Raw genomic sequence first — 121,896 nt, forward strand, 5'->3', positions numbered from 1 at the left:
AACGAAGGACACTAGAATGAAAATTTTAAAGCCTCCTGTTAGTGCTTCATCTACACGTTATAGCCCTGCATTTTCCAATGCCTATCTCTTTGCAAAAGAGAGATATCGGCAAGGAAAAACTGTATTGTACCTTTGCATTTTTCTCCCAAACGAAAGACACTAGAATGAAAATTTTAAAGCCTCCTGTTAGTGCTTCATCTACACGTTATAGCCCTGAATTTTCCAATGCCTATCTCTTTGCAAAAGAGAGATATCGGCAAGGAAATGCTGTATTGTACCTTTGCATTTTTCTCCCAAACGAAAGACACTAGAATGAAAATTTTAAAGCCTCCTGTTAGTGCTTCATCTACACGTTATAGCCCTGCATTTTCCAATGCCTATCTCTTTGCAAAAGAGAGATATCGGCAAGGAAAAGCTGCATTGTACTTTTGCATTTTTCTCCCAAACGAAAGACACTAGAATAAAAATTTTAAAGCCTCCTGTTAGTGCTTCATCTACGCGTAATAGCCCTGAATTTTCCAATGCCTATCTCTTTGCAAAAGAGAGATATCGGCAAGGAAAAGTGTATTGTACTTTTGCATTTTTCTCCCAAACGAAAGACACTAGAATGAAAATTTTAAAGCCTCCTGTTAGTGCTTCATCTACACGTTATAGCCCTGCATTTTCCAATGCCTATCTCTTTGCAAAAGAGAGATATCGGCAAGGAAAAGCTGCATTGTACTTTTGCATTTTTCTCCCAAACGAAAGACACTAGAATGAAAATTTTAAAGCCTCCTGTTAGTGCTTCATCTACACGTTATAGCCCTGAAATTTCCAATGCCTATCTCTTTGCAAAAGAGAGATATCGGCAAGGAAAAGCTGTATTGTACCTTTGCATTTTTCTCCCAAACGAAGGACACTAGAATGAAGATTTAAAAGCCTCCTGTTAGTGCTTCATCTACACGGTATAGCCCTGAATTTTCCAATGCCTAGCTCTTTGCAAAAGAGAGATATTGGCAAGGAAAAGCTGTATTGTACCTTTGCATTTTTCTCCCAAACGAAGGACACTAGAATGAAAATTTTAAAGCCTCCTGTTAGTGCTTCATCTACACGTTATAGCCCTGCATTTTCCAATGCCTATCTCTTTGCAAAAGAGAGATATCGGCATGGAAAAACTGTATTGTACCTTTGCATTTTTCTCCCAAACGAAAGACACTAGAATGAAAATTTTAAAGCCTCCTGTTAGTGCTTCATCTACACGTTATAGCCCTGCATTTTCCAATGCCTATCTCTTTGCAAAAGAGAGATATCGGCAAGGAAAAGCTGCATTGTACTTTTGCATTTTTCTCCCAAACGAAAGACACTAGAATGAAAATTTTAAAGCCTCCTGTTAGTGCTTCATCTACACGTTATAGCCCTGAATTTTCCAATGCCTATCTCTTTGCAAAAGAGAGATATCGGCAAGGAAAAGCTGTATTGTACCTTTGCATTTTTCTCCCAAACGAAAGACACTAGAATGAAAATTTTAAAGCCTCCTGTTAGTGCTTCATCTACACGTTATAGCCCTTAATTTTCCAATGCCTATCTCTTTGCAAAAGAGAGATATCGGCAAGGAAAAGCTGTATTGTACCTTTGCATTTTTCTCCCAAACGAAGGACACTAGAATGAAAATTTTAAAGCCTCCTATTAGTGCTTCATCTACACGTTATAGCCCTGAATTTTCCAATGCCTATCTCTTTGCAAAAGAGAGATATCGGCAAGGAAAAGTGTATTGTACTTTTGCATTTTTCTCCCAAACGAAAGACACTAGAATGAAAATTTTAAAGCCTCCTGTTAGTGCTTCATCTACACGTTATAGCCCTGCATTTTCCAATGCCTATCTCTTTGCAAAAGAGAGATATCGGCAAGGAAAAGCTGCATTGTACTTTTGCTTTTTTCTCCCAAACGAAAGACACTAGAATGAAAATTTTAAAGCCTCCTGTTAGTGCTTCATCTACACGTTATAGCCCTGAAATTTCCAATGCCTATCTCTTTGCAAAAGAGAGATATCGGCAAGGAAAAGCTGTATTGTACCTTTGCATTTTTCTCCCAAACGAAGGACACTAGAATGAAGATTTAAAAGCCTCCTGTTAGTGCTTCATCTACACGGTATAGCCCTGAATTTTCCAATGCCTAGCTCTTTGCAAAAGAGAGATATTGGCAAGGAAAAGCTGTATTGTACCTTTGCATTTTTCTCCCAAACGAAGGACACTAGAATGAAAATTTTAAAGCCTCCTGTTAGTGCTTCATCTACACGTTATAGCCCTGCATTTTCCAATGCCTATCTCTTTGCAAAAGAGAGATATCGGCATGGAAAAACTGTATTGTACCTTTGCATTTTTCTCCAAAACGAAAGACACTAGAATGAAAATTTTAAAGCCTCCTGTTAGTGCTTCATCTACACGTTATAGCCCTGAATTTTCCAATGCCTATCTCTTTGCAAAAGAGAGATATCGGCAAGGAAAAGCTGTATTGTACCTTTGCATTTTTCTCCCAAACGAAGGACACTAGAATGAAGATTTAAAAGCCTCCTGTTAGTGCTTCATCTACACGTTATAGCCCTTAATTTTCCAATGCCTATCTCTTTGCAAAAGAGAGATATCGGCAAGGAAAAGCTGTATTGTACCTTTGCATTTTTCTCCCAAACGAAGGACACTAGAATGAAAATTTTAAAGCCTCCTATTAGTGCTTCATCTACACGTTATAGCCCTGAATTTTCCAATGCCTATCTCTTTGCAAAAGAGAGATATCGGCAAGGAAAAGTGTATTGTACTTTTGCATTTTTCTCCCAAACGAAAGACACTAGAATGAAAATTTTAAAGCCTCCTGTTAGTGCTTCATCTACACGTTATAGCCCTGCATTTTCCAATGCCTATCTCTTTGCAAAAGAGAGATATCGGCAAGGAAAAGCTGCATTGTACTTTTGCATTTTTCTCCCAAACGAAAGACACTAGAATGAAAATTTTAAAGCCTCCTGTTAGTGCTTCATCTACACGTTATAGCCCTGAAATTTCCAATGCCTATCTCTTTGCAAAAGAGAGATATCGGCAAGGAAAAGCTGTATTGTACCTTTGCATTTTTCTCCCAAACGAAGGACACTAGAATGAAAATTTTAAAGCCTCCTGTTAGTGCTTCATCTACACGTTATAGCCCTGCATTTTCCAATGCCTATCTCTTTGCAAAAGAGAGATATCGGCATGGAAAAACTGTATTGTACCTTTGCATTTTTCTCCCAAACGAAAGACAATAGAATGAAAATTTTAAAGCCTCCTGTTAGTGCTTCATCTACACGTTATAGCCCTGAATTTTCCAATGCCTATCTCTTTGCAAAAGAGAGATATCGGCAAGGAAATGCTGTATTGTACCTTTGCATTTTTCTCCCAAACGAAAGACACTAGAATGAAAATTTTAAAGCCTCCTGTTAGTGCTTCATCTACACGTTATAGCCCTGAATTTTCCAATGCCTAGCTCTTTGCAAAAGAGAGATATCGGCAAGGAAAAGCTGTATTGTACCTTTGCATTTTTCTCCCAAACGAAAGACACTAGAATGAAAATTTTAAAGCCTCCTGTTAGTGCTTCATCTACACGTTATAGCCCTGAATTTTCCAATGCCTATCTCTTTGCAAAAGAGAGATATCGGCAAGGAAAAGCTGTATTGTACCTTTGCATTTTTCTCCCAAACGAAGGACACTAGAATGAAAATTTTAAAGCCTCCTATTAGTGCTTCATCTACACGTTATAGCCCTGAATTTTCCAATGCCTATCTCTTTGCAAAAGAGAGATATCGGCAAGGAAAAGTGTATTGTACTTTTGCATTTTTCTCCCAAACGAAAGACACTAGAATGAAAATTTTAAAGCCTCCTGTTAGTGCTTCATCTACACGTTATAGCCCTGCATTTTCCAATGCCTATCTCTTTGCAAAAGAGAGATATCGGCAAGGAAAAGCTGCATTGTACTTTTGCATTTTTCTCCCAAACGAAAGACACTAGAATGAAAATTTTAAAGCCTCCTGTTAGTGCTTCATCTACACGTTATAGCCCTGAAATTTCCAATGCCTATCTCTTTGCAAAAGAGAGATATCGGCAAGGAAAAGCTGTATTGTACCTTTGCATTTTTCTCCCAAACGAAGGACACTAGAATGAAGATTTAAAAGCCTCCTGTTAGTGCTTCATCTACACGGTATAGCCCTGAATTTTCCAATGCCTAGCTCTTTGCAAAAGAGAGATATTGGCAAGGAAAAGCTGTATTGTACCTTTGCATTTTTCTCCCAAACGAAGGACACTAGAATGAAAATTTTAAAGCCTCCTGTTAGTGCTTCATCTACACGTTATAGCCCTGCATTTTCCAATGCCTATCTCTTTGCAAAAGAGAGATATCGGCATGGAAAAACTGTATTGTACCTTTGCATTTTTCTCCCAAACGAAAGACACTAGAATGAAAATTTTAAAGCCTCCTGTTAGTGCTTCATCTACACGTTATAGCCCTGCATTTTCCAATGCCTATCTCTTTGCAAAAGAGAGATATCGGCAAGGAAAAGCTGCATTGTACTTTTGCATTTTTCTCCCAAACGAAAGACACTAGAATGAAAATTTTAAAGCCTCCTGTTAGTGCTTCATCTACACGTTATAGCCCTGAATTTTCCAATGCCTATCTCTTTGCAAAAGAGAGATATCGGCAAGGAAAAGCTGTATTGTACCTTTGCATTTTTCTCCCAAACGAAAGACACTAGAATGAAAATTTTAAAGCCTCCTGTTAGTGCTTCATCTACACGTTATAGCCCTTAATTTTCCAATGCCTATCTCTTTGCAAAAGAGAGATATCGGCAAGGAAAAGCTGTATTGTACCTTTGCATTTTTCTCCCAAACGAAGGACACTAGAATGAAAATTTTAAAGCCTCCTATTAGTGCTTCATCTACACGTTATAGCCCTGAATTTTCCAATGCCTATCTCTTTGCAAAAGAGAGATATCGGCAAGGAAAAGTGTATTGTACTTTTGCATTTTTCTCCCAAACGAAAGACACTAGAATGAAAATTTTAAAGCCTCCTGTTAGTGCTTCATCTACACGTTATAGCCCTGCATTTTCCAATGCCTATCTCTTTGCAAAAGAGAGATATCGGCAAGGAAAAGCTGCATTGTACTTTTGCTTTTTTCTCCCAAACGAAAGACACTAGAATGAAAATTTTAAAGCCTCCTGTTAGTGCTTCATCTACACGTTATAGCCCTGAAATTTCCAATGCCTATCTCTTTGCAAAAGAGAGATATCGGCAAGGAAAAGCTGTATTGTACCTTTGCATTTTTCTCCCAAACGAAGGACACTAGAATGAAGATTTAAAAGCCTCCTGTTAGTGCTTCATCTACACGGTATAGCCCTGAATTTTCCAATGCCTAGCTCTTTGCAAAAGAGAGATATTGGCAAGGAAAAGCTGTATTGTACCTTTGCATTTTTCTCCCAAACGAAGGACACTAGAATGAAAATTTTAAAGCCTCCTGTTAGTGCTTCATCTACACGTTATAGCCCTGCATTTTCCAATGCCTATCTCTTTGCAAAAGAGAGATATCGGCATGGAAAAACTGTATTGTACCTTTGCATTTTTCTCCAAAACGAAAGACACTAGAATGAAAATTTTAAAGCCTCCTGTTAGTGCTTCATCTACACGTTATAGCCCTGAATTTTCCAATGCCTATCTCTTTGCAAAAGAGAGATATCGGCAAGGAAAAGCTGTATTGTACCTTTGCATTTTTCTCCCAAACGAAGGACACTAGAATGAAGATTTAAAAGCCTCCTGTTAGTGCTTCATCTACACGTTATAGCCCTTAATTTTCCAATGCCTATCTCTTTGCAAAAGAGAGATATCGGCAAGGAAAAGCTGTATTGTACCTTTGCATTTTTCTCCCAAACGAAGGACACTAGAATGAAAATTTTAAAGCCTCCTATTAGTGCTTCATCTACACGTTATAGCCCTGAATTTTCCAATGCCTATCTCTTTGCAAAAGAGAGATATCGGCAAGGAAAAGTGTATTGTACTTTTGCATTTTTCTCCCAAACGAAAGACACTAGAATGAAAATTTTAAAGCCTCCTGTTAGTGCTTCATCTACACGTTATAGCCCTGCATTTTCCAATGCCTATCTCTTTGCAAAAGAGAGATATCGGCAAGGAAAAGCTGCATTGTACTTTTGCATTTTTCTCCCAAACGAAAGACACTAGAATGAAAATTTTAAAGCCTCCTGTTAGTGCTTCATCTACACGTTATAGCCCTGAAATTTCCAATGCCTATCTCTTTGCAAAAGAGAGATATCGGCAAGGAAAAGCTGTATTGTACCTTTGCATTTTTCTCCCAAACGAAGGACACTAGAATGAAGATTTAAAAGCCTCCTGTTAGTGCTTCATCTACACGGTATAGCCCTGAATTTTCCAATGCCTAGCTCTTTGCAAAAGAGAGATATTGGCAAGGAAAAGCTGTATTGTACCTTTGCATTTTTCTCCCAAACGAAGGACACTAGAATGAAAATTTTAAAGCCTCCTGTTAGTGCTTCATCTACACGTTATAGCCCTGCATTTTCCAATGCCTATCTCTTTGCAAAAGAGAGATATCGGCATGGAAAAACTGTATTGTACCTTTGCATTTTTCTCCCAAACGAAAGACAATAGAATGAAAATTTTAAAGCCTCCTGTTAGTGCTTCATCTACACGTTATAGCCCTGAATTTTCCAATGCCTATCTCTTTGCAAAAGAGAGATATCGGCAAGGAAATGCTGTATTGTACCTTTGCATTTTTCTCCCAAACGAAAGACACTAGAATGAAAATTTTAAAGCCTCCTGTTAGTGCTTCATCTACACGTTATAGCCCTGAATTTTCCAATGCCTAGCTCTTTGCAAAAGAGAGATATCGGCAAGGAAAAGCTGTATTGTACCTTTGCATTTTTCTCCCAAACGAAAGACACTAGAATGAAAATTTTAAAGCCTCCTGTTAGTGCTTCATCTACACGTTATAGCCCTGAATTTTCCAATGCCTATCTCTTTGCAAAAGAGAGATATCGGCAAGGAAAAGCTGTATTGTACCTTTGCATTTTTCTCCCAAACGAAGGACACTAGAATGAAAATTTTAAAGCCTCCTATTAGTGCTTCATCTACACGTTATAGCCCTGAATTTTCCAATGCCTATCTCTTTGCAAAAGAGAGATATCGGCAAGGAAAAGTGTATTGTACTTTTGCATTTTTCTCCCAAACGAAAGACACTAGAATGAAAATTTTAAAGCCTCCTGTTAGTGCTTCATCTACACGTTATAGCCCTGCATTTTCCAATGCCTATCTCTTTGCAAAAGAGAGATATCGGCAAGGAAAAGCTGCATTGTACTTTTGCATTTTTCTCCCAAACGAAAGACACTAGAATGAAAATTTTAAAGCCTCCTGTTAGTGCTTCATCTACACGTTATAGCCCTGAATTTTCCAATGCCTATCTCTTTGCAAAAGAGAGATATCGGCAAGGAAAAGCTGTATTGTACCTTTGCATTTTTCTCCCAAACGAAAGACACTAGAATGAAAATGTTAAAGCCTACTGTTAGTGCTTCATCTACACGTTATAGCCCTGAATTTTCCAATGCCTAGCTCTTTGCAAAAGAGAGATATCGGCAAGGAAAAGCTGTATTGTACCTTTGCATTTTTCTCCCAAACGAAGGACACTAGAATGAAGATTTAAAGGCCTCCTGTTAGTGCTTCATCTACACGGTATAGCCCTGAATTTTCCAATGCCTAGCTCTTTGCAAAAGAGAGATATTGGCAAGGAAAAGCTGTATTGTACCTTTGCATTTTTCTCCCAAACGAAGGACACTAGAATGAAAATTTTAAAGCCTCCTGTTAGTGCTTCATCTACACGTTATAGCCCTGCATTTTCCAATGCCTATCTCTTTGCAAAAGAGAGATATCGGCAAGGAAAAACTGTATTGTACCTTTGCATTTTTCTCCCAAACGAAAGACACTAGAATGAAAATTTTAAAGCCTCCTGTTAGTGCTTCATCTACACGTTATAGCCCTGAATTTTCCAATGCCTATCTCTTTGCAAAAGAGAGATATCGGCAAGGAAATGCTGTATTGTACCTTTGCATTTTTCTCCCAAACGAAAGACACTAGAATGAAAATTTTAAAGCCTCCTGTTAGTGCTTCATCTACACGTTATAGCCCTGCATTTTCCAATGCCTATCTCTTTGCAAAAGAGAGATATCGGCAAGGAAAAGCTGCATTGTACTTTTGCATTTTTCTCCCAAACGAAAGACACTAGAATAAAAATTTTAAAGCCTCCTGTTAGTGCTTCATCTACGCGTAATAGCCCTGAATTTTCCAATGCCTATCTCTTTGCAAAAGAGAGATATCGGCAAGGAAATGCTGTATTGTACCTTTGCATTTTTCTCCCAAACGAAAGACACTAGAATGAAAATTTTAAAGCCTCCTGTTAGTGCTTCATCTACACGTTATAGCCCTGCATTTTCCAATGCCTATCTCTTTGCAAAAGAGAGATATCGGCAAGGAAAAGTTGCATTGTACTTTTGCATTTTTCTCCCAAACGAAAGACACTAGAATGAAAATTTTAAAGCCTCCTGTTAGTGCTTCATCTACACGTTATAGCCCTGCATTTTCCAATGCCTATCTCTTTGCAAAAGAGAGATATCGGCAAGGAAAAGCTGCATTGTACTTTTGCATTTTTCTCCCAAACGAAAGACACTAGAATGAAAATTTTAAAGCCTCCTGTTAGTGCTTCATCTACACGTTATAGCCCTGAATTTTCCAATGCCTATCTCTTTGCAAAAGAGAGATATCGGCAAGGAAAAGCTGTATTGTACCTTTGCATTTTTCTCCCAAACGAAAGACACTAGAATGAAAATTTTAAAGCCTCCTGTTAGTGCTTCATCTACACGTTATAGCCCTTAATTTTCCAATGCCTATCTCTTTGCAAAAGAGAGATATCGGCAAGGAAAAGCTGTATTGTACCTTTGCATTTTTCTCCCAAACGAAGGACACTAGAATGAAAATTTTAAAGCCTCCTATTAGTGCTTCATCTACACGTTATAGCCCTGAATTTTCCAATGCCTATCTCTTTGCAAAAGAGAGATATCGGCAAGGAAAAGTGTATTGTACTTTTGCATTTTTCTCCCAAACGAAAGACACTAGAATGAAAATTTTAAAGCCTCCTGTTAGTGCTTCATCTACACGTTATAGCCCTGCATTTTCCAATGCCTATCTCTTTGCAAAAGAGAGATATCGGCAAGGAAAAGCTGCATTGTACTTTTGCATTTTTCTCCCAAACGAAAGACACTAGAATGAAAATTTTAAAGCCTCCTGTTAGTGCTTCATCTACACGTTATAGCCCTGAAATTTCCAATGCCTATCTCTTTGCAAAAGAGAGATATCGGCAAGGAAAAGCTGTATTGTACCTTTGCATTTTTCTCCCAAACGAAGGACACTAGAATGAAGATTTAAAAGCCTCCTGTTAGTGCTTCATCTACACGGTATAGCCCTGAATTTTCCAATGCCTAGCTCTTTGCAAAAGAGAGATATTGGCAAGGAAAAGCTGTATTGTACCTTTGCATTTTTCTCCCAAACGAAGGACACTAGAATGAAAATTTTAAAGCCTCCTGTTAGTGCTTCATCTACACGTTATAGCCCTGCATTTTCCAATGCCTATCTCTTTGCAAAAGAGAGATATCGGCATGGAAAAACTGTATTGTACCTTTGCATTTTTCTCCCAAACGAAAGACACTAGAATGAAAATTTTAAAGCCTCCTGTTAGTGCTTCATCTACACGTTATAGCCCTGAATTTTCCAATGCCTATCTCTTTGCAAAAGAGAGATATCGGCAAGGAAAAGCTGTATTGTACCTTTGCATTTTTCTCCCAAACGAAGGACACTAGAATGAAGATTTAAAAGCCTCCTGTTAGTGCTTCATCTACACGTTATAGCCCTTAATTTTCCAATGCCTATCTCTTTGCAAAAGAGAGATATCGGCAAGGAAAAGCTGTATTGTACCTTTGCATTTTTCTCCCAAACGAAGGACACTAGAATGAAAATTTTAAAGCCTCCTATTAGTGCTTCATCTACACGTTATAGCCCTGAATTTTCCAATGCCTATCTCTTTGCAAAAGAGAGATATCGGCAAGGAAAAGTGTATTGTACTTTTGCATTTTTCTCCCAAACGAAAGACACTAGAATGAAAATTTTAAAGCCTCCTGTTAGTGCTTCATCTACACGTTATAGCCCTGCATTTTCCAATGCCTATCTCTTTGCAAAAGAGAGATATCGGCAAGGAAAAGCTGCATTGTACTTTTGCATTTTTCTCCCAAACGAAAGACACTAGAATGAAAATTTTAAAGCCTCCTGTTAGTGCTTCATCTACACGTTATAGCCCTGAAATTTCCAATGCCTATCTCTTTGCAAAAGAGAGATATCGGCAAGGAAAAGCTGTATTGTACCTTTGCATTTTTCTCCCAAACGAAGGACACTAGAATGAAGATTTAAAAGCCTCCTGTTAGTGCTTCATCTACACGGTATAGCCCTGAATTTTCCAATGCCTAGCTCTTTGCAAAAGAGAGATATTGGCAAGGAAAAGCTGTATTGTACCTTTGCATTTTTCTCCCAAACGAAGGACACTAGAATGAAAATTTTAAAGCCTCCTGTTAGTGCTTCATCTACACGTTATAGCCCTGCATTTTCCAATGCCTATCTCTTTGCAAAAGAGAGATATCGGCATGGAAAAACTGTATTGTACCTTTGCATTTTTCTCCCAAACGAAAGACACTAGAATGAAAATTTTAAAGCCTCCTGTTAGTGCTTCATCTACACGTTATAGCCCTGAATTTTCCAATGCCTATCTCTTTGCAAAAGAGAGATATCGGCAAGGAAATGCTGTATTGTACCTTTGCATTTTTCTCCCAAACGAAAGACACTAGAATGAAAATTTTAAAGCCTCCTGTTAGTGCTTCATCTACACGTTATAGCCCTGCATTTTCCAATGCCTATCTCTTTGCAAAAGAGAGATATCGGCAAGGAAAAGTTGCATTGTACTTTTGCATTTTTCTCCCAAACGAAAGACACTAGAATGAAAATTGTAAAGCCTCCTGTTAGTGCTTCATCTACACGTTATAGCCCTGCATTTTCCAATGCCTATCTCTTTGCAAAAGAGAGATATCGGCAAGGAAAAGCTGTATTGTACCTTTGCATTTTTCTCCCAAACGAAAGACACTAGAATGAAAATGTTAAAGCCTACTGTTAGTGCTTCATCTACACGTTATAGCCCTGAATTTTCCAATGCCTATCTCTTTGCAAAAGAGAGATATCGGCAAGGAAAAGCTGTATTGTACCTTTGCATTTTTCTCCCTAACGAAAGACACTAGAATGAAAATTTTAAAGCCTCCTGTTAGTGCTTCATCTACACGTTATAGCCCTGAATTTTCCAATGCCTAGCTCTTTGCAAAAGAGAGATATCGGCAAGGAAAAGCTGTATTGTACCTTTGCATTTTTCTCCCAAACGAAAGACACTAGAATGAAAATTTTAAAGCCTCCTGTTAGTGCTTCATCTACACGTTATAGCCCTGAATTTTCCAATGCCTATCTCTTTGCAAAAGAGAGATATCGGCAAGGAAAAGCTGTATTGTACCTTTGCATTTTTCTCCCAAACGAAGGACACTAGAATGAAAATTTTAAAGCCTCCTATTAGTGCTTCATCTACACGTTATAGCCCTGAATTTTCCAATGCCTATCTCTTTGCAAAAGAGAGATATCGGCAAGGAAAAGCTGTATTGTACCTTTGCATTTTTCTCCCAAACGAAGTACACTAGAATGAAAATGTTAAAGCCTCCTGTTAGTGCTTCATCTACACGTTATAGCCCTGAATTTTCCAATGCCTATCTCTTTGCAAAAGAGAGATATCGGCAAGGAAAAGCTGTATTGTACCTTTGCATTTTTCTCCCAAACGAAAGACACTAGAATGAAAATTTTAAATCCTACTGTTAGTGCTTCATCTACACGTTATAGCCCTGAATTTTCCAATGCCTAGCTCTTTGCAAAAGAGAGATATCGACAAGGAAAAGCTGTATTGTACCTTTGCATTTTTCTCCCAAACGAAAGACACTAGAATGAAAATTTTAAAGCCTCCTGTTAGTGCTTCATCTACACGTTATAGCCCTGAATTTTCCAATGCCTATCTCTTTGCAAAAGAGAGATATCGGCAAGGAAATGCTGTATTGTACCTTTGCATTTTTCTCCCAAACGAAAGACACTAGAATGAAAATTTTAAAGCCTCCTGTTAGTGCTTCATCTACACGTTATAGCCCTGCATTTTCCAATGCCTATCTCTTTGCAAAAGAGAGATATCGGCAAGGAAAAGCTGCATTGTACTTTTGCATTTTTCTCCCAAACGAAAGACACTAGAATAAAAATTTTAAAGCCTCCTGTTAGTGCTTCATCTACGCGTAATAGCCCTGAATTTTCCAATGCCTATCTCTTTGCAAAAGAGAGATATCGGCAAGGAAATGCTGTATTGTACCTTTGCATTTTTCTCCCAAACGAAAGACACTAGAATGAAAATTTTAAAGCCTCCTGTTAGTGCTTCATCTACACGTTATAGCCCTGCATTTTCCAATGCCTATCTCTTTGCAAAAGAGAGATATCGGCAAGGAAAAGTTGCATTGTACTTTTGCATTTTTCTCCCAAACGAAAGACACTAGAATGAAAATTTTAAAGCCTCCTGTTAGTGCTTCATCTACACGTTATAGCCCTGCATTTTCCAATGCCTATCTCTTTGCAAAAGAGAGATATCGGCAAGGAAAAGCTGCATTGTACTTTTGCATTTTTCTCCCAAACGAAAGACACTAGAATGAAAATTTTAAAGCCTCCTGTTAGTGCTTCATCTACACGTTATAGCCCTGAATTTTCCAATGCCTATCTCTTTGCAAAAGAGAGATATCGGCAAGGAAAAGCTGTATTGTACCTTTGCATTTTTCTCCCAAACGAAAGACACTAGAATGAAAATTTTAAAGCCTCCTGTTAGTGCTTCATCTACACGTTATAGCCCTTAATTTTCCAATGCCTATCTCTTTGCAAAAGAGAGATATCGGCAAGGAAAAGCTGTATTGTACCTTTGCATTTTTCTCCCAAACGAAGGACACTAGAATGAAAATTTTAAAGCCTCCTATTAGTGCTTCATCTACACGTTATAGCCCTGAATTTTCCAATGCCTATCTCTTTGCAAAAGAGAGATATCGGCAAGGAAAAGTGTATTGTACTTTTGCATTTTTCTCCCAAACGAAAGACACTAGAATGAAAATTTTAAAGCCTCCTGTTAGTGCTTCATCTACACGTTATAGCCCTGCATTTTCCAATGCCTATCTCTTTGCAAAAGAGAGATATCGGCAAGGAAAAGCTGCATTGTACTTTTGCATTTTTCTCCCAAACGAAAGACACTAGAATGAAAATTTTAAAGCCTCCTGTTAGTGCTTCATCTACACGTTATAGCCCTGAAATTTCCAATGCCTATCTCTTTGCAAAAGAGAGATATCGGCAAGGAAAAGCTGTATTGTACCTTTGCATTTTTCTCCCAAACGAAGGACACTAGAATGAAGATTTAAAAGCCTCCTGTTAGTGCTTCATCTACACGGTATAGCCCTGAATTTTCCAATGCCTAGCTCTTTGCAAAAGAGAGATATTGGCAAGGAAAAGCTGTATTGTACCTTTGCATTTTTCTCCCAAACGAAGGACACTAGAATGAAAATTTTAAAGCCTCCTGTTAGTGCTTCATCTACACGTTATAGCCCTGCATTTTCCAATGCCTATCTCTTTGCAAAAGAGAGATATCGGCATGGAAAAACTGTATTGTACCTTTGCATTTTTCTCCCAAACGAAAGACACTAGAATGAAAATTTTAAAGCCTCCTGTTAGTGCTTCATCTACACGTTATAGCCCTGAATTTTCCAATGCCTATCTCTTTGCAAAAGAGAGATATCGGCAAGGAAAAGCTGTATTGTACCTTTGCATTTTTCTCCCAAACGAAGGACACTAGAATGAAGATTTAAAAGCCTCCTGTTAGTGCTTCATCTACACGTTATAGCCCTTAATTTTCCAATGCCTATCTCTTTGCAAAAGAGAGATATCGGCAAGGAAAAGCTGTATTGTACCTTTGCATTTTTCTCCCAAACGAAGGACACTAGAATGAAAATTTTAAAGCCTCCTATTAGTGCTTCATCTACACGTTATAGCCCTGAATTTTCCAATGCCTATCTCTTTGCAAAAGAGAGATATCGGCAAGGAAAAGTGTATTGTACTTTTGCATTTTTCTCCCAAACGAAAGACACTAGAATGAAAATTTTAAAGCCTCCTGTTAGTGCTTCATCTACACGTTATAGCCCTGCATTTTCCAATGCCTATCTCTTTGCAAAAGAGAGATATCGGCAAGGAAAAGCTGCATTGTACTTTTGCATTTTTCTCCCAAACGAAAGACACTAGAATGAAAATTTTAAAGCCTCCTGTTAGTGCTTCATCTACACGTTATAGCCCTGAAATTTCCAATGCCTATCTCTTTGCAAAAGAGAGATATCGGCAAGGAAAAGCTGTATTGTACCTTTGCATTTTTCTCCCAAACGAAGGACACTAGAATGAAGATTTAAAAGCCTCCTGTTAGTGCTTCATCTACACGGTATAGCCCTGAATTTTCCAATGCCTAGCTCTTTGCAAAAGAGAGATATTGGCAAGGAAAAGCTGTATTGTACCTTTGCATTTTTCTCCCAAACGAAGGACACTAGAATGAAAATTTTAAAGCCTCCTGTTAGTGCTTCATCTACACGTTATAGCCCTGCATTTTCCAATGCCTATCTCTTTGCAAAAGAGAGATATCGGCATGGAAAAACTGTATTGTACCTTTGCATTTTTCTCCCAAACGAAAGACACTAGAATGAAAATTTTAAAGCCTCCTGTTAGTGCTTCATCTACACGTTATAGCCCTGAATTTTCCAATGCCTATCTCTTTGCAAAAGAGAGATATCGGCAAGGAAATGCTGTATTGTACCTTTGCATTTTTCTCCCAAACGAAAGACACTAGAATGAAAATTTTAAAGCCTCCTGTTAGTGCTTCATCTACACGTTATAGCCCTGCATTTTCCAATGCCTATCTCTTTGCAAAAGAGAGATATCGGCAAGGAAAAGTTGCATTGTACTTTTGCATTTTTCTCCCAAACGAAAGACACTAGAATGAAAATTGTAAAGCCTCCTGTTAGTGCTTCATCTACACGTTATAGCCCTGCATTTTCCAATGCCTATCTCTTTGCAAAAGAGAGATATCGGCAAGGAAAAGCTGTATTGTACCTTTGCATTTTTCTCCCAAACGAAAGACACTAGAATGAAAATGTTAAAGCCTACTGTTAGTGCTTCATCTACACGTTATAGCCCTGAATTTTCCAATGCCTATCTCTTTGCAAAAGAGAGATATCGGCAAGGAAAAGCTGTATTGTACCTTTGCATTTTTCTCCCTAACGAAAGACACTAGAATGAAAATTTTAAAGCCTCCTGTTAGTGCTTCATCTACACGTTATAGCCCTGAATTTTCCAATGCCTAGCTCTTTGCAAAAGAGAGATATCGGCAAGGAAAAGCTGTATTGTACCTTTGCATTTTTCTCCCAAACGAAAGACACTAGAATGAAAATTTTAAAGCCTCCTGTTAGTGCTTCATCTACACGTTATAGCCCTGAATTTTCCAATGCCTATCTCTTTGCAAAAGAGAGATATCGGCAAGGAAAAGCTGTATTGTACCTTTGCATTTTTCTCCCAAACGAAGGACACTAGAATGAAAATTTTAAAGCCTCCTATTAGTGCTTCATCTACACGTTATAGCCCTGAATTTTCCAATGCCTATCTCTTTGCAAAAGAGAGATATCGGCAAGGAAAAGCTGTATTGTACCTTTGCATTTTTCTCCCAAACGAAGTACACTAGAATGAAAATGTTAAAGCCTCCTGTTAGTGCTTCATCTACACGTTATAGCCCTGAATTTTCCAATGCCTATCTCTTTGCAAAAGAGAGATATCGGCAAGGAAAAGCTGTATTGTACCTTTGCATTTTTCTCCCAAACGAAAGACACTAGAATGAAAATTTTAAATCCTACTGTTAGTGCTTCATCTACACGTTATAGCCCTGAATTTTCCAATGCCTAGCTCTTTGCAAAAGAGAGATATCGACAAGGAAAAGCTGTATTGTACCTTTGCATTTTTCTCCCAAACGAAAGACACTAGAATGAAAATTTTAAAGCCTCCTGTTAGTGCTTCATCTACACGTAATAGCCCTGAATTTTCCAATGCCTATCTCTTTGCAAAAGAGAGATATCGGCAAGGAAATGCTGTATTGTACCTTTGCATTTTTCTCCCAAACGAAAGACACTAGAATGAAAATTTTAAAGCCTCCTGTTAGTGCTTCATCTACACGTTATAGCCCTGCATTTTCCAATGCCTATCTCTTTGCAAAAGAGAGATATCGGCAAGGAAAAGTTGCATTGTACTTTTGCATTTTTCTCCCAAACGAAAGACACTAGAATGAAAATTGTAAAGCCTCCTGTTAGTGCTTCATCTACACGTTATAGCCCTGCATTTTCCAATGCCTATCTCTTTGCAAAAGAGAGATATCGGCAAGGAAAAGCTGTATTGTACCTTTGCATTTTTCTCCCAAACGAAAGACACTAGAATGAAAATGTTAAAGCCTACTGTTAGTGCTTCATCTACACGTTATAGCCCTGAATTTTCCAATGCCTATCTCTTTGCAAAAGAGAGATATCGGCAAGGAAAAGCTGTATTGTACCTTTGCATTTTTCTCCCTAACGAAAGACACTAGAATGAAAATTTTAAAGCCTCCTGTTAGTGCTTCATCTACACGTTATAGCCCTGAATTTTCCAATGCCTAGCTCTTTGCAAAAGAGAGATATCGGCAAGGAAAAGCTGTATTGTACCTTTGCATTTTTCTCCCAAACGAAAGACACTAGAATGAAAATTTTAAAGCCTCCTGTTAGTGCTTCATCTACACGTTATAGCCCTGAATTTTCCAATGCCTATCTCTTTGCAAAAGAGAGATATCGGCAAGGAAAAGCTGTATTGTACCTTTGCATTTTTCTCCCAAACGAAGGACACTAGAATGAAAATTTTAAAGCCTCCTATTAGTGCTTCATCTACACGTTATAGCCCTGAATTTTCCAATGCCTATCTCTTTGCAAAAGAGAGATATCGGCAAGGAAAAGCTGTATTGTACCTTTGCATTTTTCTCCCAAACGAAGTACACTAGAATGAAAATGTTAAAGCCTCCTGTTAGTGCTTCATCTACACGTTATAGCCCTGAATTTTCCAATGCCTATCTCTTTGCAAAATAGAGATATCGGCAAGGAAAAGCTGTATTGTACCTTTGCATTTTTCTCCCAAACGAAAGACACTAGAATGAAAATTTTAAATCCTACTGTTAGTGCTTCATCTACACGTTATAGCCCTGAATTTTCCAATGCCTAGCTCTTTGCAAAAGAGAGATATCGACAAGGAAAAGCTGTATTGTACCTTTGCATTTTTCTCCCAAACGAAAGACACTAGAATGAAAATTTTAAAGCCTCCTGTTAGTGCTTCATCTACACGTAATAGCCCTGAATTTTCCAATGCCTATCTCTTTGCAAAAGAGAGATATCGGCAAGGAAATGCTGTATTGTACCTTTGCATTTTTCTCCCAAACGAAAGACACTAGAATGAAAATTTTAAAGCCTCCTGTTAGTGCTTCATCTACACGTTATAGCCCTGCATTTTCCAATGCCTATCTCTTTGCAAAAGAGAGATATCGGCAAGGAAAAGTTGCATTGTACTTTTGCATTTTTCTCCCAAACGAAAGACACTAGAATGAAAATTGTAAAGCCTCCTGTTAGTGCTTCATCTACACGTTATAGCCCTGCATTTTCCAATGCCTATCTCTTTGCAAAAGAGAGATATCGGCAAGGAAAAGCTGTATTGTACCTTTGCATTTTTCTCCCAAACGAAAGACACTAGAATGAAAATGTTAAAGCCTACTGTTAGTGCTTCATCTACACGTTATAGCCCTGAATTTTCCAATGCCTATCTCTTTGCAAAAGAGAGATATCGGCAAGGAAAAGCTGTATTGTACCTTTGCATTTTTCTCCCAAACGAAAGACACTAGAATGAAAATTTTAAAGCCTCCTGTTAGTGCTTCATCTACACGTTATAGCCCTGAATTTTCCAATGCCTAGCTCTTTGCAAAAGAGAGATATCGGCAAGGAAAAGCTGTATTGTACCTTTGCATTTTTCTCCCAAACGAAAGACACTAGAATGAAAATTTTAAAGCCTCCTGTTAGTGCTTCATCTACACGTTATAGCCCTGAATTTTCCAATGCCTATCTCTTTGCAAAAGAGAGATATCGGCAAGGAAAAGCTGTATTGTACCTTTGCATTTTTCTCCCAAACGAAGGACACTAGAATGAAAATTTTAAAGCCTCCTATTAGTGCTTCATCTACACGTTATAGCCCTGAATTTTCCAATGCCTATCTCTTTGCAAAAGAGAGATATCGGCAAGGAAAAGCTGTATTGTACCTTTGCATTTTTCTCCCAAACGAAGTACACTAGAATGAAAATGTTAAAGCCTCCTGTTAGTGCTTCATCTACACGTTATAGCCCTGAATTTTCCAATGCCTATCTCTTTGCAAAAGAGAGATATCGGCAAGGAAAAGCTGTATTGTACCTTTGCATTTTTCTCCCAAACGAAAGACACTAGAATGAAAATTTTAAAGCCTCCTGTTAGTGCTTCATCTACACGTTATAGCCCTGAATTTTCCAATGCCTATCTCTTTGCAAAAGAGAGATATCGGCAAGGAAATGCTGTATTGTACCTTTGCATTTTTCTCCCAAACGAAAGACACTAGAATGAAAATTTTAAAGCCTCCTGTTAGTGCTTCATCTACACGTTATAGCCCTGCATTTTCCAATGCCTATCTCTTTGCAAAAGAGAGATATCGGCAAGGAAAAGTTGCATTGTACTTTTGCATTTTTCTCCCAAACGAAAGACACTAGAATGAAAATTTTAAAGCCTCCTGTTAGTGCTTCATCTACACGTTATAGCCCTGCATTTTCCAATGCCTATCTCTTTGCAAAAGAGAGATATCGGCAAGGAAAAGCTGCATTGTACTTTTGCATTTTTCTCCCAAACGAAAGACACTAGAATGAAAATTTTAAAGCCTCCTGTTAGTGCTTCATCTACACGTTATAGCCCTGAATTTTCCAATGCCTATCTCTTTGCAAAAGAGAGATATCGGCAAGGAAAAGCTGTATTGTACCTTTGCATTTTTCTCCCAAACGAAAGACACTAGAATGAAAATTTTAAAGCCTCCTGTTAGTGCTTCATCTACACGTTATAGCCCTTAATTTTCCAATGCCTATCTCTTTGCAAAAGAGAGATATCGGCAAGGAAAAGCTGTATTGTACCTTTGCATTTTTCTCCCAAACGAAGGACACTAGAATGAAAATTTTAAAGCCTCCTATTAGTGCTTCATCTACACGTTATAGCCCTGAATTTTCCAATGCCTATCTCTTTGCAAAAGAGAGATATCGGCAAGGAAAAGTGTATTGTACTTTTGCATTTTTCTCCCAAACGAAAGACACTAGAATGAAAATTTTAAAGCCTCCTGTTAGTGCTTCATCTACACGTTATAGCCCTGCATTTTCCAATGCCTATCTCTTTGCAAAAGAGAGATATCGGCAAGGAAAAGCTGCATTGTACTTTTGCATTTTTCTCCCAAACGAAAGACACTAGAATGAAAATTTTAAAGCCTCCTGTTAGTGCTTCATCTACACGTTATAGCCCTGAAATTTCCAATGCCTATCTCTTTGCAAAAGAGAGATATCGGTAAGGAAAAGCTGTATTGTACCTTTGCATTTTTCTCCCAAACGAAAGACACTAGAATGAAAATGTTAAAGCCTACTCTTAGTGCTTCATCTACACGTTATAGCCCTGAATTTTCCAATGCCTAGCTCTTTGCAAAAGAGAGATATCGGCAAGGAAAAGCTGTATTGTACCTTTGCATTTTTCTCCCAAACGAAAGACACTAGAATGAAAATTTTAAAGCCTCCTATTAGTGCTTCATAAACACGTTATAGCCCTGAATTTTCCAATGCCTATCTCTTTGCAAAAGAGAGATATCGGCAAGGAAAAGTGTATTGTACTTTTGCATTTTTCTCCCAAACGAAAGACACTAGAATGAAAATTTTAAAGCCTCCTGTTAGTGCTTCATCTACACGTTATAGCCCTGAATTTTCCAATGCCTATCTCATTGCAAAAGAGAGATATCGGCAAGAAAAAGCTGTATTGTACCTTTGCATTTTTCTCCCAAACGAAAGACACTAGAATGAAAATGTTAAAGCCTACTGTTAGTGCTTCATCTACACGTTATAGCCCTGAATTTTCCAATGCCTAGCTCTTTGCAAAAGAGAGATATCGGCAAGGAAAAGCTGTATTGTACCTTTGCATTTTTCTCCCAAACGAAAGACACTAGAATGAAAATTTTAAACCTCCTGTTAGTGCTTCATCTACACGTTATAGCCCTGAATTTTCCAATGCCTATCTCTTTGCAAAAGAGATATATCGGCAAGGAAAAGCTGTATTGTACCTTTGCATTTTTCTCCCAAACGAAGGACACTAGAATGAAAATTTTAAAGCCTCCTATTAGTGCTTCATCTACACGTTATAGCCCTGAATTTTCCAATGCCTATCTCTTTGCAAAAGAGAGATATCGGCAAGGAAAAACTGTATTGTACCTTTGCATTTTTCTCCCAAACGAAAGACACTAGAATGAAAATTTTAAAGCCTCCTGTTAGTGCTTCATCTACACGTTATAGCCCTGAATTTTCCAATGCCTATCTCTTTGCAAAAGAGAGATATCGGCAAGGAAAAGCTGTATTGTACCTTTGCATTTTTCTCCCAAACGAAAGACACTAGAATGAAAATTTTAAAGCCTACTGTTAGTGCTTCATCTACACGTTATAGCCCTGAATTTTCCAATGCCTAGCTCTTTGCAAAAGAGAGATATCGGCAAGGAAAAGCTGTATTGTACCTTTGCATTTTTCTCCCAAACGAAAGACACTAGAATGAAAATTTTAAAGCCTCCTGTTAGTGCTTCATCTACACGTTATAGCCCTGAATTTTCCAATGCCTATCTCTTTGCAAAAGAGAGATATCGGCAAGGAAATGCTGTATTGTACCTTTGCATTTTTCTCCCAAACGAAAGACACTAGAATGAACATTTTAAAGCCTCCTGTTAGTGCTTCATCTACACGTTATAGCCCTGCATTTTCCAATGCCTATCTCTTTGCAAAAGAGAGATATCGGCAAGGAAAAGCTGCATTGTACTTTTGCATTTTTCTCCCAAACGAAAGACACTAGAATGAAAATTTTAAAGCCTCCTGTTAGTGCTTCATCTACACGTTATAGCCCTGAATTTTCCAATGCCTATCTCTTTGCAAAAGAGAGATATCGGCAAGGAAAAGCTGTATTGTACCTTTGCATTTTTCTCCCAAACGAAAGACACTAGAATGAAAATGTTAAAGCCTACTGTTAGTGCTTCATCTACACGTTATAGCCCTGAATTTTCCAATGCCTATCTCTTTGCAAAAGAGAGATATCGGCAAGGAAAAGCTGTATTGTACCTTTGCATTTTTCTCCCAAACGAAAGACACTAGAATGAAAATTTTAAAGCCTCCTGTTAGTGCTTCATCTACACGTTATAGCCCTGAATTTTCCAATGCCTATCTCTTTGCAAAAGAGAGATATCGGCAAGGAAAAGCTGTATTGTACCTTTGCATTTTTCTCCCAAACGAAGGACACTAGAATGAAAATTTTAAAGCCTCCTATTAGTGCTTCATCTACACGTTATAGCCCTGAAATTTCCAATGCCTATCTCTTTGCAAAAGAGAGATATCGGCAAGGAAAAACTGTATTGTACCTTTGCATTTTTCTCCCAAACGAAAGACACTAGAATGAAAATTTTAAAGCCTCCTGTTAGTGCTTCATCTACACGTTATAGCCCTGAATTTTCCAATGCCTATCTCTTTGCAAAAGAGAGATATCGGCAAGGAAAAGCTGTATTGTACCTTTGCATTTTTCTCCCAAACGAAAGACACTAGAATGAAAATTTTAAAGCCTACTGTTAGTGCTTCATCTACACGTTATAGCCCTGAATTTTCCAATGCCTATCTCTTTGCAAAAGAGAGATATCGGCAAGGAAAAGTGTATTGTACTTTTGCATTTTTCTCCCAAACGAAATACACTAGAATGAAAATTTTAAAGCCTCCTGTTAGTGCTTCATCTACACGTTATAGCCCTGAATTTTCCAATGCCTATCTCTTTGCAAAAGAGAGATATCGGCAAGGAAAAGCTGTATTGTACCTTTGCATTTTTCTCCCAAACGAAAGACACTAGAATGAAAATTTTAAAGCCTACTGTTAGTGCTTCATCTACACGTTATAGCCCTGAATTTTCCAATGCCTAGCTCTTTGCAAAAGAGATATATCGGCAAGGAAAAGTGTATTGTACTTTTGCATTTTTCTCCCAAACGAAAGACACTAGAATGAAAATTTTAAAGCCTCCTGTTAGTGCTTCATCTACACGTTATAGCCCTGCATTTTCCAATGCCTATCTCTTTGCAAAAGAGAGATATCGGCAAGGAAAAGCTGCATTGTACTTTTGCATTTTTCTCCCAAACGAAAGACACTAGAATGAAAATTTTAAAGCCTCCTGTTAGTGCTTCATCTACACGTTATAGCCCTGAATTTTCCAATGCCTATCTCTTTGCAAAAGAGAGATATCGGCAAGGAAAAGCTGTATTGTACCTTTGCATTTTTCTCCCAAACGAAAGACACTAGAATGAAAATGTTAAAGCCTACTGTTAGTGCTTCATCTACACGTTATAGCCCTGAATTTTCCAATGCCTATCTCTTTGCAAAAGAGAGAAATCGGCAAGGAAAAGCTTTATTGTACCTTTGCATTTTTCTCCCACACGAAAGACACTAGAATGAAAATTTTAAAGCCTCCTGTTAGTGCTTTATCTACACGTTATAGCCCTGAATTTTCCAATGCCTATCTCTTTGCAAAAGAGAGATATCGGCAAGGAAAAGCTGTATTGTACCTTTGCATTTTTCTCCCAAACGAAGGACACTAGAATGAAAATTTTAAAGCCTCCTATTAGTGCTTCATCTACACGTTATAGCCCTGAATTTTCCAATGCCTATCTCTTTGCAAAAGAGAGATATCGGCAAGGAAAAGCTGTATTGTACCTTTGCATTTTTCTCCCAAACGAAGTACACTAGAATGAAAATGTTAAAGCCTCCTGTTAGTGCTTCATCTACACGTTATAGCCCTGAATTTTCCAATGCCTATCTCTTTGCAAAAGAGAGATATCGGCAAGGAAAAGCTGTATTGTACCTTTGCATTTTTCTCCCAAACGAAAGACACTAGAATGAAAATTTTAAATCCTACTGTTAGTGCTTCATCTATACGTTATAGCCCTGAATTTTCCAATGCCTAGCTCTTTGCAAAAGAGAGATATCGACAAGGAAAAGCTGTATTGTACCTTTGCATTTTTCTCCCAAACGAAAGACACTAGAATGAAAATTTTAAAGCCTCCTGTTAGTGCTTCATCTACACGTTATAGCCCTGAATTTTCCAATGCCTATCTCTTTGCAAAAGAGAGATATCGGCAAGGAAAAGCTGTATTGTACCTTTGCATTTTTCTCCCAAACGAAGGACACTAGAATGAAAATTTTAAAGCCTCCTGTTAGTGCTTCATCTACACGTAATAGCCCTGAATTTTCCAATGCCTATCTCTTTGCAAAAGAGAGATATCGGCAAGGAAAAGCTGTATTGTACCTTTGCATTTTTCTCCCAAACGAAAGACACTAGAATGAAAATGTTAAAGCCTACTGTTAGTGCTTCATCTACACGTTATAGCCCTGAATTTTCCAATGCCTAGCTCTTTGCAAAAGAGAGATATCGGCAAGGAAAAGCTGTATTGTACCTTTGCATTTTTCTCCCAAACGAAAGACACTAGAATGAAAATTTTAAAGCCTCCTGTTAGTGCTTCATCTACACGTTATAGCCCTGAATTTTCCAATGCCTAGCTCTTTGCAAAAGAGAGATATCGGCAAGGAAAAGCTGTATTGTACCTTTGCATTTTTCTCCCAAACGAAAGACACTAGAATGAAAATTTTAAAGCCTCCTGTTAGTGCTTCATCTACACGTTATAGCCCTGAATTTTCCAATGCCTATCTCTTTGCAAAAGAGAGATATCGGCAAGGAAAAGCTGTATTGTACCTTTGCATTTTTCTCCCAAACGAAGGACACTAGAATGAAAATTTTAAAGCCTCCTATTAGTGCTTCATCTACACGTTATAGCCCTGAATTTTCCAATGCCTATCTCTTTGCAAAAGAGAGATATCGGCAAGGAAAAGTGTATTGTACTTTTGCATTTTTCTCCAAAACGAAAGACACTAGAATGAAAATGTTAAAGCCTCCTGTTAGTGCTTCATCTACACGTTATAGCCCTGCATTTTCCAATGCCTATCTCTTTGCAAAAGAGAGATATCGGCAAGGAAAAGCTGCATTGTACTTTTGCATTTTTCTCCCAAACGAAAGACACTAGAATGAAAATTTTAAAGCCTCCTGTTAGTGCTTCATCTACACGTTATAGCCCTGAATTTTCCAATGCCTATCTCTTTGCAAAAGAGAGATATCGGCAAGGAAAAGCTGTATTGTACCTTTGCATTTTTCTCCCAAACGAAAGACACTAGAATGAAAATGTTAAAGCCTACTGTTAGTGCTTCATCTACACGTTATAGCCCTGAATTTTCCAATGCCTAGCTCTTTGCAAAAGAGAGATATCGGCAAGGAAAAGCTGTATTGTACCTTTGCATTTTTCTCCCAAACGAAGGACACTAGAATGAAGATTTAAAAGCCTCCTGTTAGTGCTTCATCTACACGGTATAGCCCTGAATTTTCCAATGCCTAGCTCTTTGCAAAAGAGAGATATTGGCAAGGAAAAGCTGTATTGTACCTTTGCATTTTTCTCCCAAACGAAGGACACTAGAATGAAAATTTTAAAGCCTCCTGTTAGTGCTTCATCTACACGTTATAGCCCTGCATTTTCCAATGCCTATCTCTTTGCAAAAGAGAGATATCGGCAAGGAAAAACTGTATTGTACCTTTGCATTTTTCTCCCAAACGAAAGACACTAGAATGAAAATTTTAAAGCCTCCTGTTAGTGCTTCATCTACACGTTATAGCCCTGAATTTTCCAATGCCTATCTCTTTGCAAAAGAGAGATATCGGCAAGGAAATGCTGTATTGTACCTTTGCATTTTTCTCCCAAACGAAAGACACTAGAATGAAAATTTTAAAGCCTCCTGTTAGTGCTTCATCTACACGTTATAGCCCTGCATTTTCCAATGCCTATCTCTTTGCAAAAGAGAGATATCGGCAAGGAAAAGCTGCATTGTACTTTTGCATTTTTCTCCCAAACGAAAGACACTAGAATAAAAATTTTAAAGCCTCCTGTTAGTGCTTCATCTACGCGTAATAGCCCTGAATTTTCCAATGCCTATCTCTTTGCAAAAGAGAGATATCGGCAAGGAAATGCTGTATTGTACCTTTGCATTTTTCTCCCAAACGAAAGACACTAGAATGAAAATTTTAAAGCCTCCTGTTAGTGCTTCATCTACACGTTATAGCCCTGCATTTTCCAATGCCTATCTCTTTGCAAAAGAGAGATATCTGCAAGGAAAAGTTGCATTGTACTTTTGCATTTTTCTCCCAAACGAAAGACACTAGAATGAAAATTTTAAAGCCTCCTGTTAGTGCTTCATCTACACGTTATAGCCCTGCATTTTCCAATGCCTATCTCTTTGCAAAAGAGAGATATCGGCAAGGAAAAGCTGCATTGTACTTTTGCATTTTTCTCCCAAACGAAGGACACTAGAATGAAGATTTAAAAGCCTCCTGTTAGTGCTTCATCTACACGTTATAGCCCTGAATTTTCCAATGCCTATCTCTTTGCAAAAGAGAGATATCGGCAAGGAAAAGCTGTATTGTACCTTTGCATTTTTCTCCCAAACGAAGGACACTAGAATGAAAATTTTAAAGCCTCCTATTAGTGCTTCATCTACACGTTATAGCCCTGAATTTTCCAATGCCTATCTCTTTGCAAAAGAGAGATATCGGCAAGGAAAAGTGTATTGTACTTCTGCATTTTTCTCCCAAACGAAAGACACTAGAATGAAAATTTTAAAGCCTCCTGTTAGTGCTTCATCTACACGTTATAGCCCTGCATTTTCCAATGCCTATCTCTTTGCAAAAGAGAGATATCGGCAAGGAAAAGCTGCATTGTACTTTTGCATTTTTCTCCCAAACGAAAGACACTAGAATGAACATTTTAAAGCCTCCTGTTAGTGCTTCATCTACACGTTATAGCCCTGAAATTTCCAATGCCTATCTCTGCAAAAGAGAGATATCGGCAAGGAAAAGCTGTATTGTACCTTTGCATTTTTCTCCCAAACGAAGGACACTAGAATGAAGATTTAAAAGCCTCCTGTTAGTGCTTCATCTACACGGTATAGCCCTGAATTTTCCAATGCCTAGCTCTTTGCAAAAGAGAGATATTGGCAAGGAAAAGCTGTATTGTACCTTTGCATTTTTCTCCCAAACGAAGGACACTAGAATGAAAATTTTAAAGCCTCCTGTTAGTGCTTCATCTACACGTTATAGCCCTGCATTTTCCAATGCCTATCTCTTTGCAAAAGAGAGATATCGGCATGGAAAAACTGTATTGTACCTTTGCATTTTTCTCCCAAACGAAAGACACTAGAATGAAAATTTTAAAGCCTCCTGTTAGTGCTTCATCTACACGTTATAGCCCTGAATTTTCCAATGCCTATCTCTTTGCAAAAGAGAGATATCGGCAAGGAAAAGCTGTATTGTACCTTTGCATTTTTCTCCCAAACGAAGGACACTAGAATGAAGATTTAAAAGCCTCCTGTTAGTGCTTCATCTACACGTTATAGCCCTTAATTTTCCAATGCCTATCTCTTTGCAAAAGAGAGATATCGGCAAGGAAAAGCTGTATTGTACCTTTGCATTTTTCTCCCAAACGAAGGACACTAGAATGAAAATTTTAAAGCCTCCTATTAGTGCTTCATCTACACGTTATAGCCCTGAATTTTCCAATGCCTATCTCTTTGCAAAAGAGAGATATCGGCAAGGAAAAGTGTATTGTACTTTTGCATTTTTCTCCCAAACGAAAGACACTAGAATGAAAATTTTAAAGCCTCCTGTTAGTGCTTCATCTACACGTTATAGCCCTGCATTTTCCAATGCCTATCTCTTTGCAAAAGAGAGATATCGGCAAGGAAATGCTGTATTGTACCTTTGCATTTTTCTCCCAAACGAAAGACACTAGAATGAAAATTTTAAAGCCTCCTGTTAGTGCTTCATCTACACGTTATAGCCCTGCATTTTCCAATGCCTATCTCTTTGCAAAAGAGAGATATCGGCAAGGAAAAGTTGCATTGTACTTTTGCATTTTTCTCCCAAACGAAAGACACTAGAATGAAAATTGTAAAGCCTCCTGTTAGTGCTTCATCTACACGTTATAGCCCTGCATTTTCCAATGCAAGAGATCCTGAAGCACTCACTCATCATGGGAAAGTACCAATGTGTTTCTTCATTGGTTGATGGAAGAAACATCTTACAAAAACTCTCCACATTATTGACTTTTTAAAATGTTTCTAGGAATCGTTCTAGATGAATGCTTATTAGCCTTTGTCAGTATGTTCTTTTGCAAAGTGTCGCTGTGGCGCAATCAGTTAGTGTGTAAGGCTATTAACCAAAAGGTTGGTGGTTCAATCCCACCCAGGCACTTAATTGACCTTGTTATCAGATTTTGGTGATCTTTAAGTAGACAAGTCAAAATTTCAAACCCCCTGTTATGGTGTAGGGTACCTGGCCTTCTCTAATGTAATCAGAGTTAGATTTGATTCAGTGATTTTATTAAAACAGCTAGGAAGAACAATTTAGCAGTGGGTTGCAGAGAAAAAGAAATATGCTGGCAGAAAAATCCAATTGAGTGATTAAACAGCTCTTCATTTTCTGGCTTTATTTTTATACTAACAAATTTGTTCTCTGAAAAGTGTCCACAAAGCCAAGTCTCTGATTAACACCTTTGTAGGGATGGTTTTTCACCTATTACTAAATTAAACTTGCTTCATTGGAAAGGCAGCAAGATGCATCTTCATTTCAATGTCTACTGAAATAATACAGGTTGACACCAGGAAACATTAACGCCACTGCATCCTTGCTGCTTTCGCATGTGGAAGTCTGTTTAATGTGAAAACAAGGTGATATCTAATTAGCACACAGGTAAGGAATTAAGAAAATCTTTATTTAAGGGTGAAGATGTTTCTCACAAAATCGTTGCCCCAATGCATCATTGAAATTCAAGCTGGAAAGATGATTTTAATATATCACTTGTACATTTTGTATTGCTCTTCTGGTGACAATGTAGTTTGTTTTTGTCAATTACCATTTTAATAATCGGGTAAAGAAAATTAAGTGGATTTTTGAAAGAAAACAATACTGTCAATATACTATTAAAACAAATTAAAATGGTAAAAGTTATTGTACTTTAAGTAAAAATAAAAGAGCAAAAATATCAATCCCAGTTTTGGATTACTTTAATTAACAAAAAAAAAATGCATATAGCAGAGGATAGTTTCAATCTGCCTACCTCTGGGTTATGGACCCAGCATGCTTCCATTACAGTACTCTGCTGCACATGTAAGTGCAGGAGGTCCTGAAGCACTCACTTATCATGGGAAAGTACCAATGTGTTTCTTCATTGGTTGATGGAAGAAACATCTTACAAAAACTCTCCACATTATTGACTTTTTAAAATGTTTCTAGGAATCGTTCTAGATGAATGCTTATTAGCCTTTGTCAGTAGGTACTTTTGCAAAGTGTAGCTGTGGCGCAATCAGTTAGTGTGTAAGGCTATTAACCAAAAGGTTGGTTGTTCAATCCCACCCAGGGACTTAATTGACCTTGTTATCAGATTTTGGTGATCTTTAAGTAGACAAGTCAAAATTTCAAACCCCCTGTTATGGTGTAGGGTACCTGGCCTTCTCTGATGTAATCAGAGTTAGATTTGATTCAGTGATTTTATAAAAACAGCTAGGAAGCACAATTTGGCAGTGGGTTGCAGAGAAAAAGAAATATGCTGGCAGAAAAATCCAATTGAGTGATTAAACAGCTCTTCATTTTCTGGCTTTATTTTTATGCTAACTAATTTGTTCTCTGAAAAGTGTCCACAAAGCCAAGTATCTGATTAACATATTTGTAGGGATGGTTTTTCACCTATTACTAAATTAAACTTGCTTCATTGGAAAGGCAGCAAGATGCATCCTCATTTCAATATCTACTGAAATAATACAGGTTGACACCAGGAAACATTAACGCCACTGCATCCTTGCTGCTTTCTCATGTGGAAGTCTGTTTAATGTGAAAACAAGGTGATATCTAATTAGCACACAGGTAAGGAATTAAGAAAATCTTTATTTAAGGGTGAAGATGTTTCTCACAAAATCGTTGCCCCAATGCATCATTGAAATTCAAGCTGGAAAGATGATTTTAATATATCACTTGTACATTTTGTATTGCTCTTATGGTGACAATGTAGTTTGTTTTTGTCAATTACCATTTTAATAATAGGGTAAAGAAAATTAAGTGGATTTTTGAAAGAAAACAATACTGTCAATATACTATTAAAACAAATTAAAATGGTAAAAGTTATTGTACTTTAAGTAAAAATAAAAGCTAAAATATCAATCCCAGTTTTGGATTACTTTAATGAACAAAAAAAAAATTCATATAGCAAAGGATAGTTTCAATCTGCCTACCTCTGGGTTATGGGCCCAGCATGCTTCCATTGCAGTACTCTGCTGCACATGTAAGTGCAAGAGATCCTGAAGCACTCACTCATCATGCAAAAGTACCAATGTGTTTCTTCATTGGTTGCTGGAAGAAACATCTTACATAAACTCTCCAGATTATTGACTTTTTAAAGTTTTTCTAGGAAACGTTCTAGATGAATGCTTATTAGTCTTTGTCAGTATGTGCTTTTTGCAAAGTGTCTCTGTGGCACAATCGCTTAGTGTGTTCAGCTATTTATCAAAAAGTTGGTGGTTCAATCCCACCCAGGGACGTAATTGACCTTGTGATCAGATTTTGGTGATATTTAAGTAGACAAGTCAAAATTGCAAACCCCCTCTTATGGTGTAGGGTACCTGGCCTTCTCTGATGTAATCAGAGTTAGATTTGATTAAGTGATTTTATAAAAAAACAGCTAGGAAGCACAATTTAGCAGTGGGTTGCAGAGAAAAAGAAAAATGCTGGCAGAAAAATCCAATTGAGTGATTAAACAGCTCTTCATTTTCTGGCTTTATTTTTATGATAACAAATTTGTTCTCTGAAAAGTGTCCACAAAGCCAAGTATCTGATTAACATCTTTGTAGGGATGGTTTTTCACCTATTACTAAATTAAACTTGCTTCATTGGAAAGGCAGCAAGATGCATCCTCATTTCAATATCTACGGAAATAATACAGGTTGACACCAGGAAACATTAACGCCACTGCATCTTTGCTGTTTTCTCATGTGGAAGTCTGTTTAATGTGAAAACAAGGTGATATCTAATTAGCACACAAGTAAGGAATTAAGAAAATCTTTATTTAAGGGTGAATCGTTGCCCCAATGCATCATTGAAATTCAAGCTGGAAAGATGATTTTAATATATCACTTGTACATTTTGTATTGCTCTTCTGGTGACAATGTAGTTTGTTTTTGTCAATTACCATTTTAATAATCGGGTAAAGAAAATTAATTGGATTTTTGAAAGAAAACAATACTGTCAATATACTATTAAAACAAATTAAAATGGTAAAAGTTATTGTACTTTAAGTAAAAATAAAAGAGCAAAAATATCAATCCCAGTTTTGGATTACTTTAATTAACAAAAAAAAAATGCATATAGCAGAGGATAGTTTCAATCTGCCTACCTCTGGGTTATGGACCCAGCATGCTTCCATTACAGTACTCTGCTGCACATGTAAGTGCAAAAGATCCTGAAGCACTCACTCATCATGGGAAAGTACCAATGTGTTTCTTCATTGGTTGATGGAAGAAACATCTTACAAAAACTCTCCACATTATTGACTTTTTAAAATGTTTCTAGGAATCGTTCTAGATGAATGCTTATTAGCCTTTGTCAGTATGTACTTTTGCAAAGTGTCGCTGTGGCGCAATCAGTTAGTGTGTAAGGCTATTAACCAAAAGGTTGGTGGTTCAATCCCACCCAGGGACTTAATTGACCTTGTTATCAGATTTTGGTGATCTTTAAGTAGACAAGTCAAAATTTCAAACCCCCTGTTATGGTGTAGGGTACCTGGCCTTCTCTGATGTAATCAGAGTTAGATTTGATTCAGTGATTTTATAAAAACAGCTAGGAAGCACAATTTAGCAGTGGGTTGCAGAGAAAAAGAAATATGCTGGCAGAAAAATCCAATTGAGTGATTAAACAGCTCTTCATTTTCTGGCTTTATTTTTATGCTAACAAATTTGTGCTCTGAAAAGTGTCCACAAAGCCAAGTATCTGATTAACACCTTTGTAGGGATGGTTTTTCACCTATTATTAAATTAAACTTGCTTCATTGGAAAGGCAGCAAGTGATGTCATCCAAGCAGTGGGTCAAAGTTGGCTTCAAACCTCGTCTGCTTATGAAAAGAGAAAAGGGGTATGCAGGGCATGGCGGCCTTTTGCGGTGCTTGGATGACCCCTAGTTCGCATTAAATAATGCAGTCGAGTTTCCCACATTTGGGGAAATCACAGGGGTCAGCATACCCAGAATGCAATGAATGAACCGCACCCTGGGAGAACAGTCTTCATGACCATGGTATCTCCTATGCAAAATAAGTATGATTTGGGATAGGGCTGGGGAGGGCCGCTGCTCAGGCACATCTCTGTCAAGTAAAGGAGATTCAACTGAGGCAGCACAAGGGAACTCTGATCTGGGGACAACAACTGCAGGGAGAACACATATTTTCAGATGAACATGGGAGGGCAGAAGGCTGCCTAATACTGAAGCACCCCCAAACAACAAACCAAATGCAACAACTAGTGCAAGCATTCCTGGGGGAAGGCCTGCAGAAGATGGATTTGCATATGGCGATGTCATCCAAGCAGTGGGTCAAAGTTGGCTTCAACCCTCGTCTGCATATGAAAAGAGAAAAGGGGCGTGCAGGGCATGGCGGCCTTTTGCGGCACTTGGATGACCCCTAGTTCGCATTAAACACCTCCACCCTCCGTCGGTGTGGGGCTCATGTTGGCTATGCCCCAGCCCCTAAAGGATTCAAGCTGATTTCTTGCAGCAGCTGGGCACTGTAACAGCTCCAGAGCTGCTCTGTAAGGCAAGTAAAAGGGTGTGGGCCCTGCAGCACTACCTGTAGTTCGCATTGTGCGAGACCCCTAGTTCGCATTAAACACCCCCACCCTCCTTCGGTGTGGGGCTCATGTTGGCCATGCCCCAGCCCCTGAAGCATTCACACTGATTTCTTGCAGCAGCTGGGCACTGTAACAGCTCAAGAGCTGCTCTGTAAGGCAAGTAAAAGGGTGTGGGCCCTGCAGCACTACCTGTAGTTTGCATTGTGCATTGGAAGGCACAAAGTAAGCAGACGGGAGGAGAAGTCAGGATAGTGCACAAGGGTATAGACGGGAGGGGCTCAAGAAAAAAGAAGTGGAAACAGACAGCAAACTAGGCTTTCAATGCACAATGCAAACTACAGGTAGTGCTGCAGGGCCCACACCCTTTTACTTGCCTTACAGAGCAGCTCTGGAGCTGTTTAATCACTCAATTGGATTTTTCTGCCAGCATAATTTTTCTCTTACGTCCTAGAGGATGCTGGGGACTCCGTAAGGACCATGGGGGATAGACGGGCTCCGCAGGAGACATGGGCACTTTAAGAAAGACTTTAGATCTGGGTGTGCACTGGCTCCTCCCTCTATGCCCCTCCTCCAGACCTCAGTTTACTACTGTGCCCAGAGGAGACTGGGTGCTTTTCAGGGAGTAAAATATTGTGTGGGCCCTGCAGCACTACCTGTAGTTTGCATTGTGCATTGGAAGGCACAAAGTAAGCAGACGGGAGGAGAAGTCAGGATAGTGCACAAGGGTATAGAAGGGAGGGGCTCAAGATAAAAGAAGTGGAAACAGACAGCAAACTAGGCTGGAGAAAGACCTGAGACAAAGAGTAGCTATTGAAATGAGGATGCATCTTGCTGCCTTTCCAATGAAGCAAGTTTAATTTAGTAATAGGTGAAAAACCATCCAAGAGCTGTTTAATCACTCAATTGGATTTTTTTGCAAGCATATTTCTTTTTCTCTGCAACCCACTGCTAAATTGTGCTTCCTAGCTGTTTTTATAAAATCACTGAATCAAATCTAACTCTGATTACATCAGAGAAGTCTAAATACCTAACACCATAACAGGGGGTTTGAAATTTTGACTTGTCTACTTAAAGATCACCAAAATCTGATAACAAGGTCAATTACATCCCTGGGTGGGATTGAACCACCAACCTTTTGGTTAATAGCCATACACACTAACTGATTGCGCCACAGCGACACTTTGCAAAAGTACATACTGACAAAGGCTAATAAACAATCATCTAGAACGTTTCCTAGAAAAACTTTAAAAAGTCAATAATCTGGAGTGTTTTTGTAAGATGTTTCTGCCATCAACCAATGAAGAAACACATTGGTACTTTCCCATGATGAGTGAGTGCTTCAGGATCTCTTGCACTTACATGTGCAGCAGAGTACTGCAATGGAAGCATGCTGGGCCCATAACCCAGAGGTAGACAGATTGAAACTATCCTCTGCTATATGCATTTTTTTTTTTAATTAAAGTAATCCAAAACTGGGATTGATATTTTTGCTCTTTTATTTTTACTTAAAGTACAATAACTTTTACCATTTTAATTTGTTTTAATAGTATATTAACAGTATTGTTTTCTTTCAAAAATTCACTTAATTTTCTTTTCTGTGTGCTAATTAGATATCACCTTGTTTTCACATTAAATAGACTTCCACATGAGAAAGCAGCAAGGATGCAGTGGCGTTAATGTTTCCTGGTTGTAGTGGGGGACTGTGTTTTACATGCCTTACAGAGCAACTCTGGAGCTGTTACAGTGCCCAGCTGCGGCAAGAAATCAGCTTGAATGCTTCAGGGGCTGGGGCATAGCCAACATGAGCCCCACACCGAAGGAGGGTGGAGGTGTTTAATGTGAACTAGGGGTCATCCAAGCGCCGCAAAAGGCCGCCATGCCCTGCATAACCCTTTTCTCTTTTCATATGCAGATGAGGGTTCCAGCCAACTTTGGCCCACTGCTTGGATGACATCACCGTATGCAAATCCGTCTTCTGCAGACCTTTACCCAGGAATGCTTTTACTAGTTGTTGCATTTGGTTTGTTGTTTGGGGGTGCTTCAGTATTAGGCAGCCTTCTGCCCTCCCATGTTCATCTGAAAATATGTGTTCTCCCTGCAGTTGTTGTCCCCAGATGAGAGTTCCCTTGTGCTGCCTCAGTTGAATCTCCTTTACTTGACAGAGATGTGCCTGAGCAGCGGCCCTCCCCAGCCCTATCCCAAATCATACTTATTTTGCATAGGAGATACTATGGTCATGAAGATTGTTCTCCCAGGGTGAGGTTCATTCATTGCATTCTGGGTATGCTGACCCCTGTGATTTCCCCAAATGTGGGAAACTCGACTGCATTATTTGTGGTAGTGGGGGACTGTGTTTGTGCTTTCCTCTGGTCAGCTCTGGTAAAAGTCAGATTTCTTTGTCTCAGATCTTCCTCTAGCCTTGTTCTTCTTTCGAGAGTTTCTTTGTGCTGCCTCAGTTGGATCTCCTTCACTTGACAGGAGGGTGCCCGAGCAGCGACCCTCCCCAGCTCTAGCCCAACTCCTACTTACCTGCCAGGTGAGATACTATGATCAGGAAGGTGCTTCTCCCAGGGCAAGGCTCACCCATTGCACTCTGGGTGTGCTGCTCCTACGATTTCCCCAAATGTGGGACACTTGACTGCATAATTTGTGTTTCCTCTGGTCGGTTCTCGTATAATTCAGATCTCTTTGTCTCAGGTCTTTCTCCAGCCTAGTTTGCTGTCTGTTTCCACTTCTTTTATCTTGAGCCCCTCCCTTCTATACCCTTGTGCACTATCCTGACTTCTCCTCCCGTCTGCTTACTTTGTGCCTTCCAATGCACAATGCAAACTACAGGTAGTGCTGCAGGGCCCACACAATATTTTACTTGCCTTACAGAGCAGCTCTGGAGCTGTTACAGTGCCCAGCTGCTGCAAGAAATCAGCTTGAATGCTCAGGGGATGGGGCATGGCCAACATGAGCCCCACACCAAAGGAGGGTGGGGGTGTTTAATGCGAACTAGGGGTCATCCAAGCACCGCAAAAGGTCGCCATGCCCTGCACGCCCCTTTTCTCTTTTCATATGCAGATGAGGGTTCCAGCCAACTTTGGCCCACTGCTTGGATGACATCACCGTATGCAAATCCGTCTGCTCCAGACCTTCCCCCAGGAATGCTTGTACTAGTTGTTGCATATGGTTTGATATTTGATGGTGCTTCAGTATTAGGCAGCCTTCCGCCCTCCCATGTTCATCTGAAAAGATGTGGTCTCCCTGCAGTTGTTGTCCCCAGACGAGAGTTCCCTTGTGCTTCCTCAGTTGAATCTCCTTAACTTGACGGGGGAGGGGCTGCCCGAGCAGCCACCCTCCCCAGCCCTATCCCAACTCATACTTATTTTGCATATGAGATCTCTTGATCATGAAGATTGTTCTCACAGGGTGAGGTTCATCCATTATATTTTAAAATAGGAAGGTACAAATTACATATTTGAATTGCATCTATGTGCTGGATTCAAATGTCCCCCCCCCCTTCCTTTCTCAATTGTGCCCGTCAGCAGCTATTCTAAGGTTGCTGCCAATGGGTGTGACACATTAATTTCTTCTGTGGGGTACACTGGACTCCACAAGGATTCACATTGGGGTGTAGAGTAGGATCTTGATCTGAGGCACCAACCGGCTCAAAGCTTTTGACTGTTCCCAAGATGCTCAGCGCATCCTCCTCTATAACCCCGCTTCCATGAACAGGGAGCTCAGTTTGTAGTTGGTGCCTTCAGTAGCAGGCCACTTAACAGGGGCCTGCCTCAGGCAGCCTATTCTTAGCTATTAATTTTGACAAGAAAAGAAGAACTTGTTTTATGAGAATCTACAAGGGCTGCAGCAGGCTAGGTCTAATAGACATCTTTACTGCAGCTTCATCACTCCCAGCGGCGCTGTATACTCCCGTGCCCTGGTTGCTGGGTCACTGCAGCGGAGGCTCCGGTTTCTTCCTAAGGTCAGTCACACACACACCGCCCTTCCGGATCACGAGGCCGCTGATGAAGGGGAGCATGGCCGTAGGGGGTGGACCGTGTGCGCACTGGTGTGGACACTGATTACTGGGCAGCCGCTCCACTAGCCACCAGGTACAGTTAAGGAGCACAGGTCTGGGGGTTTTTCTCCTATATTAAACCAATTTTGTACTGCCCGCAGCGCATTGTGATAGGTAATAGGGCCTGATTCAGTTTGGATTGCAATCACAATAAGCGATCCAACTGCAAAAATTGCTAAGAGCATACGCATGTGCCTGCATTTTCTGCGGCACCCCGCAGAGAATGCGATCGCCTCTGCCTGTCAATCGGGGCAGGGGGGGGAGAGGGGGGTCAGCAACACTCCATTTCCAAGTCAGGGATGGAGCGGTGCGGGGGCAAGGCTTCAAAATGGGGTCTGCAATGGAGGAGACACAGGGGGCGTGGTCACAGCAGCTGTATGACATCACATTCAGCCGCTGTGATCACAAAAATGGTGGCGGCTTCCTGCGCGCACATACAGTCTGTACCAGCAGGAGGCTACACCATTTTTTATGATCACGCTGAACTGCAGTGCGACTGCAATTACAGCATGGTCAAGAAGGGAGGCGTCATGCTGGGTGGCCATTAGAGATGAGCGGGTTCGGTTCCTCGGAATCCGAACCCGCCCGAACTTCACCCTTTTTTGCACGGGTCCGAGCAGACTCGGATCCTCCCGCCTTGCTCGGTTAACCCGAGCGCGCCCGAACGTCATCATCCCGCTGTCGGATTCTCACGAGACTCGGATTCTATATAAGGAGCCGCGCGTTGCCGCCATTTTCACACGTGCATTGAGATTGATAGGGAGAGGACGTGGCTGGCGTCCTCTCCGTTTAGATTAGAAGATAGAGACGAGTGACATTTGATTTACTACTAATTTGGGGAGCAGTTGAACTTGTCAGGAGTACTCAGTAGTGCAGAGTTTTGCTGATAGTGACCACCAGTTTTATTATTTATAATCCGTTCTCTGCCTGAAAAAAAACGATACACATACCATATCTGTGCTCAGCCTCAGTGTGCTGCATGATATATCATCTATGTATATCTGACTGTGCTGAGTGCTCACTGCTCACACAGCTTAATTGTGGGGGAGACTGGGGAGCAGTTATAGCAGGAGTACAGTGCACACTTTTGCTGCCAGTGTGACCACCAGTATATTGTCTGCCTGAAAAAGTTAAACACTCCTGTGGTGTTTTTTTTTTTTATTCTATAAACGCATTCTGCTGACAGTGTCCAGCAGGTCCGTCATACATTATATTATATAAATATTTACCTGCAGTAGTGTTATATTTTTTTTTTTCATCTCTATCATCTTTATCATCTCTATATTAGCAGACGCAGTACGGTAGTCCACGGCTGTGGCTATCTCTGTGTCGTCAGTGCTCGTCCATAATTGTATACCTACCTACCTGTGGTGGGTTTTTTTTTTTCTATCTTCTTCATACTAGTAGTTTAGGAGTCTGCTGACAGTGTCCACCAGGTCCATCATTATATTATATACCTACAGTAGTAATATATTTATTATATTATCTATACTAGCAGACGCAGTACGGTAGTCCACGGCTGTGGCTATCTCTGTGTCGTCAGTGCTCGTCCATAATTGTATACCTACCTGTGGTGGGGTTTTTTTTCTATCTTCTTCATACTAGTAGTTTAGGAGTCTGCTGACAGTGTCCACCAGGTCCGTCATTATATTATATACCTACAGTAGTAATATATTTAGTATATTATCTATACTAGCAGACGCAGTACGGTAGTCCATGGCTGTACCTACCTCTGTGTCGTCACTCGTCCATAATTGTATACCTAACTGTGGTGGGTTTTTTTTTCTATCTTCTTCATACTAGTAGTTTAGGAGTCTGCTGACAGTGTCCACCAGGTCCGTAATTATATTATATACCTACAGTAGTAATATATTTAGTATATTATCTATACTAGCAGACGCAGTACGGTAGTCCACGGCTGTACCTACCTCTGTGTCGTCACTCGTCCATAATTGTATACCAACCTGTGGTGGGGTTTTTTTTCTATCTTCTTCATACTAGTAGTTTAGGAGTCTGCTGACAGTGTCCACCAGGTCCGTCATTATATTATATACCTACAGTAGTAATATATTTAGTATATTATCTATACTAGCAGACGCAGTACGGTAGTCCATGGCTGTACCTACCTCTGTGTCGTCACTCGTCCATAATTGTATACCTAACTGTGGTGGGTTTTTTTTTCTATCTTCTTCATACTAGTAGTTTAGGAGTCTGCTGACAGTGTCCACCAGGTCCGTCATTATATTATATACCTACAGTAGTAATATATTTAGTATATTATCTATGCTAGCAGACGCAGTACGGTAGGCCACGGCTGTGGCTATCTCTGTGTCGTCAGTGCTCGTCCATAATTGTATACCTACCTACCTGTGGTGGGTTTTTTTTTCTATCTTCTTCATACTAGTAGTTTAGGAGTCTGCTGACAGTGTCCACCAGGTCCGTCATTATATTATATACCTACAGTAGTAATATATTTAGTATATTATCTATACTAGCAGACGCAGTACGGTAGTCCACGGCTGTACCTACCTCTGTGTCGTCACTCGTCCATAATTGTATACCTACCTGTGGTGGAGTTTTTTTTCTATCTTCTTCATACTAGTAGTTTAGCAGTCTGCTGACAGTGTCCACCAGGTCCGTCATTATATTATATATACCTACAGTAGTTATATATATATTTTTTATATCATTAATTATCATCTATATACTAGCAGACGCAGTATGGTAGGCCACGGCTGTGGCTATCTCTGTGTCGTCAGTGCTCGTCCATAATTGTATACCTACCTACCTGTGGTGGGGTTTTTTTTCTATCTTCTTCATACTAGTAGTTTAGCAGTCTGCTGACAGTGTCCACCAGGTCCGTCATTATATTATATATACCTACAGTAGTTATATATATATTTTTTTTATATCATTAATTATCATCTCTATACTAGCAGACGCAGTACGGTAGTCCACGGCTGTAGCTACCTCTGTGTCGTCAGTCACTCGTCATCCATAAGTATACTAGTATCCATCCATCTCCATTGTTTACCTGAGGTGCCTTTTAGTTGTGCCTATTAAAATATGGAGAACAAAAATGTTGAGGTTCCAAAAATAGGGAAAGATCAAGATCCACTTCCACCTCGTGCTGAAGCTGCTGCCACTAGTCATGGCCGAGAAGATGAAATTCCATCAACGTCGTCTGCCAAGGCCGATGCCCAATGTCATAGTACAGAGCATGTAAAATCCAAAACACAAAAGATCAGTAAAAAAAGGACTCAAAAATCTAAATAAAAATCGTCGGAGGAGAAGCGTAAACTTGCCAATATGCCATTTACCACACGGAGTGGCAAGGAACGGCTGAGGCCCTGGCCTATGTTCATGGCTAGTGGTTCAGCTTCACATGAGGATGGAAGCACTCAGCCTCTCGCTAGAAAAATGAAAAGACTTAAGCTGGCAAAAGCACAGCAAAGAACTGTGCGTTCTTCAAAATCACAAATCCACAAGGAGAGTCCAATTGTGTCGGTTGCGATGCCTGACCTTCCCAACACTGGACGTGAAGAGCATGCACCTTCCACCATTTGCACACCCCCTGCAAGTGCTGGAAGGAGCACCCACAGTCCAGTTCCTGATAGTCAGATTGAAGATGTCAGTGTTGAAGTACACCAGGATGAGGAGGATATGGGTGTTGCTGGCGCTGGGGAGGAAATTGACAAGGAGGATTCTGATGGTGAGGTGGTTTGTTTAAGTCAGGCACCCGGAGAGACACCTGTTGTCCGTGGGAGGAATATGGCCATTGACATGCCTGGTGAAAATACAAAAAAAATCAGCTCTTCGGTGTGGAAGTATTTCAACAGAAATGCGAACAACAGGTGTCAAGCCGTGTATTGCCTTTGTCAAGCTGTAATAAGTAGGGGTAAGGACGTTAACCACCTCGGGAACATCCTCCCTTATACGTCACCTGCAGCGCATTCATCATAAGTCAGTGACAAGTTCAAAAACTTTGGGCGACAGCGGAAGCAGTCCACTGACCAGTAAATCCCTTCCTCTTGTAACCAAGCTCACGCAAACCACCCCACCAACTCCCTCAGTGTCAATTTCCTCCTTCCCCAGGAATGCCAATAGTCCTGCAGGCCATGTCACTGGCAATTCTGACGAGTTCTCTCCTGCCTGGGATTCCTCCGATGCATCCTTGAGTGTAACGCCTACTGCTGCTGGCGCTGCTGTTGTTGCTGCTGGGAGTCGATGGTCATCCCAGATAACTGAGGCCTTGGCATCCTGGGCGGTGAGAAACGTGGTTCCGGTATCCATCATTACTTCAGAGCCAACTATAGACTTGATTGAGGTACTGTGTCCCCGGTACCAAATACCATCTAGGTTCCATTTCTCTAGGCAGGCGATACCGAAAATGTACACAGACCTCAGAAAAAGACTCACCAGTGTCCTAAAAAATGCATTTGTACCCAATGTCCACTTAACCACGGACATGTGGACAAGTGGGGCAGGGCAGACTCAGGACTATATGACTGTGACAGCCCACTGGGTAGATGTATTGACTCCCGCCGCAAGAACAGCAGCGGCGGCACCAGTAGCAGCATCTCGCAAACGCCAACTCTTTCCTAGGCAGGCTACGCTTTGTATCACCGCTTTCCAGAATACGCACACAGCTGAAAACCTCTTACGGCAACTGAGGAAGATCATCGCAGAATGGCTTACCCCAATTGGACTCTCCTGTGGATTTGTGGCATCGGACAACGCCAGCAATATTGTGCGTGCATTATATCTGGGCAAATTCCAGCACGTCCCATGTTTTGCACATACCTTGAATTTGGTGGTGCAGAATTATTTAAAAAACGACAGGGGCGTGCAAGAGATGCTGTCGGTGGCCAGAAGAATTGCGGGACACTTTCTGCGTACAGGCACCACGTACAGAAGACTGGAGCAACACCAAAAACGCCTGAACCTGCCCTGCCATCATCTGAAGCAAGAAGTGGTAACGAGGTGGAATTCAACCCTCTATATGCTTCAGAGGATGGAGGAGCAGCAAAAGGCCATTCAAGCCTATACATCTGACCACGATATAGGAGGTGGAATGCACCTGTCTCAAGCGCAGTGGAGAATGATTTCAACGTTGTGCAAGGTTCTGAAACCTTTTGAACTTGCCACACGTGAAGTCAGTTCAGACACTGCCAGCCTGAGTCAGGTCATTCCCGTCATCAGGCTTTTGCAGAAGAAGCTGGAGACATTGAAGGAGGAGCTAAGACAGAGCGATTCCGCTAGGCATGTGGGACTTGTGGATGGAGCCCTTCATTCGCTTAACCAGGATTCACGGGTGGTCAATCTGTTGAAATCAGAGCACTACATTTTGGCCACCGTGCTCGATCCTAGATTTAAAACCTACGTTGTATCTCTCTTTCCGGCAGACACAAGTCTGCAGGGGTTCAAAGACCTGCTGGTGAGAAAATTATCAAGTCAAGTGGAACTTGATCGGTCAACAGCTCCTCCTTCACATTCTCCCGCAATTGGGGGTGCGAGGAAAAGGCTCAGAATTCCGAGCCCACCCGCTGGCGGTGATGCAGGGCAGTCTGGAGCGACTGCTGATGCTGACATCTGGTCCGGACTGAAGGACCTGCCAACGATTACGGACATGTCGTCTACTGTCACTGCATATGATTCTCTCACCATTGAAAGAATGGTGGAGGATTATATGAGTGACCGCATCCAAGTAGGCACGTCAGACAGTCCGTACGTATACTGGCAGGAAAAAGAGGCAATTTGGAGGCCCTTGCACAAACTGGCTTTATTCTACCTAAGTTGCCCTCCCACAAGTGTGTACTCCGAAAGAGTGTTTAGTGCCGCCGCTCACCTTGTCAGCAATCGGCGTACGAGGTTACTTCCAGAAAATGTGGAGAAGATGATGTTCATTAAAATGAATTATAATCAATTGCTCCGTGGAGACATTGACCAGCAGCAATTGCCTCCACAAAGTACACAGGGAGCTGAGATGGTGGATTCCAGTGGGGACGAATTGATAATCTGTGAGGAGGGGGATGTACACGGTGATGAATCGGAGGATGATGATGAGGTGGACATCTTGCCTCTGTAGAGCCAGTTTGTGCAAGGAGAGATTAATTGCTTCTTTTTTGGTGGGGGTCCAAACCAACCCGTCATTTCAGTCACAGTCGTGTGGCAGACCCTGTCACTGAAATGATGGGTTGGTTAAAGTGTGCATGTCCTGTTTATACAACATAAGGGTGGGTGGGAGGGCCCAAGGACAATTCCATCTTGCACCTCTTTTTTCTTTCATTTTTCTTTGCGTCATGTGCTGTTTGGGGAGTGTTTTTTGGAAGGGCCATCCTGCGTGACACTGCAGTGCCACTCCTAGATGGGCCAGGTGTTTGTGTCGGCCACTTGGGTCGCTGAGCTTAGTCACACAGCTACCTCATTGCGCCTCTTTTTTTCTTTGCGTCATGTGCTGTTTGGGGAGTGTTTTTTGGAAGGGCCATCCTGCGTGACACTGCAGTGACACTCCTAGATGGGCCAGGTGTTTGTGTCGGCCACTTGGGTCGCTGAGCTTAGTCACACAGCTACCTCATTGCGCCTCTTTTTTTCTTTGCGTCATGTGCTGTTTGGGGAGTGTTTTTTGGAAGGGCCATCCTGCGTGACACTGCAGTGCCACTCCTAGATGGGCAAGGTGTTTGTGTCGGCCACTTGGGTCGCTGAGCTTAGTCACACAGCTACCTCATTGCGCCTCTTTTTTTCTTTGCGTCATGTGCTGTTTGGGGAGTGTTTTTGGAAGGGCCATCCTGCGTGACACTGCAGTGCCACTCCTAGATGGGCCAGGTGTTTGTGTCGGCCACTTGGGTCGCTGAGCTTAGTCACACAGCTACCTCATTGCGCCTCTTTTTTTCTTTGCGTCATGTGCTGTTTGGGGAGTGTTTTTTGGAAGGGCCATCCTGCGTGACACTGCAGTGCCACTCCTAGATGGGCCAGGTGTTTGTATCGGCCACTTGGGTCGCTGAGCTTAGTCATCCAGCGACCTCGGTGCAAATTTTAGGACTAAAAATAATATTGTGAGGTGTGAGGTGTTAAGAATAGACTGAAAATGAGTGGAAATTATGGTTATTGAGGTTAATAATACTTTGGGATCAAAATGACTCCCAAATTCTATGATTTAAGCTGTTTTTTAGGGTTTTTTTGAAAAAAACACCCGAATCCAAAACACACCCGAATCCGACAAAAAAAATTCGGTGAGGTTTAGCCAAAACGCGTTTGAACCCAAAACACGGCCGCGGAACCGAACCCAAAACCAAAACACAAAACCCGAAAAATTTCTGGTGCACATCTCTAGTGGCCATGCCCTGTCACTGTGCAGGAGCCAGCACCACTCACACACTAGTCCCCGGTGCAGCCCCCAACCCCCGGGACACCCGGAGCAACAAAATGTAGATTCAGGCCACCAGGCCACGCCCCTACCTATGAAACCATGCCTCCTTTTTACCATTGCGCTGCTTATCTGCGCGCACTGCATTACAATCTCCCTCGCCACCTCTCTGGGTGTCACCAGTGATAGTGACACCTCTGCCATGCTTGTAGCAGCTGGTCCTAAGATCTACGCCTCAAGCCCTGAGTGTTTGCCCTTGTGACTTGTTGATCATCATAGCAAAGCAGATGCTTACAGAAAACTGCAGGGGCTTAGATTGAAAATAAAAAAAATTGATGGGTATAAGGTAGAGAGGAGCGGGTTCGGTTCTCCGAGAACCGAATTCCCCACGAACTCCACGTGGTTTACACTGGTCCGAGGCAGGCTCGGTTGTTCCCGCCTGACTCGGAAAACCTAAACAAGGGAAAATGTCATCATCCCGCTGTCGGATTCTCGCGAGATTCGGATTCCATATAAAGAGCTGCGCGTTGCCGCCATTTTTACTCGTGCATTGAAGAGAGAGCGGAGAGGACGTGGCTATGTTCTCTCAGTGGAAATCTCAATATCAGTGCTCAGTATCAGTGGATACTTATTGCTGCTCAGTAATACTAGTAGTGTGTCTCTCCTGCTCAGTGTCAGTTCTCAGTAGTATCCTCATCAGTGCTCAGTATCACTGCTCATTGTCTTGTGCTGCATTGTTGTGCTCAGCATACTACAGTACATTACTAATAGTCCAGTGCTGCATCTTGCTGCTCAGTGTCAGTTCTAGTATCCTCATCAGTGCTCACTATCACTGCTCATTGCATTGTGGTGTTCTGTATACTACAGTAACATAGTAATATAGTAACATTTAGTAACATAGTTTTTGAGGTTGAATAGAGGCAAATTGCCCATCGTGTTCAACCTGTTTTAAGTTGTGATGATTCTACATACTTGCTGAATAATGTTTTATGACAAGTTAGCTACTACAACTCATGTTACCCCCGGATTAACCATGTTGATATTTTAAGTATTATAACCTTGGATAGCTTTTTCATTCAGAAATGTATCCATTCCTTTTTTAAATCCAATTACAGAGTCCGCCATTACCACCTTCCCTGGCAGGGAATTCCACATCCTGATTGCCCTAACAGTGAAGATCATAGTATCTCACCTGGCAGGTAAGTAGGAGTTGGGCCAGAGCTGTGGAGGATTGCTGCTCGGGCACCCCCTGTCAAGTGAAGGAGATCCAACTGAGGCAGCACAAGGGAACTCTCGAAAGAAAAACAAGGCTAGAGGAAGATCTGAGACAAAGAAATCTGACTTTTACCAGAGCTGACCAGAGGAAAGCACAAACACAGTCCCCCACTACCACAAATAATGCAGTCGAGTTTCCCACATTTGGGGAAATCACAGGGGTCAGCATACCCAGAATGCAATGAATGAACCTCACCCTGGGAGAACAATCTTCATGACCATGGTATCGCCTATGCAAAATAAGTATGATTTGGGATAGGGCTGGGGAGGGCCGCTGCTCAGGCACATCTCTGTCAAGTATAGGAGATTCAACTGAGGCAGCACAAGGGAACTCTCATCTGGGGACAACAACTGCAGGGAGAACACATATTTTCAGATGAACATGGGAGGGCAGAAGGCTGCCTAATACTGAAGCACCCCAAACAACAAACCAAATGCAACAACTAGTACAAGCATTCCTGGGGGAAGTTCTGCAGAAGACGGATTTGCATACGGTGATGTCATCCAAGCAGTGGGCCAAAGTTGGCTGGAACCCTCATCTGCATATGAAAAGAGAAAAGGGGTATGCAGGGCATGGCGGCCTTTTGCGGCACTTGGATGACCCTTAGTTCGCATTAAACACCCCCACCCTCCTACGGTGTGGGGCTCATGTTGACAATGCCCCAGCCCCTGAAGCATTCAAGCTGATTTCTTACAGCAGCTTGGCACTGTAACAGCTCCAGAGCTGCTCTGTAAGGCAAGTAAAAGGGTGTGTTGTTTGCATTGTGCATTGGAAGGCACAAAGTAAGCAGACAGGAGGATAAGTCAGGATAGTACACAAGGGTATAAAAGGGAGGGGCTCAAGAAAAAAGAAGTGGAAACAGACAGCAAACTAGGCTGGAGAGAGACCTGAGACAAAGAGATCTGAATTATACGAGATCCGACCAGGGGAAACACAAATTATGCAGTCAAGTTTCCCACATTTGGGGAAATCGCAGGGGCAGCACACCCAGAGTGCAATGGGTGAGCCTTGCCCTGGGAGAAGCACCTTCATGATCATAGTATCTCACCTGGCAGGTAAGAAGGTGTTGGGCTTGAGCTGGGGAGGGTCGCTGCTCGGGCACCCCCCTGTCAAGTGAAGGAGATCCAACTGAGGCAGCACAAGGGAACTCTCGAAAGAAGAACAAGGCTAGAGGAAGATCTGAAACAAAGAAATCTGACTTTTACCAGAGCTGACCAGAGGAAAACACAAACACAGTCCCCCACTACCACAAATAATGCAGTCGAGTTACCCACATTTGGGGAAATCACAGGGGTCAGCATACCCAGAATGCAATGAATGAACCTCACCCTGGGAGAATAATCTTCATGACCATGGTATCTCCTATGCAAAATAAGTATGATTTGGGATAGGGCTGGGGAGGGCCGCTGCTCAGGCACATCTCTGTCAAGTAAAGGAGATTCAACTGAGGCAGCACAAGGGAACTCTCATCTGGGGACAACAACTGCAGGGAGAACACATATTTTCAGATGAACATGGGAGGGCAGAAGGCTGCCTAATACTGAAGCACCCCCAAACAACAAACCAAATGCAACAACTAGTGCAAGCATTCCTGGGGGAAGGCCTGCCGCAGATGGATTTGCATATGGTGATGTCATCCAAGCAGTGGGTCAAAGTTGGCTTCAACCCTCGTCTGCATATGAAAAGAGAAAAGGGGCGTGCAGGGCATGGCGGCCTTTTGCGGCGCTTGGATGACCCTTAGTTTGCATTAAACACCCCCACCCTCCTTCGGTGTTGGTCTCATGTTGGCTATGCCCCAGCCCCTGGAGCATTCAAGCTGATTTCTTGCAGCAGCTGGGCACTGTAACAGCTCCAGAGCTGCTCTGTAAAGCAAGTAAAAGGGTGTGGGCCCTGCAGCACTACCTGTAGTTCGCATTGTGCGTTGGAAGGCACAAAGTAAGCAGACGGGAGAAGTCAGGATAGTGCGCAAGGGCATAGAAGGGAGCGGCTCCAGAAAAGAGAAGTGGAAACAGACAGCAAACTAGGCTGGAGAGAGACCTGAGACAAAGAGATCTGAATTATACGAGATCCGACCAGGGGAAACACAAATTATGCAGTCAAGTTTCCCACATTTGGGGAAATCGCAGGGGCAGCACACCCAGAGTGCAATGGGTGAGCCTTGCCCTGGGAGAAGCACCTTCATGATCATAGTATCTCACCTGGCAGGTAAGAAGGTGTTGGGCTTGAGCTGGGGAGGGTCGCTGCTCGGGCACCCCCCTGTCAAGTGAAGGAGATCCAACTGAGGCAGCACAAGGGAACTCTCGAAAGAAGAACAAGGCTAGAGGAAGATCTGAAACAAAGAAATCTGACTTTTACCAGAGCTGACCAGAGGAAAACACAAACACAGTCCCCCACTACCACAAATAATGCAGTCGAGTTACCCACATTTGGGGAAATCACAGGGGTCAGCATACCCAGAATGCAATGAATGAACCTCACCCTGGGAGAATAATCTTCATGACCATGGTATCTCCTATGCAAAATAAGTATGATTTGGGATAGGGCTGGGGAGGGCCGCTGCTCAGGCACATCTCTGTCAAGTAAAGGAGATTCAACTGAGGCAGCACAAGGGAACTCTCATCTGGGGACAACAACTGCAGGGAGAACACATATTTTCAGATGAACATGGGAGGGCAGAAGGCTGCCTAATACTGAAGCACCCCCAAACAACAAACCAAATGCAACAACTAGTGCAAGCATTCCTGGGGGAAGGCCTGCCGCAGATGGATTTGCATATGGTGATGTCATCCAAGCAGTGGGTCAAAGTTGGCTTCAACCCTCGTCTGCATATGAAAAGAGAAAAGGGGCGTGCAGGGCATGGCGGCCTTTTGCGGCGCTTGGATGACCCTTAGTTTGCATTAAACACCCCCACCCTCCTTCGGTGTTGGTCTCATGTTGGCTATGCCCCAGCCCCTGGAGCATTCAAGCTGATTTCTTGCAGCAGCTGGGCACTGTAACAGCTCCAGAGCTGCTCTGTAAAGCAAGTAAAAGGGTGTGGGCCCTGCAGCACTACCTGTAGTTTGCATTGTGCGTTGGAAGGCACAAAGTAAGCAGACGGGAGAAGTCAGGATAGTGCACAAGGGTATAGAAGGGAGGGGCTCAAGAAAAAGTAGTGGAAACAGACAGCAAACTAGGCTGGAGAGCGACCTGAGACAAAGAGATCTGAATTATATGAGAGCCGACCAGGGGAAACACAAATTATGCAGTCAAGTTTCCCACATTTGGGGAAATCGCAGGGGCAGCACACCCAGAGTGCAATGGGTGAGCCTTGCCCTGGGAGAAGCATCTTCATGATCATAGTATCTCACCTGGCTGGTAAGTAGGAGTTGGGCTAGAGCTGGGGAGGGTCGCTGCTCGGGCACCCCCCTGTCAAGTGAAGGAGATCCAACTGAGGCAGCACAAGGGAACTCTCGAAAGAAGAACAAGGCTAGAGGAGATCTGAGACAAAGAAATCTGACTTTTACCAGAGCTGACCAGAGGAAAGCACAAACACAGTCCCCCACTACCACAAATAATGCAGTTGAGTTTCCCACATTTGGGGAAATCACAGGGGTCAGCATACCCAGAATGCAATGAATGAACCTAACCCTGGGAGAACAATCTTCATGACCATGGTATCTCCTATGCAAAATAAGTATGATTTGGGATAGGGCTGGGGAGGGCCGCTGCTCAGGCACATCTCTGTCAAGTAAAGGAGATTCAACTGAGGCAGCACAAGGGAACTCTCATCTGGGGACAACAACTGCAGGGAGAACACATATTTTCAGATGAACATGGGAGGGCAGAAGGCTGCCTAATACTGAAGCACCCCCAAACAACAAACCAAATGCAACAACTAGTGCAAGCATTCCTGGGGGAAGGCCTGCCGCAGATGGATTTGCATATGGTGATGTCATCCAAGCAGTGTGTCAAAGTTGGTTCAAACACCTTTGCAAAGTTCTATAAGTTTGATACCCTGGCTGAGGAGGACCTCCTGTTTGCTCAATCGGTGCTGCAGAGTCATCCGCACTCTCCTGCCCGTTTGGGAGCTTTGGTATAATCCCCATGGTCCTTACAGAGTCCCCAGCATCCTCTAGGACGTAAGAGAAAATAAGATTTTAAACCTACCGGTAAATCTTTTTCTCGTAGTCCGTAGAGGATGCTGGGTGCCCGTCCCAAGTGCGGTCTACTTCTGCAAGACTTGTATATAGTTATTGCTTACATAAGGGTTATATGTTAGTTTTCATCGGTCTTGGACTGATGCTATGTTGTTTTCATACTGTTAACTGGGTAGTATATCACAAGTTATACGGTGTGATTGGTGTGGCTGGTATGAATCTTGACCTTGGATTAACAAAAATCCTTTCCTCGTACTGTCCGTCTCCTCTGGGCACAGTTTCTCTAACTGAGGTATGGAGGAGGGGCATAGAGGGAGGAGCCAGTGCACACCCAGATCTAAAGTCTTTCTTAAAGTGCCCATGTCTGCTGCGGAGCCCGTCTATCCCCCATGGTCCTTACGGAGTCCCCATCATCCTCTACGGACTACGAGAAAAAAAAATTACCGGTAGGTTTAAAATGTTATTTTTTTCTCTGCAACCCACTGCTAAATTGTGCTTCCTAGCTGTTTTTTATAAAATCACTTAATTAAATCTAACTACGTCAGAGAAGGCCAGGTACCCTACACCATAAGAGGGGGTTTGAAATTTTGACTTGTCTACTTAAAGATCACCAAAATCTGATGACAAGGTCAATTACATCCCTGGGTGGGATTGAACCACCAACCTTTTGGTTAATAGCCCATGTAAGTGCAAGAAATCCTGAAGCACTCACTCATCATGGGAAAGTACCAATGTGTTTCTTACAAAAATTCTCCAGATTATTGACTTTTTAAAGTTTTTCTAGGAAACGTTCTAGATGAATGATTATTAGCCTTTGTCAGTATTGACTTTTGCAAGGTGTCTCTGTGGCGCAATCGGTTAGCATGTTTGGCTATTAACCAAAAGGTTGGTGGTTCAATCCCACCCAGGGATGTAATTGACCTTGTAATCAGATTTTGGTGATCTTTAAGTAGACAAGTCAAAATTTCAAAAACCCCCCTTATGGTGTAGGGTACCTGGCCTTCTCTGATGTAATCAGAGTTAGATTTGATTAAGTGATTTTATAAAAAAACAGCTAGGAAGCACAATTTAGCAGTGGGTTGCAGAGAAAAAAAAATATGCTGGCAGAAAAGTCCAATTGAGTGATTAAACAGCTCTTCATTTTCTGATTTTATGTTTATGCTAACAAATTTGCTCTCTGAAAAGTGTCCACAAAGCCAAGTCTCTGATTAACACCTTTGTAGGAATGGTTTTTCACCTATTACTGAAATAAACTTGCTTCATTGGAAAGGCATCAAAGATGCATCCTCATTTCAATGTCTACTGAAATAATACAGGTTGACACCAGGAAACGTCACTGCATCCTTGCTGCTTCCTCACGGGGAAGTCTGTTTAATGTGAAAACAAGGTGATATCTAATCAGCACACAGGTAAGGAATTAAGAAAATCTTTCTTTATGGGTGAAGATGTTTCTCACAAATTGTTGTCCCAATGCATCATTGAAATTCAAGATGGAAGATGATTTTCATATATCACTTGTACATTTTGCATTGCTCTTCTGGTGACAATGTAGTTTGTTTTTGTCAATTACCATTTCAGTAATAGGGTAAAGAAAATTAAGTGGATTTTTTAAAGAAAACAATGCTGTCAATATACTATTAAAACAAATTAAAATGATAAAAGTTATTGTACTTTAAGTAAAAATAAAAGAGCCAAAATATCAATCCCAGTTTTTGATTACTTTAATTATAAAAAAAAAAATGCACATAGCAGAGGATAGTTTCGATCAATCGACCTCTGGGTTATGGGCCCAGCATGCTTCCATTGCACTACTCTGCTGCTCATGGAAGTGTAAGAGATCCTGAAGACTAAATTGATTAAAGGCCTAAAAGTACTGGACTATAAGGAAAGACTTACTAGGCTGAATATTTATACACTAGAAAAGAGGTGCCTAAGAGGAGATATTATTAATATCTTCAAATATGTAAAGATACATAACAAAGAGTTATCAGAGGAATTATTTATTAAAAGAACACGTGGTCACTCGCTGCGACTGGAGGAAAGTTCAGAACGCAATGGAGGAAAGGTTTCTTCACTGTTAGGGCAATCAGGATGTGGAATTCCCTGCCAGGGAAGGTGGTAATGGCGGACTCTGTAATTGGATTTAAAAAAGGAATGGATACATTTCTGAATGAAAAAGCTATCCAAGGTTATAATACTTAAAATATCAACATGGTTAATCCGGGGGTAACATGAGTTATAGTAGCTAACTAGTCATAAAACATTATTCAGCAAGTATGTAGAATCATCACAACTTAAAACAGGTTGAACACGATGGGCAATTTGCCTCTATTCAACCTCAAAAACTATGTTACTATATTACTATGTTATTGTAGTATACAGAACACCACAATGCAATGAGCAGTGATAGTGAGCACTGATGAGGATACTAGAACTGACACTGAGCAGCAAGATGCAGCACTGGACTATTAGTAATGTACTGTAGTATGCTGAGCACCACAAAGCAGCACAAGACAATGAGCAGTGATACTGAGCACTGATGAGGATACTACTGAGAACTGACACTGAGCAGGAGAGACACACTACTAGTATTACTGAGCAGCAATAAGTAACCACTGATACTGAGCACTGATATTGAGATTTCCACTGAGAGAACATAGCCACGTCCTCTCCGCTCTCTCTTCAATGCACGAGTAAAAATGGCAGCAACGCGCAGCTCTTTATATGGAATCCGAATCTCGCGAGAATCCGACAGCGGGATGATGACATTTTCCCTTGTTCAGGTTTTCCGAGTCAGGCGGGAACAACCGAGCCTGCCTCGGACCAGTGTAAACCACGTGGAGTTCGTGGGGAATTCGGTTCTCGGAGAACCGAACCCGCTCCTCTCTACCTTATACCCATCAATTTTTTTATTTTCAATCTAAGCCCCTGCAGTTTTCTGTAAGCATCTGCTTCGCTATGATGATCAACAAGTCACAAGGGCAAACACTCAGGGTTTGAGGCGTAGATCTTAGGACCAGCTGCTACAAGCATGGCAGAGGTGTCACTATCACTGGTGACACCCAGAGAGGTGGCGAGGGAGATTGTAATGCAGTGCGCGCAGATAAGCAGCGCAATGGTAAAAAGGAGGCATGGTTTCATAGGTAGGGGCGTGGCCTGGTGGCCTGAATCTACATTTTGTTGCTCCGGGTGTCCCGGGGGTTGGGGGCTGCACCCGGGGACTAGTGTGTGAGCGGTGCTGGCTCCTGCACAGTGACAGGGCATGGCCACCCAGCATGACGCCTCCCTTCTTGACCATGCTGTAATTGCAGTCGCACTGCAGTTCAGCGTGATCATAAAAAATGGTGTAGGCTCCTGCTGGTGCAGACTGTATGTGCGCGCAGGAAGCCGCCACCATTTTTGTGATCACAGCGGCTGAATGTGATGTCATACAGCCGCTGTGACCACGCCCCCTGTGTCTCCTCCGTTGCAGACCCCATTTTGAAGCCTTGCCCCCGCACCGCTCCATCCCTGACTTGGAAATGGAGTGTTGCTGACCCACCTCTCCCCCCCTTCCCCGCCCCGATTGACAGGCAGAGGCGATCACATTCTCTGCGGGGTGCCGCAGAAAATGCAGGCACATGCGTATGCTCTTAGCAATTTTTGCAGTTGGATCGCTTATTGTGATTGCAATCCAACCTGAATCAGGCCCTATTACCTATCACAATGCGCTGCGGGCAGTACAAAATTGGGTTAATATAGGAGAAAAACCCCCAGACCTGTGCTCCTTAACTGTACCTGGTGGCTAGTGGAGCGGCTGCCCAGTAATCAGTGTCCACCGCAGTGCGCACACGGCCCACCCCCTACGGCCTCGCTCCCCTTCATCAGCGGCCTCGTGATCCGGAAGGGTGGTGTGTGTGTGACTGACCTTAGGATGAAACCGGAGCCTCCGCTGCAGTGACCCAGCAACCAGGGCACGGGAGTATATAGCGCCGCTGGGAGTGATGAAGCTGCAGTAAAGATGTCTATTAGACCTAGCCTGCTGCAGCCCTTGTAGATTCTCATAAAACAAGTTCTTCTTTTCTTGTCAAAATTAATAGCTAAGAATAGGCTGCCTGAGGCAGGCCCCTGTTAATTGGCCTGCTACTGAAAGCACCAACTACAAACTGAGCTCCCTGTTCATGGAAGCGGGGTTATAGAGGAGAATGCACTGAGCTTCTTGGGAACAGTCAAAAGCTTTGAGCCGGTTGGTGCCTCAGATCAAGATCCTACTCTACACCCCAATGTGAATCCTTGTGGAGTCCAGTGTACCCCACAGAAGAAATTAATGTGTCACACCCATTGGCAGCAACCTTAGAATAGCTGCTGACGGGCACAATTGAGAAAGGAAGGGGGGGGGACATTTGAATCCAGCACATAGATGCAATTCAAATATGTAATTTGTACCTTCCTATTTTAAAATATAATGGATGAACCTCACCCTGTGAGAACAATCTTCATGATCAAGAGATCTAATATGTAAAATAAGTATGAGTTGGGATAGGGCTGGGGAGGGTGGCAGCTCGGGCAGCCCCTCCCCCGTCAAGTTAAGGAGATTCAACTGAGGAAGCACAAGGGAACTCTCGTCTGGGGACAACAACTGCAGGGAGACCACATCTTTTCAGATGAACATGGGAGGGCGGAAGGCTGCCTAATACTGAAGCACCATCAAATATCAAACCATATCCAACAACTAGTACAAGCATTCCTGGGGGAAGGTCTGCAGCAGACGGATTTGCATATGGTGATGTCATCCAAGCAGTGGGCCAAAGTTGGCTGGAACCCTCATCTGCATATAAAAAGAGAAAAGGGGCATGCAGGGCATGGCGGCCTTTTGCAGTGCTTGGATGACCCCTAGTTCGCATTAAACACCCCCACCCTCCTTTGGTGTGGGGCTCATGTTGGCCATGCCCCATCCCCTGAAGCATTCATGCTGATTTCTTGCAGCAGCTGGGCACTGTAACAGCTCCAGAGCTGCTCTGTAAGGCAAGTAAAAGGGTGTGGGCCCTGCAGCACCACCTGTAGTTCGCATTGTGCGTTGGAAGGCACAAAGTAAGCAGACGGGAGGAGAAGTCAGGATAGTACACAAGGGCATCCTTTTCTCTTAGTCCGTAGAGGATGCTGGGGTCACATTAAGAACCAAGGGGTATAGACGGGATCCGCAAGAGACATGGGCACTTTAAGACTTTCAAAGGGTGTGAACTGGCTCCTCCCTCTATGCCCCTCCTCCAAACTCCAGTTATAGGAACTGTGCCCAGGGAGACGGACATTTCGAGGAAAGGATTTATTGTTAAACTAAGGTGAGCATCTTACCAGCTCACACCTTAAGCATGCCGCAGAACGTGGCATTCAACAGAACACAAGCCAACGGCATGAACAATTGCAGCAAAAAGCTGACCAGAACCGTAACACAACATGTGTATAACCACAAGTAATAACTGCAGACACAGTATGGACTGGGACGGGTGCCCAGCATCCTCTACGTACTAAGAGAAAAGGATTTACCGGTAGGTATTAAAATCCTATTTTCTCATACGACCTAGAGGATGCTGGGGTCACATTAAGAACCATGGGGTTATACCAAAGCTCTTGAACGGGTGGGAGAGTGCGTACGACTCTGCAGCACCGAATGACCCAACTTGAGGTTATCATCAGCCAAGGTATCAAACTTGTAAAACTTAGCAAAAGTGTTTACTAAATAGCTGCTCGGCAAAGTTGCAATGCCGAGACTCCCCGACCAGCTGCCCAGGATGAACCCACCTTTCTAGTAGAATGGGTCTTCACCTAATTCAGTAACGGCAATCCTGCCGTGGAATGAGCATGCTGAATCTTACCACAGATCCAGCGCATAATGGTCTGCATGGAAGCAGGACACCCAATCATGTTGGGAGCATACAGGACAAACAGAGCCTCTGTTTTCCTAATCTGAACCGTTCTGGTGACATAAATTTTCAAAGTTCTGACCACAGCCAGAGACTTTGACTCAACGAAGGTGTCAGTGGCCAAAGGCACCATGTGGAAAGATGAACCACCTTCGGCAGAAATTGTTGACGTGTCCTCAATTCTGCTCTATCTTCATGAAAGATCAAATAAAGGCTCTTGTGATACTGCATGGTTTGTACTGTTTTCCATGTGCTCCCAGATCTTTCAAGCAAGTAGCATGGTCAAGAAAGTTCTGTTTGAAAAGAAACAAACATTTACTGTCATTGTTATGCAAATAAACTTACATTAAAGCTAACAAGAAAGCACACTCGTTCTGTCTTTAAACTGATAAAAGAAACCCCAATAATATGGGGCATGCAAAAATTGAGATAAAACTCAGTTTTGCTCCTCTCCACGGAAATCTTTAATAAAAGGCAAAATATTTGTTAGTTCTGAAGAGAAACCAGAGCATGACCAAGATTCCACCTGTCGCCTGAGTGCCATGCCAGCAGTTCTCATTCAGCTCAAAGTGAGCACCCAATTTGAATGAAAGAAAGCAGATTTCTCACCAGGCTTCCCCTTGCTATAAACATGGTTTGTACTCTTTTCCATGTGCTCCCAGATCTTTCAAACAATTAGTGTGGTCAAGAAAGTTCTGTTTGAAAAGAAACAAACATTTACTGTCATTTCTATGCAAATGAGCTTACATTAAAGCACACTCGTTCTATCTTTAAACCAATAAAATAAAACCCCAATAAGATGGGGCATGCAAAAATTGAGATAAAACTCAGTTTTGCTCCTCTCCACGGAAATCTTTAGTAAAAGGCGAAAGATTTGTTCGTTCTGAAGAGAAACCACAGCATGACCAAGATTCTACCTGTCGCCTGAGTGCCATGCCAGCAGTCCTCATTCAGCTCAAAGTGAGCACCCAATTTGAAAGAAAGAAAGCAGATTTCTCACCAGGCTTCCCCTTGCTATAAACATGGTTTGTACTCTTTTCCATGTGCTCCCAGATCTTTCAAGCAATTAGTATAGTCAAGAAAGTTCTGTTTGAAAAGAAACAAACATTTACTGTCATTTCTACGCAAATGAGCTTACATTAAAGCACACTCGTTCTATCTTTAAACTGATAAAAGAAACCCCAATAAGACGGGGCATGCAAAAATTGAGATAAAACTCAGTTTTGCTCCTCTCCACAGAAATCTTTAGTAAAAGGCAAAAGATTTGTTCGTTCTGAAGAGAAACCAGAGCATGACCAAGATTCCACCTGTCGCCTGAGTGCCGTGCCAGCAGTCCTCATTCAGATCAAAGTGAGCGCCCAATTTGAAAGAAAGCAGATTTCTCACCTGTCTTCTCCTTGCTATAAGCATGGTTTGTACTGTATTCCTTGTGCTCCCAGATCTTTCAAGCAAGTAGCATGGTCAAGAAAGTTCTGTTTGAAAAGAAACAAACATTTACTGTCATTTCTATGCAAATGAGCTTACATTAAAGCACACTCATTCTATCTTTAAACCGATAAAAGAAACCCCAAAAAGATGGGGCATGCAAAAATTGAGATAAAACTCGGTTTTGCTCCTCTCCACGGAAATCTTTAGTAAAAGGCGAAAGATTTGTTCGTTCTGAAGAGAAACCAGAGCATGACCAAGATTTTTATCTGAAAATATGTGTTCTCCCTGCAGTTGTTGTCCCCAGATGAGAGTTCCCTTGTGCTGCCTCAGTTGAATCTCCTTTACTTGACAGGGGGATGCTCGAGCAGCGACCCTCCCAAGCTCTAGCCCAACTCCTACTTACCTGCCAGGTGAGATACTATGATCATGAAGGTGCTTCTCCCAGGGCAAGGCTCACCCATTGCACTCTGGGTGTGCTGCTTCTGCGATTTCCCCAAATGTGGGAAACTTGACTGCATAATTTGTGTTTCCCCTGGTCGGCTCTCGTATAATTCAGATCTCTTTGTCTCAGGTCTCTCTCCAGCCTAGTTTGCTGTCTGTTTCTACTTCTCTTTTCTTGAGCCGCTCCCTTCTATGCCCTTGCGCACTATCCTGACTTCTCCCGTCTGCTTACTTCGTGCCTTCCAACGCACAATGCAAACTACAGGTAGTGCTGCAGGACCCACACCCTTTTACTTGCCTTACAGAGCGTCTCTGGAGCAGTTACAGTGCCCAGCTGCTGCAAGAAATCAGCTTGAATGCTTCAGGGGCTGGGGAATAGCCAACATGAGCCCCACACCGAAGGAGGGTGGAGGTGTGTAATGCGAACTAGGGGTCATCCAAGCGCCGCAAAAGGCCGCCATGCCCTGCACGCCCCTTGTCTCTTTTCATATGCAGACGAGGGTTGAAGCCAACTTTGACCCACTGTTTGGATGACATCACCATATGCAAATCCATCTGCTGCAGGCCTTCCCCCAGGAATGCTTGCACTAGTTGTTGCATTTGGTTTGTTGTTTGGGGGTGCTTCAGTATTAGGCAGCCTTCTGCCCTCCCATGTTCATCTGAAAATATGTGTTCTCCCTGCAGTTGTTGTCCCCAGATGAGAGTTCCCTTGTGCTGCCTCAGTTGAATCTCCTTTACTTGACAGAGATGTGCCTGAGCAGCGGCCCTCCCCAGCCCTATCCCAAATCATACTTATTTTGCATAGGCGATACCATGGTCATGAAGATTGTTCTCCCAGGGTGAGGTTCATTCATTGCATTCTGGGTATGCTGACCCCTGTGATTTCCCCAAATGTGGGAAACTCGACTGCATTATTTGTGGTAGTGGGGGACTGTGTTTGTGCTTTCCTCTGGTCAGCTCTGGTAAAAATCAGATTTCTTTATCTCAGATCTTCCTCTAGCCTTGTTCCTCTTTCGAGAGTTCCCCTGTGCTGCCTCAGTTGGATCTCTTTCACTTGACAGGGGGGTGCCCGAGCAGCGACCCTCCCCAGCTGTAGCCCAACTCCTACTTACCTGCCAGGTGAGATACTATGATCATGAAGGTGCTTCTCCCAGGGCAAGGCTCACCCATTGCACTCTGGTTGTGCTGCCCCTGTGATTTCCCCAAATGTGATAAACTTGACTGCATAATTTGTGTTTCCCTTGGTCGGCTCTCGTATAATTCAGATCTCTTTGTCTCAGGTCTCTCTCCAGCCTAGTTTGCTGTCTGTTTCCACTTCTCTTTTCTTGAGCCGCTCCCTTCTATGCCCTTGCGCACTATCCTGACTTCTCCCGTCTGCTTACTTCGTGCCTTCCAACGCACAATGCAAACTACAGGTAGTGCTGCAGGGCCCACACCCTTTTACTTGCCTTACAGAGCAGCTCTGGAGCAGTTACAGTGCCCAGCTGCTGCAAGAAATCAGCTTGAATGCTTCAGGGGCTGGGGCATAGCCAACATGAGCCCCACACCAAAGGAGGGTGGAGGTGTGTAATGCGAACTAGGGGTCATCCAAGCGCCGCAAAAGGCCGCCATGCCCTGCACGCCCCTTTTCTCTCTTCATATGGAGACGAGGGTTGAAGCCAACTTTGACCCACTGCTTGGATGGCATCACCATATGCAAATCCATCTGCTGCAGGCCTTCCCCCAGGAATGCTTGCACTAGTTGTTGCATTTGGTTTGTTGTTTGGGGGTGCTTCAGTATTAGGCAGCCTTCTGCCCTCCCATGTTCATCTGAAAATATGTGTTCTCCCTGCAGTTGTTGTCCCCAGATGAGAGTTCCCTTGTGCTGCCTCAGTTGAATCTCCTTTACTTGACAGAGATGTGCATGAGCAGCGGCCCTCCCCAGCCCTATCCCAAATCATACTTATTTTGCATAGGAGATACCATGGTCATGAAGATTGTTCTCCCAGGGTTAGGTTCATTCATTGCATTCTGGGTATGCTGACCCCTGTGATTTCCCGAAATGTGGGAAACTCAACTGCATTATTTGTGGTAGTGGGGGACTGTGTTTGTGCTTTCCTCTGGTCAGCTCTGGTAAAAGTCAGATTTCTTTGTCTCAGATCTTCCTCTAGCCTTGTTCTTCTTTCGAGAGTTCCCTTGTGCTGCCTCAGTTGGATCTCCTTCACTTGACAGGGGGGTGCCCGAGCAGCGACCCTCCCCAGCTCTAGCCCAACTCCTACTTACCTGCCAGGTGAGATACTATGATCATGTAGGTGCTTCTCCCAGGGCAAGGCTCACCCAATGCACTCTGGGTGTGCTGCCCCTGCGATTTCCCCAAATGTGGGAAACTTGACTGCATAATTTGTGTTTCCCCTGGTCGGCTCTCATATAATTCAGATCTCTTTGTCTCAGGTCTCTCTCCAGCCAAGTTTGCTGTCTGTTTCCACTTCTTTTTTCTTAAGCCCCTCCCTTCTATACCCTTGTGGACTATCCTGACATCTCCTCCTGTCTGCTTACTTTGTGCCTTCCAATGCACAATGCAAACTACAGGTAGTGCTGCAGGGCCCACACCCTTTTACTTGCCTTACAGAGCAGCTCTGGAGCTGTTACAGTGCCCAGCTGCTGCAAGAAATCAGCTTGAATGCTTCAGGGGCTGGGGCATAGCCAACATGAGCCCCACACCGACGGAGGGTGGAGGTGTTTAATGCAAACTAAGGGTCATCCAAGCACCGCAAAAGGCCGCCATGCCCTGCATACCCCTTTTCTCTTTTCATATGCAGATGAGGGTTCCAGCCAACTTTGGCCCACTGCTTGGATGACATCACCGTATGCAAATCCGTCTTCTGCAGACCTTTTCCCAGGAATGCTTGAACTAGTTGTTGCATTTGGTTTGTTGTTTGGGGGTGCTTCAGTATTAGGCAGCCTTCTGCTCTCCCATTTTCATCTGAAAATATGTGTTCTCCCTGCAGTTGTTGTCCCCAGATGAGAGTTCCCTTGTGCTGCCTCAGTTGAATCTCCTTTACTTGACAGAGATGTGCCTGAGCAGCGGCCCTCCCCAGCCCTATCCCAAATCATACTTATTTTGCATAGGAGATACCATTATCATGAAGATTGTTCTCCCAGGGTGAGGTTCATTCATTGCATTCTGGGTATGCTGACCCCTGTGATTTCCCCAAATGTGGGAAACTCGACTGCATTATTTGTTGTAGTGGGGGACTGTGTTTGTGCTTTCCTCTGGTCAGCTCTGGTAAAAGTCAGATTTCTATGTCTCAGATCTTCATCTAGCCTTGTTCTTTTTTCGAGAGTTTCCTTGTGCTGCCTCAGTTGGATCTCCTTCACTTGACAGGGGGGTGCCCGTACAGCGACCCTCCCCAGCTCTAGCCCAACTCCTACTTACCTGCCAGGTGAGATACTATGATCAGGAAGGTGCTTCTCCCAGGGCAAGGCTCACCCATTGCACTCTGGGTGTGCTGCTCCTGCGATTTCCCCAAATGTGGGAAACTTGACTGTATAATTTGTGTTTCCCCTGGTCGGCTCTCGTATAATTCAGATCTCTTTGTCTCAGGTCTCTCTCCAGCCTAGTTTGCTGTCTGTTTCCACTTCTCTTTTCTTGAGCCGCTCCCTTCTATGCCCTTGTGCACTATCCTGACTTCCCCGTCTGCTTACTTTGTGCCTTCCAACGCACAATGCAAACTACAGGTAGTGCTGCAGGGCCCACACCCTTTTACTTGCTTTACAGAGCAGCTCTGGAGCTGTTACAGTGCCCAGCTGCTGCAAGAAATCAGCTTGAATGCTTCAGGGGCTGGGGCATAGCCAACATGAGCCCCACACCGAAGGAGGGTGGAGGTGTTTAATGCGAACTAGGGGTCATCCAAGCGCCGCAAAAGGCCGCCATGCCCTGCACACCCCTTTTTTATTTTCATATGCAGACGAGGGTTGAAGCCAACTTTGACCCACTGCTTGGATGACATCACCATATGCAAATCCGTCTGCTGCAGGCCTTCCCCCAGGAATGCTTGCACTAGTAGTTGCATTTGGTTTGTTGTTTGGGGGTGCATAAGTATTAGGCAGCCTTCTGCCCTCCCATGTTCATCTGAAAATATGTGTTCTCCCTGCAGTTGTTGTCCCCAGATGAGAGTTCCCTTGTGCTGCCTCAGTTGAATCTCCTTTACTTGACAGAGATGTGCCTAAGCAGCGGCCCTCCCCAGCCCTATCCCAAATCATACTTATTTTGCATAGGAGATACCATGGTCATGAAGATTGTTCTCCCAGGGTGAGGTTCATTCATTGCACTCTGGGTATGCTGACCCCTGTGATTTCCCCAAATGTGGGAAACTCGACTGCATTATTTGTGGTAGTGGGGGACTGTGTTTGTGCTTTCCTCTGGTCAGCTCTGGTAAAAGTCAGATTTCTTTGTCTCAGATCTTCCTCTAGCCTTGTTCTTCTTTCGAGAGTTCCCTTGTGCTGCCTCAGTTGGATCTCCTTCACTTGACAGGGGGTGCCCGAGCAGCAATCCTCCACAGCTCTAGCCCAACTCCTACTTACCTGCCAGGTGAGATACTATGATCTTCACTGTTAGGGCAATCAGGATGTGGAATTCCCTGCCAGGGAAGGTGGTAATGGCGGACTCTGTAATTGGATTTAAAAATGGAATGGATACATTTCTGAATGAAAAAGCTATCCAAGGTTATAATACTTAAAATATCAACATGGTTAATCCGGGGGTAACATGAGTTATAGTAGCTAACTAGTCATAAAACATTATTCAGCAAGTATGTAGAATCATCACAACTTAAAACAGGTTGAACACGATGGGCAATTTGCCTCTATTCAACCTCAAAAACTATGTTACTATATGTTACTATATTACTATGTTACTGTAGTATACAGAACACCACAATGTAATGAGCAGTGATAGTGAGCACTGATGAGGATACTAGAACTGACACTGAGCAGCAAGATGCAGCACTGGACTATTAGTAATGTACTGTAGTATGCTGAGCACCACAATGCAGCACAAGACAATGAGCAGTGATACTGAGCACTGATGAGGATACTACTGAGAACTGACACTGAGCAGGAGAGACACACTACTAGTATTACTGAGCAGCAATAAGTAACCACTGATACTGAGCACTGATATTGAGATTTCCACTGAGATAACATAGCCACGTCCTCTCCGCTCTCTCTTCAATGCACGAGTAAAAATGGCGGCAACGCGCAGCTCTTTATATGGAATCCGAATCTCGCGAGAATCCGACAGCGGGATGATGACATTTTCCCTTGTTCAGGTTTTCCGAGTCAGGCGGGAACAACCGAGCCTGCCTCGGACCAGTGTAAACCACGTGGAGTTCGTCGGGAATTCGGTTCTCGGAGAACCGAACCCGCTCCTCTATATATACTATATTACTATGTTACTGTAGTATACAGAACACCACAATGCAATGAGCAGTGATAGTGAGCACTGATGAGGATACTAGAACTGACACTGAGCAGCAAGATGCAGCACTGGACTATTAGTAATGTACTGTAGTATGCTGAGCACCACAATGCAGCACAAGACAATGAGCAGTGATACTGAGCACTGATGAGGATACTACTGAGAACTGACACTGAGCAGGAGAGACACACTACTAGTATTACTGAGCAGCAATAAGTAACCACTGATACTGAGCACTGATATTGAGATTTCCACTGAGAGAACATAGCCACGTCCTCTCCGCTCTCTCTTCAATGCACGAGTAAAAATGGCAGCAACGCGCAGCTCTTTATATGGAATCCGAATCTCACGAGAATCTGACAGCGGGATGATGACATTTTCCCTTGTTCAGGTTTTCCAAGTCAGGCGGGAACAACCGAGCCTGCCTCGGACCAGTGTAAACCACGTGGAGTTCGTGGGGAATTCGGTTCTCGGAGAACCGAACCCGCTCCTCTCTACCTTATACCCATCAATTTTTTTTATTTTCAATCTAAGCCCCTGCAGTTTTCTGTAAGCATCTGCTTCGCTATGATGATCAACAAGTCACAAGGGCAAACACTCAGGGCTTGAGGCGTAGATCTTAGGACCAGCTGCTACAAGCATGGCAGAGGTGTCACTATCACTGGTGACACCCAGAGAGGTGGCGAGGGAGATTGTAATGCAGTGCGCGCAGATAAACAGCGCAATGGTAAAAAGGAGGCATGGTTTCATAGGTAGGGGCGTGGCCTGGTGGCCTGAATCTACATTTTGTTGCTCCGGGTGTCCCGGGGTTGGGGGCTGCACCCGGGGACTAGTGTGTGAGCGGTGCTGGCTCCTGCACAGTGACAGGGCATGGCCACCCAGCATGACGCCTCCCTTCTTGACCATGCTGTAATTGCAGTCGCACTGCAGTTCAGCGTGATCATAAAAAATGGTGTAGGCTCCTGCTGGTGCAGACTGTAGAGAAAAGCTGCTGTGACCACGCCCCCTGTGTCTCCTCCGTTGCAGACCCCATTTTGAAGCCTTGCCCCCGGACTAAGAGAAAAGAATGCCCTTGCGCACTATCCTGACTTCTCCTCCCGTCTGCTTAATTTGTGCCTTCCAACGCACAATGCGAACAACAGGTGGTGCTGCAGGGCCCACACCCTTCTACTTGCCTTACAGAACAGCTCTGGAGTGCCCAGCTGCTGCAAGAAATCAGCTTGAATGCATCAGGGGATGGGGCATGGCCAACATGAGCCCCACACCAAAGGAGGGTGGGGGTGTTTAATGCGAACTAGGGGTCATCCAAGCACTGCAAAAGGCCGCCATGCCCTGCATGCCCCTTTTCTCTTTTCATATGCAGATGAGGGTTCCAGTCAACTTTGGCCCACTGCTTGGATAACATCACCGTATGCAAATCCGTCTGCTGCAGACCTTCCCCCAGGAGTGCTTGTACTAGTTGTTGCATATGGACCCTCATTCCGAGTCGTTCGCTCTGTAAATTTCATCGCATCGCAGTGAAATTCTGCTTAGTACGCATGCGCAATATTCGCACTGCGACTGCGCCAAGTAATTTTACAATGAAGAAAGTATTTTTACTCACGGCTTTTTCTTCGCTCCGGCGATCGTAATGTGATTGACAGGAAATGGGTGATACTGGGCGGAAACAGGCCGTTTTATGGGCGTGTGGGAAAAAACGCTACAATTTCCGGAAAAAACGCAGGAGTGGCCGGAGAAACGGGGGAGTGTCTGGGCGAACTCTGGGAGTGTTTGTGACGTCAAACCAGGAACGACAAGCACTGAACTGATCGCAGATGCCGAGTAAGTCTGAAGCTACTCTGAAACTGCTAAGTAGTTTGTAATCGCAATATTGCGAATACATCGGTCGCAATTTTAAGAAGCTAAGATTCACTCCCAGTAGGCGGCGGCTTAGCGTGTGTAACTCTGCTAAAATCGCCTTGCGAGCGATCAACTCGGAATGAGGGCCATGGTTTGATATTTGATGGTGCTTCAGTATTAGGCAGCCTTCCGCCCTCCCATGTTCATCTGAAAAGATGTGGTCTCCCTGCAGTTGTTGTCCCCAGATGAGAGTTCCCTTGTGCTGCCTCAGTTGAATCTCCTTTACTTGACAGAGATGTGCCTGAGCAGCGGCCCTCACCAGCCCTATCCCAAATCATACTTATTTTGCATAGGAGATACCATGGTCATGAAGATTGTTCTCCCAGGGTGAGGTTCATTCATTGCATTCTGGGTATGCTGACCCCTGTGATTTTCCCAAATGTGGGAAACTCAACTGCATTATTTGTGGTAGTGGGGGACTGTGTTTGTGCTTTCCTCTGGTCAGCTCTGGTAAAAGTCAGATTTCTTTGTCTCAGAACTTCCTCTAGCCTTGTTCTTCTTTCGAGGGTTCCCTGGTGCTGCATCAGTTGGATCTCCTTCACTTCACAGGGGGGAACCCGAGCAGCGACCCTCCCCAGCTCTAGCCCAACTCCTACTTACCTGCCAGGTGAGATACTATGATCATGAAGGTGCTTCTCCCAGGGCAAGGCTCAACCATTGCACTCTGGGTGTGCTGCTCCTGCGATTTCCCCAAATGTGGGAAACTTGACTGCATAATTTGTGTTTCCCCTCGTCGGCTCTCGTATAATTCAGATCTCTTTGTCTCAGGTCTCTCTCCAGCCTAGTTTGCTGTCTGTTTCCACTTCTCTTTTCTTGAGCCGCTCCCTTCTATGCCCTTGCGCACTATCCTGACTTCTCCCGTCTGCTTACTTCGTGCCTTCCAACGCACAATGCGAACTACAGGTAGTGCTGCAGGGCCCACACCCTTTTACTTGCCTTACAGAGTAGCTCTGGAGCAGTTACAGTGCCCAGCTGCTGCAAGAAATCAGCTTGAATGCTTCAGGGGCTGGGGCATATCCAACATGAGCCCCACACCGAAGGAGGGAGGAGGTGTGTAATGCAAACTAGGGGTCATCCAAGCGCTGCAAAAGGCCGCCATGCCCTGCACGCCCCTTTTCTCTTTTCATATGCAGACGAGGGTTGAAGCCAACTTTGACCCACTGCTTGGATGACATCACCATATGCAAATCCATCTGCGGCAGGCCATCCCCCAGGAATGCTTGCACTAGTTGTTGCATTTGGTTTGTTGTTTGGGGGTGCTTCAGTATTAGGCAGCCTTCTGCCCTCCCATGTTCATCTGAAAATATATGTTCTCCCTGCAGTTGTTGTCCCAAGATGAGAGTTCCCTTGTGCTGCCTCAGTTGAATCTCCTTTACTTGACAGAGATGTGCATGAGCAGCGGCCCTCCCCAGCCCTATTCCAAATCATACTTATTTTGCATAGGAGATACCATGGTCATGAAGATTTTTCTCCCAGGGTGAGGTTCATTCATTGCATTTTGGGTATGCTGACCCCTGTGATTTCCCCAAATGTGGGAAACTCGACTGCATTATTTGTGGTAGTGGGAGACTGTGTTTGTGCTTTCCTCTGGTCAGCTCTGGTAAAAGTCAGATTTCTTTGTCTCAGATTTTCCTTTAGCCTTGTTCTTCTTTCGAGAGTTCCCTTGTGCTGCCTCAGTTGGATCTCCTTCACTTTACAGGGGGGTACCCGAGCAGCGACCCTCCCCAGCTCTAGCCCAACTCCTACTTACCTGCCAGGTGAGATACTATGATCATGAAGGTGCTTCTCCCAGGGCAAGGCTCACCCATTGTACTCTGGGTGTGCTGCTCCTGCGATTTCCCCAAATGTGGGAAACTTGACTGCATAATTTGTGTTTCCCCTGGTCGGCTCTCGTATAATTCAGATCTCTTTGTCTCAGGTCTCTCTCCAGCCTAGTTTGCTGTCTGTTTCCACTTCTCTTTTCTTCAGCCGCTCCCTTCTATACCCTTGTGCACTATCCTGACTTCTCCTCCCGTCTGCTTACTTTGTGCCTTCCAATGCACAATGCAAACTACAGGTAGTGCTGCAGGGCCCACACCCTTTTACTTGCCTTACAGAGCAGCTCTGGAGCTGTTACAGTGCCCAGCTGCTGCAAGAAATCAGCTTGAATGCTTCAGGGGCTGGGGCATAGCCAACATGAGCCCCACACCGAAGGAGGGTGGAGGTGTTTAATGCAAACTAGGGGTCAGACAAGCGCCGCAAAAGGCCACCATGCCCTGCACGCCCCTTTTCTGTTTTCATATGCAGACGAGGGTTGAAGCCAACTTTGACCCACTGCTTGGATGACATTACCATATGCAAATCCGTCTTCTGCAGAACTTCCCCCAGGAATGCTTGCACTAGTTGTTGCATTTGGTTTGTTGTTTGGGGGTGCTTCAGTATTAGGCAGCCTTCTGCCCTCCCATGTTCATCTGAAAATATGTGTTCTCCCTGCAGTTGTTGTCCCCAGATGAGAGTTACCTTGTGCTGCCTCAGTTGAATCTCCTTAACTTGACAGAGATGTGCCTGAGCAGCGGCCCTCCCCAGCTCTATCCCAAATCATACTTATTTTGCATAGGAGATACCATGGTCATGAAGATTATTCTCCCAGGGTGAGGTTCATTCATTGCATTCTGGGTATGCTGACCCCTGTGATTTCCCCAAATGTGGGAAACTCGACTGCTTTATTTGTGGTAGTGGGGGACTGTGTTTGTGTGTTCCTCTGGTCAGCTCTGGTAAAAGTCAGATTTCTTTGTTTCAGATCTTCCTCTAGCCTTGTTCTTCTTTCGAGAGTTCCCTTGTGCTGCCTCAGTTGGATCTCCTTCACTTGACAGGGGGGTGCCCAAGCAGAGACCCTCCCCAGCTCTAGCCCAACTCCTACTTACCTGCCAGGTGAGATACTATGATCATGAAGGTGCTTCTCCCAGGGCAAGGCTCACCCATTGCACTCTGGGTGTGCTGCCCCTGCGATTTCCCCAAATGTGGGAAACTTAACTGCATAATTTGTGTTTCCCCTGGTCGGCTCTCGTATAATTCAGATCTCTTTGTCTCAGGTCTCTCTCCAACCTAGTTTGCTGTCTGTTTCCACTTCTCTTTTCTTCAGCCGCTCCCTTCTATACCCTTGTGCACTATCCTGACTTCTCCTCCCGTCTGCTTACTTTGTGCCTTCCAATGCACAATGCAAACTACAGGTAGTGCTGCAGGGCCCACACCCTTTTACTTGCCTTACAGAGCAGCTCTGGAGATGTTACAGTGCCCAGCTGCTGCAAGAAATCTGCTTGAATGCTTCAGGGGATGGGGCATGGCCAACATGAGCCCCACACCAAAGGAGGGTGGAGGTGTTTAATGCGAACTAGGGGTCATCCAAGCACCGCAAAAGGCCGCCATGCCCTGCACGCTCCTTTTCTCTTTTCATATGCAGATGAGGGTTGAAGCCAACTTTGACCCACTGCTTGGATGACATCACTGTATGCAAATCCGTCTTCTATAGAACTTCCCCCAGGAATGCTTGCACTAGTTGTTGCATTTGGTTTGTTGTTTGGGGGTGCTTCAGTATTAGGCAGCCTTCTGCCCTCCCATGTTCATCTGAAAATATGTGTTCTCCCTGCAGTTGTTGTCCTCAGATGAGAGTTCCCTTGTGCTGCCTCAGTTGAATCTCCTTTACTTGACAGAGATGTGCATGAGCAGCGGCCCTCCCCAGCCCTATTCCAAATCATACTTATTTTGCATAGGAGATACCATGGTCATGAAGATTGTTCTCCCAGGGTGAGGTTCATTCATTGCATTTTGGGTATGCTGACCCCTGTGATTTCCCCAAATGTGGGAAACTTGACTGCATTATTTGTGGTAGTGGGGGACTGTGTTTGTGCTTTCCTCTGGTCAGCTCTGGTAAAAGTCAGATTTCTTTGTCTCAGATTTTCCTCTAGCCTTGTTCTTCTTTCGAGAGTTCCCTTGTGCTGCCTCAGTTGGATCTCCTTCAGTTTACAGGGGGGTACCCGAGCAGCGATCCTCCCCAGCTCTAGCCCAACTCCTACTTACCTGCCAGGTGAGATACTATGATCATGAAGGTGCTTCTCCCAGGGCAAGGCTCACCCATTGCACTCTGGGTGTGCTGCTCCTGCGATTTCCCCAAATGTGGGAAACTTGACTGCATAATTTGTGTTTCCCCTGGTCGGCTCTCGTATAATTCAGATCTCTTTGTCTCAGGTCTCTCTCCAGCCTAGTTTGCTGTCTGTTTCCACTTCTCTTTTCTTGAGCCGCTCCCTTCTATGCCCTTGCGCACTATCCTGACTTCTCCTCCTGTCCGCTTACTTTGTGCCTTCCAACGCACAATGCGAACTACAGGTAGTGCTGCAGGGCCCACACCCTTTTACTTGCCTTACAGAGCAGCTCTGGAGCTGTTACAGTGCCCAGCTGCTGCAAGAAATCAGCTTGAATGCTTCAGGGGCTGGGGTATAGCCAACATGAGCCCCACACCAAAGGAGGGTGGAGGTGTTTAATGCAAACTAGGGGTCAGCCAAGCGCCGCAAAAGGCCACCATGCCCTGCACGCCCCTTTTCTCTTTTCATATGCAGACGAGGGTTGAAGCCAACTTTGACCCACTGCTTGGATGACATCACCATATGCAAATCCATCTGCGGCAGGCCTTCCCCCAGGAATGCTTGCACTAGTTGTTGCATTTGGTTTGTTGTTTGGGGGTGCTTCAGTATTAGGCAGCCTTCTGCCCTCCCATGTTCATCTGAAAATATATGTTCTCCCTGCAGTTGTTGTCCCCAGATGAGAGTACCCTTGTGCTGCCTCAGTTGAATCTCCTTTACTTGACAGAGATGTGCATGAGCAGCGGCCCTCCCCAGCCCTATTCCAAATCATACTTATTTTGCATAGGAGATACCATGGTCATGAAGATTTTTCTCCCAGGGTGAGGTTCATTCATTGCATTTTGGGTATGCTGACCCCTGTGATTTCCCCAAATGTGGGAAACTCAACTGCATTATTTGTGGTAGTGGGGGACTGTGTTTGTGCTTTCCTCTGGTCAGCTCTAGTAAAAGTCAGATTTCTTTGTCTCAGATTTTCCTCTAGCCTTGTTCTTCTTTCGAGAGTTCCCTTGTGCTGCCTTAGTTGGATCTCCTTCACTTTACAGGGGGGTACCCGAGCAGCGACCCTCCCCAGCTCTAGCCCAACTCCTACTTACCTGCCAGGTGAGATACTATGATCATGAAGGTGCTTCTCCCAGGGCAAGGCTCACCCATTGTACTCTGGGTGTGCTGCTCCTGCGATTTCCCCAAATGTGGGAAACTTGACTGCATAATTTGTGTTTCCCCTGGTCGGCTCTCGTATAATTGAGATCTCTTTGTCTCAGGTCTCTCTCCAGCCTAGTTTGCTGTCTGTTTCCACTTCTCTTTTCTTCAGCCGCTCCCTTCTATACCCTTGTGCACTATCCTGACTTCTCCTCCCGTCTGCTTACTTTGTGCCTTCCAATGCACAATGCAAACTACAGGTAGTGCTTCAGGGCCCACACCCTTTTACTTGCCTTACAGAGCAGCTCTGGAGCTGTTACAGTGCCCAGCTGCTGCAAGAAATCAGCTTGAATGCTTCAGGGGCTGGGGCATAGCCAACATCAGCCCCACACCGAAGGAGGGTGGAGGTGTTTAATGCAAACTAGGGGTCAGTCAAGCGCCGCAAAAGGCCACCATGCCCTGCACGCCCCTTTTCTGTTTTCATATGCAGACGAGGGTTGAAGCCAACTTTGACCCACTGCTTGGATGACATCACCATATGCAAATCCATCTGCGGCAGGCCTACCCCCAGGAATGCTTGCACTAGTTGTTGCATTTGGTTTGTTGTTTGGGGGTGCTTCAGTATTAGGCAGCCTTCTGCTGCACCCTGCTTTGGTGTGGGGCTCATGTTGGCCATGCCCCATCCCCTGAAGCTTTCAAGCAGATTTCTTGCAGCAGCTGGGCACTGTAAGAGCTCAAGAGCTGCTCTGTAAGGCAAGTAAAAGGGTGTGGGCCCTGCAGCACTACCTGTAGTTTGCATTGTGCATTGGAAGGCACAAAGTAAGCAGACAGGAGGAGAAGTCAGGATAGTGCACAAGGGTATAGAAGGGAGCGGCTGAAGAAAAGAGAAGTGGAAACAGACAGCAAACTAGGCTGGAGAGAGATCTGAGACAAAGAGATCTGAATTATACGAGAGCCGACCAGGGGAAACACAAATTATGCAGTCAAGTTTCCCACATTTGGGGAAATCGCAGGGGCAGCACACCCAGAGTGCAATGGGTGAGCCTTGCCCTGGGAGAAGCACCTTCATGATCATAGTATCTCACCTGGCAGGTAAGTAGGAGTTGGGCTAGAGCTGGGGAGGGTCGCTGGTCGGGCACCCCCCTGTTAAGTGAAGGAAATCCAACTGAGGCAGCACAAGGGAACTCTCAAAAGAAGAACAAGGCTAGAGGAAGATCTGAAACAAAGAAATCTGACTTTTACCAGAGCTGACCAGAAGAAAACACAAACACAGTCCCCCACTACCACAAATAAAGCAGTTGAGGTGAGGTTCATTCATTGCATTTTGGGTATGCTGACCCCTGTGATTTCCCCAAATGTGGGAAACTCGACTGCTTTATTTGTGGTAGTGGGGGACTGTGTTTGTGTTTTCTTCTGGTCAGCTCTGGTAAAAGTCAGATTTCTTTGTTTCAGATCTTCCTCTAGCCTTGTTCTTCTTTTGAGAGTTCCCTTGTGCTGCCTCAGTTGGATCTCCTTCACTTAACAGGGGGGTGCCCGAGCAGCGACCCTCCCCAGCTCTAGCCCAACTACTACTTACCTGCCAGGTGAGATACTATGATCATGAAGGTGCTTCTCCCAGGGCAAGGCTCACCCATTGCACTCTGGGTGTGCTGCCCCTGCGATTTCCCCAAATGTGGGAAACTTGACTGCATAATTTGTGTTTCCCCTGGTCGGCTCTCGTATAATTCAGATCTCTTTGTCTCAGATCTCTCTCCAGCCTAGTTTGCTGTCTGTTTCCACTTCTCTTTTCTTCAGCCGCTCCCTTCTATACCCTTGTGCACTATCCTGACTTCTCCTCCCGTCTGCTTACTTTGTGCCTTCCAATGCACAATGCAAACTACAGGTAGTGCTGCAGGGCCCACACCCTTTTACTTGCCTTACAGAGCAGCTCTGGAGCTGTTACAGTGCCCAGCTGCTGCAAGAAATCTGCTTGAATGCTTCAGGGGATGGGACATGGCCAACATGAGCCCCACACCAAAGGAGGGTGGAGCAGAAGGCTGACTAATACTGAAGCACACCCAAACAACAAACCAAATGCAACAACTAGTGCAAGCATTCCTGGGGGAAGGCCTGCCGCAGACGGATTTGCATATGGTGATGTCATCCAAGCAGTGGGTCAAAGTTAGCTTCAACCCTTGTCTGCATATGAAAACAGAAAAGGGGCGTGCAGGGCATGGTGGCCTTTTGCGGCGCTTGACCGACCCCTAGTTTGCATTAAACACCTCCACCCTCCTTCGGTGTGGGGCTCATGTTGGCTATGCCCCAGCCCCTGAAGCATTCAAGCAGATTTCTTGCAGCAGCTGGGCACTGTAACAGCTCCAGAGCTGCTCTGTAAGGCAAGTAAAAGGGTGTGGGCCCTGCAGCACTACCTGTAGTTTGCATTGTGCATTCAAAGGCACAAAGTAAGCAGACGGGAGGAGAAGTCAGGATAGTGCACAAGGGTATAGAAGGGAGCGGTTGAAGAAAAGAGAAGTGGAAACAGACAGCAAACTAGGCTGGAGAGAGACCTGAGACAAAGAGATCTGAATTATACGAGAGCCGACCATGGGAAACACAAATTATGCAGTCAAATTTCCCACATTTGGGGAAATCGCAGGAGCAGCACACCCAGAGTACAATGGGTGAGCCTTGCCCTGGGAGAAGCACCTTCATGATCATAGTATCTCACCTGGCAGGTAAGTAGGAGTTGGGCTAGAGCTGGGGAGGGTCGCTGCTCGGGTACCCCCCTGTAAAGTGAAGGAGATCCAACTGAGGCAGCACAAGGGAACTCTCGAAACAAGAACAAGGCTAAAGGAAAATCTGAGACAAAGAAATCTGACTTTTACCAGAGCTGACCAGAGGAAAGCACAAACACAGTCTCCCACTACCACAAATAATGCAGTCAAGTTTCCCACATTTGGGGAAATCACAGGGGTCAGCATACCCAAAATGCAATGAATGAACCTCACCCTGGGAGAAAAATCTTCATGACCATGGTATCTCCTATGCAAAATAAGTATGATTTGGAATAGGGCTGGGGAGGGCCGCTGCTCATGCACATCTCTGTCAAGTAAAGGAGATTCAACTGAGGCAGCAAAAGGGAACTCTCATCTGGGGACAACAACTGCAGGGAGAACATATATTTTCAGATGAACATGGGAGGGCAGAAGGCTGCCTAATACTGAAGCACCCCCAAACAACAAACCAAATGCAACAACTAGTGCAAGCATTCCTGGGGGAAGGCCTGCCGCAGATGGATTTGCATATGGTGATGTCATCCAAGCAGTGGGTCAAAGTTGGCTTCAACCCTCGTCTGCATATGAAAAGAGAAAAGGGGCGTGCAGGGCATGGTGGCCTTTTGCGGCGCTTGGCTGACCCCTAGTTTGCATTAAACACGTCCACCCTCCTTTGGTGTGTAGTTCGCATTGTGCGTTGGAAGGCACAAAGTAAGCAGACAGGAGGAGAAGTCAGGATAGTGCGCAAGGGCATAGAAGGGAGCGGCTCAAGAAAAGAGAAGTGGAAACAGACAGCAAACTAGGCTGGAGAGAGACCTGAGACAAAGAGATCTGAATTATACGAGAGCCGACCAGGGGAAACACAAATTATGCAGTCAAGTTTCCCACATTTGGGGAAATCGCAGGAGCAGCACACCCAGAGTGCAATGGGTGAGCCTTGCCCTGGGAGAAGCACCTTCATGATCATAGTATCTCACCTGGCAGGTAAGTAGGAGTTGGGCTAGAGCTGGGGAGGGTCGCTGCTCGGGTACCCCCCTGTAAAGTGAAGGAGATCCAACTGAGGCAGCACAAGGGAACTCTCGAAAGAAGAACAAGGCAAGAGGAAAATCTGAGACAAAGAAATCTGACTTTTACCAGAGCTGACCAGAGGAAAGCACAAACACAGTCCCCCACTACCACAAATAATGCAGTTGAGTTTCCCACATTTGGGGAAATCACAGGGGTCAGCATACCCAAAATGCAATGAATGAGCCTCACTCTGGGAGAACAATCTTCATGACCATGGTATCTCCTATGCAAAATAAGTATGATTTGGAATAGGGCTGGGGAGGGCCGCTGCTCATGCACATCTCTGTCAAGTAAAGGAGATTCAACTGAGGCAGCACAAGGGAACTCTCATCTGGGGACAACAACTGCAGGGAGAACACATATTTTCAGATGAACATGGGAGGGCAGAAGGCTGCCTAATACTGAAGCACCCCCAAACAACAAACCAAATGCAACAACTAGTGCAAGCATTCCTGGGGGAAGTTCTGCAGAAGACGGATTTGCATACGGTGATGTCATCCAAGCAGTGGGTCAAAGTTGGCTTCAACCCTCATCTGCATATGAAAAGAGAAAAGGGGCGTGCAGGGCATGGCGGCCTTTTACGGTGCTTGGATGACCCCTAGTTCGCATTAAACACCTCCACCCTCCTTTGGTGTGGGGCTCATGTTGGCCATGCCCCATCCCCTGAAGCATTCAAGCAGATTTCTTGCAGCAGCTGGGCACTGTAACAGCTCCAGAGCTGCTCTGTAAGGCAAGTAAAAGGGTGTGGGCCCTGCAGCACTACCTGTAGTTTGCATTGTGCATTGGAAGGCACAAAGTAAGCAGACGGGAGGAGAAGTCAGGATAGTGCACAAGGGTATAGAAGGGAGCGGCTGAAGAAAAGAGAAGTGGAAACAGACAGCAAACTAGGCTGGAGAGAGACCTGAGACAAAGAGATCTGAATTATACGAGAGCCGACCAGGGGAAACACAAATTATGCAGTCAAGTTTCCCACATTTGGGGAAATCGCAGGGGCAGCACACCCAGAGTGCAATGGGTGAGCCTTGCCCTGGGAGAAGCACCTTCATGATCATAGTATCTCACCTGGCAGGTAAGTAGGAGTTGGGCTAGAGCTGGGGAGGGTCGCTGCTCGGGTTCCCCCCTGTGAAGTGAAGGAGATCCAACTGAGGCAGCACCAGGGAACTCTCGAAAGAAGAACAAGGCTAGAGGAAGATCTGAGACAAAGAAATCTGACTTTTACCAGAGCTGACCAGAGGAAAGCACAAACACAGTCTCCCACTACCACAAATAATGCAGTCAAGTTTCCCACATTTGGGGAAATCACAGGGGTCAGCATACCCAAAATGCAATGAATGAACCTCACCCTGGGAGAAAAATCTTCATGACCATGGTATCTCCTATGCAAAATAAGTATGATTTGGAATAGGGCTGGGGAGGGCCGCTGCTCAGGCACATCTCTGTCAAGTAAAGGAGATTCAACTGAGGCAGCACAAGGGAACTCTCATCTTGGGACAACAACTGCAGGGAGAACATATATTTTCAGATGAACATGGGAGGGCAGAAGACTGCCTAATACTGAAGCACCCCCAAACAACAAACCAAATGCAACAACTAGTGCAAGCATTCCTGGGGGAAGGCCTGCCGCAGATGGATTTGCATATGGTGATGTCATCCAAGCAGTGGGTCAAAGTTGGCTTCAACCCTCGTCTGCATATGAAAAGAGAAAAGGGGCGTGCAGGGCATGGTGGCCTTTTGCGGCGCTTGGCTGACCCCTAGTTTGCATTAAACACCTCCACCCTCCTTTGGTGTGGGGCTCATGTTGGCTATGCCCCAGCCCCTGAAGCATTCAAGCTGATTTCTTGCAGCAGCTGGGCACTGTAACAGCTCCAGAGCTGCTCTGTAAGGCAAGTAAAAGGGTGTGGGCCCTGCAGCACTACCTGTAGTTCGCATTGTGCGTTGGAAGGCACAAAGTAAGCAGACAGGAGGAGAAGTCAGGATAGTGCGCAAGGGCATAGAAGGGAGCGGCTCAAGAAAAGAGAAGTGGAAACAGACAGCAAACTAGGCTGGAGAGAGACCTGAGACAAAGAGATCTGAATTATACGAGAGCCGACCAGGGGAAACACAAATTATACAGTCAAGTTTCCCACATTTGGGGAAATCGCAGGAGCAGCACACCCAGAGTGCAATGGGTGAGCCTTGCCCTGGGAGAAGCACCTTCATGATCATAGTATCTCACCTGGCAGGTAAGTAGGAGTTGGGCTAGAGCTGGGGAGGGTCGCTGCTCGGGTACCCCCCTGTAAAGTGAAGGAGATCCAACTAAGGCAGCACAAGGGAACTCTCGAAAGAAGAACAAGGCTAGAGGAAAATCTGAGACAAAGAAATCTGACTTTTACCAGAGCTGACCAGAGGAAAGCACAAACACAGTCCCCCACTACCACAAATAATGCAGTTGAGTTTCCCACATTTGGGGAAATCACAGGGGTCAGCATACCCAAAATGCAATGAATGAACCTCACCCTGGGAGAAAAATCTTCATGACCATGGTATCTCCTATGCAAAATAAGTATGATTTGGAATAGGGCTGGGGAGGGCCGCTGCTCATGCACATCTCTGTCAAGTAAAGGAGATTTAACGGAGGCAGCACAAGGGAACTCTCATCTGGGGACAACAACTGCAGGGAGAACACATATTTTCAGATGAACATGGGAGGGCAGAAGGCTGCCTAATACTGAAGCACCCCCAAACAACAAACCAAATGCAACAACTAGTGCAAGCATTCCTGGGGAAAGTTCTGCAGAAGACGGATTTGCATACGGTGATGTCATCCAAGCAGTGGGTCAAAGTTGGCTTCAACCCTCATCTGCATATGAAAAGAGAAAAGGGGCGTGCAGGGCATGGCGGCCTTTTGCGGTGCTTGGATTACCCCTAGTTCGCATTAAACACCTCCACCCTCCTTTGGTGTGGGGCTCATGTTGGCCATGCCCCATCCCCTGAAGCATTCAAGCTGATTTCTTGCAGCAGCTGGGCACTGTAACAGCTCCAGAGCTGCTCTGTAAGGCAAGTAAAAGGGTGTGGGCCCTGCAGCACTACCTGTAGTTTGCATTGTGCATTGGAAGGCACAAAGTAAGCAGACGGGAGGAGAAGTCAGGATAGTGCACAAGGGTATAGAAGGGAGCGGCTGAAGAAAAGAGAAGTGGAAACAGACAGCAAACTAGGCTGGAGAGAGACCTGAGACAAAGAGATCTGAATTATACGAGAGCCGACCAAGGGAAACACAAATTATGCAGTCAAGTTTCCCACATTTGGGGAAATCGCAGGGGCAGCACACCCAGAGTGCAATGGGTGAGCCTTGCCCTGGGAGAAGCACCTTCATGATCATAGTATCTCACCTGGCAGGTAAGTAGGAGTTGGGCTAGAGCTGGGGAGGGTCGCTGTTCGGGCACCCCCCTGTCAAGTGAAAGAGATCCAACTGAGGCAGCACAAGGGAACTCTCGAAAGAAGAACAAGGCTAGAGGAAGATCTGAGACAAAGAAATCTGACTTTTTCCAGAGCTGGCCAGAGGAAAGCACAAACACAGTCCCCCACTACCACAAATAATGCAGTCGAGTTTCCCACATTTGGGGAAATCACAGGGGTCAGCATACCCAGAATGCAATGAATGAACCTCACCGTGGGAGAACAATCTTCATGACCATGGTATCGCCTATGCAAAATAAGTATGATTTGGGATAGGGCTGGGGAGGGCCGCTGCTCAGGCACATCTCTGTCAAGTAAAGGAGATTCAACTGAGGCAGCACAAGGGAACTCTCATCTTGGGACAACAACTGCAGGGAGAACACATATTTTCAGATGAACATGTGAGGGCAGAAGGCTGCCTAATACTGAAGCACCCCCAAACAACAAACCAAATGCAACAACTAGTGCAAGCATTCCTGGGGGAAGGCCTGCAGCAGATGGATTTGCATATGGTGATGTCATCCAAGCAGTGGGTCAAAGTTGGCTTCAACCCTCGTCTGCATATGAAAAGAGAAAAGGGGCGTGCAGGGCATGGCGGCCTTTTGCAGCGCTTGGATGACCCCTAGTTTGCATTACACACCTCCTCCCTCCTTCGGTGTGGGGCTCATGTTGGCTATGCCCCAGCCCCTGAAGCATTCAAGCTGATTTCTTGCAGCAGCTGGGCACTGTAACTGCTCCAGAGCTACTCTGTAAGGCAAGTAAAAGGGTGTGGGCCCTGCAGCACTACCTGTAGTTCGCATTGTGCGTTGGAAGGCACGAAGTAAGCAGACGGGAGAAGTCAGGATAGTGCGCAAGGGCATAGAAGGGAGCGGCTCAAGAAAAGAGAAGTGGAAACAGACAGCAAACTAGGCTGGAGAGAGACCTGAGACAAAGAGATCTGAATTATACGAGAGCCGACGAGGGGAAACACAAATTATGGAGTCAAGTTTCCCACATTTGGGGAAATCGCAGGAGCAGCACACCCAGAGTGCAATGGTTGAGCCTTGCCCTGGGAGAAGCACCTTCATGATCATAGTATCTCACCTGGCAGGTAAGTAGGAGTTGGGCTAGAGCTGGGGAGGGTCGCTGCTCGGGTTCCCCCCTGTGAAGTGAAGGAGATCCAACTGATGCAGCACCAGGGAACTCTCGAAGGAAGAACAAGGCTAGAGGAAGATCTGAGACAAAGAAATCTGACTTTTACCAGAGCTGACCAGAGGAAAGCACAAACACAGTCCCCCACTACCACAAATAATGCAGTCGAGTTTCCCACATTTGGGAAAATCACAGGGGTCAGCATACCCAGAATGCAATGAATGAACCTCACCCTGGGAGAACAATCTTCATGACCATGGTATCTCCTATGCAAAATAAGTATGATTTGGGATAGGGCTGGTGAGGGCCGCTGCTCAGGCACATCTCTGTCAAGTAAAGGAGATTCAACTGAGGCAGCACAAGGGAACTCTCATCTGGGGACAACAACTGCAGGGAGACCACATCTTTTCAGATGAACATGGGAGGGCGGAAGGCTGCCTAATACTGAAGCACCATCAAATATCAAACCATGGCCCTCATTCCGAGTTGATCGCTCGCAAGGCGATTTTAGCAGAGTTACACACGCTAAGCCGCCGCCTACTGGGAGTGAATCTTAGCTTCTTAAAATTGCGACCGATGTATTTGCAATATTGCGATTACAAACTACTTAGCAGTTTCAGAGTAGCTTCAGACTTACTCGGCATCTGCGATCAGTTCAGTGCTTGTCGTTCCTGGTTTGACGTCACAAACACTCCCAGAGTTCGCCCAGACACTCCCCCGTTTCTCCGGCCACTCCTGCGTTTTTTCCGGAAACTGTAGCGTTTTTTCCCACACGCCCATAAAACGGCCTGTTTCCGCCCAGTAACACCCATTTCCTGTCAATCACATTACGATCGCCGGAGCGAAGAAAAAGCCGTGAGTAAAAATACTTTCTTCATTGTAAAATTACTTGGCGCAGTCGCAGTGCGAATATTGCGCATGCGTACTAAGCAGAATTTCACTGCGATGCGATGAAATTTACAGAGCGAACGACTCGGAATGAGGGTCCATATGCAACAACTAGTACAAGCACTCCTGGGGGAAGGTCTGCAGCAGACGGATTTGCATACGGTGATGTTATCCAAGCAGTGGGCCAAAGTTGACTGGAACCCTCATCTGCATATGAAAAGAGAAAAGGGGCATGCAGGGCATGGCGGCCTTTTGCAGTGCTTGGATGACCCCTAGTTCGCATTAAACACCCCCACCCTCCTTTGGTGTGGGGCTCATGTTGGCCATGCCCCATCCCCTGATGCATTCAAGCTGATTTCTTGCAGCAGCTGGGCACTGTAACAGCTCCAGAGCTGTTCTGTAAGGCAAGTAAAAGGGTGTGGGCCCTGCAGCACCACCTGTTGTTCGCATTGTGCGTTGGAAGGCACAAATTAAGCAGACGGGAGGAGAAGTCAGGATAGTGCGCAAGGGCATTCTTTTCTCTTAGTCCGGGGGCAAGGCTTCAAAATGGGGTCTGCAACGGAGGAGACACAGGGGGCGTGGTCACTAGAGATGAGCGCCGGAAATTTTTCGGGTTTTGTGTTTTGGTTTTGGGTTCGGTTCCGCGGCCGTGTTTTGGGTTCGACCGCGTTTTGGCAAAACCTCACCGAATTTTTTTTGTCGGATTCGGGTGTGTTTTGGATTCGGGTGTTTTTTTCCAAAAAACCTAAAAAACAGCTTAAATCATAGAATTTGGCGGTCATTTTGATCCCAAAGTATTATTAACCTCAAAAACCATAATTTCCACTCATTTTCAGTCTATTCTGAATACCTCACACCTCACAATATTATTTTTAGTCCTAAAATTTGCACCGAGGTCGCTGTGTGAGTAAGAAAAGCGACCCTAGTGGCCGACACAAACACCGGGCCCATCTAGGAGTGGCACTGCAGTGTCACGCAGGATGGCCCTTCCAAAAAACCCTCCCCAAACAGCACATGACGCAAAGAAAAAAAGAGGCGCAATGAGGTAGCTGTGTGAGTAAGATTAGCGACCCTAGTGGCCGACACAAACACCGGGCCCATCTAGGAGTGGCACTGCAGTGTCACGCAGGATGTCCCTTCCAAAAAACCCTCCCCAAACAGCACATGACGCAAAGAAAAAAAGAGGCGCAATGAGGTAGCTGTGTGAGTAAGATAAGCGACCCTAGTGGCCGACACAAACACCGGGCCCATCTAGGAGTGTCACTGCAGTGTCACGCAGGATGTCCCTTCCAAAAAACCCTCCCCAAACAGCACATGACGCAAAGAAAAAAAGAGGCGCAATGAGGTAGCTGTGTGAGTAAGATAAGCGACCCTAGTGGCCGACACAAACACCGGGCCCATCTAGGAGTGGCACTGCAGTGTCACGCAGGATGTCCCTTCCAAAAAACCCTCCCCAAACAGTACATGACGCAAAGAAAAAGAAAAGAAAAAAGAGGTGCAAGATGGAATTGTCCTTGGGCCCTCCCACCCACCCTTATGTTGTATAAACAGGACATGCACACTTTAACCAACCCATCATTTCAGTGACAGGGTCTGCCACACGACTGTGACTGATATGACGGGTTGGTTTGGACCCCCACCAAAAAAGAAGCAATTAATCTCTCCTTGCACAAACTGGCTCTACAGAGGCAAGATGTCCACCTCATCATCATCCTCCGATATATCACCGTGTACATCCCCCTCCTCACAGATTATCAATTTGTCCCCACTGGAATCCACCATCTCAGCTCCCTGTGTACTTTGTGGAGGCAATTGCTGCTGGTCAATGTCTCCACGGAGGAATTGATTATAATTCATTTTAATGAACATCATCTTCTCCACATTTTCTGGATGTAACCTCGTACGCCGATTGCTGACAAGGTGAGCGGCGGCACTAAACACTCTTTCGGAGTACACACTTGTGGGAGGGCAACTTAGGTAGAATAAAGCCAGTTTGTGCAAGGGCCTCCAAATTGCCTCTTTTTCCTGCCAGTATAAGTACGGACTGTGTGACGTGCCTACTTGGATGCGGTCACTCATATAATCCTCCACCATTCTTTCAATGGGGAGAGAATCATATGCAGTGACAGTAGACGACATGTCCGTAATCGTTGTCAGGTCCTTCAGTCCGGACCAGATGTCAGCATCAGCAGTCGCTCCAGACTGCCCTGCATCACCGCCAGCGGGTGGGCTCGGAATTCTGAGCCTTTTCCTCGCACCCCCAGTTGCGGGAGAATGTGAAGGAGGAGATGTTGTTGACAGGTCGCGTTCCGCTTGACTTGACAATTTACTCACCAGCAGGTGTTTGAACCCCAGCAGACTTGTGTCTGCCGGAAAGAGAGATCCAAGGTAGGCTTTAAATCTAGGATCGAGCACGGTGGCCAAAATGTAGTGCTCTGATTTCAACAGATTGACCACCCGTGAATCCTTGCTAAGCGAATTAAGGGCTCCATCCACAAGTCCCACATGCCTAGCGGAATCGCTCCGTGTTAGCTCCTCCTTCAATGTCTCCAGCTTCTTCTGCAAAAGCCTGATGAGGGGAATGACCTGACTCAGGCTGGCAGTGTCTGAACTGACTTCACGTGTGGCAAGTTCAAAGGGCATCAGAACCTTGCACAACGTTGAAATCATTCTCCACTGCGCTTGAGACAGGTGCATCCCACCTCCTATATCGTGCTCAATTGTATAGGCTTGAATGGCCTTTTGCTGCTCCTCCAACCTCTGAAGCATATACAGGGTTGAATTCCACCTCGTTACCACTTCTTGCTTCAGATGATGGCAGGGCAGGTTCAGTAGTTTTTGGTGGTGCTCCTGTTTTCTGTACGTGGTGCCTGTACGCCGAAAGTGTCCCGCAATTCTTCTGGCCACCGACAGCATCTCTTGCACGCCCCTGTCGTTTTTTAAAAAATTCTGCACCACCAAATTCAAGGTATGTGCAAAACATGGGACGTGCTGGAATTGGCCCAGATTTAATGCACACACAATATTGCTGGCGTTGTCCGATGCCACAAATCCACAGGAGAGTCCAATTGGGGTAAGCCATTCCGCGATGATCTTCCTCAGTTGCCGTAAGAGGTTTTCAGCTGTGTGCGTATTCTGGAAACCGGTGATACAAAGCGTAGCCTGCCTAGGAAAGAGTTGGCGTTTGCGAGATGCTGCTACTGGTGCCGCCGCTGCTGTTCTTGCGGCGGGAGTCCATACATCTACCCAGTGGGCTGTCACAGTCATATAGTCCTGACCCTGCCCTGCTCCACTTGTCCACATGTCCGTGGTTAAGTGGACATTGGGTACAACTGCATTTTTTAGGACACTGGTGAGTCTTTTTCTGATGTCCGTGTACATTCTCGGTATCGCCTGCATAGAGAAGTGGAACCTAGATGGTATTTGGTAACGGGGGCACACTACCTCAAGAAATTGTCTAGTTCCCTGTGAACTAACGGCGGATACCGGACGCACGTCTAAAACCAACATAGTTGTCAAGGCCTCAGTTATCCGCTTTGCAACAGGATGACTGCTGTGATATTTCATCTTCCTCGCAAAGGACTGTTGGACAGTCAATTGCTTGGTGGAAGTAGTAAAAGTGTGCTTACGACTTCCCTTCTGGGATGACCATCGACTCCCAGCAGCAACAACAGCAGCGCCAGCAGCAGTAGGCGTTACACGCAAGGATGCATCGGAGGAATCCCAGGCAGGAGAGGACTCGTCAGAATTGCCAGTGACATTGCCTGCAGGACTATTGGCATTCCTGGGGAAGGAGGAAATTGACACTGAGGGAGTTGGTGGGGTGGTTTGCGTGAGCTTGGTTACAAGAGGAAGGGATTTACTGGTCAGTGGACTGCTTCCGCTGTCACCCAAAGTTTTTGAACTTGTCACTGACTTATTATGAATGCGCTGCAGGTGACGTATAAGGGAGGATGTTCCGAGGTGGTTAACGTCCTTACCCCTACTTATTACAGCTTGACAAAGGGAACACACGGCTTGACACCTGTTGTCCGCATTTCTGGTGAAATACTTTCACACCGAAGAGCTGATTTTTTTGGTATTTTCACCAGGCATGTCAACGGCCATATTCCTACCACGGACAACAGGTGTCTCCCCGGGTGCCTGACTTAAACAAACCACCTCACCATCAGAATCCTCCTGGTCAATTTCCTCCCCAGCGCCAGCAACACCCATATCCTCCTCATCCTGGTGTACTTCAACACTGACATCTTCAATCTGACTATCAGGAACTGGACTGCGGGTGCTCCTTCCATCACTTGCAGGGGGCGTGCAAATGGTGGAAGGCGCATGCTCTTCACGTCCAGTGTTGGGAAGGTCAGGCATCGCAACCGACACAATTGGAGTCGGACTCTCCTTGTGGATTTGGGATTTCGAAGAACGCACAGTTCTTTACGGTGCTACTGCTTTTGCCAGCTTTAGTCTTTTCATTTTTCTAGCGAGAGGCTGAGTGCTTCCATCCTCATGTGAAGCTGAACCACTAGCCATGAACATAGGCCAGGGCCTCAGCCGTTCCTTGCCACTCCGTGTGGTAAATGGCATATTGGCAAGTTTACGCTTCTCCTCCGACAATTTTATTTTAGGTTTTGGAGTCCTTTTTTTACTGATATTTGGTGTTTTGGATTTGACATGCTCTGTACTATGACATTGGGCATCGGCCTTGGCAGACGACGTTGCTGGCATTTCATCGTCTCGGCCATGACTAGTGGCAGCAGCTTCAGCACGAGGTGGAAGTGGATCTTGATCTTTCCCTAATTTTGGAACCTCAACATTTTTGTTCTCCATATTTTAATAGGCACAACTAAAAGGCACCTCAGGTAAACAATGGAGATGGATGGATTGGATACTAGTATACAATTATGGACGGGCTGCCGAGTGCCGACACAGAGGTAGCCACAGCCGTGAACTACCGCACTGTACTGTGTCTGCTGCTAATATATAGACTGATTGATAAAGAGATAGTATACTCGTAACTAGTATGTATGTATAAAGAAAGAAAAAAAAACCACGGTTAGGTGGTATATACAATTATGGACGGGCTGCCGAGTGCCGACACAGAGGTAGCCACAGCCGTGAACTACCGCACTGTACTGTGTCTGCTGCTAATATAGACTGGTTGATAAAGAGATAGTATACTCGTAACTAGTATGTATGTATAAAGAAAGAAAAAAAACCACGGTTAGGTGGTATATACAATTATGGACGGGCTGCCGAGTGCCGACACAGAGGTAGCCACAGCCGTGAACTACCGCACTGTACTGTGTCTGCTGCTAATATAGACTGGTTGATAAAGAGATAGTATACTCGTAACTAGTATGACTATAAAGAAAGAAAAAAAAACCACGGTTAGGTGGTATATACAATTATGGACGGGCTGCCGAGTGCCGACACAGAGGTAGCCACAGCCGTGAACTACCGCACTGTACTGTGTCTGCTGCTAATATATAGACTGGTTGATAAAGAGATAGTATACTCGTAACTAGTATGTATGTATAAAGAAAGAAAAAAAAACCACGGTTAGGTGGTATATACAATTATGGACGGGCTGCCGAGTGCCGACACAGAGGTAGCCACAGCCGTGAACTACCGCACTGTACTGTGTCTGCTGCTAATATATAGACTGGTTGATAAAGAGATAGTATACTCGTAACTAGTATGTATGTATAAAGAAAGAAAAAAAAACCACGGTTAGGTGGTATATACAATTATGGACGGGCTGCCGAGTGCCGACACAGAGGTAGCCACAGCCGTGAACTACCGCACTGTACTGTGTCTGCTGCTAATATAGACTGGTTGATAAAGAGATAGTATACTCGTAACTAGTATGTATGTATAAAGAAAGAAAAAAAAACCACGGTTAGGTGGTATATACAATTATGGACGGGCTGCCGAGTGCCGACACAGAGGTAGCCACAGCCGTGAACTACCGCACTGTACTGTGTCTGCTGCTAATATAGACTGGTTGATAAAGAGATAGTATACTACTAATATTATATATACTGGTGGTCAGGTCACTGGTCACTAGTCACACTGGCAGTGGCACTCCTGCAGCAAAAGTGTGCACTGTTTAATTTTAATATAATATTATGTACTCCTGGCTCCTGCTATAACCTATAACTGGCACTGCAGTGCTCCCCAGTCTCCCCCACAATTATAAGCTGTGTGAGCTGAGCACAGTCAGATATATATATACATTGATGCAGCACACTGGGCTGAGCAGTGCACACAGATATGGTATGTGACTGAGTCACTGTGTGTATCGTTTTTTTCAGGCAGAGAACGGATATATTAAATAAAACAAACAACTGCACTATCTGGTGGTCACTGTGGTCGTCAGTCACTAAACTCTGCACTCTCTTCTACAGTATCACAGCCTCAGGTCAATCTCTCTCTCTCTCAACCCTAATCTAAATGGAGAGGACGCCAGCCACGTCCTCTCCCTATCAATCTCAATGCACGTGTGAAAATGGCGGCGACGCGCGGCTCCTTATATAGAATCCGAGTCTCGCGAGAATCCGACAGCGTCATGATGACGTTCGGGCGCGCTCGGGTTAACCGAGCAAGGCGGGAGGATCCGAGTCTGCTCGGACCCGTGAAAAAAACATGAAGTTCGTGCGGGTTCGGATTCATAGAAACCGAACCCGCTCACCTCTAGTGGTCACAGCAGCTTTTCTCTACAGTCTGCACCAGCAGGAGCCTACACCATTTTTTATGATCACGCTGAACTGCAGTGCGACTGCAATTACAGCATGGTCAAGAAGGGAGGCGTCATGCTGGGTGGCCATGCCCTGTCACTGTGCAGGAGCCAGCACCGCTCACACACTAGTCCCCGGGTGCAGCCCCCAACCCCCGGGACACCCGGAGCAACAAAATGTAGATTCAGGCCACCAGGCCACGCCCCTACCTATGAAACCATGCCTCCTTTTTACCATTGCGCTGTTTATCTGCGCGCACTGCATTACAATCTCCCTCGCCACCTCTCTGGGTGTCACCAGTGATAGTGACACCTCTGCCATGCTTGTAGCAGCTGGTCCTAAGATCTACGCCTCAAGCCCTGAGTGTTTGCCCTTGTGACTTGTTGATCATCATAGCGAAGCAGATGCTTACAGAAAACTGCAGGGGCTTAGATTGAAAATAAAAAAAATTGATGGGTATAAGGTAGAGAGGAGCGGGTTCGGTTCTCCGAGAACCGAATTCCCCACGAACTCCACGTGGTTTACACTGGTCCGAGGCAGGCTCGGTTGTTCCCGCCTGACTTGGAAAACCTGAACAAGGGAAAATGTCATCATCCCGCTGTCAGATTCTCGTGAGATTCGGATTCCATATAAAGAGCTGCGCGTTGCTGCCATTTTTACTCGTGCATTGAAGAGAGAGCGGAGAGGACGTGGCTATGTTCTCTCAGTGGAAATCTCAATATCAGTGCTCAGTATCAGTGGTTACTTATTGCTGCTCAGTAATACTAGTAGTGTGTCTCTCCTGCTCAGTGTCAGTTCTCAGTAGTATCCTCATCAGTGCTCAGTATCACTGCTCATTGTCTTGTGCTGCATTGTGGTGCTCAGCATACTACAGTACATTACTAATAGTCCAGTGCTGCATCTTGCTGCTCAGTGTCAGTTCTAGTATCCTCATCAGTGCTCACTATCACTGCTCATTGCATTGTGGTGTTCTGTATACTACAGTAACATAGTAATATAGTATATATAGAGGAGCGGGTTCGGTTCTCCGAGAACCGAATTCCCGACGAACTCCACGTGGTTTACACTGGTCCGAGGCAGGCTCGGTTGTTCCCGCCTGACTCGGAAAACCTGAACAAGGGAAAATGTCATCATCCCGCTGTCGGATTCTCGCGAGATTCGGATTCCATATAAAGAGCTGCGCGTTGCCGCCATTTTTACTCGTGCATTGAAGAGAGAGCGGAGAGGACGTGGCTATGTTCTCTCAGTGGAAATCTCAATATCAGTGCTCAGTATCAGTGGTTACTTATTGCTGCTCAGTAATACTAGTAGTGTGTCTCTCCTGCTCAGTGTCAGTTCTCAGTAGTATCCTCATCAGTGCTCAGTATCACTGCTCATTGTCTTGTGCTGCATTGTGGTGCTCAGCATACTACAGTACATTACTAATATTCCAGTGCTGCATCTTGCTGCTCAGTGTCAGTTCTAGTATCCTCATCAGTGCTCACTATCACTGCTCATTACATTGTGGTGTTCTGTATACTACAGTAACATAGTAATATAGTAACATATAGTAACATAGTTTTTGAGGTTGAATAGAGGCAAATTGCCCATCGTGTTCAACCTGTTTTAAGTTGTGATGATTCTACATACTTGCTGAATAATGTTTTATGACTAGTTAGCTACTATAACTCATGTTACCCCCGGATTAACCATGTTGATATTTTAAGTATTATAACCTTGGATAGCTTTTTCATTCAGAAATGTATCCATTCCTTTTTTAAATCCAATTACAGAGTCCGCCATTACCACCTTCCCTGGCAGGGAATTCCACATCCTGATTGCCCTAACAGTGAAGATCATAGTATCTCACCTGGCAGGTAAGTAGGAGTTGGGCTAGAGCTGTGGAGGATTGCTGCTCGGGCACCCCCTGTCAAGTGAAGGAGATCCAACTGAGGCAGCACAAGGGAACTCTCGAAAGAAGAACAAGGCTAGAGGAAGATCTGAGACAAAGAAATCTGACTTTTACCAGAGCTGACCAGAGGAAAGCACAAACACAGTCCCCCACTACCACAAATAATGCAGTCGAGTTTCCCACATTTGGGGAAATCACAGGGGTCAGCATACCCAGAGTGCAATGAATGAACCTCACCCTGGGAGAACAATCTTCATGACCATGGTATCTCCTATGCAAAATAAGTATGATTTGGGATAGGGCTGGGGAGGGCCGCTGCTCAGGCACATCTCTGTCAAGAAAAGGAGATTCAACTGAGGCAGCACAAGGGAACTCTCATCTGGGGACAACAACTGCAGGGAGAACACATATTTTCAGATGAACATGGGAGGGCAGAAGGCTGCCTAATACTGAAGCACCCCCAAACAACAAACCAAATGCAACTACTAATGCAAGCATTCCTGGGGGAAGGCCTGCAGCAGACGGATTTGCATATGGTGATGTCATCCAAGCAGTGGGTCAAAGTTGGCTTCAACCCTCGTCTGCATATGAAAATAAAAAAGGGGTGTTCAGGGCATGGCGGCCTTTTGCGGCGCTTGGATGACCCCTAGTTCGCATTAAACACCTCCACCCTCCTTCGGTGTGGGGCTCATGTTGGCTATGCCCCAGCCCCTGAAGCATTCAAGCTGATTTCTTGCAGCAGCTGGGCACTGTAACAGCTCCAGAGCTGCTCTGTAAAGCAAGTAAAAGGGTGTGGGCCCTGCAGCACTACCTGTAGTTTGCATTGTGCGTTGGAAGGCACAAAGTAAGCAGACGGGGAAGTCAGGATAGTGCACAAGGGCATAGAAGGGAGCGGCTCAAGAAAAGAGAAATGGAAACAGACAGCAAACTAGGCTGGAGAGAGACCTGAGACAAAGAGATCTGAATTATACGAGAGCCGACCAGAGGAAACACAAATTATGTAATCAAGTGTCCCACATTTGGGGAAATCGTAGGAGCAGCACACCCAGAGTGCATTGGGTGAGCCTTGCCCTGGGAGAAGCACCTTCCTGATCATAGTATCTCACCTGGCAGGTAAGTAGGAGTTGGGCTAGAGCTGGGGAGGGTCGCTGTACGGGCACCCCCCTGTCAAGTGAAGGAGATCCAACTGAGGCAGCACAAGGAAACTCTCGAAAAAAGAACAAGGCTAGATGAAGATCTGAGACATAGAAATCTGACTTTTACCAGAGCTGACCAGAGGAAAGCACAAACACAGTCCCCCACTACAACAAATAATGCAGTCGAGTTTCCCACATTTGGGGAAATCACAGGGGTCAGCATACCCAGAATGCAATGAATGAACCTCACCCTGGGAGATCAATCTTCATGATAATGGTATCTTCTATGCAAAATAAGTATGATTTGGGATAGGGCTGGGGAGGGCCGCTGCTCAGGCACATCTCTGTCAAGTAAAGGAGATTCAACTGAGGCAGCACAAGGGAACTCTCATCTGGGGACAACAACTGCAGGGAGAACACATATTTTCAGATGAAAATGGGAGAGCAGAAGGCTGCCTAATACTGAAGCACCCCCAAACAACAAACCAAATGCAACAACTAGTACAAGCATTCCTGGGAAAAGGTCTGCAGAAGACGGATTTGCATACGGTGATGTCATCCAAGCAGTGGGCCAAAGTTGGCTGGAACCCTCATCTGCATATGAAAAGTGAAAAGGGGTATGCAGGGCATGGCGGCCTTTTGCGGTGCTTGGATGACCCTTAGTTTGCATTAAACACCTCCACCCTCCGTCGGTGTGGGGCTCATGTTGGCTATGCCCCAGCCCCTGAAGCATTCAAGCTGATTTCTTGCAGCAGCTGGGCACTGTAACAGCTCCAGAGCTGCTCTGTAAGGCAAGTAAAAGGGTGTGGGCCCTGCAGCACTACCTGTAGTTTGCATTGTGCATTGGAAGGCACAAAGTAAGCAGACAGGAGGAGATGTCAGGATAGTCCACAAGGGTATTGAAGGGAGGGGCTTAAGAAAAAAGAAGTGGAAACAGACAGCAAACTAGGCTGGAGAGAGACCTGAGACAAAGAGATCTGAATTATATGAGAGCCGACCAGGGGAAACACAAATTATGCAGTCAAGTTTCCCACATTTGGGGAAATCGCAGGGGCAGCACACCCAGAGTGCATTGGGTGAGCCTTGCCCTGGGAGAAGCACCTACATGATCATAGTATCTCACCTGGCAGGTAAGTAGGAGTTGGGCTAGAGCTGGGGAGGGTCGCTGCTCGGGCACCCCCCTGTCAAGTGAAGGAGATCCAACTGAGGCAGCACAAGGGAACTCTCGAAAGAAGAACAAGGCTAGAGGAAGATCTGAGACAAAGAAATCTGACTTTTACCAGAGCTGACCAGAGGAAAGCACAAACACAGTCCCCCACTACCACAAATAATGCAGTTGAGTTTCCCACATTTGGGGAAATCACAGGGGTCAGCATACCCAGAATGCAATGAATGAACCTAACCCTGGGAGAACAATCTTCATGACCATGGTATCTCCTATGCAAAATAAGTATGATTTGGGATAGGGCTGGGGAGGGCCGCTGCTCAGGCACATCTCTGTCAAGTAAAGGAGATTCAACTGAGGCAGCACAAGGGAACTCTCATCTGGGGACAACAACTGCAGGGAGAACACATATTTTCAGATGAACATGGGAGGGCAGAAGGCTGCCTAATACTGAAGCACCCCCAAACAACAAACCAAATGCAACAACTAGTAAAAGCATTCCTGGGAGAAGGTCTGCAGAAGACGGATTTGCATACGGTGATGTCATCCAAGCAGTGGGCCAAAGTTGGCTGGAACCCTCATCTGCATATGAAAAGAGAAAAGGGTTATGCAGGGCATGGCGGCCTTTTGCGGCGCTTGGATGACCCCTAGTTCGCATTAAACACCTCCATTCTCCTTCGGTGTGGGGCTCATGTTGGCTATGCCCCAGCCCCTGAAGTATTCAAGCTGATTTCTTGCAGCAGCTGGGCACTGTAACAGCTCCAGAGCTGCTCTGTAAGGCAAGTAAAAGGGTGTGGGCCCTGCAGCACTACCTGTAGTTCGCATTGTGCGTTGGAAGGCACAAAGTAAGCAGACGGGAGAAGTCAGGATAGTGCGCAAGGGCATAGAAGGGAGCGGCTCAAGAAAAGAGAAGTGGAAACAGGCAGCAAACTAGGCTGGAGAGAGACCTGAGACAAAGAGATCTAAATTATACGAGAGCCGACCAGGGGAAACACAAATTATGCAGTCAAGTGTCCCACATTTGGGGAAATCGCAGGAGCAGCACACCCAGAGTGCAATGGGTGAGCCTTGCCCTGGGAGAAGCACCTTCATGATCATAGTATCTCACCTGGCAGGTAAGTAGGAGTTGGGCTAGAGCTGGGGAGGGTTGCTGCTCGGGTACCCCCCTGTCAAGTGAAGGAGATCCAACTGAGGCAGCACAAGGGAACTCTCAAAGAAGAACAAGGCTAGAGGAAAATCTGAGACAAAGAAATCTGACTTTTACCAGAGCTGACCAGAGGAAAGCACAAACACAGTCCCCCACTACCACAAATAATGCAGTCGAGTTTCCCACATTTGGGGAAATCACAGGGGTCAGCATACCCAAAATGCAATGAATGAACCTCACCCTCGGAGAACAATCTTCATGACCATGGTATCTCCTATGCAAAATAAGTATGATTTGGGATAGGGCTGGGGAGGGCCGCTGCTCAGGCACATCTCTGTCAAGTAAAGGAGATTCAACTGAGGCAGCACAAGGGAACTCCCATCTGGGGACAACAACTGCAGGGAGAACACATATTTTCAGATGAACATGGGAGGGCAGAAGGCTGCCTAATACTGAAGCACCCCCAAACAACAAACCAAATGCAACAACTAGTACAAGCATTCCTGGGGGAAGTTCTGCAGAAGAGGGATTTGCATACGGTGATGTCATCCAAGCAGTGGGCCAAAGTTGGCTGGAACCCTCATCTGCATATGAAAAGAGAAAAGGGGTATGCAGGGCATGGCGGCCTTTTGCGGCGCTTGGATGACCCTTAGTTCGCATTAAACACCCCCACCCTCCTTCGGTGTGGGGCTCATGTTGGCTATGCCCCAGCCCCTGAAGCATTCAAGCTGATTTCTTGCAGCAGCTGGGCACTGTAACAGCTCCAGAGCTGCTCTGTACGGCAAGTAAAAGGGTGTGGGCCCTGCAGCACTACCTGTAGTTTGCATTGTGCATTGGAAGGCACTTAAGAATAGAGAAGAGGAAACAGACAGCAAACTAGGCTGGAGAGAGACCTGAGACAAAGAGATCTGAATTATACGAGAGCCGACCAGGGGAAACACAAATTATGCAGTCAAGTTTCCCACATTTGGGGAAATCGCAGGAGCAGCACACCCAGAGTGCAATGGGTGAGCCTTGCCCTGGGAGAAGCACCTACGTGATCATAGTATCTCACCTGGCAGGTAAGTAGGAGTTGGGCTAGAGCTGGGGAGGGTCGCTGCTCGGGTACCCACCTGTCAAGTGAAGGAGATCCAACTGAGGCAGCACAAGGGAATTCTCGAAAGAAGAACAAGGCTAGAGGAAGATCTGAGACAAAGAAATCTGACTTTTACCTGAGCTGACCAGAGGAAAACACAAACACAGTCCCCCACTACCACAAATAATGCTGTCGAGTTTCACACATTTGGGGAAATCACAGGGGTCAGCATACCCAGAATGCAATGAATGAACCTCACACTGGGAGAATAATCTTCATGACCATGGTATCTCCTATGCAAAATAAGTATGATTTGGGATAGGGCTGGGGAGGGCCGCTGCTCAGGCACATCTCTGTCAAGTAAAGGAGATTCAACTGAGGCAGCATAAGGGAACTCTCATCTGGGGACAACAACTGCAGGGAGAACACATATTTTCAGATGAACATGGGAGGGCAGAAGGCTGCCTAATACTGAAGCACCCCCAAACAACAAACCAAATGCAACAACTAGTGCAAGCATTCCTGGGGGAAGGCCTGCAGCAGATGGATTTGCATATGGTGATGTCATCCAAGCAGTGGGTCAAAGTTGGCTTCAACCCTCGTCTGCATATGAAAAGAGAAAAGGGGCGTGCAGGGCATGGCGGCCTTTTGCGGCGCTTGGATGACCCCTAGTTCGCATTAAACACCTCCACCCTCCTTTGGTGTGGGGCTCATGTTGGCTATGCCCCAGCCCCTGAAGCATTCAAGCTGATTTCTTGCAGTAGCTGGGCACTGTAACAGCTCCAGAGCTGCTCTGTACGGCAAGTAAAAGGGTGTGGGCCCTGCAGCACTACCTGTAGTTTGCATTGTGCATTGGAAGGCACAAAGTAAGCAGACGGGAGAAGTAAGGATAGTGCGCAAGGCCATAGAATGGAGCGGCTTAAGAAAAGAGAAGTGGAAACAGACAGCAAACTAGGCTGGAGAGAGACCTGAGACAAAGAGATCTGAATTATACGAGAGCCGACCAGGGGAAACACAAATTATGCAGTCAAGTTTCCCACATTTGGGGAAATCGCAGGGGCAGCACATCCAGAGTGCAATGGGTGAGCCTTGCCCTGGGAGAAGCACCTTCATGATTATAGTATCTCACCTGGCAGGTAAGTAGAAGTTGGGCTAGAGCTGGGGAGGGTCGCTGCTCGGGCACCCCCCTGTCAAGTGAAGGAGATCCAACTGAGGCAGCACAAGGGAACTCTCGAAAGAAGAACAAGGCTAGAGGAAGAACTGAAACAAAGAAATCTGACTTTTACCAGAGCTGACCAGAGGAAAGCACAAACACAGTCCCCCACTACCACAAATAATGCAGTTGAGTTTCCCACATTTGGGGAAATCACAGGGGTCAGCATACCCAGAATGCAATGAATGAACCTCACCCTGGGAGAACAATCTTCAAGACCATGGTCTCTCCTATGCAAAATAAGTATGATTTGGGATAGGGCTGGGGAGGGCCGCTGCTCAGGCACATCTCTGTCAAGTAAAGGAGATTCAACTGAGGCAGCACAAGGGAACTCTCATCTGGGGACAACAACTGCAGGGAGAACACATATTTTCAGATGAACATGGGAGGGCAGAAGGCTGCCTAATACTGAAGCACCCCCAAACAACAAACCAAATGCAACAACTAGTGCAAGCATTCCTGGGGGAAGGCCTGCAGCAGATGGATTTGCATATGGTGATGCCATCCAAGCAGTGGGTCAAAGTTGGCTTCAACCCTCGTCTGCATATGAAAAGAGAAAAGGGGCGTGCAGGGCATGGCGGCCTTTTGCGGCGCTTGGATGACCCCTAGTTCGCATTACACACCTCCACCCTCCTTCGGTGTGGGGCTCATGTTGGCTATGCCCCAGCCCCTGAAGCATTCAAGCTGATTTCTTGCAGCAGCTGGGCACTGTAACTGCTCCAGAGCTGCTCTGTAAGGCAAGTAAAAGGGTGTGGGCCCTGCAGCACTACCTGTAGTTTGCATTGTGCGTTGGAAGGCACGAAGTAAGCAGACGGGAGAAGTCAGGATAGTGCGCAAGGGCATAGAAGGGAGCGGCTGAAGAAAAGAGAAGTGGAAACAGAGAGCAAACTAGGCTGGAGAGAGACCTGAGACAAAGAGATCTGAATTATACGAGAGCCGACCAAGGGAAACACAAATTATGCAGTCAAGTTTCCCACATTTGGGGAAATCACAGTTGCAGCACAACCAGAGTGCAATGGGTGAGCCTTGCCCTGGGAGAAGCACCTTCATGATCATAGTATCTCACCTGGCAGGTAAGTAGGAGTTGGGCTAGAGCTGGGGAGGGTCGCTGCTCGGGCACCCCCCTGTCAAGTGAAAGAGATCCAACTGAGGCAGCACAGGGGAACTCTCGAAAGAAGAACAAGGCTAGAGGAAGATCTGAGATAAAGAAATCTGATTTTAACCAGAGCTGACCAGAGGAAAGCACAAACACAGTCCCCCACTACCACAAATAATGTAGTCGAGTTTCCCACATTTGGGGAAATCACAGGGGTCAGCATACCCAGAATGCAATGAATGAACCTCACCCTGGGAGAACAATCTTCATGACCATGGTATCGCCTATGCAAAATAAGTATGATTTGGGATAGGGCTGGGGAGGGCCGCTGCCCAGGCACATCTCTGTCAAGTAAAGGAGATTCAACTGAGGCAGCACAAGGGAACTCTCATCTGGGGACAACAACTGCAGGGAGAACACATATTTTCAGATGAACATGGGAGAGCAGAAGGCTGCCTAATACTGAAGCACCCCCAAACAACAAACCAAATGCAACAACTAGTGCAAGCATTCCTGGGGGAAGGCCTGCAGCAGATGGATTTGCATATGGTGATGTCATGCAAACAGTGGGTCAAAGTTGGCTTCAACACTCGTCTGCATATGAAAAGAGACAAGGGGCGTGCAGGGCATGGCGGCCTTTTGCGGCGCTTGGATGACCCCTAGTTCGCATTACACACCTCCACCCTCCTTCGGTGTGGGGCTCATGTTGGCTATTCCCCAGCCCCTGAAGCATTCAAGCTGATTTCTTGCAGCAGCTGGGCACTGTAACTGCTCCAGAGACGCTCTGTAAGGCAAGTAAAAGGGTGTGGGTCCTGCAGCACTACCTGTAGTTTGCATTGTGCGTTGGAAGGCACGAAGTAAGCAGACGGGAGAAGTCAGGATAGTGCGCAAGGGCATAGAAGGGAGCGGCTCAAGAAAAGAGAAGTAGAAACAGACAGCAAACTAGGCTGGAGAGAGACCTGAGACAAAGAGATCTGAATTATACGAGAGCCGACCAGGGGAAACACAAATTATGCAGTCAAGTTTCCCACATTTGGGGAAATCGCAGAAGCAGCACACCCAGAGTGCAATGGGTGAGCCTTGCCCTGGGAGAAGCACCTTCATGATCATAGTATCTCACCTGGCAGGTAAGTAGGAGTTGGGCTAGAGCTGGGGAGGGTCGCTGCTCGAGCATCCCCCTGTCAAGTAAAGGAGATTCAACTGAGGCAGCACAAGGGAACTCTCATCTGGGGACAACAACTGCAGGGAGAACACATATTTTCAGATAAAAATCTTGGTCATGCTCTGGTTTCTCTTCAGAACGAACAAATCTTTCGCCTTTTACTAAAGATTTCCGTGGAGAGGAGCAAAACCGAGTTTTATCTCAATTTTTGCATGCCCCATCTTTTTGGGGTTTCTTTTATCGGTTTAAAGATAGAATGAGTGTGCTTTAATGTAAGCTCATTTGCATAGAAATGACAGTAAATGTTTGTTTCTTTTCAAACAGAACTTTCTTGACCACACTAATTGTTTGAAAGATCTGGGAGCACATGGAAAAGAGTACAAACCATGTTTATAGCAAGGGGAAGCCTGGTGAGAAATCTGCTTTCTTTCATTCAAATTGGGTGCTCACTTTGAGCTGAATGAGAACTGCTGGCATGGCACTCAGGCGACAGGTGGAATCTTGGTCATGCTCTGGTTTCTCTTCAGAACTAACAAATATTTTGCCTTTTATTAAAGATTTCCGTGGAGAGGAGCAAAACTGAGTTTTATCTCAATTTTTGCATGCCCCATATTATTGGGGTTTCTTTTATCAGTTTAAAGACAGAACGAGTGTGCTTTCTTGTTAGCTTTAATGTAAGTTTATTTGCATAACAATGACAGTAAATGTTTGTTTCTTTTCAAACAGAACTTTCTTGACCATGCTACTTGCTTGAAAGATCTGGGAGCACATGGAAAACAGTACAAACCATGCAGTATCACAAGAGCCTTTATTTGATCTTTCATGAAGATAGAGCAGAATTGAGGACACGTCAACAATTTCTGCCGAAGGTGGTTCATCTTTCCACATGGTGCCTTTGGCCACTGACACCTTCGTTGAGTCAAAGTCTCTGGCTGTGGTCAGAACTTTGAAAATTTATGTCACCAGAACGGTTCAGATTAGGAAAACAGAGGCTCTGTTTGTCCTGTATGCTCCCAACATGATTGGGTGTCCTGCTTCCATGCAGACCATTATGCGCTGGATCTGTGGTAAGATTCAGCATGCTCATTCCACGGCAGGATTGCCGTTACTGAATTAGGTGAAGACCCATTCTACTAGAAAGGTGGGTTCATCCTGGGCAGCTGGTCGGGGAGTCTCGGCATTGCAACTTTGCCGAGCAGCTATTTAGTAAACACTTTTGCTAAGTTTTACAAGTTTGATACCTTGGCTGATGATAACCTCAAGTTGGGTCATTCGGTGCTGCAGAGTCGTACGCACTCTCCCACCCGTTCAAGAGCTTTGGTATAACCCCATGGTTCTTAATGTGACCCCAGCATCCTCTAGTTCGTATGAGAAAATAGGATTTTAATACCTACCGGTAAATCCTTTTCTCTTAGTACTTAGAGGATGCTGGGCACCCGTCCCAGTCCATACTGTGTCTGCAGTTATTACTTGTGGTTATACACATGTTGTGTTACGGTTCTGGTCAGCTTTTTGCTGCAATTGTTCATGCCGTTGGCTTGTGTTCTGTTGAATGCCACGTTCTGCGGCATGCTTAAGGTGTGAGCTGGTAAGATGCTCACCTTAGTTTAACAATAAATCCTTTCCTCGAAATGTCCGTCTCCCTGGGCACAGTTCCTATAACTGGAGTCTGGAGGAGGGGCATAGAGGGAGGAGCCAGTTCACACCCTTTGAAAGTCTTAAAGTGCCCATGTCTCTTGCGGATCCCGTCTATACCCCATGGTTCTTAATGTGACCCCAGCATCCTCTACGGACTAAGAGAAAAGGATGCCCTTGTGTACTATCCTGACTTCTCCTCCCGTCTGCTTACTTTGTGCCTTCCAACGCACAATGCGAACTACAGGTGGTGCTGCAGGGCCCACACCATTTTACTTGCCTTACAGAGCAGCTCTGGAGCTGTTACAGTGCCCAGCTGCTGCAAGAAATCAGCATGAATGCTTCAGGGGATGGGGCATGGCCAACATGAGCCCCACACCAAAGGAGGGTGGGGGTGTTTAATGCGAACTAGGGGTCATCCAAGCACTGCAAAAGGCCGCCATGCCCTGCATGCCCCTTTTCTCTTTTTATATGCAGATGAGGGTTCCAGCCAACTTTGGCCCACTGCTTGGATGACATCACCGTATGCAAATCCGTCTGCTGCAGACCTTCCCCCAGGAATGCTTGTACTAGTTGTTGGATATGGTTTGATATTTGATGGTGCTTCAGTATTAGGCAGCCTTCCGCCCTCCCATGTTCATCTGAAAAGATGTGGTCTCCCTGCAGTTGTTGTCCCCAGACGAGAGTTCCCTTGTGCTTCCTCAGTTGAATCTCCTTAACTTGACGGGGGAGGGGCTGCCCGAGCTGCCACCCTCCCCAGCCCTATCCCAACTCATACTTATTTTACATATTAGATCTCTTGATCATGAAGATTGTTCTCACAGGGTGAGGTTCATCCATTATATTTTAAAATAGGAAGGTACAAATTACATATTTGAATTGCATCTATGTGCTGGATTCAAATGTCCCCCCCCCTTCCTTTCTCAATTGTGCCCGTCAGCAGCTATTCTAAGGTTGCTGCCAATGGGTGTGACACATTAATTTCTTCTGTGGGGTACACTGGACTCCACAAGGATTCACATTGGGGTGTAGAGTAGGATCTTGATCTGAGGCACCAACCGGCTCAAAGCTTTTGACTGTTCCCAAGAAGCTCAGTGCATTCTCCTCTATAACCCCGCTTCCATGAACAGGGAGCTCAGTTTGTAGTTGGTGCCTTCAGTAGCAGGCCAATTAACAGGGGCCTGCCTCAGGCAGCCTATTCTTAGCTATTAATTTTGACAAGAAAAGAAGAACTTGTTTTATGAGAATCTACAAGGGCTGCAGCAGGCTAGGTCTAATAGACATCTTTACTGCAGCTTCATCACTCCCAGTGGCGCTATATACTCCCGTGCCCTGGTTGCTGGGTCACTGCAGCGGAGGCTCCGGTTTCATCCTAAGGTCAGTCACACACACACCACCCTTCCGGATCACGAGGCCGCTGATGAAGGGGAGCGAGGCCGTAGGGGGTGGGCCGTGTGCGCACTGCGGTGGACACTTATTACTGGGCAGCCGCTCCACTAGCCACCAGGTACAGTTAAGGAGCACAGGTCTGGGGGTTTTTCTCCTATATTAACCCAATTTTGTACTGCCCGCAGCGCATTGTGATAGGTAATAGGGCCTGATTCAGGTTGGATTGCAATCACAATAAGCGATCCAACTGCAAAAATTGCTAAGAGCATACGCATGTGCCTGCATTTTCTGCGGCACCCCGCAGAGAATGTGATCGCCTCTGCCTGTCAATCGGGGCGGGGAAGGGGGGGAGAGGTGGGTCAGCAACACTCCATTTCCAAGTCAGGGATGGAGCGGTGCGGGGGCAAGGCTTCAAAATGGGGTCTGCAACGGAGGAGACACAGGGGGCGTGGTCACAGCGGCTGTATGACATCACATTCAGCCGCTGTGATCACAAAAATGGTGGCGGCTTCCTGCGCGCACATACAGTCTGCACCAGCAGGAGCCTACACCATTTTTTATGATCACGCTGAACTGCAGTGCGACTGCAATTACAGCATGGTCAAGAAGGGAGGCGTCATGCTGGGTGGCCATGCCCTGTCACTGTGCAGGAGCCAGCACCGCTCACACACTAGTCCCCGGGTGCAGCCCCCAACCCCCGGGACACCCGGAGCAACAAAATGTAGATTCAGGCCACCAGGCCACGCCCCTACCTATGAAACCATGCCTCCTTTTTACCATTGCGCTGCTTATCTGCGCGCACTGCATTACAATCTCCCTCGCCACCTCTCTGGGTGTCACCAGTGATAGTGACACCTCTGCCATGCTTGTAGCAGCTGGTCCTAAGATCTACGCCTCAAACCCTGAGTGTTTGCCCTTGTGACTTGTTGATCATCATAGCGAAGCAGATGCTTACAGAAAACTGCAGGGGCTTAGATTGAAAATAAAAAAATTGATGGGTATAAGGTAGAGAGGAGCGGGTTCGGTTCTCCGAGAACCGAATTCCCCACGAACTCCACGTGGTTTACACTGGTCCGAGGCAGGCTCGGTTGTTCCCGCCTGACTCGGAAAACCTGAACAAGGGAAAATGTCATCATCCCGCTGTCGGATTCTCGCGAGATTCGGATTCCATATAAAGAGCTGCGCGTTGCTGCCATTTTTACTTGTGCATTGAAGAGAGAGCGGAGAGGACGTGGCTATGTTCTCTCAGTGGAAATCTCAATATCAGTGCTCAGTATCAGTGGTTACTTATTGCTGCTCAGTAATACTAGTAGTGTGTCTCTCCTGCTCAGTGTCAGTTCTCAGTAGTATCCTCATCAGTGCTCAGTATCACTGCTCATTGTCTTGTGCTGCATTGAGGTGCTCAGCATACTACAGTACATTACTAATAGTCCAGTGCTGCATCTTGCTGCTCAGTGTCAGTTCTAGTATCCTCATCAGTGCTCACTATCACTGCTCATTGCATTGTGGTGTTCTGTATACTACAATAACATAGTAATATAGTAACATAGTTTTTGAGGTTAAATAGAGGCAGATTGCCCATCGTGTTCAACCTGTTTTAAGTTGTGATGATTCTACATACTTGCTGAATAATGTTTTATGACTAGTTAGCTACTATAACTCATGTTACCCCCGGATTAACCATGTTGATATTTTAAGTATTATAACCTTGGATAGCTTTTTCATTCAGAAATGTATCCATTCCTTTTTTAAATCCAATTACAGAGTCCGCCATTACCACCTTCCCTGGCAGGGAATTCCACATCCTGATTGCCCTAACAGTGAAGAAACCTTTCCTCCATTGCGTTCTGAACTTTCCTCCAGTCGCAGCGAGTGACCACGTGTTCTTTTAATAAATAATTCCTCTGATAACTCTTTGTTATGTATCTTTACATATTTGAAGATATTAATAATATCTCCTCTTAGGCACCTCTTTTCTAGTGTATAAATATTCAGCCTAGTAAGTCTTTCCTTATAGTCCAGTACTTTTAGGCCTTTAATCAATTTAGTCTTCAGGATCTCTTACACTTCCATGAGCAGCAGAGTAGTGCAATGGAAGCATGCTGGGCCCATAACCCAGAGGTCGATTGATCGAAACTATCCACTGCTATGTGCATTTTTTTTTTTATAATTAAAGTAATCAAAAACTGGGATTGATATTTTGGCTCTTTTATTTTTACTTAAAGTACAATAACTTTTATCATTTTAATTTGTTTTAATAGTATATTGACAGCATTGTTTTCTTTAAAAAATCCACTTAATTTTCTTTACCCTATTACTGAAATGGTAATTGACAAAAACAAACTACATTGTCACCAGAAGAGCAATGCAAAATGTACAAGTGATATATGAAAATCATCTTCCATCTTGAATTTCAATGATGCATTGGGACAACAATTTGTGAGAAACATCTTCACCCATAAAGAAAGATTTTCTTAATTCCTTACCTGTGTGCTGATTAGATATCACCTTGTTTTCACATTAAACAGACTTCCCCGTGAGGAAGCAGCAAGGATGCAGTGACGTTTCCTGGTGTCAACCTGTATTATTTCAGTAGACATTGAAATGAGGATGCATCTTTGATGCCTTTCCAATGAAGCAAGTTTATTTCAGTAATAGGTGAAAAACCATTCCTACAAAGGTGTTAATCAGAGACTTGGCTTTGTGGACACTTTTCAGAGAGCAAATTTGTTAGCATAAACATAAAATCAGAAAATGAAGAGCTGTTTAATCACTCAATTGGACTTTTCTGCCAGCATATTTTTTTTTCTCTGCAACCCACTGCTAAATTGTGCTTCCTAGCTGTTTTTTTTATAAAATCACTTAATCAAATCTAACTCTGATTACATCAGAGAAGGCCAGGTACCCTACACCATAAGGGGGGTTTTTGAAATTTTGACTTGTCTACTTAAAGATCACCAAAATCTGATTACAAGGTCAATTACATCCCTGGGTGGGATTGAACCACCAACCTTTTGGTTAATAGCCAAACATGCTAACCGATTGCGCCACAGAGACACCTTGCAAAAGTCAATACTGACAAAGGCTAATAATCATTCATCTAGAACGTTTCCTAGAAAAACTTTAAAAAGTCAATAATCTGGAGATTTTTTGTAAGAAACACATTGGTACTTTCCCATGATGAGTGAGTGCTTCAGGATTTCTTGCACTTACATGGGCTATTAACCAAAAGGTTGGTGGTTCAATCCCACCCAGGGATGTAATTGACCTTGTCATCAGATTTTGGTGATCTTTAAGTAGACAAGTCAAAATTTCAAACCCCCTCTTATGGTGTAGGGTACCTGGCCTTCTCTGACGTAATCAGAGTTAGATTTAATTAAGTGATTTTATAAAAAACAGCTAGGAAGCACAATTTAGCAGTGGGTTGCAGAGAAAAAAATAACATTTTAAACCTACCGGTAATTTTTTTTTCTCGTAGTCCGTAGAGGATGATGGGGACTCCGTAAGGACCATGGGGGATAGACGGGCTCCGCAGCAGACATGGGCACTTTAAGAAAGACTTTAGATCTGGGTGTGCACTGGCTCCTCCCTCTATGCCCCTCCTCCATACCTCAGTTAGAGAAACTGTGCCCAGAGGAGACGGACAGTACGAGGAAAGGATTTTTGTTAATCCAAGGTCAAGATTCATACCAGCCACACCAATCACACCGTATAACTTGTGATATACTACCCAGTTAACAGTATGAAAACAACATAGCATCAGTCCAAGACCGATGAAAACTAACATATAACCCTTATGTAAGCAATAACTATATACAAGTCTTGCAGAAGTAGACCGCACTTGGGACGGGCACCCAGCATCCTCTACGGACTACGAGAAAAAGATTTACCGGTAGGTTTAAAATCTTATTTTCTCTTACGTCCTAGAGGATGCTGGGGACTCCGTAAGGACCATGGGGATTATACCAAAGCTCCCAAACGGGCAGGAGAGTGCGGATGACTCTGCAGCACCGATTGAGCAAACAGGAGGTCCTCCTCAGCCAGGGTATCAAACTTATAGAACTTTGCAAAGGTGTTTGAACCAACTTTGACCCACTGCTTGGATGACATCACCATATGCAAATCCATCTGCGGCAGGCCTTCCCCCAGGAATGCTTGCACTAGTTGTTGCATTTGGTTTGTTGTTTGGGGGTGCTTCAGTATTAGGCAGCCTTCTGCCCTCCCATGTTCATCTGAAAATATGTGTTCTCCCTGCAGTTGTTGTCCCCAGATGAGAGTTCCCTTGTGCTGCCTCAGTTGAATCTCCTTTACTTGACAGAGATGTGCCTGAGCAGCGGCCCTCCCCAGCCCTATCCCAAATCATACTTATTTTGCATAGGAGATACCATGGTCATGAAGATTGTTCTCCCAGGGTTAGGTTCATTCATTGCATTCTGGGTATGCTGACCCCTGTGATTTCCCCAAATGTGGGAAACTCAACTGCATTATTTGTGGTAGTGGGGGACTGTGTTTGTGCTTTCCTCTGGTCAGCTCTGGTAAAAGTCAGATTTCTTTGTCTCAGATCTTCCTCTAGCCTTGTTCTTCTTTCGAGAGTTCCCTTGTGCTGCCTCAGTTGGATCTCCTTCACTTGACAGGGGGGTGCCCGAGCAGCGACCCTCCCCAGCTCTAGCCCAACTCCTACTTACCTGCCAGGTGAGATACTATGATCATGAAGATGCTTCTCCCAGGGCAAGGCTCACCCATTGCACTCTGGGTGTGCTGCCCCTGCGATTTCCCCAAATGTGGGAAACTTGACTGCAGAATTTGTGTTTCCCCTGGTCGGCTCTCATATAATTCAGATCTCTTTGTCTCAGGTCGCTCTCCAGCCTAGTTTGCTGTCTGTTTCCACTACTTTTTCTTGAGCCCCTCCCTTCTATACCCTTGTGCACTATCCTGACTTCTCCCGTCTGCTTACTTTGTGCCTTCCAACGCACAATGCAAACTACAGGTAGTGCTGCAGGGCCCACACCCTTTTACTTGCTTTACAGAGCAGCTCTGGAGCTGTTACAGTGCCCAGCTGCTGCAAGAAATCAGCTTGAATGCTCCAGGGGCTGGGGCATAGCCAACATGAGCCCCACACCGAAGGAGGGTGGAGGTGTTTAATGCGAACTAGGGGTCATCCAAGCGCCGCAAAAGGCCGCCATGCCCTGCACACCCCTTTATTCTTTTCATATGCAGACGAGGGTTGAAGCCAACTTTGACCCACTGCTTGGATGACATCACCATATTCAAATCCATCTGCTGCAGGCCTTCCCCCAGGAATGCTTGCACTAGTTGTTGCATTTGGTTTGTTGTTTGGGGGTGCTTCAGTATTAGGCAGCCTTCTGCCCTCCCATGTTCATCTGAAAATATGTGTTCTCCCTGCAGTTGTTGTCCCCAGATGAGAGTTCCCTTGTGCTGCCTCAGTTGAATCTCCTTTACTTGACAGAGATGTGCCTGAGCAGCGGCCCTCCCCAGCCCTATCCCAAATCATACTTATTTTGCATAGGAGATACCATGGTCATGAAGATTGTTCTCCCAGGGTTAGGTTCATTCATTGCATTCTGGGTATGCTGACCCCTGTGATTTCCCCAAATGTGGGAAACTCAACTGCATTATTTGTGGTAGTGGGGGACTGTGTTTGTGCTTTCCTCTGGTCAGCTATGGTAAAAGTCAGATTTCTTTGTCTCAGATCTTCCTCTAGCCTTGTTCTTCTTTCGAGAGTTCCCTTGTGCTGCCTCAGTTGGATCTCCTTCACTTGACAGGGATGTGCCCGAGCAGCGACCCTCCCCAGCTCTAGCCCAACTCCTACTTACCTGCCAGGTGAGATACTATGATCATGAAGGTGCTTTTCCCAGGGCAAGGCTCACCCATTGCACTCTGGGTGTGCTGCCCCTGCGATTTCCCCAAATGTGGGAAACTTGACTGCAGAATTTGTGTTTCCCCTGGTCGGCTCTCGTATAATTCAGATCTCTTTGTCACAGGTCTCTCTACAGCCTAGTTTGCTGTCTGTTTCCACTTCTTTTTTCTTGAGCCCCTCCCTTTTATACCCTTGTGCACTATCCTGACTTCTCCTCCTCTCTGCTTACTTTGTGCCTTCCAATGCACAATGCAAACTACAGGTAGTGCTGCAGGGCCCACACCCTTTTACTTGCCTTACAGAGCAGCTCTGGAGCTGTTACAGTGCCCAGCTGCTGCAAGAAATCAGCTTGAATGCTTCAGGGGCTGGGGCATGGCCAACATGAGACCAACACCGAAGGAGGGTGGGGGTGTTTAATGCAAACTAAGGGTCATCCAAGCGCCGCAAAAGGCCGCCATGCCCTGCACGCCCCTTTTCTCTTTTCATATGCAGACGAGGGTTGAAGCCAACTTTGACCCACTGCTTGGATGACATCACCATATGCAAATCCATCTGCGGCAGGCCTTCCCCCAGGAATGCTTGCACTAGTTGTTGCATTTGGTTTGTTGTTTGGGGGTGCTTCAGTATTAGGCAGCGTTCTGCCCTCCCATGTTCATCTGAAAATATGTGTTCTCCCTGCAGTTGTTGTCCCCAGATGAGAGTTCCCTTGTGCTGCCTCAGTTGAATCTCCTTTACTTGACAGAGATGTGCCTGAGCAGCGGCCCTCCCCAGCCCTATCCCAAATCATACTTATTTTGCATAGGAGATACCATGGTCATGAAGATTATTCTCCCAGGGTGAGGTTCATTCATTGCATTCTGGGTATGCTGACCCCTGCGATTTCCCCAAATGTGGGTAACTCGACTGCATTATTTGTGGTAGTGGGGGACTGTGTTTGTGTTTTCCTCTGGTCAGCTCTGGTAAAAGTCAGATTTCTTAGTTTCAGATCTTCCTCTAGCCTTGTTCTTCTTTCGAGAGTTCCCTTGTGCTGCCTCAGTTGGATCTCCTTCACTTGACAGGGGGGTGCCCGAGCAGCGACCCTCCCCAGCTCAAGCCCAACACCTACTTACCTGCCAGGTGAGATACTATGATCATGAAGGTGCTTCTCCCAGGGCAAGGCTCACCCATTGCACTCTGGGTGTGCTGCCCCTGCGATTTCCCCAAATGTGGGAAACTTGACTGCATAATTTGTGTTTCCCCTGGTCGGCTCTCGTATAATTCAGATCTCTTTGTCTCAGGTCTCTCTCCAGCCTAGTTTGCTGTCTGTTTCCACTTCTTTTTTCTTGAGCCCCTCCCTTTTATACCCTTGTGTACTATCCTGACTTCTCCTCCTGTCTGCTTACTTTGTGCCTTCCAATGCACAATGCAAACTACACACCCTTTTACTTGCCTTACAGAGCAGCTCTGGAGCTGTTACAGTGCCAAGCTGCTGTAAGAAATCAGCTTGAATGCTTCAGGGGCTGGGGCATTGTCAACATGAGCCCCACACCGTAGGAGGGTGGGGGTGTTTAATGCGAACTAAGGGTCATCCAAGTGCCGCAAAAGGCCGCCATGCCCTGCATACCCCTTTTCTCTTTTCATATGCAGATGAGGGTTCCAGCCAACTTTGGCCCACTGCTTGGATGACATCACCGTATGCAAATCCGTCTTCTGCAGAACTTCCCCCTGGAATGCTTGTACTAGTTGTTGCATTTGGTTTGTTGTTTGGGGTGCTTCAGTATTAGGCAGCCTTCTGCCCTCCCATGTTCATCTGAAAATATGTGTTCTCCCTGCAGTTGTTGTCCCCAGATGAGAGTTCCCTTGTGCTGACTCAGTTGAATCTCCTATACTTGACAGAGATGTGCCTGAGCAGCTGCCCTCCCCAGCCCTATCCCAAATCATACTTATTTTGCATAGGCGATACCATGGTCATGAAGATTGTTCTCCCAGGGTGAGGTTCATTCATTGCATTCTGGGTATGCTGACCCCTGTGATTTCCCCAAATGTGGGAAACTCGACTGCATTATTTGTGGTAGTGGGGGACTGTGTTTGTGCTTTCCTCTGGTCAGCTCTGGTAAAAGTCAGATTTCTTTGTCTCAGATCTTCCTCTAGCCTTGTTCTTCTTTCGAGAGTTCCCTTGTGCTGCCTCAGTTGGATCTCCTTCACTTGACAGGGGGTGCCCGAGCAGCAATCCTCCACAGCTCTGGCCCAACTCCTACTTACCTGCCAGGTGAGATACTATGATCTTCACTGTTTGGGCAATCAGGATGTGGAATTCCCTGCCAGGGAAGGTGGTAATGGCGGACTCTGTAATTGGATTTAAAAAAGGAATGGATACATTTCTGAATGAAAAAGCTATCCAAGGTTATAATACTTAAAATATCAACATGGTTAATCCGGGGGTAACATGAGTTGTAGTAGCTAACTTGTCATAAAACATTATTCAGCAAGTATGTAGAATCATCACAACTTAAAACAGGTTGAACACGATGGGCAATTTGCCTCTATTCAACCTCAAAAACTATGTTACTATATGTTACTATATTACTATGTTACTGTAGTATACAGAACACCACAATGCAATGAGCAGTGATAGTGAGCACTGATGAGGATACTAGAACTGACACTGAGCAGCAAGATGCAGCACTGGACTATTAGTAATGTACTGTAGTATGCTGAGCACCACAATGCAGCACAAGACAATGAGCAGTGATACTGAGCACTGATGAGGATACTACTGAGAACTGACACTGAGCAGGAGAGACACACTACTAGTATTACTGAGCAGCAATAAGTAACCACTGATACTGAGCACTGATATTGAGATTTCCACTGAGAGAACATAGCCACGTCCTCTCCGCTCTCTCTTCAATGCACGAGTAAAAATGGCGGCAACGCGCAGCTCTTTATATGGAATCCGAATCTCGCGAGAATCCGACAGCGGGATGATGACATTTTCCCTTGTTCAGGTTTTCCGAGTCAGGCGGGAACAACCGAGCCTGCCTCGGACCAGTGTAAACCACGTGGAGTTCGTGGGGAATTCGGTTCTCGGAGAACCGAACCCGCTCCTCTCTACCTTATACCCATCAATTTTTTTTATTTTCAATCTAAGCCCCTGCAGTTTTCTGTAAGCATCTGCTTTGCTATGATGATCAACAAGTCACAAGGGCAAACACTCAGGGCTTGAGGCGTAGATCTTAGGACCAGCTGCTACAAGCATGGCAGAGGTGTCACTATCACTGGTGACACCCAGAGAGGTGGCGAGGGAGATTGTAATGCAGTGCGCGCAGATAAGCAGCGCAATGGTAAAAAGGAGGCATGGTTTGATAGGTAGGGGCGTGGCCTGGTGGCCTGAATCTACATTTTGTTGCTCCGGGTGTCCCGGGGGTTGGGGGCTGCACCGGGGACTAGTGTGTGAGCGGTGCTGGCTCCTGCACAGTGACAGGGCATGGCCACTAGAGATGTGCACCAGAAATTTTTCGGGTTTTGTGTTTTGGTTTTGGGTTCGGTTCCGCGGCCGTGTTTTGGGTTCGAACGCGTTTTGGCTAAACCTCACCGAATTTTTTTTGTCGGATTCGGGTGTGTTTTGGATTCGGGTGTTTTTTTCAAAAAAACCCTAAAAAACAGCTTAAATCATAAAATTTGGGAGTCATTTTGATCCCAAAGTATTATTAACCTCAATAACCATAATTTCCACTCATTTTCAGTCTATTCTTAACACCTCACACCTCACAATATTATTTTTAGTCCTAAAATTTGCACCGAGGTCGCTGGATGACTAAGCTCAGCGACCCAAGTGGCCGATACAAACACCTGGCCCATCTAGGAGTGGCACTGCAGTGTCACGCAGGATGGCCCTTCCAAAAAACACTCCCCAAACAGCACATGACGCAAAGAAAAAAAGAGGCGCAATGAGGTAGCTGTGTGACTAAGCTCAGCGACCCAAGTGGCCAACACAAACACCTGGCCCATCTAGGAGTGGCACTGCAGTGTCACGCAGGATGGCCCTTCCAAAAACACTCCCCAAACAGCACATGACGCAAAGAAAAAAAGAGGCGCAATGAGGTAGCTGTGTGACTAAGCTCAGCGACCCAAGTGGCCGACACAAACACCTTGCCCATCTAGGAGTGGCACTGCAGTGTCACGCAGGATGGCCCTTCCAAAAAACACTCCCCAAACAGCACATGACGCAAAGAAAAAAAGAGGCGCAATGAGGTAGCTGTGTGACTAAACTCAGCGACCCAAGTGGCCGACACAAACACCTGGCCCATCTAGGAGTGTCACTGCAGTGTCACGCAGGATGGCCCTTCCAAAAAACACTCCCCAAACAGCACATGACGCAAAGAAAAAAAGAGGCGCAATGAGGTAGCTGCGTGACTAAGCTCAGCGACCCTAATGGCCGACACAAACACCTGGCCCATCTAGGAGTGGCACTGCAGTGTCACGCAGGATGGCCCTTCCAAAAAACACTCCCCAAACAGCACATGACGCAAAGAAAAATGAAAGAAAAAAGAGGTGCAAGATGGAATTGTCCTTGGGCCCTCCCACCCACCCTTATGTTGTATAAACAGGACATGCACACTTTAACCAACCCATCATTTCAGTGACAGTGTCTGCCACACGACTGTGACTGATATGACGGGTTGGTTTGGACCCCCACCAAAAAAGAAGCAATTAATCTCTCCTTGCACAAACTGGCTCTACAGAGGCAAGATGTCCACCTCATCATCATCCTCCGATTCATCACCGTGTACATCCCCCTCCTCACAGATTATCAATTCGTCCCCACTGGAATCCACCATCTCAGCTCCCTGTGTACTTTGTGGAGGCAATTGCTGCTGGTCAATGTCTCCACGGAGCAATTGATTATAATTCATTTTAATGAACATCATCTTCTCCACATTTTCTGGAAGTAACCTCGTACGCCGATTGCTGACAAGGTGAGCGGCGGCACTAAACACTCTTTCGGAGTACACACTTGTGGGAGGGCAATTTAGGTAGAATAAAGCCAGTTTGTGCAAGGGCCTCCAAATTGCCTCTTTTTCCTGCCAGTATACGTACTGACTGTCTGACGTGCCTACTTGGATGCGGTCACTCATATAATCCTCCACCATTCTTTCAATGGTGAGAGAATCATATGCAGTGACAGTAGACGACATGTCCGTAATCGTTGGCAGGTCCTTCAGTCCGGACCAGATGTCAGCATCAGCAGTCGCTCCAGACTGCCCTGCATCACCGCCAGCGGGTGGGCTCGGAATTCTGAGCCTTTTCCTCGCACCCCCAATTGCGGGAGAATGTGAAGGAGGAGATGTTGACCGATCAAGTTCTACTTGACTTGATAATTTTCTCACCAGCAGGTCTTTGAACCCCTGCAGACTTGTGTCTGCCGGAAAGAGAGATACAACGTAGGTTTTAAATCTAGGATCGAGCACGGTGGCCAAAATGTAGTGCTCTGATTTCAACAGATTGACCACCCGTGAATCCTGGTTAAGCGAATGAAGGGCTCCATCCACAAGTCCCACATGCCTAGCGGAATCGCTCTGTCTTAGCTCCTCCTTCAATGTCTCCAGCTTCTTCTGCAAAAGCCTGATGACGGGAATGACCTGACTCAGGCTGGCAGTGTCTGAACTGACTTCACGTGTGGCAAGTTCAAAAGGTTTCAGAACCTTGCACAACGTTGAAATCATTCTCCACTGCGCTTGAGACAGGTGCATTCCACCTCCTATATCGTGGTCAGATGTATAGGCTTGAATGGCCTTTTGCTGCTCCTCCATCCTCTGAAGCATATAGAGGGTTGAATTCCACCTCGTTACCACTTCTTGCTTCAGATGATGGCAGGGCAGGTTCAGGCGTTTTTGGTGTTGCTCCAGTCTTCTGTACGTGGTGCCTGTACGCAGAAAGTGTCCCGCAATTCTTCTGGCCACCGACAGCATCTCTTGCACGCCCCTGTCGTTTTTTAAATAATTCTGCACCACCAAATTCAAGGTATGTGCAAAACATGGGACGTGCTGGAATTTGCCCAGATATAATGCACGCACAATATTGCTGGCGTTGTCCGATGCCACAAATCCACAGGAGAGTCCAATTGGGGTAAGCCATTCTGCGATGATCTTCCTCAGTTGCGGTAAGAGGTTTTCAGCTGTGTGCGTATTCTGGAAAGCGGTGATACAAAGCGTAGCCTGCCTAGGAAAGAGTTGGCGTTTGCGAGATGCTGCTACTGGTGCCGCTGCTGCTGTTCTTGCGGCGGGAGTCAATACATCTACCCAGTGGGCTGTCACAGTCATATAGTCCTGAGTCTGCCCTGCCCCACTTGTCCACATGTCCGTGGTTAAGTGGACATTGGGTACAACTGCATTTTTTAGGACACTGGTGAGTCTTTTTCTGAGGTCTGTGTACATTTTCGGTATCGCCTGCCTAGAGAAATGGAACCTAGATGGTATTTGGTACCGGGGACACAGTACCTCAATCAAGTCTATAGTTGGCTCTGAAGTAATGATGGATACCGGAACCACGTTTCTCACCGCCCAGGATGCCAAGGCCTCAGTTATCTGGGATGACCATCGACTCCCAGCAGCAACAACAGCAGCGCCAGCAGCAGTAGGCGTTACACTCAAGGATGCATCGGAGGAATCCCAGGCAGGAGAGAACTCGTCAGAATTGCCAGTGACATGGCCTGCAGGACTATTGGCATTCCTGGGGAAGGAGGAAATTGACACTGAGGGAGTTGGTGGGGTGGTTTGCGTGAGCTTGGTTACAAGAGGAAGGGATTTACTGGTTAGTGGACTGCTTCCGCTGTCACCCAAAGTTTTTGAACTTGTCACTGACTTATGATGAATGCGCTGCAGGTGACGTATAAGGGAGGATGTTCCCGAGGTGGTTAACGTCCTTACCCCTACTTATTACAGCTTGACAAAGGCAACACACGGCTTGACACCTGTTGTTCGCATTTCTGTTGAAATACTTCCACACCGAAGAGCTGATTTTTTTGGTATTTTCACCAGGCATGTCAATGGCCATATTCCTCCCACGGACAACAGGTGTCTCTCCGGGTGCCTGACTTAAACAAACCACCTCACCATCAGAATCCTCCTTGTCAATTTCCTCCCCAGCGCCAGCAACACCCATATCCTCCTCATCCTGGTGTACTTCAACACTGACATCTTCAATCTGACTATCAGGAACTGGACTGTGGGTGCTCCTTCCAGCACTTGCAGGGGGTGTGCAAATGGTGGAAGGTGCATGCTCTTCACGTCCAGTGTTGGGAAGGTCAGGCATCGCAACCGACACAATTGGACTCTCCTTGTGGATTTGTGATTTTGAAGAACGCACAGTTCTTTGCTGTGCTTTTGCCAGCTTAAGTCTTTTAATTTTTCTAGCGAGAGGCTGAGTGCTTCCATCCTCATGTGAAGCTGAACCACTAGCCATGAACATAGGCCAGGGCCTCAGCCGTTCCTTGCCACTCCGTGTGGTAAACGGCATATTGGCAAGTTTACGCTTCTCCTCCGACGATTTTTATTTAGATTTTTGAGTCCTTTTTTTACTGATCTTTTGTGTTTTGGATTTTACATGCTCTGTACTATGACATTGGGCATCGGCCTTGGCAGACGACGTTGATGGAATTTCATCTTCTCGGCCATGACTAGTGGCAGCAGCTTCAGCACGAGGTGGAAGTGGATCTTGATCTTTCCCTATTTTTGGAACCTCAACATTTTTGTTCTCCATATTTTAATAGGCACAACTAAAAGGCACCTCAGGTAAACAATGGAGATGGATGGATACTAGTATACTTATGGATGACGAGTGACTGACGACACAGAGGTAGCTACAGCCGTGGACTACCGTACTGCGTCTGCTAGTATAGAGATGATAATTAATGATATAAAAAAAAAATATATATAACTACTGTAGGTATATATAATATAATGACGGACCTGGTGGACACTGTCAGCAGACTGCTAAACTACTAGTATGAAGAAGATAGAAAAAAAACCCCACCACAGGTAGGTAGGTATACAATTATGGACGAGCACTGACGACACAGAGATAGCCACAGCCGTGGCCTACCATACTGCGTCTGCTAGTATAGAGATGATAATTAATGATATAAAAAATATATATATAACTACTGTAGGTATATATAATATAATGACGGACCTGGTGGACACTGTCAGCAGACTGCTAAACTACTAGTATGAAGAAGATAGAAAAAAAACTCCACCACAGGTAGGTATACAATTATGGACGAGTGACGACACAGAGGTAGGTACAGCCGTGGACTACCGTACTGCGTCTGCTAGTATAGATAATATACTAAATATATTACTACTGTAGGTATATAATATAATGACGGACCTGGTGGACACTGTCAGCAGACTCCTAAACTACTAGTATGAAGAAGATAGAAAAAAAACCCCCACCACAGGTAGGTAGGTATACAATTATGGACGAGCACTGACGACACAGAGATAGCCACAGCCGTGGCCTACCGTACTGCGTCTGCTAGCATAGATAATATACTAAATATATTACTACTGTAGGTATATAATATAATGACGGACCTGGTGGACACTGTCAGCAGACTCCTAAACTACTAGTATGAAGAAGATAGAAAAAAAAAACCCCACCACAGGTTGGTATACAATTATGGACGAGTGACGACACAGAGGTAGGTACAGCTGTGGACTACCGTACTGCGTCTGCTAGTATAGATAATATACTAAATATATTACTACTGTAGGTATATAATATAATTACGGACCTGGTGGACACTGTCAGCAGACTCCTAAACTACTAGTATGAAGAAGATAGAAAAAAAACCCACCACAGTTAGGTATACAATTATGGACGAGTGACGACACAGAGGTAGGTACAGCCATGGACTACCGTACTGCGTCTGCTAGTATAGATAATATACTAAATATATTACTACTGTAGGTATATAATATAATGACGGACCTGGTGGACACTGTCAGCAGACTCCTAAACTACTAGTATGAAGAAGATAGAAAAAAACCCCACCACAGGTAGGTATACAATTATGGACGAGCACTGACGACACAGAGATAGCCACAGCCGTGGACTACCGTACTGCGTCTGCTAGTATAGATAATATAATAAATATATTACTACTGTAGGTATATAATATAATGATGGACCTGGTGGACACTGTCAGCAGACTCCTAAACTACTAGTATGAAGAAGATAGAAAAAAAAACCCACCACAGGTAGGTAGGTATACAATTATGGACGAGCACTGACGACACAGAGATAGCCACAGCCGTGGACTACCGTACTGCGTCTGCTAATATAGAGATGATAAAGATGATAGAGATGAAAAAAAAAATATAACACTACTGCAGGTAAATATTTATATAATATAATGTATGACGGACCTGCTGGACACTGTCAGCAGAATGCGTTTATAGAATAAAAAAAAAAAACACCACAGGAGTGTTTAACTTTTTCAGGCAGACAATATACTGGTGGTCACACTGGCAGCAAAAGTGTGCACTGTACTCCTGCTATAACTGCTCCCCAGTCTCCCCCACAATTAAGCTGTGTGAGCAGTGAGCACTCAGCACAGTCAGATATACATAGATGATATATCATGCAGCACACTGAGGCTGAGCACAGATATGGTATGTGTATCGTTTTTTTTCAGGCAGAGAACGGATTATAAATAATAAAACTGGTGGTCACTATCAGCAAAACTCTGCACTACTGAGTACTCCTGACAAGTTCAACTGCTCCCCAAATTAGTAGTAAATCAAATGTCACTCGTCTCTATCTTCTAATCTAAACGGAGAGGACCCCAGCCACGTCCTCTCCCTATCAATCTCAATGCACGTGTGAAAATGGCGGCAACGCGCGGCTCCTTATATAGAATCCGAGTCTCGTGAGAATCCGACAGCGGGATGATGACGTTCGGGCGCGCTCGGGTTAACCGAGCAAGGCGGGAGGATCCGAGTCTGCTCGGACCCGTGCAAAAAAGGGTGAAGTTCGGGCGGGTTCGGATTCCGAGGAACCGAACCCGCTCATCTCTAATGGCCACCCAGCATGACGCCTCCCTTCTTGACCATGCTGTAATTGCAGTCGCACTGCAGTTCAGCGTGATCATAAAAAATGGTGTAGCCTCCTGCTGGTACAGACTGTATGTGCGCGCAGGAAGCCGCCACCATTTTTGTGATCACAGCGGCTGAATGTGATGTCATACAGCTGCTGTGACCACGCCCCCTGTGTCTCCTCCATTGCAGACCCCATTTTGAAGCCTTGCCCCCGCACCGCTCCATCCCTGACTTGGAAATGGAGTGTTGCTGACCCCCCTCTCCCCCCCCCTGCCCCGATTGACAGGCAGAGGCGATCGCATTCTCTGCGGGGTGCCGCAGAAAATGCAGGCACATGCGTATGCTCTTAGCAATTTTTGCAGTTGGATAGCTTATTGTGATTGCAATCCAAACTGAATCAGGCCCCATTACCTATCACAATGTGCTGCGGGCAGTACAAAATTGGTTTAATATAGGAGAAAAACCCCCAGACCTGTGCTCCTTAACTGTACCTGGTTTCTAGTGGAGCGGCTGCCCAGTAATCAGTGTCCACACCAGTGCGCACACGGTCCACCCCCTACGGCCATGCTCCCCTTCATCAGCGGCCTCGTGATCCGGAAGGGCGGTGTGTGTGTGACTGACCTTAGGAAGAAACCGGAGCCTCCGCTGCAGTGACCCAGCAACCAGGGCACGGGAGTATACAGCGCCGCTGGGAGTGATGAAGCTGCAGTAAAGATGTCTATTAGACCTAGCCTGCTGCAGCCCTTGTAGATTCTCATAAAACAAGTTCTTCTTTTCTTGTCAAAATTAATAGCTAAGAATAGGCTGCCTGAGGCAGGCCCCTGTTAAGTGGCCTGCTACTGAAGGCACCAACTACAAACTGAGCTCCCTGTTCATGGAAGCGGGGTTATAGAGGAGGATGCGCTGAGCATCTTGGGAACAGTCAAAAGCTTTGAGCCGGTTGGTGCCTCAGATCAAGATCCTACTCTACACCCCAATGTGAATCCTTGTGGGGTCCAGTGTACCCCACAGAAGAAATTAATGTGTCACACCCATTGGCAGCAACCTTAGAATAGCTGCTGACGGGCACAATTGAGAAAGGAAGGGGGGGGGGACATTTGAATCCAGCACATAGATGCAATTCAAATATGTAATTTGTACCTTCCTATTTTAAAATATAATGGATGAACCTCACCCTGTGAGAACAATCTTCATGATCAAGAGATCTCATATGCAAAATAAGTATGAGTTGGGATAGGGCTGGGGAGGGTGGCTGCTCGGACAGCCCCTCCCCCGTCAAGTTAAGGAGATTCAACTGAGGAAGCACAAGGGAACTCTCGTCTGGGGACAACAACTGCAGGGAGACCACATCTTTTCAGATGAACATGGGAGGGCGGAAGGCTGCCTAATACTGAAGCACCATCAAATACCAAACCATATGCAACAACTAGTACAAGCATTCCTGGGGGAAGGTCTGCAGCAGACGGATTTGCATACGGTGATGTCATCCAAGCAGTGGGCCAAAGTTGGCTGGAACCCTCATCTGCATATAAAAAGAGAAAAGGGGCATGCAGGGCATGGCGGCCTTTTGCAGTGCTTGGATGACCCCTAGTTCGCATTAAACAACCCCACCCTCCTTTGGTGTGGGGCTCATGTTGGCTATGCCCCAGCCCCTGAAGCATTCAAGCTGATTTCTTGCAGCAGCTGGGCACTGTAACAGCTCCAGAGCTGCTCTGTAAGGCAACTAAAAGGGTGTGGGCCCTGCAGCACTACCTGTAGTTCGCATTGTGCGTTGGAAGGCACAAAGTAAGCAGACGGGAGAAGTCAGGATAGTGCGCAAGGGCATAGAAGGGAGCGGCTCCAGAAAAGAGAAGTGGAAACAGACAGCAAACTAGGCTGGAGAGAGACCTGAGACAAAGAGATCTGAATTATACGAGAGCCGACCAGGGGAAACACAAATTATGCAATCAAGTTTCCCACATTTGGGGAAATTGCAGGAGCAGCACACCCAGAGTGCAATGGGTGAGCCTTGCCCTGGGAGAAGCACCTTCATGATCATAGTATCTCACCTGGCAGGTAAGTAGGAGTTGGGCTAGAGCTGGGGAGGGTCACTGCTCGGGCACCCCCCTGTCAAGTGAAGGAGATCCAACTGAGGCAGCACAAGGGAACTCTCGAAAGAAGAACAAGGCTAGAGGAATATCTGAGACAAAGAAATCTGACTTTTACCAGAGCTGACCAGAGGAAAGCACAAACACAGTCCCCCACTACCACAAATAATGCAGTCGAGTTTCCCACATTTGGGGAAATCACAGGGGTCAGCATACCCAGAATGCAATGAATGAACCTCACCCTGGGAGAACAATCTTCATGACCATGGTAATAAGTATGATTTGGGATAGGGCTGGGGAGGGCCGCTGCTCAGGCACATCTCTGTCAAGTAAAGGAGATTCAACTGAGGCAGCACAAGGGAACTCTCATCTGGGGACAACAACTGCAGGGAGAACACATATTTTCAGATGAACATGGGAGGGCAGAAGGCTGCCTAATACTGAAGCACCCCCAAACAACAAACCAAATGCAACAACTAGTAAAAGCATTCCTGGGTGAAGGTCTGCAGAAGACGGATTTGCATACGGTGATGTCATCCAAGCAGTGGGCCAAAGTTGGCTGGAACCCTCATCTGCATATGAAAAGAGAAAAGGGTTATGCAGGGCATGGCGGCCTTTTGCGGTGCTTGGATGACCCCTAGTTCACATTAAACACCTCCACCCTCCTTCGGTGTGGGGCTCATGTTGGCTATGCCCCAGCCCCTGAAGCATTCAAGCTGATTTCTTGCCGCAGCTGGGCACTGTAACAGCTCCAGAGTTGCTCTGTAAGGCATGTAAAACACAGTCCCCCACTACAACCAGGAAACATTAACGCCACTGCATCCTTGCTGCTTTCTCATGTGGAAGTCTATTTAATGTGAAAACAAGGTGATATCTAATTAGCACACAGAAAAGAAAATTAAGTGAATTTTTGAAAGAAAACAATACTGTTAATATACTATTAAAACAAATTAAAATGGTAAAAGTTATTGTACTTTAAGTAAAAATAAAAGAGCAAAAATATCAATCCCAGTTTTGGATTACTTTAATTAACAAAAAAAATGCATATAGCAGAGGATAGTTTCAATCTGTCTACCTCTGGGTTATGGGCCCAGCATGCTTCCATTGCAGTACTCTGCTGCACATGTAAGTGCAAGAGATCCTGAAGCACTCACTCATCATGGGAAAGTACCAATGTGTTTCTTCATTGGTTGATGGCAGAAACATCTTACAAAAACACTCCAGATTATTGACTTTTTAAAGTTTTTCTAGGAAACGTTCTAGATGATTGTTTATTAGCCTTTGTCTGGATTTTTCTGCCAGCATATTTCTTTTTCTCTGCAACCCACTGCTAAATTGTGCTTCCTAGCTGTTTTTATAAAATCACTGAATCAAATTTAACTCTGATTACATCAGAGAAGGCCAGGTACCCTACACCATAACAGGGGGTTTGAAATTTTGACTTGTCTACTTAAAGATCACCAAAATCTGATAACAAGGTCAATTAAGTCCCTGGGTGGGATTGAACCACCAACCTTTTGGTTAATAGCCTTACACACTAACTGATTGCGCCACAGCGACACTTTGCAAAAGTCCATACTGACAAAGGCTAATAAGCATTCATCTAGAACGATTCCTAGAAACATTTTAAAAAGTCAATAATGTGGAGAGTTTTTGTAAGATGTTTCTTCCATCAACCAATGAAGAAACACATTGGTACTTTCCCATGATGAGTGAGTGCTTCAGGATCTTTTGCACTTACATGTGCAGCAGAGTACTGTAATGGAAGCATGCTGGGTCCATAACCCAGAGGTAGGCAGATTGAAACTATCCTCTGCTATATGCATTTTTTTTGTTAATTAAAGTAATCCAAAACTGGGATTGATATTTTTGCTCTTTTATTTTTACTTAAAGTACAATAACTTTTACCATTTTAATTTGTTTTAATAGTATATTGACAGTATTGTTTTCTTTCAAAAATCCAATTAATTTTCTTTACCCGATTATTAAAATGGTAATTGACAAAAACAAACTACATTGTCACCAGAAGAGCAATACAAAATGTACAAGTGATATATTAAAATCATCTTTCCAGCTTGAATTTCAATGATGCATTGGGGCAACGATTCACCCTTAAATAAAGATTTTCTTAATTCCTTACCTGTGTGCTAATTAGATATCACCTTGTTTTCACATTAAACAGACTTCCACATGAGAAAACAGCAAAGATGCAGTGGCGTTAATGTTTCCTGGTGTCAACCTGTATTATTTCCGTAGATAATGAAATGAGGATGCATCTTGCTGCCTTTCCAATGAAGCAAGTTTAATTTAGTAATAGGTGAAAAACCATCCCTACAAAGATGTTAATCAGATACTTGGCTTTGTGGACACTTTTCAGAGAACAAATTTGTAATCATAAAAATAAAGCCAGAAAATGAAGAGCTGTTTAATCACTCAATTGGATTTTTCTGCCAGCATTTTTCTTTTTCTCTGCAACCCACTGCTAAATTGTGCTTCCAAGCTGTTTTTTTATAAAATCACTTAATCAAATCTAACTCTGATTACATCAGAGAAGGCCAGGTACCCTACACCATAAGAGGGGGTTTGCAATTTTGACTTGTCTACTTAAATATCACCAAAATCTGATCACAAGGTCAATTACGTCCCTGGGTGGGATTGAACCACCAACCTTTTGATAAATAGCTGAACACACTAACCGACTGTGCCACAGAGACACTTTGCAAAAAGCACATACTGACAAAGACTAATAAGCATTCATCTAGAACGTTTCCTAGAAAAACTTTAAAAAGTCAATAATCTGGAGAGTTTATGTAAGATGTTTCTTCCAGCAACCAATGAAGAAACACATTGGTACTTTCGCATGATGAGTGAGTGCTTCAGGATCTCTTGCACTTACATGTGCAGCAGAGTACTGCAATGGAAGCATGCTGGGCCCATAACCCAGAGGTAGGCAGATTGAAACTATCCTTTGCTATATGAATTTTTTTTTTGTTCATTAAAGTAATCCAAAACTGGGATTGATATTTTAGCTTTTATTTTTACTTAAAGTACAATAACTTTTACCATTTTAATTTGTTTTAATAGTATATTGACAGTATAGTTTTCTTTCAAAAATCCACTTAATTTTCTTTACCCTATTATTAAAATGGTAATTGACAAAAACAAACTACATTGTCACCATAAGAGCAATACAAAATGTACAAGTGATATATTAAAATCATCTTTCCAGCTTGAATTTCAATGATGCATTGGGGCAACGATTTTGTGAGAAACATCTTCGCCCTTAAATAAAGATTTTCTTAATTCCTTACCTGTGTGCTAATTAGATATCACCTTGTTTTCACATTAAACAGACTTCCACATGAGAAAGCAGCAAGGATGCAGTGGCGTTAATGTTTCCTGGTGTCAACCTGTATTATTTCAGTAGATATTGAAATGAGGATGCATCTTGCTGCCTTTCCAATGAAGCAAGTTTAATTTAGTAATAGGTGAAAAACCATCCCTACAAATATGTTAATCAGATACTTGGCTTTGTGGACACTTTTCAGAGAACAAATTAGTTAGCATAAAAATAAAGCCAGAAAATGAACAGCTGTTTAATCACTCAATTGGATTTTTCTGCCAGCATATTTCTTTCTCTCTGCAACCCACTGCCAAATTGTGCTTCCTAGCTGTTTTTATAAAATAACTGAATCAAATCTAACTCTGATTACATCAGAGAAGGCCAGGTACCCTACACCATATCAGGGGGTTTGAAATTTTGACTTGTCTACTTAAAGATCACCAAAATCTGATAACAAGGTCAATTAAGTCCCTGGGTGGGATTGAACAACCAACCTTTTGGTTAATAGCCTTACACACTAACTGATTGCGCCACAGCTACACTTTGCAAAAGTACATACTGACAAAGGCTAATAAGCATTCATCTAGAACGATTCCTAGAAACATTTTAAAAAGTCAATAATGTGGAGAGTTTTTGTAAGATGTTTCTTCCATCAACCAATGAAGAAACACATTGGTACTTTCCCATGATAAGTGAGTGCTTCAGGACCTCTTGCACTTACATGTGCAGCAGAGTACTGTAATGGAAGCATGCTGGGTCCATAACCCAGAGGTAGGCAGATTGAAACTATCCTCTGCTATATGCATTTTTTTTTTGTTAATTAAAGTAATCCAAAACTGGGATTGATATTTTTGCTCTTTTATTTTTACTTAAAGTACAATAACTTTTACCATTTTAATTTGTTTTAATAGTATATTGACAGTATTGTTTTCTTTCAAAAATCCACTTAATTTTCTTTACCCGATTATTAAAATGGTAATTGACAAAAACAAACTACATTGTCACCAGAAGAGCAATACAAAATGTACAAGTGATATATTAAAATCATCTTTCCAGCTTGAATTTCAATGATGCATTGGGGCAACGATTTTGTGAGAAACATCTTCACCCTTAAATAAAGATTTTCTTAATTCCTTACCTGTGTGCTAATTAGATATCACCTTGTTTTCACATTAAACAGACTTCCACATGCGAAAGCAGCAAGGATGCAGTGGCGTTAATGTTTCCTGGTGTCAACCTGTATTATTTCAGTAGACATTGAAATGAAGATGCATCTTGCTGCCTTTCCAATGAAGCAAGTTTAATTTAGTAATAGGTGAAAAACCATCCCTACAAAGGTGTTAATCAGAGACTTGGCTTTGTGGACACTTTTCAGAGAACAAATTTGTTAGTATAAAAGTAAAGCCAGAAAATGAAGAGCTGTTTAATCACTCAATTGGATTTTTCTGCCAGCATATTTCTTTTTCTCTGCAACCCACTGCTAAATTGTTCTTCCTAGCTGTTTTAATAAAATCACTGAATCAAATCTAACTCTGATTACATTAGAGAAGGCCAGGTACCCTACACCATAACAGGGGGTTTGAAATTTTGACTTGTCTACTTAAAGATCACCAAAATCTGATAACAAGGTCAATTAAGTCCCTGGGTGGGATTGAACCACCAACCTTTTGGTTAATAGCCTTACACACTAACTGATTGCGCCACAGCGACACTTTGCAAAAGTACTTACTGACAAAGGCTAATAAGCATTCA

At 44.8% G+C, this 121,896-nt stretch overlaps 62 non-coding genes and 11 pseudogenes across 62 annotated transcripts; 31 read left to right on the top strand and 42 right to left on the bottom strand.

The window, feature by feature from the left end:
- Window positions 1–31,911: 31,911 nt before the first annotated feature.
- LOC135012437 (U1 spliceosomal RNA) lies at window positions 31,912–32,090 on the bottom strand (annotated as a pseudogene).
- A 2,729-nt stretch (window positions 32,091–34,819) lies between these two features.
- On the top strand, window positions 34,820–34,983 carry LOC135012193 (U1 spliceosomal RNA). Its single transcript, XR_010211198.1, has one exon. It is a non-coding gene; the product is annotated as a U1 spliceosomal RNA (small nuclear RNA).
- A 152-nt stretch (window positions 34,984–35,135) lies between these two features.
- On the top strand, window positions 35,136–35,298 carry LOC135012251 (U1 spliceosomal RNA). The gene has a single exon (XR_010211255.1). It is a non-coding gene; the product is annotated as a U1 spliceosomal RNA (small nuclear RNA).
- A 10,103-nt stretch (window positions 35,299–45,401) lies between these two features.
- On the bottom strand, window positions 45,402–45,565 carry LOC135012157 (U1 spliceosomal RNA). The gene has a single exon (XR_010211162.1). It is a non-coding gene; the product is annotated as a U1 spliceosomal RNA (small nuclear RNA).
- Window positions 45,566–46,219: 654 nt separating this feature from the next.
- Window positions 46,220–46,382, bottom strand: LOC135012352 (U1 spliceosomal RNA). Its single transcript, XR_010211351.1, has one exon. It is a non-coding gene; the product is annotated as a U1 spliceosomal RNA (small nuclear RNA).
- A 152-nt stretch (window positions 46,383–46,534) lies between these two features.
- LOC135012202 (U1 spliceosomal RNA) lies at window positions 46,535–46,698 on the bottom strand. The gene has a single exon (XR_010211207.1). It is a non-coding gene; the product is annotated as a U1 spliceosomal RNA (small nuclear RNA).
- Window positions 46,699–47,369: 671 nt separating this feature from the next.
- On the bottom strand, window positions 47,370–47,532 carry LOC135012354 (U1 spliceosomal RNA). Its single transcript, XR_010211353.1, has one exon. It is a non-coding gene; the product is annotated as a U1 spliceosomal RNA (small nuclear RNA).
- Window positions 47,533–47,684: 152 nt separating this feature from the next.
- LOC135012203 (U1 spliceosomal RNA) lies at window positions 47,685–47,848 on the bottom strand. The gene has a single exon (XR_010211208.1). It is a non-coding gene; the product is annotated as a U1 spliceosomal RNA (small nuclear RNA).
- Window positions 47,849–48,539: 691 nt separating this feature from the next.
- On the bottom strand, window positions 48,540–48,681 carry LOC135012363 (U1 spliceosomal RNA; annotated as a pseudogene).
- A 151-nt stretch (window positions 48,682–48,832) lies between these two features.
- LOC135012113 (U1 spliceosomal RNA) lies at window positions 48,833–48,996 on the bottom strand. The gene has a single exon (XR_010211118.1). It is a non-coding gene; the product is annotated as a U1 spliceosomal RNA (small nuclear RNA).
- A 1,298-nt stretch (window positions 48,997–50,294) lies between these two features.
- Window positions 50,295–50,368, top strand: TRNAN-AUU (transfer RNA asparagine (anticodon AUU)). The gene has a single exon. It is a non-coding gene; the product is annotated as a tRNA-Asn (tRNA).
- A 5,383-nt stretch (window positions 50,369–55,751) lies between these two features.
- LOC135012485 (U5 spliceosomal RNA) lies at window positions 55,752–55,867 on the bottom strand. Its single transcript, XR_010211435.1, has one exon. It is a non-coding gene; the product is annotated as a U5 spliceosomal RNA (small nuclear RNA).
- A 275-nt stretch (window positions 55,868–56,142) lies between these two features.
- On the bottom strand, window positions 56,143–56,258 carry LOC135012467 (U5 spliceosomal RNA). Its single transcript, XR_010211418.1, has one exon. It is a non-coding gene; the product is annotated as a U5 spliceosomal RNA (small nuclear RNA).
- A 274-nt stretch (window positions 56,259–56,532) lies between these two features.
- LOC135012474 (U5 spliceosomal RNA) lies at window positions 56,533–56,648 on the bottom strand. Its single transcript, XR_010211424.1, has one exon. It is a non-coding gene; the product is annotated as a U5 spliceosomal RNA (small nuclear RNA).
- Window positions 56,649–56,918: 270 nt separating this feature from the next.
- LOC135012458 (U5 spliceosomal RNA) lies at window positions 56,919–57,034 on the bottom strand. The gene has a single exon (XR_010211409.1). It is a non-coding gene; the product is annotated as a U5 spliceosomal RNA (small nuclear RNA).
- A 144-nt stretch (window positions 57,035–57,178) lies between these two features.
- On the top strand, window positions 57,179–57,341 carry LOC135012331 (U1 spliceosomal RNA). Its single transcript, XR_010211334.1, has one exon. It is a non-coding gene; the product is annotated as a U1 spliceosomal RNA (small nuclear RNA).
- A 671-nt stretch (window positions 57,342–58,012) lies between these two features.
- Window positions 58,013–58,176, top strand: LOC135012158 (U1 spliceosomal RNA). Its single transcript, XR_010211163.1, has one exon. It is a non-coding gene; the product is annotated as a U1 spliceosomal RNA (small nuclear RNA).
- Window positions 58,177–58,328: 152 nt separating this feature from the next.
- On the top strand, window positions 58,329–58,491 carry LOC135012426 (U1 spliceosomal RNA). Its single transcript, XR_010211391.1, has one exon. It is a non-coding gene; the product is annotated as a U1 spliceosomal RNA (small nuclear RNA).
- A 671-nt stretch (window positions 58,492–59,162) lies between these two features.
- LOC135012170 (U1 spliceosomal RNA) lies at window positions 59,163–59,326 on the top strand. Its single transcript, XR_010211175.1, has one exon. It is a non-coding gene; the product is annotated as a U1 spliceosomal RNA (small nuclear RNA).
- A 152-nt stretch (window positions 59,327–59,478) lies between these two features.
- On the top strand, window positions 59,479–59,620 carry LOC135012415 (U1 spliceosomal RNA; annotated as a pseudogene).
- Window positions 59,621–60,315: 695 nt separating this feature from the next.
- LOC135012156 (U1 spliceosomal RNA) lies at window positions 60,316–60,479 on the top strand. Its single transcript, XR_010211161.1, has one exon. It is a non-coding gene; the product is annotated as a U1 spliceosomal RNA (small nuclear RNA).
- A 152-nt stretch (window positions 60,480–60,631) lies between these two features.
- Window positions 60,632–60,794, top strand: LOC135012313 (U1 spliceosomal RNA). The gene has a single exon (XR_010211317.1). It is a non-coding gene; the product is annotated as a U1 spliceosomal RNA (small nuclear RNA).
- A 670-nt stretch (window positions 60,795–61,464) lies between these two features.
- LOC135012110 (U1 spliceosomal RNA) lies at window positions 61,465–61,628 on the top strand. The gene has a single exon (XR_010211115.1). It is a non-coding gene; the product is annotated as a U1 spliceosomal RNA (small nuclear RNA).
- Window positions 61,629–64,857: 3,229 nt separating this feature from the next.
- Window positions 64,858–65,021, top strand: LOC135012171 (U1 spliceosomal RNA). The gene has a single exon (XR_010211176.1). It is a non-coding gene; the product is annotated as a U1 spliceosomal RNA (small nuclear RNA).
- Window positions 65,022–65,173: 152 nt separating this feature from the next.
- Window positions 65,174–65,309, top strand: LOC135012378 (U1 spliceosomal RNA; annotated as a pseudogene).
- A 698-nt stretch (window positions 65,310–66,007) lies between these two features.
- LOC135012176 (U1 spliceosomal RNA) lies at window positions 66,008–66,171 on the top strand. Its single transcript, XR_010211181.1, has one exon. It is a non-coding gene; the product is annotated as a U1 spliceosomal RNA (small nuclear RNA).
- A 152-nt stretch (window positions 66,172–66,323) lies between these two features.
- LOC135012321 (U1 spliceosomal RNA) lies at window positions 66,324–66,486 on the top strand. The gene has a single exon (XR_010211325.1). It is a non-coding gene; the product is annotated as a U1 spliceosomal RNA (small nuclear RNA).
- A 674-nt stretch (window positions 66,487–67,160) lies between these two features.
- Window positions 67,161–67,324, top strand: LOC135012198 (U1 spliceosomal RNA). Its single transcript, XR_010211203.1, has one exon. It is a non-coding gene; the product is annotated as a U1 spliceosomal RNA (small nuclear RNA).
- Window positions 67,325–67,476: 152 nt separating this feature from the next.
- On the top strand, window positions 67,477–67,639 carry LOC135012365 (U1 spliceosomal RNA). Its single transcript, XR_010211362.1, has one exon. It is a non-coding gene; the product is annotated as a U1 spliceosomal RNA (small nuclear RNA).
- A 674-nt stretch (window positions 67,640–68,313) lies between these two features.
- On the top strand, window positions 68,314–68,477 carry LOC135012128 (U1 spliceosomal RNA). The gene has a single exon (XR_010211133.1). It is a non-coding gene; the product is annotated as a U1 spliceosomal RNA (small nuclear RNA).
- A 152-nt stretch (window positions 68,478–68,629) lies between these two features.
- On the top strand, window positions 68,630–68,792 carry LOC135012296 (U1 spliceosomal RNA). The gene has a single exon (XR_010211300.1). It is a non-coding gene; the product is annotated as a U1 spliceosomal RNA (small nuclear RNA).
- A 674-nt stretch (window positions 68,793–69,466) lies between these two features.
- LOC135012493 (U1 spliceosomal RNA) lies at window positions 69,467–69,630 on the top strand. The gene has a single exon (XR_010211443.1). It is a non-coding gene; the product is annotated as a U1 spliceosomal RNA (small nuclear RNA).
- A 152-nt stretch (window positions 69,631–69,782) lies between these two features.
- Window positions 69,783–69,924, top strand: LOC135012349 (U1 spliceosomal RNA; annotated as a pseudogene).
- Window positions 69,925–70,773: 849 nt separating this feature from the next.
- Window positions 70,774–70,936, bottom strand: LOC135012254 (U1 spliceosomal RNA). Its single transcript, XR_010211258.1, has one exon. It is a non-coding gene; the product is annotated as a U1 spliceosomal RNA (small nuclear RNA).
- A 468-nt stretch (window positions 70,937–71,404) lies between these two features.
- On the top strand, window positions 71,405–71,567 carry LOC135012255 (U1 spliceosomal RNA). The gene has a single exon (XR_010211259.1). It is a non-coding gene; the product is annotated as a U1 spliceosomal RNA (small nuclear RNA).
- Window positions 71,568–72,406: 839 nt separating this feature from the next.
- Window positions 72,407–72,558, bottom strand: LOC135012355 (U1 spliceosomal RNA; annotated as a pseudogene).
- Window positions 72,559–72,710: 152 nt separating this feature from the next.
- Window positions 72,711–72,874, bottom strand: LOC135012207 (U1 spliceosomal RNA). The gene has a single exon (XR_010211212.1). It is a non-coding gene; the product is annotated as a U1 spliceosomal RNA (small nuclear RNA).
- Window positions 72,875–73,418: 544 nt separating this feature from the next.
- Window positions 73,419–73,581, bottom strand: LOC135012297 (U1 spliceosomal RNA). Its single transcript, XR_010211301.1, has one exon. It is a non-coding gene; the product is annotated as a U1 spliceosomal RNA (small nuclear RNA).
- A 152-nt stretch (window positions 73,582–73,733) lies between these two features.
- Window positions 73,734–73,897, bottom strand: LOC135012118 (U1 spliceosomal RNA). The gene has a single exon (XR_010211123.1). It is a non-coding gene; the product is annotated as a U1 spliceosomal RNA (small nuclear RNA).
- A 674-nt stretch (window positions 73,898–74,571) lies between these two features.
- Window positions 74,572–74,734, bottom strand: LOC135012256 (U1 spliceosomal RNA). The gene has a single exon (XR_010211260.1). It is a non-coding gene; the product is annotated as a U1 spliceosomal RNA (small nuclear RNA).
- A 152-nt stretch (window positions 74,735–74,886) lies between these two features.
- On the bottom strand, window positions 74,887–75,050 carry LOC135012208 (U1 spliceosomal RNA). The gene has a single exon (XR_010211213.1). It is a non-coding gene; the product is annotated as a U1 spliceosomal RNA (small nuclear RNA).
- Window positions 75,051–75,724: 674 nt separating this feature from the next.
- Window positions 75,725–75,887, bottom strand: LOC135012292 (U1 spliceosomal RNA). The gene has a single exon (XR_010211296.1). It is a non-coding gene; the product is annotated as a U1 spliceosomal RNA (small nuclear RNA).
- A 152-nt stretch (window positions 75,888–76,039) lies between these two features.
- LOC135012494 (U1 spliceosomal RNA) lies at window positions 76,040–76,203 on the bottom strand. The gene has a single exon (XR_010211444.1). It is a non-coding gene; the product is annotated as a U1 spliceosomal RNA (small nuclear RNA).
- Window positions 76,204–76,877: 674 nt separating this feature from the next.
- LOC135012307 (U1 spliceosomal RNA) lies at window positions 76,878–77,040 on the bottom strand. The gene has a single exon (XR_010211311.1). It is a non-coding gene; the product is annotated as a U1 spliceosomal RNA (small nuclear RNA).
- Window positions 77,041–77,192: 152 nt separating this feature from the next.
- LOC135012206 (U1 spliceosomal RNA) lies at window positions 77,193–77,356 on the bottom strand. Its single transcript, XR_010211211.1, has one exon. It is a non-coding gene; the product is annotated as a U1 spliceosomal RNA (small nuclear RNA).
- A 698-nt stretch (window positions 77,357–78,054) lies between these two features.
- LOC135012433 (U1 spliceosomal RNA) lies at window positions 78,055–78,190 on the bottom strand (annotated as a pseudogene).
- Window positions 78,191–78,342: 152 nt separating this feature from the next.
- On the bottom strand, window positions 78,343–78,506 carry LOC135012294 (U1 spliceosomal RNA). Its single transcript, XR_010211298.1, has one exon. It is a non-coding gene; the product is annotated as a U1 spliceosomal RNA (small nuclear RNA).
- A 9,354-nt stretch (window positions 78,507–87,860) lies between these two features.
- On the bottom strand, window positions 87,861–88,024 carry LOC135012222 (U1 spliceosomal RNA). The gene has a single exon (XR_010211226.1). It is a non-coding gene; the product is annotated as a U1 spliceosomal RNA (small nuclear RNA).
- A 670-nt stretch (window positions 88,025–88,694) lies between these two features.
- LOC135012435 (U1 spliceosomal RNA) lies at window positions 88,695–88,857 on the bottom strand. Its single transcript, XR_010211399.1, has one exon. It is a non-coding gene; the product is annotated as a U1 spliceosomal RNA (small nuclear RNA).
- Window positions 88,858–89,009: 152 nt separating this feature from the next.
- On the bottom strand, window positions 89,010–89,173 carry LOC135012227 (U1 spliceosomal RNA). Its single transcript, XR_010211231.1, has one exon. It is a non-coding gene; the product is annotated as a U1 spliceosomal RNA (small nuclear RNA).
- A 695-nt stretch (window positions 89,174–89,868) lies between these two features.
- LOC135012416 (U1 spliceosomal RNA) lies at window positions 89,869–90,010 on the bottom strand (annotated as a pseudogene).
- Window positions 90,011–90,162: 152 nt separating this feature from the next.
- On the bottom strand, window positions 90,163–90,326 carry LOC135012114 (U1 spliceosomal RNA). The gene has a single exon (XR_010211119.1). It is a non-coding gene; the product is annotated as a U1 spliceosomal RNA (small nuclear RNA).
- A 692-nt stretch (window positions 90,327–91,018) lies between these two features.
- LOC135012351 (U1 spliceosomal RNA) lies at window positions 91,019–91,160 on the bottom strand (annotated as a pseudogene).
- Window positions 91,161–91,311: 151 nt separating this feature from the next.
- On the bottom strand, window positions 91,312–91,475 carry LOC135012119 (U1 spliceosomal RNA). Its single transcript, XR_010211124.1, has one exon. It is a non-coding gene; the product is annotated as a U1 spliceosomal RNA (small nuclear RNA).
- Window positions 91,476–92,090: 615 nt separating this feature from the next.
- LOC135012346 (U1 spliceosomal RNA) lies at window positions 92,091–92,253 on the bottom strand. The gene has a single exon (XR_010211349.1). It is a non-coding gene; the product is annotated as a U1 spliceosomal RNA (small nuclear RNA).
- A 152-nt stretch (window positions 92,254–92,405) lies between these two features.
- On the bottom strand, window positions 92,406–92,569 carry LOC135012253 (U1 spliceosomal RNA). Its single transcript, XR_010211257.1, has one exon. It is a non-coding gene; the product is annotated as a U1 spliceosomal RNA (small nuclear RNA).
- Window positions 92,570–93,240: 671 nt separating this feature from the next.
- On the bottom strand, window positions 93,241–93,403 carry LOC135012401 (U1 spliceosomal RNA). Its single transcript, XR_010211376.1, has one exon. It is a non-coding gene; the product is annotated as a U1 spliceosomal RNA (small nuclear RNA).
- A 152-nt stretch (window positions 93,404–93,555) lies between these two features.
- Window positions 93,556–93,719, bottom strand: LOC135012120 (U1 spliceosomal RNA). Its single transcript, XR_010211125.1, has one exon. It is a non-coding gene; the product is annotated as a U1 spliceosomal RNA (small nuclear RNA).
- A 671-nt stretch (window positions 93,720–94,390) lies between these two features.
- On the bottom strand, window positions 94,391–94,553 carry LOC135012436 (U1 spliceosomal RNA). Its single transcript, XR_010211401.1, has one exon. It is a non-coding gene; the product is annotated as a U1 spliceosomal RNA (small nuclear RNA).
- Window positions 94,554–94,705: 152 nt separating this feature from the next.
- Window positions 94,706–94,869, bottom strand: LOC135012205 (U1 spliceosomal RNA). The gene has a single exon (XR_010211210.1). It is a non-coding gene; the product is annotated as a U1 spliceosomal RNA (small nuclear RNA).
- Window positions 94,870–95,540: 671 nt separating this feature from the next.
- On the bottom strand, window positions 95,541–95,703 carry LOC135012332 (U1 spliceosomal RNA). Its single transcript, XR_010211335.1, has one exon. It is a non-coding gene; the product is annotated as a U1 spliceosomal RNA (small nuclear RNA).
- A 144-nt stretch (window positions 95,704–95,847) lies between these two features.
- On the top strand, window positions 95,848–95,963 carry LOC135012459 (U5 spliceosomal RNA). Its single transcript, XR_010211410.1, has one exon. It is a non-coding gene; the product is annotated as a U5 spliceosomal RNA (small nuclear RNA).
- Window positions 95,964–96,237: 274 nt separating this feature from the next.
- Window positions 96,238–96,353, top strand: LOC135012486 (U5 spliceosomal RNA). Its single transcript, XR_010211436.1, has one exon. It is a non-coding gene; the product is annotated as a U5 spliceosomal RNA (small nuclear RNA).
- Window positions 96,354–101,737: 5,384 nt separating this feature from the next.
- On the bottom strand, window positions 101,738–101,811 carry TRNAN-AUU (transfer RNA asparagine (anticodon AUU)). The gene has a single exon. It is a non-coding gene; the product is annotated as a tRNA-Asn (tRNA).
- A 1,304-nt stretch (window positions 101,812–103,115) lies between these two features.
- Window positions 103,116–103,279, top strand: LOC135012115 (U1 spliceosomal RNA). The gene has a single exon (XR_010211120.1). It is a non-coding gene; the product is annotated as a U1 spliceosomal RNA (small nuclear RNA).
- Window positions 103,280–103,431: 152 nt separating this feature from the next.
- Window positions 103,432–103,573, top strand: LOC135012370 (U1 spliceosomal RNA; annotated as a pseudogene).
- A 691-nt stretch (window positions 103,574–104,264) lies between these two features.
- LOC135012117 (U1 spliceosomal RNA) lies at window positions 104,265–104,428 on the top strand. Its single transcript, XR_010211122.1, has one exon. It is a non-coding gene; the product is annotated as a U1 spliceosomal RNA (small nuclear RNA).
- A 152-nt stretch (window positions 104,429–104,580) lies between these two features.
- LOC135012357 (U1 spliceosomal RNA) lies at window positions 104,581–104,743 on the top strand. The gene has a single exon (XR_010211355.1). It is a non-coding gene; the product is annotated as a U1 spliceosomal RNA (small nuclear RNA).
- A 674-nt stretch (window positions 104,744–105,417) lies between these two features.
- On the top strand, window positions 105,418–105,581 carry LOC135012174 (U1 spliceosomal RNA). Its single transcript, XR_010211179.1, has one exon. It is a non-coding gene; the product is annotated as a U1 spliceosomal RNA (small nuclear RNA).
- Window positions 105,582–105,733: 152 nt separating this feature from the next.
- On the top strand, window positions 105,734–105,896 carry LOC135012257 (U1 spliceosomal RNA). The gene has a single exon (XR_010211261.1). It is a non-coding gene; the product is annotated as a U1 spliceosomal RNA (small nuclear RNA).
- Window positions 105,897–106,550: 654 nt separating this feature from the next.
- Window positions 106,551–106,714, top strand: LOC135012159 (U1 spliceosomal RNA). The gene has a single exon (XR_010211164.1). It is a non-coding gene; the product is annotated as a U1 spliceosomal RNA (small nuclear RNA).
- Window positions 106,715–116,614: 9,900 nt separating this feature from the next.
- Window positions 116,615–116,777, bottom strand: LOC135012314 (U1 spliceosomal RNA). Its single transcript, XR_010211318.1, has one exon. It is a non-coding gene; the product is annotated as a U1 spliceosomal RNA (small nuclear RNA).
- A 152-nt stretch (window positions 116,778–116,929) lies between these two features.
- Window positions 116,930–117,080, bottom strand: LOC135012450 (U1 spliceosomal RNA; annotated as a pseudogene).
- Window positions 117,081–121,896: the final 4,816 nt, after the last annotated feature.

Source organism: Pseudophryne corroboree, unplaced genomic scaffold (assembly GCF_028390025.1).
Source record: "Pseudophryne corroboree isolate aPseCor3 unplaced genomic scaffold, aPseCor3.hap2 scaffold_253, whole genome shotgun sequence".
Classification (NCBI taxonomy): Eukaryota; Metazoa; Chordata; class Amphibia; order Anura; family Myobatrachidae; genus Pseudophryne; species Pseudophryne corroboree.